The 144,179-nt window shown below is 41.3% G+C and overlaps 3 protein-coding genes across 7 annotated transcripts; 2 read left to right on the forward strand and 1 right to left on the reverse strand.

The window, feature by feature from the left end:
* Positions 1-27,913: 27,913 nt before the first annotated feature.
* LOC310985511 (inhibin beta B chain) lies at positions 27,914-32,001 on the reverse strand. The gene is made up of 2 exons (XM_083971123.1): positions 31,466-32,001; positions 27,914-31,002 (listed from the first exon to the last, which is right to left on the reverse strand). Exons 1-2 carry the CDS (start codon positions 31,836-31,838, stop codon positions 30,221-30,223), a joined length of 1,155 nt encoding a protein of 384 aa, XP_083827249.1. The 5' UTR covers positions 31,839-32,001; the 3' UTR covers positions 27,914-30,220.
* A 2,431-nt stretch (positions 32,002-34,432) lies between these two features.
* Positions 34,433-90,811, forward strand: r3hdm2 (R3H domain containing 2). 5 transcript variants are annotated; one of them, XM_083972639.1, is made up of 28 exons: positions 34,433-34,733; positions 35,083-35,135; positions 58,239-58,399; positions 59,178-59,336; positions 59,466-59,688; positions 60,278-60,319; positions 63,003-63,089; positions 63,237-63,360; positions 64,057-64,135; positions 64,754-64,813; positions 65,387-65,527; positions 66,257-66,365; positions 67,770-67,865; positions 68,255-68,304; positions 69,076-69,129; positions 72,357-72,592; positions 73,492-73,667; positions 74,157-74,255; positions 75,822-76,115; positions 81,827-81,962; positions 82,929-83,086; positions 84,129-84,268; positions 84,469-84,569; positions 85,942-86,111; positions 86,356-86,500; positions 87,257-87,351; positions 88,053-88,137; positions 89,302-90,811. In XM_083972639.1, exons 5-28 carry the CDS (start codon positions 59,530-59,532, stop codon positions 89,673-89,675), a joined length of 3,210 nt encoding a protein of 1,069 aa, XP_083828765.1. In that variant the 5' UTR covers positions 34,433-34,733; positions 35,083-35,135; positions 58,239-58,399; positions 59,178-59,336; positions 59,466-59,529; the 3' UTR covers positions 89,676-90,811. The 5 variants fall into 5 exon arrangements, with proteins under 5 accessions (XP_083828765.1, XP_083828766.1, XP_083828768.1 ...); XM_083972640.1 differs by having other exon boundaries at positions 68,273-68,304; XM_083972642.1 differs by lacking the exon at positions 63,003-63,089.
* A 1,116-nt stretch (positions 90,812-91,927) lies between these two features.
* On the forward strand, positions 91,928-108,593 carry LOC310986347 (SH3 and cysteine-rich domain-containing protein 3-like; the record flags this gene model as incomplete). Its single annotated transcript, XM_083972199.1, has 15 exons — positions 91,928-91,940; positions 96,128-96,285; positions 96,369-96,419; positions 97,021-97,199; positions 100,081-100,159; positions 101,644-101,800; positions 101,890-101,987; positions 102,129-102,210; positions 103,236-103,333; positions 103,494-103,557; positions 103,786-103,835; positions 103,943-104,046; positions 104,147-104,198; positions 105,123-105,260; positions 108,495-108,593. The coding sequence occupies 15 exons, from the start codon at positions 91,928-91,930 to the stop codon at positions 108,591-108,593; spliced, it is 1,422 nt and encodes a 473-aa protein (XP_083828325.1).
* Between the last annotated feature and the right edge of the window lie 35,586 nt (positions 108,594-144,179).

Here is a 144,179-nt window from a genome sequence, read left to right on the forward strand (position 1 = left end):
AAGACCGCTAGTTTCCATTTAGGTTTTATGGCAGCGAGCGGACCACTGGGAACACGACTGTAAACAATATTTGATGCGACAGAGGAACACTTCCAGTTCAGTTTAGGCTATCAGAAAACCGACAAAACAAGCACACCGCATCGCTTTTTTTGTTGATTAGTCTAAATAGGTTCAGTTTGGGTTGCAGATGCTTCCCCGTTTGACAGAGGATGTATCATTCAGGTTTTTCTAGGGAGGAAAAGAAAATCAGAGATGGAACTTGTAAATTAAAATGAAGGTGCAGAGTTTTCTGCAGCGACTTCAAAGATCTCTGGAAGACTGACTGTCATGTCAGATGTGTTGTAGCAAATACGCCGCTGTTTGACTGAGGGTGCAGTTACCTTTGACCCACAGCAGATTCATGTCACTGTATCGCTGACGGCTCGGGCCTGCATTTGGCTTGCAGCGATTGTAAGTCATGAGCGTGTGTCACTGTGTGCTGCGTCCATGCATGTGGACCGACTTCCTGTTATGGCATCTGATCCGGTTAACGTGGCATCAGCAAGCCACAGTAGCTTCTCACAACTGTCACTTAACTTACAGAGCGGGGGGGGAAACGAGAATAGAAAAAGAGTCAAGACGCAAGGGCAGCAGAGGAAGAGCAAGAGGAGATGAGGATGAGAGCGAGAGGGCCAAATTGAAAAGGAAAAATGAAAGAGGGGAGATTTATAAAGAGCTGGAAACATGTGGAAGAAAAAGTAACAAAAGAAGAGGAGCAGAAAGCAAACAAAAAGGGAGAAATTTCATCTTTCTTTGTGCGTCTGGAGGACTGACCACACTGTTCTTTTTTTCATAAATATACAGTATGAAGCCACAATATCAATGTGGTTTGGGTCATCCATTGTTTAAAATTTAGTTTTTGTAACCCTGTAAGCCTGGAACACACTGAAACATCCTTCATTATGACGAAAAAAACATATACAATCCCAGTCCAGTTCAGGCTAAATGCAAATAAACTCCATGTACTGACTTTTCACAATCACGAGCAGCTTTCTACGCAAGAGTTGGGATCAAATGCTCAGACAGAGTTTCCCTTTGACCACATACTTCCTGATATGAATGAAACTTCTCTATCTTCATACTATGTTGTGTCCAGTCAAAGTTCTTCATTTTTAACACTAGGGACTTTCTCATGTTTTCTCAAACAGAGTTTATATTCCTCAAACTAAGGTAACGCTTCGCTAAATCCTCACCAAAGCTCAGGTATTATATTGGCAATGATGTAAAATAGGCAACTGCAGCCACTGTTGCTGCCTGATGCAACGTCAAGTAACGCACTTGAGTGAAATATCAAATAACATCAGTATCAGCCCACACGTGCAACCAGCTACATTAAAAAGCATCTTTGAGCGCGTGAAAGCCTGCGAGACAACCACTGGGCGATTAATGGTGAATCCGTCAGTGTGTACATGGCGCTGTATACATGAAGACGGGCGTGTGTGTGGTATGTGAAAATGCGAGTTGCCCAAGAACATCTGCCAGGCCAAGAATCTGGGGATGTTATCTCATCTCAGATAACAGAGTTGTTGTCCAGAAGGCTCATCATAAACACACGCAATATGAATGTGCCTCTGCAACTCTTTCTCAACTTTCACACTGTCTCCCTCTGTCTCTCTTTCTCTCTTTCCCTCACTCTCATTTCATGGAAGTCGGAAATAATTATTCCAGCAGTAAAATGTAATAGCTTATCACATAAAACTGTGCTGGATCTTTAGTGACTTACATACAAAGTGCTAAGTAGGAGTAATCTAACCTCTTTACAGACTGAAATGAAAATGAGCGATCGCAGCTTTCTTAAAGAAGGAATACAAGACCAGTTTTAAAATCTGGAACAATTTTCTCCCTTGATACTTTTTGTTTTTTCTTTTTTACGTTATTAGAAAATTGAAATGGCCTCAAAAAATATCACATCAGAACTCTTAGAAGGGATGAGCCTTCCCTGCACAGAAAGACAGTTTTCTGTTCTGTGGGATGTCCACCAATGAGACGTCAGAGACGCAGGCAGTGAGGAGTGACTGTCAGACACCGTGTTGTAATTACACTGATGATGGCAGCACCCGAATGAACTGTGGCCATGGCAACCTGGTGAAATAATAAACACCGCCTCCTCTTCGCTCTCTGCCTGCCGACATGACAGCACGCCGTGAGTCATCAGCGGCTGAGAACACACACATTGAAGCAAATGCAGCCAAAGACACACACACACACACATACACGCACAATATACAGAAGATATACTGTATATATATTTGGGTACAGAAACAAGAACACAAATACTGTGAACTAACTACAACCTGCATGCATGACAGATGAACAATTAATCAACTACTTTACTTAGCCAGCGGGAGACTTAGACAACAAATGTATTCTGTCATTACTCACTCTCTGTTTAATCTCTGCTTGCAGCCATTTTTTTTTTCTAACCTGATCACTGATCCAGGTTCCTGACTCCACATCAGACCCTAAGTAAAAGAAGTCCAAGCCACAAGTCCACTGTAACAAACAGAGCTGATGTAACAGTGGGAGTAAGTAACAACGTGGGTTGTTTGTGCATATGAAAGCTATTTACAGTCTCACCTGGATCCTATTAGCACTAGTTTGATTTCTAATATCAACCACATGAGACGATAGTTAACAGTTAGCATGCCTTAATGCTTTACCCACACACACACAAACTGATGAAAAACTGCCACCCCAAGTCTGAGAAGGAAGGAGGGGGCGGGGGTCGACTCTGCCTCTTACTACCAGCAGCATTGTTATATCTATAGCACACGTGCACATATCCATGCACTCACTGTAGAACGCCTCCCATCAGACCTGAAATGCAGCTGCGTGTTAGTTCATATAGGTCTAATGTAGGGATGTCACGATTATAGATTTTCTTGGTATGATTATTGTCAGAGAAATAATCACGGTATTACGATTATGACGATTATATGCAATAATCAATTTCTTTTAAATCTTTAAATATGTATTAATATAGGACCAATTATTAATCCCCCACAGGAAATGTTTCAAATCTATACCAAATGTTTAAGTTTATTTTAATCTTTTTTTTTTTAATTACAAATGACACGCTTACATTTAAATTCCTACATAGGTACATACATAGCCTACATGTAAATTTACCAGTATCTGTGCATGTACCTTTACTTTGTCAACATGGTTCTTCTGACATAGTATCTTTTTTGGAAAGTGACAGTATTTAGGAATCTTTACGATTAATTAATTGTGGCGTCTAATACCATGATTAATTGTGAAAACAAGTAATCGTGGCATCCCTAGTCTAATGTTAATGTCTAATGTTGATGTTTTATGAGCTTTATGCATTTCATTAACAGGAAAAGTTGAGGCAGTTTGACTTTTTTTTTCTGCAGAATCATTAAATATAATAATTTCATCTTGACATGAAGGAGTAATACAGGATGTTCTGAGTTCCCTTATTAGAAATCCATGAGAGATGATGAGCTGATGAACTTCACGGCACAATGAACCGATTCACACAGTCACCGTGTTTGCTCTGTACCAAGGCAGAAAACTGTGAAATGTTGGAAATGGAAAATCTAATTTTCCAGAACAACCGACATTAGCATCGGGTGTTAAATCAGAAAGTGTGTATCTAGCTCTTAGGAATGTAACACTGTAGTTTAAACCTCCCACCATCCATCCCCTAAAAAAGATGCATCAAACACACCCGACCTCTCTCTCATTCTTCTGTTGCTTTGAACTTATTGTCTCTATAGATCTTTTTTTTCTTCTCCTTTTTTTTAATCCCCACTGAAGCAATTTGTCTGATACGCCTTATAATGGGTGGGAAAACTCCAAGTGACCACAAACAATAATTTTCTGAATATTTCCCATGACTGCAACATTTCCCTTTTCTATTATGTGTGCCCTTGGCTAATGCAATTCAAGTGTCTAATGCCTTTGCCCTCTTGTGTCAGCCCACTACTTAATAACACCCCCCTCATTCCTCTGCACCATTTCAGCACTAATAGTTCATGTTTAAAGTGGTCATTTCTAGGAAGATGGGCTCTCCACAGGGATCTGGTGAAATCAGTGCTACGATGTGACTGTGTGCAGCAGTGAATACAGACTGTTTCCATACACGACAACTGTGGCTTCTTGTTGTGACATTCAGAGGGTTCCAATGGGACGAAGTTTGGCTCAATAATAACCAAAAAAACAACCATGACCGAAATCAATTCACTCCGGTCTCACTGAACAATGTCCGTGTCAGTGAATGACAACACGCACACAAAGTGAATGAAGCTTTGCGGCAGTTTGAAAAACAACACAAACTCAATCCGATGAACCAAAATAACCTTCGAATACCAGACCCTGACATCAGCAGCCGGGGTCTCGTCGCCCAGCCTTGAAGTACGGGAGCACAGCTAGGAGATGAAGGGAGGGAAGACTAGCAGAGGGGGGGATAAAGACAGAAAAGGAGTATGTGAGTGCGCCTATGTGTGCGTCTTTGCTTATGTGTCCTTTAGAGCATCTCCAGGCCTCCTCTGTCTGCGGCCGAAGCCGACGGGCTCTGCACTGTGAGCCTACAAGGTTTTAGCCAGGGCCGGCACAGACAGACAGCTGCTATTAAACCCTGATTGTTTCAGGTTCACAGGGTGTGAAAGGGTCTGATTGAGGGGCTGTGATCCCAGTGAGGGTGGTCTTTCTCCCCCCTCCTCCTCCTCCTCCCCTCCCCTTTCTCCCTCCCCCTAAACTCCCTCTTTCTGGAAGGTGGGAGTTGAGGAGGGAGGAGGAGTGTTGGGTTGGGGGGTGGGGGTGGGGGGGTTGCAGGCATCACGTGACGCATGTTTCTTGCTGAGCGGACCAAAATGGAATCTGGACAAAAACACACCACTTGTTGCTGCCTGCCTCTCTGGCTACGCGTGTTGTCACGTGACTGACGGACCGTGGTGCCAACACAGAAATTAAACACATCATCCAGATCATTAATGCTAGGCAGAGCTATCAGGGGACATTTCCAGATCTCTGCATTTAACTAACGACTATCGCTGCTGGTTCACGCACTGAGAACACAGATTAAAAAGAATCAAAGTGTATTCAGCCTGATAGAGATTCATCACTGCTCTGACATGGCTGTGGTAAAGCAGAGCGACCGGCCCTGTCCTGGCTGCAGCAGGCTATAAGAGGACAGTTGCTTCCTGTATGGTCTATTTGTTTAAGAGCATTCCCATTAAGGAGCCTTTTGGCCTTAACAAACTTGATAAAGACCAGGGAGGGTGAGGAAGCTCCCCTGCTGAGCTTTTCACACGTGGTCAGAGGACAAGTGCACTTTCCTCCATCCCAACTCTCCCCCCGTCTCAACCTTGAGAAGGGTCACTGTTCCTCTCTGTAATGGATTTATGTTCAAAATCTAAAATTTCTACTTCATCAAATGACCTGTTTTCCTACAATTGAGCAAAATGTCCAAGGTGCTCGCATGGGTTTATATGTTTTTTAAACAAAAACATGAAACCAACAATTTATAGCTCCTGCACAATCACACCTTCACTTTAAACCAAATAAATCCTAAGTATTGTGTCTTCTTGTGTTATTGGAGATCGACTTAAGACCTTTGTGACTTACAAATACACTCTCTTTATGTTTGTGTGTGTGTGTGTGTGCAAATACTGTTTAGGAAGGTTGTAGGTTTGTGTGCTTAGCACTTCTCACTGTCACTTTGGAATAAATAAGTGTTTGGCTCCTCTATTGAATCCACTGTTGACGCTCTTCAGCCCAGGGCCACTACATGAAGACCAGCAGCTTAATCTTTCCACATTAACAGCTACACTCTACTCCTACTGAGACAATTAGATTAGATCCAATAATCTATCTCAGATTAGAGGTTGATTATGGGCGGCATCAATTCATGAAAGAAGGAAAAAGATGCTCTCTGGTTTAAAAAGCTAAACAAGCAGCTGGCACATTTCAAGGAGTGCAAAAGTTACTCAAACATTTACCAAGGGGGTAATGGGGCATTTACTGGAGCTTTTCCACCTCTAAAGCTTGACACAATTTTTCAGGGGCTCTGTTGTTTTGTGGGTGTCCTCAAAGAAACTCACATTAAAAGATACTGGCACCTCAAGTATTTCAGGTTACAAGAAACAGCTGTTCTGGGGTGGCCCTGGCACCCTTATCTGTGCCAGATGATTTTAAACTAAGCTGGCAGTCAGACCCCCACCAGAAGGACTTCCTAAAGACAGGAAGGCAGAAAAAAACTTGCATTTTCTGAGCCCTGAAGTTTGAAAACCCTGCGCCCATGCCTCCACACGGACAAAAAAAAACAAAAAAACACTGGACGTTACTTTGCACAGTCAAAGGAACCGATTGAAGTGAATGAACCCAATAAAGCCAGGGTATCAAAGTGAATGAACTGAGTAGTAGTAGACACAGATGCACACAAATACTTCAATTTGGATCGTAGCCTAGGGTAAAATGCAGGATGAAGCGGCCCAGTCAAAGTAAATCAATGCTCCAGGCTGCAGCCTACATGGAAATCACGCACCATCACCTGAAGAGATCCGGTTAAATGAAGACTTGTTCCGTCTTAATGGCACATTTTCACGTTTTTTTCCTACTTGATAAAGTACCAAAGGGATTCATCTCAAATCGACCAAGTAAACACAACTTTCCAAACGTGGAAAAAAAAACATGCAAGTTTGTTATTTATCAGTGATTTCAAAAGCGAACACGAAGCATCAGCTCTGCTTACCTTACGCAGGAATATTCAGCATGAAACTTTCTGACTTGTTTCCCACAGTCCTTGGAGGAGCTCAGTGGATCCAGTGACTGTGAAAGTCTGAGTTTCCAGTAAAGCCTCCCTTCTCCCTCTTCTTTCTCTACTTTTCTGGCAGACGCACTCGGATGGAGATGACTTGACTTCTTCACAGAAACCAGGACTTTATCCTGCTTCAGCAGCGCTTTTCCATGGCGTTTTTCCTTCTTCTTTTCTTCCTTCACAGTCACTTTACGCAAACGGTGACAAAATTGAACCCCATGTTCGGCTAGGAGTCCCGCAAAGCGCCCTGGAGTTGGCTGCACAGCCAATGCGGGAATGCGCACCCCCTTCTCCTCCCTCCCTCCCTTTCTCCACAGTCTGTGGACCACCCCGAAACAGGAAGTTCACTTTTTGTTTTTCTTAAAAAAGGACCATGCTGCTTCAGTTTTCCCTCAGAGTTACCGTGCTCCGGTTTATGCCCTCAAACTGAAACATTTTCAATTCCTTGCATGTTTTCTTGTAAATAAATACATGTGTAGCGAGACAATTACTTATAAAAAGGCGTTACAGCGTGCATATGTTATAAGATACTTGCATGGACGCGGCTGTGTCTAAATAAAGTGCGTTCCTATCTAGTGATTGAGATAATGTGTCTATAAATGTTTGTGTTTACTTTAATAGTGTAACTTCATGGCAGCTTCTCGGGCAGCGTGTGTGGCAGGCTACGTGTGGGGATGCTGCAGATTGCTGCGTGTTGCCAGTAAAAAAAAATCCACCACAAAACCAGGACCGGATTTGAGTGTGCAGCCTGGGATCAGGAGCGGAGTTACAGGTCAGCAACTCTGTCTTTGTGGTTTTGAAGCACAAGGCTGTGGGACATAGATAGCACTGGCTTCACCCGGGTGTGAGGGAATGGTTTATGTCAGACGTGTACCAAAGACACTACTGTAACAATCACTTTTATTCATTATATTAATATAAGAACAGGATGCATTTAAGGCCCCCACCAACTTTCACTCTGCATCAGATGGTTTTGAAAATTTGTTTTAACAAAAGATAATAATCCTATGGTGCAAGGCTTACATTGGTTCACCTTGTGGCCATGTTGTGTAGTGTCAAATTCAGGTTTTTAACATTTAGCCTACATATTTCACAATTATGTTACAGTAATATGATGTGTGGTAAAACTATTTGCCCCTCCAAACTAAACTGTTTTATTTATTTTTGGACAAGGTACGTAGAATTCATTATATTAATTGTGTTGTAAAATAAAACAGGACAATAGCATTTGGATGATATTTCACTACTGTGACAGTCATTGAATAATTACCTCACAGGCCTTATTCACAGAGGTACAGTAAGTTTATAGGAGCAGGAATAACACAAGAATAGATTTTGAAATAATTTTGAAAATAATAATAAGAGAAAAAATATACAACAATATACTGTCAGAAATCACACACATTGTGCTGTAGGCTACTGTCTGAATGTAAAGTGAGAGTTATCTTACCTTAAATAATGGACTCCAAGTATCACAGTGCATTTGAAACCGGTGGTCACTAACATCTTGCATTCTAGTCACATTGAAAGACAGAAAAACTCTCTGGAGAAAATTACATAGTGTAATGTCCAACAGTGTTTTCAGCAATGAGCTCACTCTTCTAAATCAAAGTTCCTGTAGTGAACGAGTGAATGATTCCAGACACAACCCTTGTTTCACTACAGTACTTAGCTAATATTAGGCATCAATAACAGCATCAGTCTCTGTGAAAACAGTTTCCCTTCATGGCCTTTGGTGCTATATCTCTTTGTTGATGCCTCACCCCAAATGGTGACACATGCCAGGTACCGCTGTTGCCACAGTCGGCAAGATCACAGAATTATCGCCCTTTTAGATGTTTCCAATAACTAATTGCCTGCGGTTGGATGACTTGCAGTCAAGTTCATCCCAAAGTTATGCAAGACTTAATGATAATTTAGGGTATTCCCAGGCTCTTACAATTTGTTGTTTTTTTGTTGCTGGTGTGTGTTGTGGTTTAATAATTTAGCAGCCACGGTGGTTCTGTTTTTTGCAGGTGACTTGATTTTGTGTTGGACTTAAAGGATAATTACCGTTTTTTACAATCTGGACCTTATTTCTAGCATAAAATACGATAATTTACTGACCCAGATAACTTTGGTGTCATTACAAGTCGTTCCGACGAAATTAGATCCAGCCGAGAGCCACGTATCCGTATAATGCGAGTACACGGGGCAGCGCAATGCAGCCTCTAGATAACACATTATCCGCCGCGAAACTCGTTCATTTCACCAATATTTTGTTATGATACGCTAGTGCTATTCCCCTCTGAGTTAGCTGGTTAGCTGTTATCAACATCCGGGGTCTGTAGGTTGACCTACTGACCTCTGACCTGGATGATGTCATCTCCGACCGCTGCCCGGGCGGCTTGTTGCTACCGCTAATGCTATGGTTCGTTTCTGCGTGTTTCTGACTTGTCAGAACAAAATGAGCAGCTGGATGAAGTTCAGCTTCCACAGGCTTCCTCTCCGCAGCCTGGACTCACTAAAGCTCCGGCTAGTTGAGCTAAAAATGGAGCCGAATGCCGAAGCAGAATGATTATTATCAGAATGAGCCGGGCAGCGGTCAGAGATGACATCATCCAGGTCAGAGGTCAGTAGGTCAACCTACAGACCCCGGGTGTCACTCTGGACTCAGAGGGGAATAGCATTAGTGTATCATAACAAAATATTGGTGAAATGAACGAGTTTCGCGGCGGATAATGTGTTATTTTATATTATTTTTAATATAATTTTTATATATTTTTTTTATATTATTTTATATGTGCTGTTTTTATGCTGTGTCTTTTGCATTATTATTATGAGATGTTCTGTATGTATTTATTTTTCTGTGAGGCGACCTTGAGTGCCATGAAAGGCGCCATACAAATAAAATCTATTATTATTATTATTATTATTATTATTTAGAGGCTGCATTGCGCTGTCCCGTGTACTTGCATTAGGATATACGCGGCTGATCGGCTGGATCTAATTTCGTCAGAACTTGTAATGACACTAAAGTTATCTGGGTGAGTAAATGATTGTATTTTATGCTAGAAATAAGGTCCAGATTGTAAAAAACGGAAATCATCCTTTAAAACATAAAGAGGGCATCTTGAGATATGTGAAAAAAAATTAAGCCATGTAAATACATTTGCAATCCACAGCTGTCAAGAGGCTTTGTTGTACATTAAACCCAGATCTGAAATGCCAGCCATGACCCCAATAAAATGCAATGTAATAAATAGAAAAACATTTAATGAATCTTAACCTGGTTATTTATGGTAATACTTTTTCTCTGGAAGTCATGATAGAAAGTACAATGATACATGTTTTATGTCCTATGTCATTTTAATGAACCAAACCCACTACAAAAGAGACTAATCATTTTATATTTATGCCCACATAGACCACAAGGTAGACAAACAGGTGAGTCAGCAACTAGCATTATGCCTGAACTTGCATTGACTTTGCAAGAGCCATTTTTGTGTCATGTTTGACAAATGGATCTAAAAATACTACATTTAGAAAGAAAATTATTAAAGTGATGAAAAAGGTAGAGTAGCCAAATAACCATGATAGAAGATGCGTCTCAGTCAACATGATTTAGCCAAGCTGTGCTGTTTGAAACAAAAGATCATTATTGTGTGTGTCAGAAAATAACATATAAGCTCAGGCATGAGGAAGTTTAAATTAACACTGAGTCAAAGTGGGAACAGTTGGTGACCTGAACCGAGAGTGGAGTCCATTGAGAACATACGGCCAATGGTTAAATGAGATTTTGTCAATGAGAGTTGTAGGCTTTAGTCCCAGTTTAGCTGCTGCTGTAGCAGCCAAGAAGGGAAATCTTGGATGTAAATCGGCCCACAGATGCTGGAGCCATATGCTTCATCTGACTGCAGAGAGAATCCAACACAGACTTCACTCTAGATTATCAATGGGGAGGGATTACTAAAGTGAAGCAGAAAATCCAGTGAGTGAAATCCAGTCTAAGTATAGATGGTCTTTATGGGGTGGTCTAAGACATGTATTTGTGGTGTTTGTGAAAAATAAGGATTATTTACATAGTATTTTGGATTCTTACATTAACACAATTTACACAACATACCTGTTATCTCAATATGATTATCTCAATAAACACGGATTACTCATCACTTACGTATAATCATCAGAATCTGGTTTTCACATATGAGGTGTTAGTGTATAATAATAAACACAGTAAAAAGAAAACATACATAGAAAAATAAAGAAAAAGGAAATACCTGCATATCTGGTTGTTTAAATATAAATAGAAAATGATACAATAAAATATTTACAACAAGAATGTGAAGAAATACAACAATGTAATTAACAATACCATCACATTAATACATTTAAGACTAGTGTGAGACAGCAATAAGACTGGACAGGAGGCTCAGGTGAAGGGAGCTCTAGAGGAGTGTGAGTGTAAAGGCCAGTGGATTTGTCAATATAAGCAACACCCTTCACATCACACTTCAAATTTGACTGTACTAAAAGTCTGAATGCTACAGTGTTGGATGCAAAAGAAAAAAAGAAAATAAAACTTTTACAAATGTACCCCTAAGTAATACTGTTGTGTTTGATATGGTGGGTTTCATATATCTTTCTCTCTCTTTTTTTTTTAAAGAATAGCAAAAGAAGACCAAGTCTATTTCTCAGTGAAGCTCAGGAAGGACTGGTGAATGGGATAGAAGTAAAGTACCCTAAACCTGGCTAAGCATGTTATCACAAAACCTCTCACCATCCTTAATCAGTAGAAACTGTTAAGTGGTTAGATACACTTTGCTCTTAATCTGCTGTGCATGTGATATGACAAAGGGAGATTGTCCCACCAAGATGTAGCCAGAATACTGTATCTACATTATTATTAAGGAAACAGTGCCTGACAGCTTGATAAAGGAAACATTTTAATATAATTTTTTTCAACTTAAAAAAGAAAAAGAAAACAAACTTGACGTCTAATGAAAGTTAAAGAAAGTGGTGCATGGGGAGAGGATGAGGGAGCTGCCAACACTTAATGCCACTGGAGGATAACCAAGAACGTGAGTGTTAGCAAGTGAGAGGGAGAGAAAGCATCTGTCACTAAGACTTGGGGCAGCTGGACACCATTCCCGCGTGCAGCAAAATCCACAAAATCTTTTACAGGATTTGTTTTTCCATTGCAGATGATCCTTTGCACATGTTTTCTTCTCATTGGCCCGGGGTCCCCAGCTGACAGTGCTGCAGCTCTGCAGGTACTACATAAAAGGGTGCTCTGCACCTGCACTAGGTTTCACCTCAAGCCCTTGCAGACTGGAGAGATTAGCAGAGGAGAGACTGCAGCATGCAAACCCTGCACAAGGAAGAGGCTCTGCACAAATGTTGTACACCTTCAGTCACTGCTGTGTGCACAGGTAAGAGCTGCACAGAGAATGTATTTTACTTTATCAAGTAAAATGGTGCATTGTGCATGCAATGCAATTTAAACGTGTTGATGTGTTTTGCAGAGACGCTTGATATTTTGCAGCATAGCAGTTGTAGTTGCAGTAGAGTATTGCAGCATGCTATACCACATCCAGTCATAATATCTTGACCATGCTGGATTGGTAATTGGAACATTTCAACATTCAACATTTTCTCCATCATTTGTTAATATTAACAGAATACTTGCAATTTTAATGCAGATATTTTGCATGCCAAAGAACTCCAGCATATTCTGTATTCACTGTGATACATTATGATGTGTTTAAGACTCAGGACTTGTGGAGACAAAAAAATCATTAGATACAGTAGATACATCTGTAGGTGTTGCTGATTTATGCACCAATGTTAAAAACAACAACAACCTAACTTACAGTCATATTAGCAACTTATATGTTGTGGTTAATGAATGATAATATCCCTCAATTAGAAAATGAAGTAATTATGAGAATGGAAGAGGGTTTTCTGACTTTTCTGACATCTTATTCAAACTAGATCTTAGATTAGAATTGTGGTTGGAAATGCAAATTGGCTTGATTTTGATCATCACTCTTACTAAGGCTCTGAACATATGACTGTCTGACAACAGATGGATGCAACCAATACGTGTTTTAATAACACAAGTATCCAGTTCCTTTATTTGTAATCTATCTATCTATCTATCTATCTATCTATCTATCTATCTATCTATCTATCTATCTATCTATCTATCTATCTATCTATCCATATCCATATCCATATCCATCCATCCATCCATCCATCCATCCATCCATCCATCCATCCATCCATCCATCCATCCATCCATCCATCCATCCATCCATCCATCCATCCATCTATCTATCTATCTATCTATCTATCTATCTATCTATCTATCTATCTATCTATCTATCTATCTATCTATCCTGGATTTTGTCCCCTAGGAACCTAGAAAAAAAAATCCACTGTTACTGTAAAAAAAATCTCTCTCTTAAGGTCAGTCGGTAGGTTTAAGTTATGTGTTACACTCTTCTTATTTTCTTAGTAGTAGTAGTAGTCTGTCTTTTCTTTGTGATGCTGAGAAGGTTCATTTTCTATCACATTTACTATTCAATAATGAATAGAAATTGATAACTGAGCCTGTACTGTCGGGTGTGCACTATAACTGGAGTTGTTGTTTGTTTTGCAGCATTATCTGATAGTAGTACTCTCAAGTCTCAAGTCATGGTAATCCACTGTACTGTTTTGAATGGATTATACACACCAGACTGTAAGGCAATTTATAGTGCCTGGCCAAATTAGAGCATTTTACTGCTTGTATTACTTTCTTTCTTTCTTTCTTTCTTTTAAAAAAAAATCAATGTTAGTATAATAATTATAATAATAATAAACAATAGCAAAACAAACATTTTCTAAAAGAAAAATGAGTTGCTGTATTTCAGTTACTAAATCACAATTTTTAGTGATGCATTTTCATTGTTAAAAATTCAGTTGAAGTAATGTTACACAAATGTGACATCGTCATCATGTTACGTAAGTACAGTTGATTAAAGATTTAAAAGGGAGATCATGTTACATGTTTACATATTATATACATTATCATATAGTCCTTTATAGTGATTTTTAGCCATTCACATATTGTTCTATGTGTTCCATATCTTTCTCTATTTTGTGTATATAATTATTTGTGTCTCTCAGAATAGATATGGTTATGTAAATGCAGATATTTTCCCATGGTATATTACTTCAAGATATTTTAAATAATGTGTATTCTGCATTCACGAGAACGAGCATGTCAATGAAATGAAATTGATGTATCCAATTTGCAATGAATACATTAAATCACACTGTGTTTTGTTTGCCAGTAAAACTGATTACTTAAATGTTTCATTTTGCTTCTTACATAATGTATGTAATTCCAAAGGTACTCTTTTTTTTCTTTTATATATGAGTCAGTCACCAGAGGGCAGCATAACACAAGTCTGGTAACAAGGCAATCCAAAACGCCATGAAAACAATTCAGTCCTTTGTACTCAGTAAATCATAATGGAACTACAGTATGTGTTCACAGAGGATGTTATTTCTTAGGGTAACATATTAAGTTAATTCATAATATCTTGCATTTTGTTGATTGTAGTATGCATACCAAATATATATATATATATATATATATATATATATATATATATATATATATATATATATATATATATATATATATATATATATATATATATATATATATATATATATATATATATATATATATATATATATATATATATTTGGTATCTATCTAATTAGTAGGCTAACACTGAAGCCCTTAGTTCATGGTTTTAGATTTATATAGATAGATCTTAATGTTATGTTTTAACTCACAGCAGTTATTTTGTTTAATGGCAAACATAATAAAAGATCCTAAATGCTAACAGCACTATTCAATGTAATCAATTAATATAAAACATTTAGTGTAGGCACACCACCATTGTAAAGTTAATTGTCAAAACACATGTTTACTCGCTTGCACACATATTGATATGTTGTCCCATTTGTTTTGTGTCTTTCATGTGTTCATTGCAGACCTGCAGCTTCCAGCACTTGGACAGATTCCATGTCATCTGAGCAAATACTGTTTTATATACCATGTGAGTCTGACACATGATGTCTCTATCCTGAATTAGGTATGTATGCAATAAAATGCATTGTGCAATTGCATAGGGCCAAACAGAAGGTCAATGCTTTACAGGTGATAAACTGTAGGTCTTCTTTTTTCAAACTGTTGAAGTTAATACATTTTATTTTGACATTTTTGTATTACTAGCCTATTTCATTTGAAAACAAGAATGTATCCACTCAAAGCAGTATCCTAAAAACTTTCCCACTTCCATGAAATTATTTAACTGTAGGCCTACTTCATGAAGTAATGATTTTGTACCCAAAGTTTATACCTTTCTTTATACCTACTTACTCACAGAATCTAAAAGATAATTATGTCACAAACATTCAGTGATGTTTATATTCTTTTAATCTTGACAGACATAGCCTACTCAAAACACTACAGCATATGGCTGTTACATCTTCAAGCGGTCGTACGTATGAGATGCTTGCATACAATAACCTGATTGGATGGATTGTGTTTAGTCTTCACTAACAGAATTAGGTACACAGGAAACTGTGTGTGGTAAGACCTAAGTGAAGGTTAACGGTGGAACAGCAAGGACTATGACATTAATTCCCTGAGCTGTACTGGTGAAAGCTCCTGTTGGATCATGAACTACTTAAATCCAACAGCCCCTGTCCTCACTGAAACACATCTTCCCAACCTGCAGGGAGTTTCACAGAAGAGTTTGATGAAAGTGTAAATAAGTCTTAACTCAAAATCTCAAGGCCGTGGGCTATTTGAAGAGCCAATGTACAGTCTTTTCATACCAACTGTTTTTTATAGCAGAAAAGTTAAGAAAAAAACAGATTTAACTCGAATGTTACAGCCAAAAAATTCATCATCACTACTATTTCCCATCCCCTTTCAACCATAAATCTGGTCTACGGACAGTGAAATAAGCTTTATCAAAATAATCTGGAATGCTCTAATCATATTAACAAGTGGTGTGTTTTGTTTTAGGCTATTTGTTTATTCTGTGATTTTGGTAAATTGCTTAAAGGAGAATTCCGGTCATTTTTGACCCCTAAATTGTTGTCCTGATGGTCACCCAGTGTTGGGGGGAGCAAAAAACGCGACTAAAATTGATGCAGGCAAACCAGAGTTACACCATGGCCATATTATATGCACCATGGCTAGATGGCGCTAGCGATAGCAACAACGCTAAACTATGGGGGCAATTTTTTCAACCACAACAAACACTCAAAAAACAATCAAATATCTATGGCACATGACTCGAATCCTTATGACACACCACTGAACTCATAAACTGTACAGTATAAACCGGTATAAACAGTATAAACTTTGTGTTTTTGCATGTAATCACTCACCTCAGACAGCCTAACTCTGAAACATCCTGGAAAGACATTACTATCCGATCGCAGAGCGCCTGCTCTCCCCACAGAAACAAACACTTTTTCCTTGTTGTGATGATTTCTTTACAAAAATAAACGATCGAGCAGTGCAGTGGTAATGTCCAAAATATCTCTGACCGTTTATTTTTGTAAAGAAATCATCACAACAAGGAAAAAGTGTTTGTTTCTGTGGCGGGGAGAGCAGGCCGCCCTGCGATCGAATAGTAATGTCTTTCCAGGACGTCCCAGAGTTCGGCTGTCTGAGGTGAATGATTACCCTACATGCAAAAACACAAAGTTTATACTGTTTATACCGGTTTATACTGTACAGTTTATGAATTCAGTGGTGTGTCATAAGGATTTGAGTATATGTGCCATAGATATTTGATTGTTTTTTGAGTGTTTGTTGTGGTTGAAAAAATTGCCCCCATATTTTAGCGTTGTTGCTATCGCTAGCGCCGTCTAGCCATGGTGTAACTCCGGTTTGCCTGCATCAAATTTAGTTGCGTTTTTTGCTCCCCCCAACACTGGGTGCCCATCAGGACAACGATTTAGGGGTCAAAAATGACCGGAATTCTCCTGTAATTTGTCAGTAGCCACGTCTTAACACCTGGCTACTATACTGTAGGTATTATTGCACTGAACTGGTAAAGACCTGTCCCAGTGACTATGGATTTCTTTGTTTGTTTAGCCTTTGTCAGCTCATTGTTTTTTTGTTTGTTTTGTTTTTTACTGTACTTGTCCATTCCCAGTGCTCTCATAGCACGGTCTTTGCTAACAATGGGCAGCAAAATAACCAATTACTGTAACATCTACTGAACACAGCTGTTGGACACCAAACCTCTAACAGAGTTAGTTGATGAATGTAGTGGTGCATTTAGGGGAGCAGCATGGGTGGTGCAGTGGTTAGCACTGTCGCCGCACAGCAAGAAGGTCCTGGGTTCAAATCCCCATCTGGTCACCCAAATCCTTCCTGTGCGAAGTTTGCATGTTTCCTCTGGGTACTCCGGTTCCACCACAAAAAACATGCCAGTTAGGTTTATCCTTCAGTCAACGTCGCTCAAGATCTGGAGTTGGTCCCCGGGCGCCATGCTGTGGCTGCTCCTCAGGGATGGGTTAAATGCAGAGAAAGAATCTCACTGTACAAGCTGTATATGACAAATAAAGTACCTTTAAAGAAAATAAATATTAAGCAACTAAAGGGTGAGATAATACCTCCAGAACCTCTGGAGACCAAAGCAGAGCTAATAGGAGAGTGAATATTACTATTATATTACTTAGAGTCATTATATGAGTCTTGCTGCCCCCAAGTGGCCAGAATTATCACAGATTGAAAAAATACCATAGAAATACCATAGAAATACCATAGATTCCATAGATTCCAAAAAATGCACCATGTCTATGGCTATGTTTTTGACAGGAATTTCATCAGAATTAGTCGCAGTAGACAAAAGCTTCAAGTGAATGGACGAAGCACCCACTAAAGACATTTACATCATGGTGGCACAGAATTGGGAATACTCTATATCAGGCGGATAGCTGACCATTGGTTAAGTGAGATAATTCTAACAGCTACTACCCCTATTTACTTGCCATCTGAAACATTAGGAAAGTACAAGCAACAGTTGCTGACCTGAAATGTGCCATTCCCATCATGAGGAGTTTGGACTACCAGGAAGTGTGCCCAAGTAGCTACTTGAGTCAGGCTGGCGCACTGCTCAAATTCTGGAGTAGTCAAACTCGACCCAAACACCCAAGACACAATATGTATGCCAAATTGGATAGATTTTGGGACTGTGAACATGGACGACTAGCCTAATACCAACCCTAACCCAACACCCAGACTAGATTTGGACTAGTGATGAAACAAGAATTAGAGCAATGTACCTGTGTTGGGACAATTCATTCCTTAGTCTCTATTTTAGGTATTATTGGGTTATTGGGCATGTTTTCTATGTGCTTATGCTCTCTTTATTTTAGACTGTTGCAGAGGCTCAGACTAAATCGCAAACTCTGGAGTTCCAAGGTGTATCAGTACCTCCAGCCCAGTTCCTTACATGTTGACAAGACAAGTCAAGTCAAGACAAGTCAGAGCTTCTATTGGAGTGACATTCAAGGAGGGTATGTATGTCCAAGAAATAGTCACAAGTGGTCACCATGTTTGAAAAATGTTTGATGCATTAACTTGGCATGTAGCCTATAAAGATTCCTTGGTCACCATACCCAAGACTCATAGCTACCTCTATGAACTTCTGCAAAGGAGCTAGGAATCTAAGGTCAACGTCAAGCATGTTCTAGCTACACTGGTTACTGTATTGTCATTTGTGATCTTATCTAAAATGCTAAACAGCCAATGCACAGAGAAACTGTAGATTTTCGGTTAGCACATGGTATGATTGTGACATTGTGTGTTTTTTCCACTGGTACATCAATTCAAGTCGTCAGGCATACCCTGTCATCAGGCATACCTTATTCGCGCAATAACCTCCTCAAATTGTGTCTCTAAGAGGTAGCCATGTATTCCTTGAGAAAGCAACTGTAAAGTATACATCTGTTGTTTTTCATTCATATTTGCACTTTTTCCACTTTATTTTTTCCATTTAATTTTCATTAGACCCATGTGATGTCAATAACAACCAACAGTGTGGTACTGACTTTGGAAACTGGATGCCCTTTTTCAGCCAACAGTCTTCTAAGACATCAGGTAGGTACTGTCAACCGCAAGGAACATAAAACTGTCTAATGTGATATGATATTGCTGTAAGGCATTTTAAATGTGCATACTTTGATATGTTTGTGCAAGAGGCTCAGGCGCCAACTGACTAGCTGCAGGATGAGGGCTTACCAAAGATTCATTGTACTGTATCCCTCCTTCTTCCCACCTTGGAGATGTTTGGTTTTGTTTGTATTCCTAAATGTGCTCAATCCAACGATTTGATCAATCAACTCAAACTGGAGTTGGATGGTTGGGACCTTTTTGACAAAGCAAATATAATGTTTCAAACACTGGGTGTCTGAAACAGTTTTAACATCAACCTGCTCACAAAAATAAATTATGTGTGAGCAGGTCCTATAACATTGTGCAAGAGGGTTGTTCTCTGTTTCTAACCAGAGGCTAGGATAGGATAAGTGGATAGAAACATTTGAGTAATGTCTGAAGAGGTTCACGGCTGCAATACCTGTGTGTAAGTCTGGGTTAGGTTTTTTACTGAAGGACTCTGTGAGTTTCAAAGTACAGATATGTCTTTGCAGGGCAATAATATGTTGACACTGTCACAACCTCTTGATGGATGAAACCTTTTTAACTTCTATAACAACTCATTTTTATGAGAGAGCCCACACAGCAGAGACACAGTCCAATTAAGTTTTTAGGAACAAGCAGAGGCTCGGATGTCACACGCTCCAAATAGACTCTTAAAATGATGTGCTCATGACACCTTGAGAAGCAACAGAGACATCTTTAAGTAAGTTCTTGTGTTCCACAGTAGTATAAGCAGCAGGAAAGCAAATAAGTGATCATAGTGTATGATGCTTATGCAAGGATACTTTTTATACTGCGATGACCATTCAATTTACAGTGTTGGTAGAAACATTAGCAAATTTGTTTAATCCTTATCCTTCACTTTGTCATACTAAAATAAAATGTACGTGAGTGTGGCACTGATCGGTACAGTAGTCCATATCAGTCGTGTTTCTTCTCAGCAATAGACTAGACTACTTGTGATGGTTGTTGTACTTAACAGCCCAGCTTGACATACTGTTGGATGTTTAAAGTGGTCATTCCGCTCTTGATAACTGTTGATCCGAACTGCCAGTAGCATCAGCAACACATTCAATCTTAGTAAATGACAAACCATTCACAGTCTGTGAGACTATTATGAGGAACCTAAGGTCAATGATAATAGCTGTTATCTGCAGCTTCATCGCCAGCCATTTTCATAGGTTTAATGCCCTCTGCTGACCAAGTTGTCAATTATCATAACAACAGTCACTACCTTTTTTTCTTACTGTGCTGACATCTACATTTGTGACAGCCTAGCAAACATACAATGACATACTGTTAACATTCTATAACATGTCAGACAAATGTTGGGCCAAATATGATCTTTTGATTTGTCAAGTCCCCCACTACACAAGACAATACCAGATGGATACTGATACAAATTAGTATTATTTTCTTAATTTTGTTGTATTTCAACTCTTCAACTCAAATATTTGATTTGCTGGTTTGTCTCCAGCAGTGACAATCTTGGATTTTGAAATTCTCTGAGGTAAACGTGACAGAGTAAGTCACAAGTAAAGCAGGAGTCAGTTTAATTGGATTTTTCCTTGTAGTCAATCTGAATAAGGGAGTCGCTGGCTTATTACAACGCCACCTAGTGTCAAAAACTAACAGGTTTGAATGTGAGTTTTGTCAACATTGGCAGAACACCAGCAATTGTACTGTCTTCACAGACAAGCCACTTAGTACATTTTATTAAAATATGAAAGATGTCAATAATACTTTCAGCAGTTAGAAAGTTTGAAATTGCAGTAAATAATGTTTTAAAGAATTGTGTGAAACTGTTCTTTTTTTGATGGTAAAATCTTATGGATTTGCTATACTGAGTATAAATTACACTCCCAGATTTGATTTGACAGTTCTTTTCGTAGTTATTTGACAAGTGACACAATATTTATTCGACACTGTGATCTACAAACTTAATTTCCATAAAGGAAATTTCCATTTAACTAGTTATTGTGTTTTGTTGTTTTTTACTTTATATTTGTAAAACTGAGTGACCTCTTTTACAGTGGGCACCAGTTCAAACACTAAGCTCTACCTCAGTACGCACCCAGGATGCAGATTATTGTGCTGTAACAAGGTACTTCTGATGTAACAGAGATATAACAGGTAACTGGGTCTGTTGTAATGAGATAATCCAGTGGATTTAAAAGTAATTTGCAAACAGCATAACAGATTTAGGCCTTTGAAGTGGTTCTCAGGCTATGACTGCAGTTAATTCTTATGTCTATAATTTACAAGATGATTAAATTATAGTGTGGCATTATGACTTATTACTTATTTAACTGAATGCAACAAGTTAGAATATATTCTTTATCAAAATATGCTTCATATTCTGTACTTTTTTTTTCTGTACTTTTCAAACTGGATTCATACAGTACATGTAAAAACACTGATTTAAGTAAAGTTTGTCCTATACATTGATATAAAGAATTATTAAATTAGATTATATAAATACTAGTTTAATACAGACTGCCACAGAAGTATCTCTGTGGAAATATTTTGTCGGTCAGCTGTAGGTAGTTCGCATTTGTTTGGGTGCTGTGCAATGTGCTAATCACTCAGTTGGCTAGCTAGCCCACATAAGGATACCTAATTGAATAATTGATCTGTCCTCTGCTTAAGGATTTAATTTGTTCAAGTCAACAGCGAGTCTGACTGTACAATCAAAAGCAAACTCACTTTACAAGGCATTTTAGCAATGTGCTGTGGACATGAATAGTAGCCTACTGGTGCATGGGTTCATAACCCTGAGCATACGTATGTCACAGAATGATTAATATGGCAAATAAACATTATTCCATGTTAATGTTTGTGCACTAATCTAACAATTCTAAATCAGACTGTTTACTGGTGACCTGAAGACGGCTCTCACACTCTCTGACCTAGGGAAAGGGGAGTGTGAGAGCAGGTTTCTCCCAGATTGTCCTGTCATGACACTGCAGGGGCGAGTCTGACTGACACTTTAACCCTGTCAAGGGGATTTGTGGGATTGCGAGTGGAGTGAAGGATTAGGGTTTTAGTGGCACACAGCAAACAGTGGGTCTGTGGGTCAGTGTGTCAGTATATCAGTGAGTCAGTAGGCTTTTATTTTTCCAAGAGTAGGCCATGTATTTGCTTTCCATGAGCGAGGGCAATGTAATTACTTCCTATAGTATCAAAGAGTTCCCACCTACTCACATGTAAACGCTGAACTGTCCTCATAATGCTCTAAAACACAATATACTCTGCAGTCCCACATGCTGTTCACCCAATATAAACAAAAGGTGTTTTTTACTGGTGGGATATCAGATGTAAGGGCTCTCTGTCTTTTTTTTTTTTTTTTTTTTGGGGGGGGGGGGGGGGGGGGGGGGGGGCACACCATTATTTATTGTTTTATCGATCAGATCCTGTGGCATGCTTCCTTTCACTTTGAATTGCAGCACATCCCAAAGGCTGCTTTGATATCATGCCGCTATTTACTCACTTACATAGAAGTTTAGATGCCACTTGTGCAAAATAAAAAAAAATATCCACTGATTACCTGCAGATCAAGCCAGGAAGAAACTCCAGAACACAGATGACACAAGCACTTTAGAAGGTTCAATTCAACCAAATTACTCATCTCTTGTGGTACTGAGTTCGGGACAGACTGTTTTGTCAACACACGGGACGAATGTCAGTGGAAGTTTTGTGTCAGTCTAAGCAATAAAACCTGTTAGCTTAAAATCTCCGCCTCAATGCCACACTTATCAGATAAAACGAGCTAATTTCTCTGGATAATCTACAGGAATCATTGTGGAGACTTCTGACTTCATGGCCTGGACAAACATATGATGTACAGTACATAAGTGTTCAAAGTATTTTGTTTCTGGTGAGACACTTTTGCTGAAGTTTGGTGACAGGAAATCAAGGGAACATATCCCAGAAAGACAGGGAATCATAATTTGCTTTCCAAATATGGGCCACCTATATGGTGATGTAGTGGTAAAGACTGTCACCTCTCAGCAAGAAAGTTCTGGGTTTGATTCCCCGGGCCTGTGGGCATTCTGGTTGGTGTTTGCATGTTGTCCCCTGTGCTTGCATAGGTTCTTAGCTTCCTCCGGAGACATGTGGCTGGCGACTCTAAATTGCGGTCTGTGTCTGTGCTGTGGTAGACTGGCCAGACCCGCCCTCACCCTACTGTATATCAGCTGGGATCACCTCCTGCCCCCCTGTGGTATCCTCCTGAGACCCTGCGTCCTCATACGAGGACATTACATGTTTGCCTCTTAGCACCATGATACTAGCCTGACAAGCCAGACCATAGGCTATCATTAAAATGTCTAGTCTGGCAACGACCGGTAGACCTCGGCTCAATCCAGGGGGCGGGATGAAGGCTGTCTTTCAAACTGCCTCTGTATGCAATAGGGTAGCGCTACGACCAATCAGAGCAAAGAGCAGGATGACGTTAGCCTGACAAGCCAATTAAAATGTATGTCGTCGTCGCGTTAAGCCCGCCCAACGACTCTCTTCTAGACCTACCTACGGAGCAAATATATTTGCTGCCACTAGGGTGCGTCTAGATTTCTAGGCTACCATGATACTCCATTTTTAAAAACTTTGACCTATTAGCCACATTTAGGGACACTGCCTGTGCCAACTTGTGGTGATATCACAAATTATACCAATTTCTTTGGGGGGGAAAAAATGGCGGGAATTTCAGCCGGAGCCTTCTATGCCAGTTCCCGGAAGATAAAAGACCAAGGTAAGAATTAAATCCAAATTTTATGAAAGAAACCAGTGTATTTATGTACAACAATGTCTCTGTCTTCATATGGCATTAAAATTTGACACATTTTAGTAATAGTAGCAGACTAGGACATCACTAAATGTCAGAAAGAAATTGGTATAATTTGTGATATCTGGAAAAAGGAGGTTTTTATACGCACATCATGCTGTAGGCTATTGAGGTGCAGGGCAATAAAAAGTAACGTAGAAAAAGAGAGGGTTGCCCGCACACTCTTGCAGGAGGTCACAGTGATTTATTCAGCACGGAATAAATCACTGTGACCTCCTGCAAGAGTGTGCGGGCAACCCTCTCTTTCATAATTTGTGATATCACCACAAGATGGTGCAGGCAGTGTCCCTAAATGTGGCTAATAGGTCAAAGTTTTTAAAAATGGAGTATCATGGTGCTAAGAGGCAAAAATAATGTCCTCGTATGAGGACGCAGGGTCTCAGGAGGATTCACATTTCTTAAAAACTACTCGTTATTACTTGATCGTTCCACTTCAGACTGATAGTACTTGACCTCAGGATGACATTCAATCTGATGTGGCATTTTAGAATAAAACCCCTTTGAACTTCCATATGTCACTGTATTCTATGTACAGTAGGATTCATTGTTTTTCGACCCAATGTCCTCATATGAGGACACTGATTTTTGAGAGAACTACTTACTGTAGAAAGCTGAAATTTTGAATTTACACAAATTGGGCCCTTCTGGTCCCAAACAGCAAATACAGTTTTTTTATGTTGTGATAATCCCAGTGTCCTCATATGAGGACATCATTTTTTGCAAAAACGACTTCCTGTACAAAGACAAACTTTAGGTATTGTACTTATTAGGTCCTACTTATCCCAGATAGCAAGGAGAAATAAAAAATGCACACCAGAAAAAAGCTCGGGTCTCAGGAGGGTATAGATAATAGATGGATGTCAGAACAGACTGTTCCATGCCAATCAGTGAAACTGCAGTTGTCTCATTATCCAAATGTCCACTGCACGTTGGCCTCTTCTTTTATTTATTGGTGCCCATTCATATCAACCTGGTTCTTGGTTTGCCACTGAAGCAGCTAACACTATAAAAGCACCGAAGAGTACGACTGTTTCCTATGTGAGGAGAAGGAACCTGTATGCTATGTCTCAGTTCATGGTAAAAATTCAGACTGAGATAAAACAAAGGTACATACGGTTCTAAAGTAACTAATTACCTACTAAACGGGAAATACTTGCCATTTGCCAATTTGCCGTTGACTTATATATTGCTCCATATTCGTTCCTAGGTAGCCCCTCAGGATTTCAGGTATGTAGTTAAGTATTAGCATTAATTTTGTTCCGCACTCAACTTACTCCATTAGAAAAATACAAATTTACATGTAGGGCAGTTCACCGTCACTCCAGTAGGGGGTGCCCAGTTCCTAGCTTTCACCAAAACTGGTGGCATCAACAGAGATCGCTTTTCATCGCTCATCATCAAAGGATGGGTAGAGAGGACTGTGGATTTAATTAATGTCTTTATCTATTTAAATTCATTTTTAATGAACAATTGTTTATAGCCGTACAATAACATCTAATTATCGGCCACAACTTCTAAGGCGTGGTCAATGTGTCTGAGAGTAATCAATGAGTGTATTTTCCAGTAAGTCTGACATGTGTATCTTGCTGGCCAAAAAACTTGAGGTGTGTTGTCCTGTCCAACTAGATTCTACTAACCGCATGTGATGTTACTTAATTATTTTAATGTGAGTGTGATGTATTGGCCTCTGGCAGGTCTCTTCACATTATCACACAGTTACTTTCGATGTTATAATGGTGTTTGGATTTTTAGCTGACTTTACAGGTGTGTCAGGAATGCCACTACAGCTTGCTATCATGATAGCCTAAACCTACGTAGGTTTACATCACATGTCTTAGGCTATGTGTCCACGACTTGTATTCATGGTTTGTTTAACATCATCTGCTAATTGTATGAGTTGTGTGTGATAAAACACTATCATCAGCTTCTAAGTGGAGCGAGAGACTGTTCGGTTCTGTTCCGGATAGGGTTAAGTGGAACTTAAAGAGGGAAAGAGGTGGAGGGTCTATATAGCAGTTGAATATGTGCATATTGGCTGAGTTATTACAGTTGACTGACATTTTTGACCGGTACTTTGGACAGTATAAACAGTAACAACTTGTTTAATCTAAAAAAACATGTTTTGTGCCAGACTACCCAGACAGTGATTAGAGTCCAATTTGGATGGTGAAACACCAGCACTGCTGTTGGCTGTACAGTGGGAGTTGACAAATTTTGGCAAACAGGAACAAAATGTTATGACTTATCGTGCATCGGTTTTTGAAAATGACCTTTATTCTATAACAAGAAATGAAGGATTAATTATATTTTCCTGCATGCATGTAATTTTACAAATTCTCTTCAATATGAGTTTAATAACATAGATGTGGTTTATAAATCTGAGAGCAAACAAATCTTTACAGGTCAGCGTACGATTATGGTGTGCCATATAATGACGTATGGGTGTGTGTGGTAATGTGTTGATGCAATAGGGGGAAAAAAGCAAGGTATACATTCTCTTTTGTCGTGTGCCTATTTACAGTTCATAGAAGCGCGACCAGTCCCGAATGCAAATGTATGATGTGAAAATGATATCAAGCCAAGAGAATGTGACAACTGTTTACACACCAAACACAGACAGTCCATAAAGCCACTTCTACTGTTTGTATGAGCAAATACGACCTTTGCCTTACAGAGAGTACCAGTTTGATTACATGGCAGGCACCTTGTTACTAATGTAGGGTAAAACTGGAAGTATAATGATCGTTTTCACATTATCATGTGCACTGCTTTAAGAGAAATACTATTATTATTATTAGTTTATTTCATAGGGACAGTGCACCACTAATCAACAGAGTTAAAAGAAAAACTGTAAGTGGGCCAGAGTTAGCCAACAAGGCTAGTTTTCGTCCGTTGTCCCTGGCCAGATGTTAAAGGCAACCTAAAAGCCAAAAAAAGGGGGTAACAATTAAGTACTTTCAAAACACAACTTACATAACAATCTACCTAGTAAAAGCTCATAATAACAAGTAAAACAAGTAAGAAGTCTGACATACTGCATAACAAAAGCTCATGGCATGCAGACATAACATGCAGACAGGGTACTGTTTTATCAAATACATAATATTAATATAATAGTCTACATCATCCTTATATGCACTGTGCATGAAGCATTAAGGAGAACTTTTTCTACATCAGAACATAAACTGTTCCAGCCAATACATTACACACAGCTGCTAGTAGCAAAGAAGGATATCTCTGTTTTCTGATCTTTTTTTCCCTGCTGTGGTCTGTTCAAGTTTGACACATGTTTTTCTATTGGCCATTATTCTTTCCATTTTAAAGGGACATTGTGTAACTTCTCCTGTTATCTATTCACGAAAATCGATCATTTTGTTCAAAAGTATGTTTTTCATTAATCAGTAATCACCCTATCAACAAACTGAAGTGTTCCTTTCAGCTCTGAATTAGCCGTTCATATCATTCATATCTACATGGAGCGGGTAAGCTCGGTGTTGGCTGCCATGTGGTGTCGCCATGTTTTTACGTTCAGTGGCAGCGTGACGGTAGGAAACCACGGAAACTCAGCGGAGACACCGGAGCTGTCGGCTCAGGTTGAGGTGGTGTCTGTGAAAAGTCACCGCGGCAACGCAGTGAGGAGGAATGGAGCGTTACACTGATGCTGCATTCACCTGCAGTCGGGCAGACGGCCGTCGCTAACAAACCAGATGTCATTTTAGTCACAGAAGTCGAGAGAAAGCCGGTAAAACGTGGGTCAGGTAAACAATACCACATCGCCACGTTGTCACATGTATTGTTGCCTCGTGCTGACGGACCACTTGTTTACATAGAGGCTTGTTTATGCCGTTACGTGCAGCGGCTGTCGTCCGTCTGCTGTCTGCCCAATTTCACGTGAATGCGGCATGAAAAATACGATTGAGTTGCTAGAGATATACAACCGCAACGCTAGATGGGAGTAATTCCTGTACCTTTAAGGTGCAGTAAAAAAGAAAGAATGGAAACAAAGGTTAGGTTGATTCAAAATATGTATTTATTTATTAAAAAATATACTTTAAATGTAATCATATCATATCAGCACATTGAGACACCTGTGTTACATGTATTTGCTATACAAATAATTCAATTTACGTAAAACTGAAGATGGATAAATGATGAAGGATATCAAATCTTCTTAATTTCCATAAGTTACAGTACACAGAAACTGATGCATCATCTGTGTGCTCTGCAAGTTTGTACAATACCACATATCAAAACGCAACTAGAGTTTAAGAAAATGAGCTGACTGACATTTGCTCTCTCTGGACCTCTGCATAGACCCTTTTAGCAAAATTAGCTCCAAAAGTACAGTAGGGTAATAAAGTGCTTAGTAAGTTATGGTACAATGGCACCTCGATGTCGCATTAAGTCCTGGGACAGGAAGTGCTTACAAGATAAAACAAACAATAAACTCCAGCATTCAATCTTTTACACAAGCTTGAACTCTACAGCAAATGAAGAATTTAGAGGCAACAGAGAGGCAAAAAAAAGTTTGTAGACTATTTGGTCAAATCATTATGACAGTACAATATAAAACTCTATAAGCTGTACAGTTTACAAACAAAGGACAAACCCATCAAAAGTCATTCAGAAACCTGAGAAGAGCTTTGACTTTTACACTGTTTAGTGCAAACACAGGTGGAAAAGGCCTATATGTGTATTTGGTGCTAGCAGTGTGGGTACACAATAAATTATTGCATTATGCAGTTTTTCCTGACATGAAATTCTATAAGGCTTGTGCTAACAGATGTCAACATCAACACCAATTTAAATCTCATGATTTCAGCATCATGCAGGCATATATAAATACACTACATTTGGTTGTTTTCCTCAGAACAATAGGGATAAACAGATGCTATGAAATCCCCCTCCCCCCCAATGATTTACAGATTACCTTTGGCTGGAAGTCTTCTAATTTTACATCAGCCCTGAAAACTTTAGACTTTGACAGATATAAATGCCAACGTGCAACAGCACATGCTCGTTGACCCAACTGCCGAACAGACCTTCACATTACCTGACACTGATGCAATAGCTAAATGTTTGCTCACGCCGCTGAAAAATGACCACAGGTTCATATGCTGTCAGAGTCACAGTTACCCAACTGATTAGCCGACTTGTGTAAATAATACAGTGGAGATGCTGACTTAACATACTTCAATGTGCGTGCAGCATCGACTGCTGCCAGAAAGAGAACAAGGCAGATTATACCCGTTGAAGCTGGTTCAGTTTCTTCTTGAAAATCAAAAGTCATCAAAACATGAGCACAATATGAGCATTTTGTCACAGGTCCCCATCAAAAGACTTCCATTAGACAGTAATGGAAAAAAAGTGATCTACTTAAAAGAAGTTCAAGTATTAACTGATACTCTTCAGTATTTCGACTTCATTCAGTCAAAATGGCTTGATGCTCATTGTCCAAGTTGCACTTAGTCATCATGAGTTAAGGAAGAAGGCACACTTTAAATCAAGGATCTCTTTCATTGTTTCCAAAGCCTTGCTTTAAAATGGCAGCATTTAAGTAGACCAAAAAAATAGATTTGTGTTCTGTAAAATAAAAGTATCAGTATTCATATATGTGGATACTGTGACTATAATGAAACTGAATACTGGAAACAAAGGTAATGTATTTTGGAAGAGTTGAAAGTGATATCCTAAGATCCATAACATTTTACTGCATCTTTGAACTGAATCCCAGCAGCAAGAGCGGAAAACAAAATAAATAAATGACAAATGACAAAAATGGAAACAACAACAACCTAATACTATAGTAAAGGCGTGAAAATAATCTCATGTGTATTGGAAGAGTTGTTTTTCTATGCAACCCTTACCTGCATAATATGAGATATATATTAAATTAAAACTGTTGATGAGTGAGAGCAGACACTTTTATCCTAAGCGAATAAAAGTGTGAAAACATGTCCATTTCAGAATGTGTTTCCATTGTGACAAAAAAAAAACAAATAAAAACATGTACCATCTTGTCTTTCAAAAGAATTCTACCAACAAAGTTCAAAAATATATTCTTTTGGAGCAAAATTATATCAAATTAAACTCTAAACTTCTATAGTGCCAACACTGTCTTTACACGATGGCTACTTTTGATATTACAACCAAATTCATGAGATGATGCTTCAAAATGAATTAAAGTGTCTTGTACAGATAACTAACATCAATGTTGGTTGTCCAAATTTCTGTTAGTGTGTGTTTGTATCTTTTAATCTGAGTCTGTCTGTCTTCCATGTGCACAACACCAACCTACTATACCATGTCTTTTGTACTCTGCCCTTTATGTGCATCCGCAGGACTCCACTATCATGTCTGGAACGTCCATTTTGACAATGCTGTGCTGAGAGTCAAAGAAGACCATGGAGAGTGGCCGGCGCTCAGTGGGAACACAACATGAAGTTGTAGCTGTGTTGATGCCGTTGATTTTCAGCTGGCTGAAGACAGTGGCGTGGAACGAGGACGCTATACCCGGGGAGCCGGACAGATGCTGGGGACACTGACCTATGCAGTAGTTCATGTGGTAGCCTTCAGGTGCAATGATCCACTCATCCCACTGGATGTCCTTGAACTTGATGTAGAAGTCTTTCTTGCAGCACACCGTCACATCATCACCACAACGCAAGGAGCGCTTCCTGAGCAAGTGCTTGGAGTGGTCGGCACGGAGACGCACCTGGGCCACCAAGAAGGGCTGGTAGGGGGTTTCTTCAGGGCCATCGAGGGAGCAAAGGTTCTTCCCATCTTCATCACAGCTCACCTCCAGCCGTAGCCGGCGCTGACCTCCATCGAGGAACGCCTGCAGGGTGCGGGTCATGGGGAAAGTGTGCCAGTTGCTCTCCTGGACTTCCAACATCTTTTCTATCACCAGGGTGCGGTTAGTGCCGGACACCCCATCTTCTGCATAAAGGAAGACTTTGGCAGGGAGGCGGGAGTCCCGGTGAGGGTCCCCCGAGGAGCGGGCATAGATCCACAGAGAGGACTGGAGGACCTGGATAGACTGGCCACGTTCCTGAAGAAACTGGAAGGTAAGGCTGAGGCTGGCCTGCTCACTCCTCCCTGCTTCACCTACAGATCAATGACATTTTGAAAAAAACAAAGATTGTTAATATTTCAGACACAGAAGAGAGTCACTTCAATGGAAAAATGTTTTTAGCCACACTTGTTAAGTTGCAGATTTGTGTACAAATAAAGGATAAGTTAGTGTATTTTTATTTATCTTATTTACATTAACCTTATTACTGGTTGACACTAGATATAAACTTACAACAAGCTCTACATACATATACCGTATAGTTATATAGCCTAGAGGGCCTACATATAGCTGACATTAAGTCTAAAAACTGGTGGTACTGTTATCCTAATCTTTTTAGACATTGTACGGAGCAGAACAACAACTTAACAGCAAAGCGAACGGAAAGCTTAGACTTAATTTGTAGGCTACACATTTCAAGCATGTGAAGCGCACGCTCATATAGGGCGCTTCAGTGCCACACAGCATTACAATATAAAAGATGAATACCAAACTTACTTAAATCTGCAAAGCTCACTATTTCATAGCCTTGATCTTTGGTAGGTACATTGTTTTCTAGCTCAAGTGTACCGTCCTGTCTTACGCGCCCCGAGTGCAGTTTGCGCAGCGCCGTGAGGAGCGCCGCTCGGGGCACCGTGTGAGTTATGTTGGGTCTCTCCTTCAGGTGCAGCTTCTCCAAAATCTGCTGTTTGGCGATCTCTATCATCATCCTCTGTTCTGCGTCCTTCTCCATCGCGGGTAAACGACAGGACGCGCAGCCCGGGGAGCCACTGACCCCATCGAGACCCCTCAGCAGCAGGCACGCCAAAAACAGAAGAGATGGGAGCAAAAAAGACGCCGTCATCCTCGACTGTGAAGTAAAAAGTTGCATATCTGTGTTCAAAAAAAGAAGTAGGCTAAGAAAACGAATAAAGGAATCTTCAGATCCTCCTCCCTGAGTTGTTCTTTTGAAGTCACAAGTTGCTTCCCCAAGTGCTGTCAGAGGTCCTCGTTGGCAGCTGGACTCCGTGAATACAGGAGCTGGGAGAAGCAGTGGTGTTTTCAACCTCCTGAAGTTGAAGATAAATCATGTGGGGTAATCCACCAAAACTGACACGTTGGAGGGATGCACCAATGAGCGCATCGGGGCACCGGGGAAATTACACGGACACACATGCACATGCACACGCACACACACACTCACACGCACACACTCACACGTAGGCTTCTGAATCACCGGAGAGAGAGAGAGAGAGAGAGAGAGAGAGAGAGAGAGAGAGAGAGAGAGAGAGAGAGAGGGCGTTTAGTGGCTCCCGGAATCAATTAAAACTCTGTCAGAGTGACACACCTGGTACAAGATCGCACTTGCTACTTGGCATACTAATAAATCAAACCATGCACACTTTTAACTATTTCAGCTGAATGCAATAAGGTTGACATCATCGTCTTTATCACATAGCCTAACAGGTAGGACTGTCTCATAATGCTCCACGTCGTCCAGGGTAACGGAGCGAGACGCAACCTGACATCACCCATCCCGATCAAAGTTGAGATTCGGTGCCCTTTAACCCAGATCATGAATCAACCAGCGTCATCAGCGCCAAACAATTAACGTGTTTCAAAATGTGCGAATGGGCTCGTGCCAATGAGGCGGGGACCATAACGCGTTACTTTAGACACGTTCAGTCATGTTTTTGATGTGTGGTGTTGTGTGAGTTAGTGTGTGTATAAGCGAGAGAGGAAGAAAAAAGAGTCACGCAAGTCAAATTTTATATCAAATTCAATCAAAATTGCAACGGTATGGAGGGGCTTTGATGAAGTGTTTTTGCATTGTGAGTCGGCTGGATGGCACTGTTGCTCTGGATAATAAGACACATGTCTACAACACAAACACACACTGACTTCATTTTTTAAAATAATGACAAAGGAGGCAGACTGTTATTCTGTATGGTGTTTTCGAAAAAGTTGAAAACCTTTTCAACTTTCCTTTTACTCATGTGACAAATGGCAAACAAACTTGTGTGGACCAGCAGAAAACATGGAGCCAACAGGTTGCTAATTATTTAGTCTATAACATTTTACATCTGCCTTATATGCACCCATTGGATAGGCTATTACTTTTATTTTTATTGATTATTATTAGGCTACTATTTGATTTTAGTTTTAGATTTTTGGTGGTGTAGGTTAGCCTTTACAGACAATCAAATTATCAGTTGTTTGTTATTTCTCTACCTTGCACAAGATATGTGATTATTATTTCTTTAGGCTACTGTGTTTCAATTATTTGTTAGGTCAAGGTGAGGTCATGTTATAATATATATATATATAATATATACAGCCTAATATTTGATAAGCCTTTCGGGTTTCAGACCTCACCTGCACATTTTTCTTTTCGTACCTTTCTCACTAGTAGGCTAAGAGAGATATAGGCCTAAGTAAATGTTTTGTTCTATTTTATATGTGCAAATAAATAAAGTCTAGAGTCTAAAAAGTAGGTGTAGGCAAATATATAGCCTAGATAGGCTATATTATATCAGTGCTACTTACAGTGAATAGGACGTTTTCCTAATTAGTCTTCAATTCAACAGGAGTGACAAGGCCTTTACAATGCTGTACTGAAGTACTTGCCTGCCGACATGTGGTGACATTTTGAAACTGCAACAGAGTTGACTTTAACGTGTAGGCTAAACAAAACAAGCGTGCAAAAGTCAATGAAATATTTGATTTAATCACGAACATAACTACGACAGATTAAAATAATGATCATCCAATTTTAGGCCTACACTGATAGTAATAGCCTATTTATATTTATATTTTTGATGCACTCAGACTAATTGATGTGTTTGACCTGCAATGCATCAGATAATGGAAGGTGTAGGCTACCGTGGAAGTAGCAACCACCATAGATAGTTACAAAATATTATATTTTGTGCACTCAAAGCTATTGTAAAACAAGATCAGAGGTAGTTTTTCAGGAATTTAGAAGCTGCGGTGTTGCTTTGAACTTTGTAGCAGTGGGTGTGGGTCTAATCTAGCCTACAATAATGCATCATATTTACAGTAATTAGGATGATCACAGGCTCTCACACTATTAGCCTACAAACCACAGTTGTCAAATAGTGGAGCTGTAGGCTATCATCTGAAATGCAGTGGAACGACAGCGTGAATAGACCGGATTTGGAAATACGAGTCAAGTAGCCTGTATCTTGAAAAGTACAGTGCCTGAGTAAATGTAGCTACTTGTTAAAAAATAAAATAAAACCACCCTCATAAAATGCTACAATTCATGTTAAAAATGTCCTCAGTCGTTTTGCAGCGAAAGACAATAAAGTTAAAAAGTGAACACTGAACTCTGATGACAAACGTACGTTTACTGGCCCAACACCTTGACAGTGGGGAACATTTGACGGTGTATAAGTTTACTGTGTCTTGAACGTCTCCCTGCGACTGAAGTACGCCGCTGACGTAAACTGTCGGTGAGGGGGGAAAAGTGACGCTGACACACTCACCACAAGCCGGAGCCGAGAAGGGGGAATAGCGTTTTGTTTCTTTTTTCTTTAATTTATATCCTTTTATCCTTTGGCCGTTTTGTTGTTATTTAGCCGTATTGCTCTTATTGATCTGACTGCCTCGCTCCTCAGCGCTTGCTCTTTATCGTTACCGTTCATGCCGCTCTCCCCTCCCGCGGCGCTATTTTGACAGTCGGGGTCGCAGTGAACCAGCTCCAGCTCCAGCAGCAGCAGCGGCAGCAGCAGCAGCAGCTAGCAGCACCATTACATTAGCATCGGTAAGTCAGTCGGAGAGCTAGCCGCTAGCACCTGTTATTTTGAGACCTGACAGTGCGGGTAGAGATTTATAACAAGGGTTCGCCTCATTGTAAACATATGGTACTTTGTTGGCTAGCCAGTTGGTAGCACACACGCTTGGTTTTTGTTGAAGTTGGGCAGCAAGCGTACACTGAAAAGAAAAGGCTAGCTAGCGGGCTAACATTAGCCAGGCTAGGTTTTCTATGTGGCTAATTATACTCAGCGAGCTAAAGCTGTGAGCTAGCTATTGTTAGCGTGTGGGCAAGCTAATATTTTCAGTCAACTGCACACAGCCAAGGCTTTGACCACACTACCATCTGTTCTCCACAGACACAACTTGAAGGATTCAACACGCGGACTCGAGACGCAAAGCCAGTGAAACGGTAAGCCCGATCTTTAAAGATATCCTGTGATGATTAGAAATCGATGATCTATGATCTTTAGTGAGATATTTAACGTAATGTTAAGCACCATCTTTAAAGTCCGCGTCCTCCTTGCTGCCTGACTCGAGATGGCCATGTTAACATTTTACCCATCTAATTTTAACTGAGACACGGTGCTGAAACTCGGTGAATGAATGCGTGACTGAAGTGATCTGCTATTCGTTTGATTCCGCATGAAGTCATTGTGTACAGATTGTAGTTGTTGGTTGAAATCACGCTTTAAAAAAAGCCAAACTTAACCGGTGACAAAAAGGTGACATAGGACCAGCGTGTGCCCACTGATGATCAGAAACGGCAGCAACAAAGTGTAGATGTAACAACTAATAAGGAGCAAGTTGCAGGTCTTTAACATTAGTCTGCCTCAATGATCGATCGGTAATGGCGTATGACGCTAATCTAATTGATATAGTTTCAAAACTACTTAAAATAAATAAACGTTCCCCTGACATTATGTTTAAATGTTATATATTATTTATTTGCCATCCTCCAAACTAAGTTTCATCAGTGAGACTTAATTCTCTAAGAGATTAAAGAGCAACAGGCCTCTTCCCTTCTGTGTTTCGATCCGTAGTTTGAAATATTCTTTGAATGGTGACTGTTGTGTCTTGGCTTTAGTACTACTTTTCAACTATCAAGCTGAAAATAGATTTGTGTCAAACATGGTTGGATGACAGCACAGACTGACAAGGCTGCCATTCAAACATCTGCTCTGGGAAAACATGCACGTGTGTCTGAGTATTCATATCATTTTGCATCAGTCATGTGATGTTGGCAATTGGCAAATGGCAGGTATGGGCTGCTAACATAGTCTTATGTGATGCTGAGATTGTCATGAAAATATAACAATTTGTTGGGTCATTTTAAAGACTGTTTCAGATAAGATCGATTTCAGGTTAAGGAGGTACCAGTCCTAACATTTTCAGCTTTAAAGCATTGGTTTATGTTGTGTTTATGTGACCCCATTACTATAGATTTTGTCTGCAATTGAACATTGGTATCTCTCCTAAATAATATAGAGTCCAGTTAGTGGTATAATGGTAGTAGCATTGAGAAAAGGCTTATCTAGTAAGATCTGATGGAGGTGAGTCATTGAATCAACAGTCTACTGTTGCCAAGGCCAACAAAGAGAAAGATGGAGTATCCTGCCTCCTTGTCAAAATGTCCCCCACCCCTTTGGCCATGTAACTTTCAAGCTTTATGTGAAGAATTTATCCGATTGTGAAATGTCAAATACATTCTTAGCCTTATTTATTATACCTAGGTGAAAAAGTGTAAACGATTTAGCTTTCAAAAGGCTCTTAATTCATGTCTTTGGATTGTAGGATGCACGACTATAAACAACTCTTTATTCATGCAACAGTAGGACATGTGATTTACTGTGTTAACCTACTTGGTTTTACTGTATTCACGCGCTATGATCAAATATGTATGCACGCCAAGACGGTCAAAGTGGTACTAATCCTGTATTTTACAGGCAGATAGAATTAAAATATGCAGCTATTATCCAATAAGACACGATCCCTGCGTTTATTTGTCAGCCAGGTATCCATATCTGCTACTGTTTCTGAATCTCTGTTTGCAGCAGCAGAGTGGCTTTTTCTAGAGAGATTTGAAGAGCTATTTATAGATCCCTGCCAGAGCACCAAGCGTGGTGCTGTTGCTGCTGCTATCTCTCTCTTCTCTTAACCACTCCTGTTTCTCTGTGTCTCTCCATCTTTATTTATCCCTCGTCTTTAGATTTTCTTTGTTTTCTTTGCTTGCTTTTCTCTTGATGTTTTCACTTCTCAATCTCTCTCTTTCATACCAATCCATCATTGCTTGCTTTGGTGTAAATTATTGATCAGAACAGAAGAGAGGCGACTGGTTGCATCGCTGTTAGGTCTGGCCTCTGATTGGATATAGGTGCCTCACTGACTTCAGTGTCATTGCTGCAAAGCTGGAGGGTTTTCACATGATGCTTCAAAGGAAAAGAAAACAGAGAATTCGTCACATGTTGAAATTCATCATTAGGTTGTGCGAGCCAAGCAGGGGGTGACAAAGCATCTATTTTGTAGTTATTTTTTAAGGTAGATTTATTAATATATTTAAAATAAATTTCTATTGATTTAATGTAGCTTTATTTAAAAAAAAAAAGTAAGCCAAAATAGGCCTCTTTCAACCCAAGTTAATCAGAAACTGGTTATGTCTAAACAGTATAATATTTAGTGAAGACCAGTTTTGGGCTGTTTGTACGTAGGCAATGACTCCTGTGCTTCCTGATGGCTTTACCTCAGTGTGCAGCGACTGCAGCACCTTGTCAGGTGATTGTGTTCATGAACGGTTTATCTGTGGTATCTCTGGTTGCTGATCCTTGCTCAGCTCCTCCCCTTTCTCCTTCCTTCTTCTAAGCCGTTTGCTGTCTTGTCTCTCCGTCCTGAGCAAGAGGCTACCAACTGCAGAAGAGGCAGTTGCAGCCAGGATTGAGGCATTAGGTGGCATTAGTGCATGCCATCTCCTTTACTCAGTCATGTGGTCAACCTTTGACAAACCTTTTTTCCAGGGCCATGCTATAGGTTTGGAGAAGCATAGGTTAGTTTCTCATCTTAAAGCCCCAGTATGTAACTAATCAAATATGTCTTTCATAAATACGTATTTCACTGAAGTGGAATCACACCTGCAATCAAATGAAAGCTTTCTCGTACCTTAGAATGAGTTGTTACAAGTCGTTACAAATACATAAGTGGGCGATGCACCGAACCGAGGCGGCCATGTTGCATCGCCATTTTTTACGTTCAGTGGCAGCGTGACCGTAGGTAACCATAGAAACTCACCGGAGCTGTCGGCTCGGGGAGAAAGTTTTCCAGGTAGCGCCTGTTAAAACTGTCACCACTGTGTAGTGTGAGGAAGGACGGAGGCACTGATGTTGCATTCAGGTGCAGTCAGGCAGACAGCCGTCGGCAAACCAATCGGATGTCATTTTACTCAACGAGAGAAAGACGGTAAAACGTGGGTCAGGTAAACAATACGACATGCTGTTGGTGTGTGTGTGTGGTGGTTTGTGTGTCTCACCATGACAATATATTGTCACGCCTGTATTGTTTTGCCTCGTGCTGGCGGACTACTTACATGCAGCGTCTGTTGTCTGTCTGACGTCTGCCCGATTTCACGTGAATGCAACATCAAAAATTCATTCCGATATGCAACCGCACCGCTAGATGGGGGGGGGAATTCCTACACATTATACCTTTTAACATAGCTAAATAAAGATAGAGGACCAGTTGTGTGCTAAACATACTCAATTTTCTGTACCTGCTTATGTACTGCAGGATCCACAAATCATCTTGCTCTGAGTCAACATTGCTCACCAGTGAGCCACAAAGCTAATCTTTGTCTTATATAAATGAGTATGAGTAAAAAAAAGCCCATTTTCTTCCTCAAATGGTATCGACAGTGACCACAATCGAGCGATCTGAAGATAAGGCCGATTTCCCATCCCTAGAAGAGATACACATTAAGAAAGACCCAGTGCAAGACTCTGCTGTGAAGGTTTAGACATGCGGCAGTGATGTATTTGAGTGGCGGCCCGCCACTCCTAAATGAATGTGGAGGAAACACTGTCTACTGTTACAGTGAGTGGTCATTCTGATTACAACCAAGTCGCAAGCAAAATATTCACAACGTCTTAATGATCTATCAAAAATCTGTCCATTACTCCTTAAATTTGTATTTTGTGTATCTAAATTTTACCACAAGTGCTCAGTAAAGCCTGGTCACATGTTGTCAACGTACGTATGAGACAGACATCCCTGGACTTCAGCCACCTTACATGTAGAGTTTTTCCTACTGACATTTTTCTTTGATGCTGAACTTTTGCCTGCCTCTTTTCCGCTGCATCTTTCAGCTGAGGGGGGCTGCAGGGAGAAGATGCAAATGTCGTCTTGTGGGATTAAGGTTTTTCTTCACTAATGAGGTGGTTTCATTATATTCCCCCACTAGTTTCTCTTCAAAACCTCCTGTTTTTATTATTTAATTTTGACCATTGCAGCAGTGCTCTGTTTTCACCAGCAGCTGTCACTACTTTAAGCCCATTCAGTTTGTTGGTACACAGGCTACAACAGTCAACAACCTCATATATCTGAAATGGTGAGAGATGAATTGTAACTCGTGTGCTGCAATTTTTTTGTCATCTGCCTGTCTGCAGACTGATGCTTCTATATGTCAAGTTTAACACATGTTGTGAAAGAATAAATCTATTCATTGTAACCTCTCATAAGTATCCTGCTGTTGTATCAAATAACAGACTGGCTGCTCCATGCAGCCCTCTAAACAGCTGGGCTTCTTGCGAGCCATGGGTTGGCTGTCATTGCAATTATATTGTTGCACAGCGGCAGAGAGAGCAAACAAGATATGTACGACAGAGAGAGAGGGAGAGAGAATCCAATGGAAAGGGAGGGTTGGAGGAGAAGGGAGCGGTGCAAAGTGTGCGCATCATAGCATAAGAGCAGTAGAGAGAGAGAGAGAGAGAGAGAGAGAGGGAGACAGCAAGCAAGGCTTTCTGTTTTCCTGTAGTGTTTCCGCTTCATTCAGAAAAAGAGACGGCGCAGTCAAAATAGACCGTTCTGTACATTTTAAGGGAAACCCATTAACAAAACGGTGATGCCGGAGCCTGCAGACAGGAAGGGAACAGAGCCGGTCTGAAGATGAAGAAAGTAGAATGAGCCGAAGAAAGTGACAGAGCTCAACACCCCCCTCCCCCTGAATCTCAGCTATTTACATGCTGAGGGAAATGGAAGTCATTAATTTGTACTGCTTGGTGAGATAAAACTAATATCAGGGTTGTCTGGGTCCAGAGCTGCTTCTGTTGCTGCGTCTCCTGAGATAATGTGTTTTTATCGGTGACACACCTGATCCGCCTTGGCTGGATATTCACAGAGCCGAACGCTAAATACAGTAAGCATGTGCCGTGCGTGTATGTCTGTGTGTCTCTTGTCAGTGGGTGTTAATAATTTGCAGGGGAGATGCAGCTCGTTCATTATGCTCTTCTCTTGAGACCTGATCTGACGTACTGCCACTGTTACAGCAGCTTCCTGGCACTTTTCATTGTTGCACTTTGTAAAGTTCCTGCTGCAGTTTTTTTAATATGCCTAAGGAGCAGTGGAAAAAAAATCTTTATAGGGCTTGTTTGAAGATAACTTCATATATTATACATACAATTTCTAATTATAACTGCAATGCATTTCATCAGTGCGCTAAAGCTGGAGGGAAAAGGTTGGTTCTATGTAGGGATTTTATACACATTATAGGCTCAGAGATGCTAAATTGTGATTGTTAGATGGTGTGTACGCGCCAAATGGTCATCTTATGTTCATATGTACAGACGCACAAAATGTGCGAGGCGAATGCTGAGGTAATGAGGAATTCCCTTCCACTGTGTCCTTGCGTGAGAGGAGGGAGGGTGGAGGTGGCCTCGTGGGGGTGGAGAGTCACTAAGAGGTAGGCGTCACTCAGTCATGCAGAGGAGGGAGGGGTACAGTAAAAAAAGGACAACCTATGGGCTTACATAAGGCATGCGGGAAGTCCTGCATTGAGAGACCCTGAAGTTTATCCTTAATGCTCCTCGCTGTTTGAAGATGCAGCAGCAGATTACAGTCACTGTTCATGAATGGATCACACATGACAAATACTCCTTTGATTTCTAATGACAATATACTCTTTTTTCCTGCATATGACAGTGTTTTACCCCCTTTATTTGTTGAACACGGTGTGCGGGAACAAAGAGAATAGAGTGGAGGTGAGAAAGAGAGAGAGAGAGGCAGCACAAGCATGAGAGAAAGCACAACAGCAGAGCCCTCTTGAATAAAAAATCTGTCGCTATAAATAGCAAGCCATCCTCATGGCCTCAGCACTGTTTTGGGTTTAGAAAACCTAGCCTTTCCTTCTCCTTCTCTAGTTCTGACGGTTGTAGCCTCGCAAAATCCGCCATCACTTCCGTTTCTTGTTTATTCCTCGGTCCCAGATCTGTCTGTCTTGTGCTAAATATGGGCTGTTTACATAATGCCAGTGTATTTGTGTGCAATTTTTCACCGTTATAATGAATTGAGATACATCTGCGTCCTCAGACCTAATTCAACTAAGCTTGACGTCGGCTCATAAAATTGACAGTGATCGCACTGTTAGATGGAGATAGAAGACACACGTTTGGTGTCAGGTTGCTGTAGTAACATGTCCTCATATGTTAGAATTGGACTTCACCATTTGGATGCTAAAGTTCTCGCCCTTTCAAGTTGTGTGTGTGTGTGCCCGTGCACCCTCGTTTTTTGTGCACATGATTGTTACTTTTGTTGTTCATTTGTTTGTGACTTTGGAGATCTGCTCCCCAGGTAGGTGCTCCCGCAGTCTCATTCCTGCATACTAATTGCAAGTGCGTGGGAAAAAAGACTGAGTACGACAGAGAGGGAACACGAGAGAGAGAGGGAGAGGGAGAGAGGGAGACAAAGGGAGGAAAAAAATCAATAGCATCCCCTGGAGTAACCATTGCTGTAATTGCCTTTAAGTCAGAGGGTTCACACTTTCTCATGAAACAGCTTTTTAGGGAAAAAAAACAGATGCATTTTTTGTTTGGATTAACAAATACAGAATATTAGAGCATTGTACATGGCTGGGCAGTGTACTGTAAATGTGTGAAATTGAGGATCTTCTAGTTGAAAGCGGTTGTGAAACCACTGTAAATGATTGCTTTCACTAGAGAGCAGCCAAAGCCTGTAGCTTTATGTCTCAAGCTAATGCAATATGCTAATTACCCTATTCACAATGTTGTCATACTGTACTTGAATCCTGCCCAGTATCAGTCGGTTTTGGACCTTTTATGCGTTCCCTTCTCTCCTATACCGTCTTTGCTCACATAAATGTCTTCATACAGCCTTGATCCCAAGAAAGTTGTTCTTACATGTTGGTCTGTTTCTCGAACAAGTATGAAATAGTGACCATTAGGACAACCTGGCAGCACCAGGAGCAGCCAGCAGTCATTTACAAGCCTTTTTCAAGCTGTCGCTCAGCAGATTTTATAACTGCAGTGTTCGTCCGACAAAAGCACCATACAAAGAAGTTAAAAACGATTAAAGTTAAAAATGATCCATAGTGTTGCTCAGAATAAAACCTGTCACTTCAACAGGCAGTGATGCGCTGGTAAGCTGTGAATTAACTTTAAAAATGTAATATTTCAGTTTAGGATGTTTTCAATGATGTAATCTGTATGATTTTTTTCAAAAATAAGAGAATATCATTCATGATCATCAGGTCATGACTCACCAACCCGCACCCTCATCACTCATTCAACTCTGCCACTCATTCACTCGATCAGGGAAACCTTCATAAATCTTTTCACAAATTGTCATCCTACATCCCATTGTCCCTTCTCATCGCCTCCTCTCGCCACATTTCATCTCCTCAGTTGAGTTTTCCTCTTCCTTGGCCTCAACTCGCACTGTTCTTTATTCGCCGGCCCTTATTTCGATCAGGTAATTAAATCAGTCTTTTCATGTAATGCAAAGTTAAACCGAGCGCACAAAATCTACTCAAGAGCCGACACTGTGTGGCAACGTAACATAAACATATTAATCTAATGTGATTGCTAATTGAGATGAATGCGGACGTACGGTAATGTGTTTATTGCTAGTTAAGAATGTGGGTCGATATTGATGGCTAGTTATGGTGTTCCTAACTTTAGCTCAGGGCAACCAAATAAAATGCTGCTGCGTTCATTTAGGCTAATTAATGTTTCGTTGATGTAATTTCTGTGAGTCAGCCTAATTGTAAGCCTTACACAAAAACATACAAACTTTCTTCATACAGGCACTCCTCTCACACACAGACACACACATGCACAGACTATTATTATCTAGGCAAAAGACTTAATTTGATTACTTGATTAATGGATTAAATAATCGATAGAATACTCCATTACAAAAGGCAGCCCTTGTTTAGCGCTGCACTTCAACAAGGGATCAACTGAAAGAAAGTAGAAGGCATCATTAAGAAGCTTCTAAAGCCAATAGATTGCATTTTCAAAGGCAGGTCAATAAGTAGATGATAGAAGAGATGAGAGTAGAGGACTTGCTATACTTAACTTGAGCAAGTTTAGGAGTGGTTGTTTCTGATATATTTAGAAGGTTGCGGTGATGAATGGGGATCTAAAGGCACAGAGAGGCAAGACAAGCTGGAAGAAGGTGGAGCCAGTTAAACTGCTATCCTCAGGCATGCAGAGGTATTGGGAGTGGTTGGCTTGCACAGGTAAACAGATGGACTAGCACAGCGCGATGCTGACCTGCCAACGCTGTCAGGTCAGCTACGTGATCTAGCCACTCGCTGCCGTGTGCAGTTTCTCTAATTAATGCTACCTCTGCGCCGGGGCTGCCACCGACTGCCATCCACGCTCATTCTCTCCCAAATGGGTAAGTGGAGAGCAAAGCATCTAATGAACTTAACAATGGCAAATTTCAAATTTCTATGCACACAGTTTTCGTAAGTTATCATGCATGGTGTACATGCAGAGGAGGAATCCTTTTACTAAATGGCAACTTATAGTCAAACCAAGAGTTTAGATCCAAACAAGTGAAGTAGGAGATTGGCAATAAGATTAGGATCCACACAGCTGTATTCAGATATAGTCTTAGCCCTGCTTAGTGGAGCTTAAACGTCTGTCAAATGGTTTACTCAGTGCTCAGAGCTCATACAGACAACACCAGACCTGTCATCATCTCCCTATTTTTGCTACTTTAACACAGCGTCGCCATTGTTTGAACATTGCAGTCGCCGGATCCTGGTGTAATGGTAATGCATGAAGGACAGAGGCTCTAGCTTATCTCTCTGGGTTGACTTACTCCTAATGGTTACTGCCTTTCAATATTAGTCTATTTTGATGGACACTAGAGATCTCATCTGTTGTGTGAGAGAGATCTTGTTTTCAGCCCCCTAACTTGTGGGTTCATGACATATGATTTGAAGGAATTAAAATTAGATGGCTACGCGTGTGTGGAGAACCCCTGGCGACGAGTTGATTAACTGACATCTAAGCTGAGCGTTGGTTTTCTGGTTGGTTGTCTGAATGACTGGCATGTTTCCTTCATGTTGGCTGTTTTGGAGTGCACAAGCCACATTATAAGAGACTAGGCTTTCTGCTGGCCCAACAGAGACAGCCTTGCTGGCTGACTGGCTGGATGCCTGACTTACGGGTTAGGCTGGCAGCACTCAGGCGTCCATCACTGCTTTGGCATGGCAGCCCAGCCGAGCCAGCTGTTATTAAGTGTGGCTGTGGTAAATGGGAGATGTTTATGCAGATCATAGAGGGCACCGGTCCATCGACACACACAGAGCTGTTTGTCAGTGCATTATTTAACGTATACTCGGCCTATAGCATCTTTTTCGTTTAGTAGAAAGCGGGTCCTCTCTGTCTCCGAGGGAATGTTCAGACCAAGAATAGCACTGTTAAAAAATAACACCCAGGGGCTCGTTGGTGTGGGTGTGTTCCTACAGACACTCGAGGAAAGATGACACATGATCTAAGAAGTCCAGTTTAACGAAGACTGCCATCAGATTGAAGACTAATTGTAGGAAAGCAGATGTGCCATACAACCCATGTTTTTTTTTTTTTGTTCTGCCAAACACTAAAAAACAATAACAAAGGCAGGTGTATTGAGCTGAATTGAAAGTGGCTGTGTACGTAACTTGTGCACCTTTTACAGGCTAGTGGGAAAATTGTGCAAAAATGAAAGGTTTAGTGTTCAAACTACTCTACTAATAAACAGCGAACAATTTGATTATCGAGAAATCAATAACATGCTAAATTTTAAAAGGAACTGCTGCCATCAGTCTTTCCCTTTTAGTGCTGTTGTCATGTTATTTTGTCTTACTTTATTTTAATTTTCCTTATTTGCCCCGTCCAGGTCATCCATCACACTCGACTATGCCACAGCATGTGCTGCAGTCATGGGAATTGATTGAATTAGAATTGAGTTACAGCCCAGAGTATTGGAGAGTTACAAGCGTCCAAATGTGGCCAATTATTTCGTTAACAGAACTTTTTGATTTACACCTCTGCAATGACAGCATGCTAATGGATTTGGAGTTTCAGAATTTGGGGAATTGATCATCCTTTATCATCTTCAATCTTCAATAGTATCTGAAGATCAACATCAAAGTGAAAAGTGCATAAAGATTACGACATTTGCCCTCTTGTTCCTGAATTCCAATACATTGTGGTCGACCAAATGTATTGGAAATGAAAGCAGAACCAACAAATCAGACCACAGAGGTCAGGTTGTGGGAATCTCAAGGTTACAGGTCATCAACTTCTTGTTTTGCCAGTGACCCAATTATCACACTCTTTAAAGTAACCCAGACAACACTACAAACAACATTGTAATCAGTCATTTAGTAATGTGTGTAGGGACCTGTAGGTTTTGCCATATTCACCAAAGCTACTCAGACAAAATGCCAACGTTTTCAGTCCTTACTTGAGTGTTAGGGTTAGGCAGAGGGATTAAGACACCAGCAACTATAGATAGGAACAGGGTGTGGAAGCAGAGTGACATGATTTTGCCAGGAACGCGAAGCAGCTTGGAACATTGGATTTCTTCCTCGCTGCAAGATACTAATCCATCTCACAAGCATCTGTATTCAGATAAGCAGCTCGGTTAAATTTTGGTTAGCTGTCTGACCACTGTTTGCAGCCACAGGGCCTGTTACTGAGGTTATTGAAGTTTACAGTAACAACTCATGTGCTGTATGTGACGGAATAGATTATGTACTGATTTCAAACTTCACAGGAACTCCAGAAGCTTCTCGTATTGTTCTTGCAGACTTCACTGTCTATAGATAAAATGGGACACCTTGCAAAAATGAATATCACATTCAGGATGAACATGTGGCACTGATTTTACTTATATCCATTGTAGTTTTTGTGCAGTAGAAAGACAAGACACTATATTTGCAATGGAGCATAAAAGAGTGGCGCACAAACGGTAGACTGGGAGTGGAGTCTGTGTGTGAACGACAATAACGGAGAAAGAGTGCTATGCAGAGATGAATGAGTGCCCGGCGAGCTTTTTTATTTTTTTTTTATTTTTTTTAGATGATGTAACTGCGCCCGCCCTCTCAGACGATTGGATCGCCTATCGGCGATTGACAGTGACCACAATCGAACGATCTGAAGATAGGGCCGATTTCCCATCCCTAGAAGAGAGAGACACACATTAAGAAAGAAAGAATGATTTAGAAACTAAACAAAGCAGTCTGACAAAGTTGAACAGTGAGTTGTTTCATCTTTCTTATCCCTGGGGCCGAGTCATTGGCCTTACAACTGTGCAGGAAGCAGCCCTAACAGCATAATGAAAAATGCATTTTAAGCCAGAGGCAGAGCCTGTTAACTGAAGACCACCAGCTAAACAGAGACATTTAGAAACATAGACAGAGAGGGGCAGAGAAAGCTCGAGACATTTGTGGATAGATAATAATAATACTAATAGAACAGCGTTGTAGCTCAAGCGTGATTCAGGCTGCAGCAGCCATTGGTTGTCCCTCCCTCAGGGTTGGAGTTCCTGCATTGCTACCTGGCTGGTGAGGGCAGGTGTATGAAGAAACCCTGCTGACTAACTTTGTTACTCATGCTCAGCTTTCAACTAGACTGCCTGTTTATGGTATGGCCAACCAGCTCTAACTGATGCTGTGTTGCTCAGGTTGTGGAGCACAGCCACAACAGATTTGAAGACCAATCAGAGTTCCTGAATTTCACCTGTAGCTTTCTCCTGGTTTGTAAGTGTCCTCATGGGGGGTTTTTATGTGTTGAAATGAAATCATATTGTTCATATCTATTATTTTTCCCTAATGGAAATCCTAAAAAACTAAAATTGCTAAAAATAAATATTGCATATTTGTTGCATCATTATCTCTGTCATTACATCAGCAGTGTGTGTTGAAGAACTCGTAGCCATGGTTTTTAAGAAACTTAAACTCATATTTATCTCACTCAGCACCCAGCAGTCTTTTGTCTGTTGTGCAGCTGCCAACAAAATAAGGATGGGGCCTCCCAACTTGCACTGCTGGCATAGCATCCTCAATTGATTAATGTGACAGTAGTTTAGCAGCGGTCCATTATTATGTAAAGTAAACAGTAAAGTTTTAAAGAGGAACTAAGCAGGATTTCTCCCGTGGCTATGCTACATTTTTGCCTCAATTAAAAAGCTCTGGAGTAATTGTGATCGTTAACTTCATGACTTGTAAAAAAAAGAACTTCATGACTTGTGACTTATTACGAGTGAGAACGGAGGCTCTCTGCCTTCACCTGGCGTCTCACGGCTGAAAACCAACCTTACAACATCAGTGTAAGTTACTCGGTCGCCGCTCCCATCTCTGCATTATGACGTTGGTTAAGACTACACAAACACACGCGCCGTAACATTGTTTATGTTATGTAACGTTATCCACCGCTCAATTTATTGATTTTTCGCCGGCTTCGTTGTAAACAAATGCACATGTATGGCTGAGAGCAGCGTAACCAGAACAGCGGAAAAGCGAGCAGACTTGCATAGTTCCCCTTTAAGGTTAAAGACAACTTGTCTGTATTACTGCAGTTTTCCCAATAACTTCTGTGGAAAGCTACCTAGTTAGCTTAGCTTGACCTCTTCCTGCACTGCAGCCTTCTCCCTAAATAGATGTTTCTGATGTGGCTTCACTAGCTCAACACAAGTAAAGGAATCCAAAACTACTTGTGTTCATTCACCTGTTGCTCAGTGATGAATAGGGGTGTAATGGTAAACACAGGTCACAGTTCAGTACGTACCTCGGTTCGGTACGGGTTCGGTACAACAGACACTAATTGAATATAAAACTAAAAACCATCTTCTGTTATAAAAGTAAAAGAAAAGAATAGAAAATAAAACAAGTGCATTAGGAGTGTTATAATACCATTCATTAATTCTAGAGGAAAAAATCACTGGGCTGGAGGTTTGTGTGATGCTGGTTCATCTTCTCAACTTCATGAAACTGTTCATAAAGAGAGAGAGAGAGAGAAACTTTATTAATCCCAATGGGCCATTCAGTTTGCAGTTACAGCACCGAGCCATGGTGAATAAATTCGGCTAAGACATCAGGTCAGTTTGATCTTTGTTGACTGATTTATGTTAACTTACAACTTACATACAACCATAGAAACAAGCCACAACTCGGCTGTACAAATAGTGCGTTTTTCCAAATTGTGCACAGGAATAACGCCCTCTGAATTCACCTTGTGCAAATGTAGGTCTGTGAGGTAAGGGCAGTCTCTTTCTATCTGCCGGATCTACTTCCTTATTCTGGAGGTCTGCTCTTGTTTCTGTGGATCAGCTCCACCAGGCCTGATGGTTTGCCTCTGCGTTCACCAGGACAAAGTGGAGCAGTGCCGTCTGCAGGCAGACAGTGTGTGAGAGAGCCACTGCCGTTCTTGCACATTTAAATAACAGTTTGTGTGAATGAGTCACATTTTGATCAAATGATTAAGCCCCATTAAGTCTAGATGCCGTGTGCAAGCTTTGTTTGGTCACATGTGCATATGTTTGTTGTGTCTGTGAGACTGAGCTGTGTTGTTCAGGCTAAGTAACACATGATGGTCCTGTGTGTTTTTGAGTGCTATTTAGTATGTGTTTACGTGAGTACACAGTGCAACACTGGGCCTTGTAATTGGGGAAAGGAGGGGGGTCGTGAGAGAGAAGGAGAGAAAAATATGGGGGTGTTGAGGGATATGGCTGCTTTTCTCTTGGTGACAGAGCCTGTTGCCATGGAGCTGGTCCTCCCATTGGTGGAGGTTTGGTCCAATCGCTTAACAGCACAGATTGTTTCATCATTGAGAAGTTTTTCCTCTCTTCCTGTCTCACTAGCCACCCCTTGGTCCTCCATCTTTCACTGTTCTCTTTTTTCCCCCTCTCCTATCTCTCCTCCACTCTTCTTCCACTGTTCTCCCCTTTTCTCAGTAAGAGAAGCTGATAAATTACATAAGGTTTATAATGAGTGCAGGAGCTGCCACCCAATTTCATTTTGACACAGTAATTCATTTTATATCGGCAGCTCAAGTTGTGGAGGCAGAATCTTTCATAAATCTCCTCTCTGTACTTGTGAGTACAAGACAATGCCACAATCCCATATTCAGTCATTTATGTATGTATTGGACAGCTAAGAGAGATATTATATTGTATCATGTTTCCCGGGGTGACCAGAAGGTTTAAAGAAACAGATTTCCATTGTTTGGGCAGGCTTACATTCACTCATTGGACAATTCATTAGATATAGCAATCTTTTGCTGTCTAATACAGCAGTCCTGCAATAATTCCTAGATGAAGATTGTAATGTAGGGCTGCAGCTTACGATTATTTTCATTATATATTAATCTGTTGATTATTTAAATAATTAATCGATTAGTTGTTTGATCAATAAAATGTTGAAAAATGTCAATCAGTGTTTCTCAAACCATAAGCTGATGTCCTCAAATGTCTTGTTTTGTCCACAAACCAAAGAGATAGGCCACTCAGTTTATTATCATAAAGGAAGAAAGAAACCAGAAATATTCACATTTAAGAAGTGAAATCAGAGAATTTGGACTTTTTTTCTTACCCAAACCGATAATTCAATTATCAAAATAGTTGACAATTAATTTAAGAATCGATTATTGTGCGATTAATCGAATAATTTTTCCAGCTCTATTGTAATGTCCATTTTTCGTTTGAACTATGCTTAAGGATGCTTTCTTTGATTATATAAAAGGGTATTATGAAGTGTATTTCAGATTAAATAGAAAATAAAGTAAACGGTCATGTGCTATTAAAACAATTCTACCATTTATCTTTTTTGCAAGGTGAAACTGTGAAAACTGTGTAGTGTCATTAACACGCTCCCTAAGGGCTGTCTCTTGATGGAATGAGACGATGTCTAGGCTCAGCATTACGTTGTCCATTGACAGGACCAAAATAGACTTGCATCAAGAGGGTTTTCCCTAGTTGCTTTTTGTGACTTAAGGTTTAACCCATGCTGTTGATGTTGTTTTTAGCCAGTATAAGCTCATGTTTGTCAGAATGATTCATTTCATTGTGAAGTACAAAACTGCATCCGCAGCAAAATATGGGATAATTGTGGTCTTTTTTAATCACAAAAAAATTGGTTCAATTCCAGTGTTTATTTCATCTCTCGCATCAGACAAATGTGTTCTATTGTCTTCAAAATCATAGATGTAATGGTGGTTTCTTGAGTGCTGCTTTTCATTTGTCAATTAATATTTCAATTGTTCCTGAAGTGTTGCTCATTTGCTGTGGTTAACACATTAGATCTGTTTCTGCCTCCACTAGCCATGAGAAATCGATTATGTTTATCAGTCCGATTCTTTAATGAGTGTGTGGGGAAAATATGACCTAAATACTTTATTATCTCAAGTAAAGTAGCCGCACGAAAAGGCCATCATACAAGTAACTCATATGTACCAAACCTCTACTCACTATTTTCATCAAGGTGGATACACACTACCAGATCACACGCTTGATGATAACAAAAGACAGATCGCACAAGATCTCTTGTATGCGTTCCAGCGCGAGTCACAAGTATTACAGATAGCTTGGAGAGCAGCGCTGTGCACTCTGGCCCCGGTACTGCGAGTCACCACAGCAACAGGTAAATACAGGTCAGTCAGCTGACTCGGCTCGCGTCTTGATTGGCTGTTGGTCCGGTACATGTGACATTACACACTGTGCGTGCTCGGCTCCGCTCGGAACGCCCCACACACTACAGGATTTCTAGTCACAAATATTAAACATGTTAATTATTTACGATCTCTCCTTCCGAGCGGATCAGACCGGACAGAATCACTCTGAACACACCCCACACCACAGGAATAGGGCCCGACCGATATGGATTTTTTGGGGCCGATGCCGATTACGATTATTAGGGGGAAAAAAACCCGATAACCGATTAATCGGCCGATTATTATTATTTTTTTAATCAAGTTTTAAAATTGTATTACTATAATAATATATCTATATATATTATATAATATATAAATTAGGGCTGCCTGGTCCACCAAAAAATCATTAGCCGACTAAAATTTCATTGGTCGATTGGTTGCATGAAAAAACAACAACATTTGAAGCCCTGTCTTGTCAAAATGAAGTCAAAATCAATATGGGCTTTTATTTTGAAGGGCCAAATACAGGAAGTCATGACACGTGATACTTTTTTGTTGTTGTTTTTTTTTACACGGCACGGCGTCTCTCTCTCCCTCTCTCTCTCTCTTTTCAATTAAAAGCGATCAGCGGTTGCTGCCGTGCCCGGCACCGTGTCAAAGCGCTCACCGGCGGTCAGTCTCACAGCAGTGTCACGGAGCAGAGACATGATAGTCCCCGCTGCAGTCAGAGTCCCACACCGCTCCACGCCGCGGACCCCCCGCCCCACCCGTCACACAGCCTCAGCTCAGTCACTCCCTCCCTCATCTACTGTGTTTATTGGTGATAAATGAGCATACTGCCGTGCCGGTATATAACGGTAAAACCCGACCCCGACCGGCTTGTTGAATCTCGGACCCAACACGGCAGGAGACGAGCATTAATTAATTAATTCACAACCCGACCGCGGTAAAAAAAAAAAAAAAAAAGGGAAACAGAAAGCCAGTGGCAACACTGGTTTTGAGACAGATCAGTCACTCTGCTGTGTGCTGTGACTGAGGTGGTAGTGGATGGAGTTTGTCATGAGGTCGGCGCCGGTGCGGGGGAATCTTTTCAAAGTAAAACCAAGTTTTATTCCCTGCATTTTATTCCTGAAAATATCGGCGACAATCGCCGAGTTTTGGCCGATTACCGATTAGTTTCAAATGGGCTATAATCGGTCGGGCCCTACACAGGAACATCAGACACCATGTCCTTTGCAAACATCAGACAATCTGGCCTTTGCTGGCTTTGATCGTAAGGGGGAATTCGGGGACAAAAATCGCCCCAATTATCCTGTAGTGTGTACCTGCCTTAAGTGGTCCTCCAAGAAAACATATAAACCAGGTCATGATTCCCATCCTTTGCCTCCACTTATGGTTATAGTTTGTCACATGGTGTGATGTAGTCTTGTTATGCATGATGCAACTTCCATAGAAATAAGGTGTACTTATGTAGATGTATGCCGATGGCACAAAGAAAACAAAACATACATTAATACATTTTAGTTAATTCCTTACTCTTTGCAACTAGGTGTCATGTAACATATTTAACCAAATCAGAATGAACTGTTCTGTCCTGTTGCAACAGGAGGAGTTTTAAAGGGGCCGTTTCAGCATGTTGGCGCGTCATTTCTGCATTCAAGCACGCCCTGCTTTCATCAATAATACATGTAAGATCAGGATACCCCCTCTCTCTACTGGCATCCGTTCGTTGTGACGGAAGGGAGACCGTTGTTCACTTGGCCAACATATCTTTCTCTCCATCACCCACTTTCTCCTTGTGCTCTTTTTCTTCAGTCTGATTTGTTCTCTCTATGTTCATGTTCCCCCACACGCAGCACAGACCTATACATAGTTTGTAACTAGTGAGAGCAAGAGCGAGAGGGAGACTTGGAGAGAACTACAGAAAGGTAGGTAGGTAGGTAACCATGGAGGGAGGGGAGGAGAGGGGAGGGGAGGGACGGAGGGAGACAATGAGTCATAGCTCGTCCCACAGGACTGAGTGGGCTGGTTGAGTGGAGGAGGATGGCGTCAGCAGCAGGCCTGACAATTTAAGAAGACACATTAAAAGAGGAAGAAAAGGAAAGGGAGAGGGAGAGAGAAACGGAGAGCTAACACTTTATAGTGGGTGGATGGAGAGAGATATTGATGGGAGGGGTTGACGCGGAGGGGGTGGAAGACAGGAAGGGGTATCCTCAACTGAGACTGAGAGAGGGGGTGGCAGGGAGAAGGACAGAGACATAGATGGAAAAAGAGAAATTCTGTTTTCCGCTTCATAACCATTCATGTGCTCTTAGTCTGTGTTTTGTGTCTTGCTAGTTTCCACTTTTTCTCTCCTAATCTTTGTTGATATGGTCTTGGCTCTTTTTTATGAGTCACAGTCATCCTTTTTATATGCCATGGCAAAAAAAAAAAACAAATATGTACAGCATTTTGGTGTATCCCTGTGTACTGGTCAGTGACGCATGTGCCCATTTTTGTTTTTACTGCATGAACCATAGACTGTGTGTTGGTGCGATTGTGCCTGGACTGTTCCTTCACAGTCCCAAGTGCTGTGCCAGCCCCCTTAACCCCCCATCCCCCCCTCCCTGTGTGAGATTGTGCAACCAACGCAAAGGGGAATCCTCTCTGACACAGACAAACAGTGGTACGTACACACTGCGAGTGCACTGGGTGATATATAATATGTGCAAGGCACTGAGCTTGCACAAACTCTCCCATTACTACACATGTCAGCCTCCACTCTGCCAAGACACAACCTCGCCGCCTTTTGTGAAATGGGTTCTCTGACGTCAAACGGGCAAGGTGCACCGCTGAATACAGAGGAGACGAATTGGGTCGAGCTGCCTGTGTCTGCCTCTCCCACTGCTGTCTGTGGGTTTGTTCGCTCTCTCTCGCTCGCTGCTGTTCGCAGCGTTCTGCACTTCCATTCACCTTCATCTTTCATTCAGCCTCTGCAGAGAAAATGGAGAGACGTGTCTACTACGCATGCTTCTCCATTAGGAGATTTGAAACGAAAATGCAATGAATGAAATAAAATAATAGTAGTAAAGGTTCAATCATTGCCCACATGAAACAGTAGTGCTCATTCTGCGTTCTCTTGGTTAGTGTTAATCAAAAATAACGAGGTAGAATGAAACAAACCATTTTGATGTATGTGCTGCATGTTGTCATGACGGCACGCTGTTGAGCTTCTGGCAAAAGACTGCAGTTCTGTTTTAATTGTATTGCAGTGTGCAGTTATTCATCATCATCATGAGTTGGAGATGAGCTGCAAATCTTCACAATCTTCTGAAGGATCTGTTACCGATATGTGTTTGTTTATATTTTTATTGAAGAAATTACTTTTTAGGTTATGGTTGTGGTTATTGATTTTTCAATCGACCAACTAATTACATAATTTAAAGAGGAACTAAGCAGGATTCTCCCGTGGCTATGCTACATTTCAACCTTCAATAAAAAGCTCCAGAGTAGTTGTGATAGTTGACTTCATGACTTGTGACTTATTACGAGTGAGAACGGAGGCTCTCTGCCTTCACCTGGCGTCTCACGGCTGAAAACCAACCTTGCAACATCAGTGAAGTAGTTACTCGGCCGCCGCCCCGGTGTCCCAGCTCCCGTCTCTGCACCCCGCGACACAAACGAGCTCTGTAACCCGTAATCTTTTGTTTATGACGGTTAAGACTACACAAACACCATAACATCGTTTATGTTATGTAACGTTTCAATTTATTGATTTTTCGCCGGCTTCATTGTAAACAAATGCACATGGCTGAGAGCAGCGGAAACAGAACAGCGGAAAAGCGAGCGGACTTGCATAGTTCCCCTTTAATAATTTTTTTTTTTATCCCAACTTGTTTCACTAATACAGTGTTTAAGCAGACATTTGATTTCTGAATAATTTATGGGTCAAAAGACTTGATATCCACAGGCTTTCTGCTCACACCACCTTCCATGCAGTAGAATTCTTCTCATTTCTGCAGCTTGACTCGCTGCTAACTATTGCTGAGACCCTGACCCAGCTTGACCTGGAGCAGCTAATTCTGACAGTGATCTCATACCTGCTCCAAATATTTAGTCCCGCCAGTGGTCATATACATTCTTAGCGTCTTAACATAAACACACACGTATCCACACAGCGTTGACCAGACGGATCGTCCTCTCTGTCTCTTTCAGCCACTGGCTCCCACTCATGTCTCACTTAGGGGCTCCCTTCCACTGGCGCTCTTTGGTTGGGTAACATGACACAGTAGGCAGGGCAACGCAGGGACCTGTGTGTCTCAGCTGGCAGCCTGTCATCAGGAGCGCCCATGTAAGAGTCGGCAAGGCCAGTAATGTGTGTGAAGTGGGTCAGGGTGCCCTGCGTGGCGTTATGACAGCTGATGAGGATAACCTACCTGCGGTGTGTCATGCCAATTTCTTTTTAAAAGTTCATTTGTTGACTAAAGTCAATTTCATGGTGAAAGTTGATTTGTTTTTTTTTTAAAGGTACAATATGTAAGAAATCTAAAGCAACTGGCCGTAAAATCATCCTAATATGTCTTAGAGATGGAGGTTGTTGATGAATATTTAGCTTGTTACTCTGCTTTGAGACTTTGAGACTGTGAGTGAGCAGAGCAGAGGTTTGGCTTGGGTGAAACGGATATTTACAGACACGTAGAAGTTACGCACTATAGCTTTAATTAATAAATGGATAAATAAACAGCCATGAAAAAAAAGAAGACAAGGTGGTGGTGTACAGACATCATATAAATCTCAATATCTATCAATCAATCAAAGCGAATCAAAACAAAGTCAGTGGGATGTGGGAGGCCAGGTTACAGTTTTAAACATGGATAACAGCTGTGAATATCACTGACTAGCGCAATGCAATGAAATTGAAGCAACCAATTGTATAGAGGAGACTAAAGATATATATTTGCAGTAGATTCAGTCACTAGTTGGATGGATTTTTGACATGATATTCACTCCTATGCCTGGTCAAAGTGTCCCTGTCTCGCTGTGTCACTAGCCGTTAATGTGGTTTTATGTAGCCAACATCATATGAATAACATGATGTAACTTGCCCATTTCCTGTGTGCATCAGCTGCCGTGCTGTATGTTTGCAGCCACACGGGATGATACAGACATTTGGCAGAGAGAGACGTCAACATCAGGCCCGGCCCACCGACACACTGACTGAACTGGGACACACCACACACAGATCAGGCTGCTGATGCTGCTGGCTCACATCGTAGTTCCTGGGTCTGCTGCGGGCAGCCCATATTATGACATAGTCTAGGTTTTATAATATTTTATGACTGCTGCATTCGAGTATGGCCATGTACTAGCTTCAGTAGAAGTCCTAGTGGTAGAGCCAGGAATGCTACCGTCACCATTTATCATCATTACTTTCTATCATTTGGGCAAATTCTTCCTCATCTGCTGCGCTCAGAGCTGTGATTACGTTTTTGTTGACGCAGATGAAACATTTCCTGTGGCTGCTCCTCTTTTTCTTTTTTAGGGGTTGGTACAGTAGGTATATTGGTGATATGCATATGTATGGAATGATTTACCAGGTATTGGAGAATTAATGGACTTGATATGTGTTGAAGGAAATGTACTTTTGTGTATCAGGATATCATTTGTGTGTATCTATGGCAGTAGGTCAATTCTAGGCAGTCAACCGGATTTGCTGTGGAGATTTTGAGAAGGATTCATTCCTCATCTGAGAGGCTTAATTTGTTCAGCAGCTCAAATGTGACTTTCTACCATTTGATATCCCATGGCCTGGATGACTGCAAACCCATTTGTACAACACGCGCTAAGATTGCTCGGAAGAAACGGCTTCATCCTACACCGTTCTTCCCATCCCTCTCAGTCTGTGCACTCTGCAATCCACGTATTTATTTTTAATATCATTCTTCGCTCTGCCCTTCTCACTGGTACTCGCTCAACACAAATGGCAGCAGTTGGGAATGACGTTACCATCTCCTTGGCAACCCTGTGGGCCGGTTTGTGTGTGTGTGTGAGGGAGGCAGGGGGGGGGAGTGCTGAGGAAGAGAGAGGAATGGGTGGAGGAGGAGAGAATAGGTAAAGCTAGTTTATTCATAAGCACTCCACCTCTGCCTCTGATTCACAGTTTTTTCCTGCAGCCCCTCCCTTCAACCAACGACGGTCTGCTCAGCCATGAGAACGGCACTCGAGATGAATGATTTGTCTTTGCTATCTTATCCAAAAGCCATTCATTCTTTTTAGTGCAAGAACACACGCTGCATGCGTGTCAGTGAGCAAAAGGAGGAGATTGTTTTGAAGTGACTGATTCAGGCGTTTGGTAACTGCGCTCTGTGCTGCTGTATGGCTGCCTTACATAAACACTGTGGGGCTGGGGCATGTGGGTGTCCTGGTCAGCGAATGTGGTGTAATGTTGCTGATGCTGCTGCCGCTGATGATGACGCCTTTGCTGCTGCATTGCCTGGGTCTTCCCCCACAGTGGGAATCCCTGCCTCGTTCATTCGCTCATCTATCCTGCAGCAACGGCACGGCACAGCTGCACAGACGGGGGACGTGCATGAATGGCACCTATCCACACTTTTACATGCAGAAACACTGAGAGCCATCATGCTCAACTGAACCTCCATCTCACTTTTGCTTACACAACATGCCTGTTCATGGGATTTCATGCATACATTTCCATCTTTCTTTCAGCAAGCGCACACAGCCCTTTGCTGCTGCTGTTTATACCAGATGATACATGCTCATTGACGGAAGGATTGTTATTCATGTGTGAGGCCTGTCCGTGTTTGTAAATGGCTGTAATGCCTAAGATGTCAAGAGTTAATGCGCTGGAGCTGGAATTCACCCCAAAGCTGTTTGTGCCACTGTGCCATGTTTTTCTATGATGGGAAAAGTGGATAATTATGTGATTTTAGAAAAAAAAAAAAAAAAGGAAGTACATAAGGACATTGTCTTTGTAGTTGTTGTTGTAGATGACATTTCTCGTTATTATGATTATATATCCCTTTATTTAAGACGTTGTTCTCATTTAATAGTCAATACGTATCACAATTAAAGCTGGTAAATGTGTTTATGTTCCATGTTGAAATCAAATCCGACTACAGAAACCTACATTTTAAGAAGTGACAAATATAAATAACAGTAATTTTGCAACAGTAGGAACATTAAACCTGAGTTGAGGCTGTGATTTGTAAATTCTCCTGTGTTACCGGTAGCTCTAAGCTTTCAGTTCTTTGTCCTCCACCCTGCCGGAGCGGAGAGGCAGCAGCAGCAGCAGCAACAGCAGCGATGAGTCACTGAGTGTGTGAAATATGACGTCATCCGTGTCTTCCTCTTCCTCTGCTGTTGGTGTTCAGGGCTCCTGACTGGAGGGCAGACCATGCTGCTGCACTGAGCCAGAGGGAGAGAAGAGAGAGAGGCCTCAGAGGACCGCTGAGGTGGTGGCTGGCCCGTCGGTGTGTTCCCCCTCCCCTTGTTGGGCTGGCTAACTGCTGCCTCTTCACTTCACCTGATTGCTGTAAATATTTCGCCTTTTTTTCACATGTGCATGTTGTTTTTTGTTATTGATGTAGTAAATGTGTCTTTTGGAACAGATTTGTGCCCATTTTGGGAAAATTTACCCTTTTTTAAATGTGCTTATTTTTGTTGTTGTTGTTGATCTTTTAAAGTACAAAATTGATCTTCTGATAAGTACATTATGGAACTAATTTTCATAAATGTGATATAAAATCTTGGGTTATGCTTTAATAAATAAAATAAAGTTAAAGTTATAAAACAACCTATTTTGGTCTTACTAAGTTTAGACTTCCTTACTGTGCGTTCACACCAAAAGCTTCCAAAGCGTCAAAACGCTGGAAGTCGATTCATTTTCAATGAGAGCCCGGCGACACTGAGCGACCAAAGCGTCAACTGGCGTCACCGCGCTTCCAAAGCGTCACCAGACGAGAAGTTGAGACTTGGTTAACTTTTGGGTAATTAGCTATGATGCGGTTCGGCGGCCACCTGTCAGAATATATATGCCTTTTTTTTTCTTCTTTTTTTTTGTATTTCGGCTCCCCAATGACCAGCGCGGTCGAACTTTGACGTCAGTCACGTGACGAGTGGCCAAAGCGGCTGAAAATATTTGCAGTTTTGGAAGCTGTCTTGTCTTAAGTCCACCCTCGAGCGTTTTTGACGCTTTGGAAGCTTTTGGTGTGAACGCACAGTTACTAGTCGGAATAAATTTTTTTAGAGGTTTATCTTGAAAATGTATGGTTGATTAGATGTTGAGCATTTTTCTTCTGTATGTTTCACAGCAATACCCCGACGGCTAAGGCTTGCTATGGACGTCGCTTCGCCCCCTACTGCAACGCTGCCCAGTACACTACCTTAGTGGGTTCCCCTCATATTCCTGCGTGTGGTTCCCATCCAGACTCCCTGTACAGAGCCCAGCACAGATCTGGTACCACCTACAGGTAGACACACTCACACATTATACTCTATACACTCTGTTTCATCTTCCTCTTTTGTAATTTGTTGTCAAAATGTCACTGCCTTTGGTGTATCAAACTGAGACTGAGATTTCCCTCTATTTTTTCCCCCAGCCATTCCTGGGTTCTCCACCCAACCCCCTCCCCAACTCCCACCCTCCCCCCCTCCCCTAAGAAGATGTCAGTGAGCCTGACAACAGACATCCAGCAGGAGGGAGAGAGTGGGCCACTCATCGAGCCCTGCAGTCGAGGCAAGACCTCCCCTCAACCACAGGGCACAAAGGAGGGGACAGGGGAGGGCCTGGAGCCTGAGGACAGCTCCCCACAGGATGCACAGGTGGGACCAAGTGATGATAGAAGAGTTGATGGATTAGTTGAAGAATTCAATAAATTGATTTGAACTTGGTGTGTTTACACGGTCTTCAGTAACCTGGCTAGAACAAAAGCAACACTTGTCTACCTCTTCCTGACAACCTACATTTTTTATCCAAGTCTGACATATTTTACATTTTTTTGTAAGGACAGTTGCACATGTGCCAGAATTTTATGCAACAGATTACCCAGGAAATGATCTACTCCAATTTTGACCACATTTAGGATTTGATTGCTTTAGATCAAAGAGCACACTGCAGAGAAGTCTCTGTCAGCTCACTGCATTGTGATCATAGTGTTATTTTCTGTCTGACATCACTGAAATACACATGTACCTTTTAGTTACAAACTCTCATAGACACAAACACAGTCAAGGAATCACGAAAACTGATTTTTATTTATTTTTTGCTGAACTGGCATTTGAAAGTGGGACTCAAACCTAAATATGTTTATCTGTTCTTAGTATAGGTATTACGTAGTTAAATCTACAGGTAGTGAATGCTTGTGTGCCTTATTATTATTAAGTTAAGTAAAATGACACGTGTCTCTTGCAGAAACGGCCTCCTAACCACAGCCATGGCAGGAAAAGGGCCAAAGTAAGTCATTTTTTGTATTTGTTTTGTATTTATTTTGCTACCACATATAGGTATTTACCTTCCTGAACGTAACCCAGATAACTTTATAATCCCGCTCCCTCAAATAACCTCCTGCTGGTTTGTTGTATAAGATGACCTTCCACTATTAACATTGTAATCCTCTCAACTACAGTGGACCACCTTCTTTTTATCATTGGCTTAAAACCTTAAATCCCACGAGAGGGTTAAAAGTAGGTGTGTGTGTCACAGGAGCCTCTGTGAAGCTTTGAAGATAAGGATACACCTGAGATCATTCAGAAAGACTGCGGCCGGTCAGGTTCAGCACCTACATGTTAAGTCTAGTGAAGTGACTCCTGAACAGGATGAGTTTATGTAGAGCCACTTTTTTGAAAGTCAGATAGCTGGTCTCATCTCTTACTCCAAGATGCATCCACTCCCCTGAGGAAGCTGCTCTACGGCGGGAAGTCAATTTGTCTCCTCTCTCCTCTTGCAGGCTGTCTTTGGCCACTGTGTGCCCTTTATGATTACATCATTAGCACAAACTCACTGACCACTGTCCGAAGTTATTGCCACTTAAAACAAAGCAAACATTACCAATCACTTAAAGCAGAAGTAAGTGATATATGTGTGTTAATATAAGTCTTAAATAGTTATATCTTCCGACAGCAATCACTTACATAGAGTGTTTGGACCGAAACACGGGTCTGTCAGTCACTCTGCTCTGAGCCGAGGAGAAAACATTTATCGTATCCTACAGTTTTTATCCAATGAGGAGAGAGAACGGCATGCAGGGCTGTGTGTGCAGCCAAGGAACGCCGTGAATGTGGTGACGTAGGGACGAGGACTGTTATGGTGCGTTCAAGGAAACTCGTAACTCATGTTTTTCCTACCTGTGAACTCGTACCAGTTTGATCTGGTACGAGTTCACGGGTCAGAAGTTACGAGTGGCCGTTATAGTGACTTTCACAGGTAAAACAGGTCGGAAAAACACGAGTGGGTTGCCTGAAACGCTACAAAGTCGTAAGTTGTGACTTGAAGCTGTAATTTACGGTTTCAAAAGCCTGCCTGGAACGCAGCATTAGCCAAAACGACCGGATCGCTTACTTCTGCTTTAACGTACTGGAGCTGTCTTATACTGACCTGCATAACCAAATTTAATACGGCAAAACACACATGCACATGTCTGTGCATACACGCCTCGTATCGTCAGTCAGTGTCTGTGCAAGGTGACAGACCAGTCGTGTGAAAACATTCTTTTGAAATGTCATTGTTTCATTTTTTTTTTTTTTTGACAGACTGAATGGTGATGGCATACTAACGTTGTGAGCTGTCACTGTATTAGCCTAAACAAGTTAGCATGAGTCTTTCTCTGACAAATAGTAACGGTATCATTGCAGGACATGAACATTGTGTTGAGTTGTTTTCAATTTCAAGTTGATCTTAAACTCACTCTGAACTCTGTGTACAGAACACGACGTCTTTGAGGTGCTAAGCCAAGTAATTCATTTATCATTTAAAATGTTCTGTGGCATTGCTTGAACATTGGGGTTTGGTCGTCCACAACTTGTCCTCAATGATCAGTGCAAAGTGTCAGTCTTTCTTTTTTTTTTCGCTGCACCCCTACTTGACATTGTCATTCCACATAAATATTTTTTTTTCTGTATGTGCTTGTGGAGCTGTTGTACTGCACTCATCAGGCCTGGAGGTAATGTCTCTGTGCCATGACATTTTTAGAGATTTGGCTTCAATTTGCTCCCAAAGTACTGGATCTTGTGAGATTTCTCCTTACGATGTTTAGCACCGTCACTGTGCCGTTGGAGACGTTATCCTGTGACAGGCGCTGCCCATAATTCCACCTGTCAGAGGGTTTAGATTAAAATGCAGCGATAACATTTTGGAAGTAGGATCACCCTTGTTTCCTTTTCCCCCTCAGGTTTTAGTACATAATCTGCAAAGAAACAGTGTCCTAATCAGCTTTGTTGAAATGGAGCTCTGTGTGTTCTTCATGTCTCGCTTCAACTTCTCTGCCATTCCTCGGGGAACTCTATTATCAGACATTATTCAGGGTTTTATGTAAGCTTCACACTCTTACAAGGGATTTAGACCCAAGTTACTTTTTTATGGTAAAAAACTCAAAGTAGCTGCAGAACTTCCTTTAGCAGAGCAAAAGACAGGCTGCCACTGAAATGAAGAAGAGATGTTTCTATGTTTTATAAACATAAGGTCTAAGAACAACTTGTGTCACACATTGGACATAATGTGCTTTTTTGTGACATTTAATCTGTTACTCAGCATTATTTTAATTCTTCTTGAGTAAATCAAGGCAATATAAAATCCAATAACGAGAGATATAAAACTACAATATCAGGGCTCATTATTTTGGATGTTAATTTTTCATAGAAAGATCCTGAAAAGTATCTTATTTTATATAAACAAGCAAAATGGGATTAATTTTAAAAGGCCTCTTGCATCTTGCAATCTGAATACACTGTTGTATAACATGTATTTATTTTTTCTCTTCATCGTACTGCCAGATTTTTCCTGAGTTCTTTTTGTAAGAGGACCAACACAATAATCAGTGTGGTACATATTATTAAACACCAGATTTCCCATGAACATGCCTCTGAAATTTGGTCAAAATCAGTCGGCTTTACAGATAATACGATCTGTGATTCTGTTTCAGTCTAATGCCAAACTGAAGCTGGTACGGAGTCTGGCAGTGTGTGAGGAGTCCTCTGGTCCCTTCTCCAATGATGGACCTCCAGAATCGGTACCGTTCCTGTGTCTAACCTCATCCCCTAACAACTAACTGTAGTCCTTACCCCCAGCTTGTCATTTTTGTATTTAACTGCTGTGTGGGATTTACAATAAGAGAATTCAAAATATTGCCATATATTAATGGCATGTGGTTTTCCAGGATATCATCCAGCTTCACATCAGCTGTCCATCAGACAAGGAGGAGGAAAAGTCCTCAAAGGACGAGTATGAAAATGAAGAGAAGGAGAAGAAGGACAAGACTCCACGAAAGATGCTGTCGCGTGGTAAGATGCAACTTGTATTTATAAAAGCCTGTTGTTTCAGTCTTAATGACAGTTTTTGTGTAATGTATAATGTTATACAAGATTGAAATCTGTCACTTTTTTTTAAATTCACCCCCCCTAAGAAAATAAAATGACTGCTAAATAATAGCCTGAGTATAGTTAATTAAATATTCTGCATTAGTAATTTTAAATAGGTTTCAGTGTGTCGTGACTGTTGCATGTAAATGTCATGTCCATTGTTTTATTAGTACTGAAACTAAGATGTGAAGCAAATTTCTCTGGAAGATAATTGGATCCCTCCCTCTTCTTTCTTTAATTACCTGCCTCACTCCCTCTTCCTGCGGAAGCCCTCAGGCATCATTAGACCCTGAGAGCAACAGAGATGAAATGGCTAGCCCAACTGTCTAGTGTAGTGGAAAATACTGGAAAATGATCCCCCGAAGAGTGTGTTTATGTGTATGTGTGTAAGCATAGAACGGCAACAACTAGCTGGCGTCGAATGTTTATTCTCCCTGAACAACCCTGGAAGTCATTGCTGGTGTGTCAAGTTGCCATTTTGAGAACTATGTAGCAATCTGACTTTGCTCTTTCTGTCTCACTTGCACTTTACATAAGTGTGACACGCTCTCCTTACCTAACCGTCCTGTCGACCCTTTCTTGCCTGCTTATTCACTTTTATCCTCCTCTCTCTGCCAGACTCCAGTCAGGAATACACTGACTCCACAGGCATTGATGTTCACGAGTTTCTGGTCAACACACTGAAAAACAATCCCAGGTATGAGGTCGCCAAGACTGATTAATAGACATGGCTGAAATAACAAGGGAAAGTAAACTAAAATGTGAAAATGAATTGGATGGAATTGAGCCGTTACTTTTCATATTTGTTTATATGTTGGGGAAAACACAAAATCAGTTTTGGTCCGACTGCTGCTGAAATCCATTAAACATTTTATGACATGGTTAAAGGATTTAAAAACGACATTTTTGAAAAAGTTTTACTCAGCACTTCACATCTGTCCCTTTTTTTTTTTTTTTAAACATTCTTATTAGGTAAACCCTTGCAACTGGTAAATCAAGATAACTGTGTTGAAGAAGCACTGCCAGTTACCTGCCCAATAAGGAAACACCCAATTAACGAATGGGCAATAGGTTAATAATAAATCTAACCAGTCAAAGTCCTCCTTTCTCTTCAGGGACTTAGATGTTTGAAAGGGATACAGAATTTCACTAATGTAATAGAAGTAATGTGACCGTTATTAGAAGCATTTATTGCTGTACCCTCTGGCTTTGATCTTTGTTTGGTATGTTCACAGCACTCAAGTCATTGACCTGCCCCCCCCTCTGATCTCTCTCTCTCCCCCACTCTCTCTCTCTCCCCCCTTTGGCCCAGCAGGGATCGAATGATGCTGCTCAAACTAGAACAAGATATCCTGGAGTTTATTAATGACGACAAGTAAGCCACGTTCTTCATAACCACTCGCTTGTATTTAAATTTAGCTCCTCCACATCCATTCCTTTTTATTTATAGACTGCTTAGGTAATGAGATAAATATGGCAAGTCGCAGTTCGTATTATGGGGCAACTTTTGTGTTACCCTGTGATGAGAATGTTGTTGTTTAGACTTGTGCCTTATAATTTTGAAAAGCTTCGGAAAGGAATGAATCATGTTTTCCACAGCTGAGCTGAATGAGTCTCCACAGTGCAGCATCCTGCTGGCTACACACCTAGAATTTGAGAAAAGAATAAAACAGCTTCAACTTGTTTTTGAGATGACTGATGATGGTATTTCAGAAGTAGAAAAAATACAATAATTGGATATTCACAATTTAGTATTTGCCACTGCTTGCTTTTCCAGAAAATATTTAGAATACATTTATACATGGTTTAACTTGAAGTTTCAGAGTCCCTAAAAATCCACTTACACATAATATTCAACAACAACAACAACAAAAAATACAATTTAGGAATTGACTATGCAATGTAGAAATAAGAAAGGGCACTTACAATTTTGTCTTCTGTGTGACAGTAACCAGTATAAGAAGTTTCCTCAGATGACTTCTTATCACCGTATGCTGCTGCACCGCGTGGCTGCCTACTTCGGTATGGACCACAATGTGGATCAGACGGGCAAGGCCGTCATCATCAACAAGACAGGCAACACACGCATGTAAGTGTAATTATGTTTTCTAACCTTCATCTACAGAGTTACACCGTTTATTCTGTCCATACAGTGGGATCATAGAATTGTGAATATGCATTATCATGTGGGGGCTACTGAGACCGTCATGGAGGAGGTTACTATAAGACACAGCATTACAGTAACAAGGTTTCAAGACACCAACTTAGAACACAACACCTCAGTGAATGGCAAAAACAAGGTGTGCTTGTCACACGGTGTGTACAGAGGCAGAAAGACAATTTAGTAATTCAGCAACCAGAAAGTTTCTATGGAAATGATGTTGTCCCACACAGGCACTGCTACTAAGTAAAAGATGTGTTATAAATGTAGCATTACATATAAGTATGCCATTTTGGACAAACATACTAGATTATTTTCTAATATTTTTATATCCAAAATATCACATTTTTGATAGTCACTGGCATCTACACAATTAGTATAGAACCCCTCACTAATTGAACCTTTTAGTATTTCTTTCCTGACAAGTTGCAAGTTGAAAATTCAATTTGAATGTCAGAGGACAAAAATGAACCATTGAGGTATTGCTTATGGTAACAGCGGCCAAATGCACCTTAACAGTGGAAGAGTTTTCCAAGTTGATATCTAGTATACATTTTATGCAGTGCTGGCCCTTCAGTCTTCTCTCTAATGTAGTAAAATGTCATGTTTTTTGTTTAATCATGTTGAAAACATATTTTTCCTCGATTTGCTCTAAAGCCCAGAGCAAAGGTTTTCTGAACACATCAAGGATGAACGTAACATGGACTTTCAGAAGAAATTCATCCTTAAGAGAGATGATGCCAGCATGGACAAGGATGATAATCAGGTTAGTTACACTAGAAGCCATGATATTTTAACTGTACAATATTCTCTTTTTCTTTTTTAATCGCCACCAGGTATGTATATTTAACACAATGTCATTATGACGAATAAGTTGTCCTTTTTCTAAGCCCTGATAAGTTCTCTCTGTAGCTTGTTGCATCAGTTGGAGATTGATCTCATGAATGTTTTTTATCAGCAGAGGTAGTGGGACACAGTAGTCTGTTTATCACCTTTTCCAGCTTACACGATGGGAGGCACAGTCTGGTTGTGATGGCAACTAAACTGTGAATCAAACACTTGCTGTTTTCTAGTAGTGAGCCTCCAGGATAGTAGGGTGGAGCGGTTTCATCAAGCACTACAGCACCATTTAGACCCAGCCATGTGTTGATAATTAGAAACATCTCATTCAAATGAAGGTGTGTAACTTCACAGACTAGTCTTACTAGTTTCATCAGTGAGGGCTATGCATAACAGCAAGCAAGCTCTGAACAGTGATTACTGTACATTATTGTAGTAAGGCAGCTGGCAGGTGGGTGTGGAACGTCCAATAGAGATTAAAAAAAAAAAAAAAAGACCAGTGCAAAGAGGATGGACAATCTCTGGTTACCTGGGTGATGACAGCAATGGAAGGAGCTCAGTCCTCAGCTTTAGGTTGTGTTTATTTGTGTTAAGTTGAGTGTTTGTCAGAGATGACAGCTTATGTTTCCTGTATACCAAGTATTTTTGGTTGTGTTAAATGCTGATGGTGAATATACAGTACAGTTAGGACTAGAGAAAGCCTGACACCACTTCACACTGTTAATATTCAGGATCTTGCATATTCCTTGTACTGTCTCTTGAAATGACACACAGTTTCCAGTTTTCCTCCTCCACTGCTGCTGATTCGCTGCGTGTGAACAGTTTAGGCCGGAGCAAAGCTTTTTGAGTTGCAAAACCGGAATCTACCCGGTGTGCAATCAGACTTGGTAATGACTAAGAAAATGTTGCAGTTTTAAACATGAGAATTCAAATGTGTGTTTTTGTTTGTTTAAAAAAAAAGGAACCTCATACCTAATGTGTCCAGATGTGCAACAGTCATTTATAAGGTTTTCAGGTCAGAGTAGAGACACTACACTACTACACTACTAAACCAAGAAAATGGTTTGATCTCTGTAAAGTGTTCATCCTTCCCATGCTGACTCCACCCTACCCACTGTGTTTTTGTTTTGATTGCAGGAAACCTTTCTCCATCACATGCTATTGTTATAATCTTTTGACTTATTTCTCTTTACAACAGATTTAACAAATTCTGGCTATATAAGTATTTACATTAAGTTCAGAGTGTATGCGTCATTGAAGTATATTCTATTTTGTCTATTTATTTGTTTAGTTAACTTTTTGTTGATGTGATTTGTTTCCCAATTTTTAGATCCGTGTGCCACTGCAGGACGGGCGGCGTAGCAAGTCTATTGAAGAGCGAGAGGAGGAGTATCAGCGGGTACGAGACCGGATCTTTGCCCGAGAAGTAAGTTTTGGACCTGGGCAGAGTAACAGACAAAGATACATTTACATTAAACCACAATCCATTTCATATCCATCAGCTGTTTTCTGCAGCTCTTTGATGAATGAGAAGTCAGGCTTTATTAGGAAAGACTAATACACTGATGTGGAGAACCTGGTTTCCAATGTCCTCTGTAAGTGATTGATAAATGTTAGCCTTTACTTGTGACGTGTCATCACAGGGTGCACATCTGTGAGTTGTGAGCACTTTGTTGGATGGTTATTATCTTAGCTTTAAGCGACAGTGCTTTTAAGTAAAATGCGTACAGTGTCACACTAAACTTAGACAAGGTCGACGTGCACACAGTAGGTCTTAAGTGCTGCTGGTTGAATGAAGCATTTCATAATGTGCAGGTGTCATTTTTTTTACAGTCTTCTCAAAATGGATACATCAACGACAGCAGGTAAGATGATCAATCCCACTGGAAACTCTAGTGTGTGATATATATACAGTATATGAGACTCCATCCAGTCCACTTATCCCTTATGAAGCTACAGTTTGCTTGTTAGGTTTCAGTTAGGAGGGGTAGCACGCAATATAGCCATTAACATAGCATACCTAGAGTGCAAGTTGATTCTGCAATAAATCTGACTTCAAAGGTCTGGCAAATTTGACCTTGTGTAATTTGTGCTGTTAAAGTAGAATTAACAAAACCAATGTACAAATATAGAAAATCATTTTAGTTTCTTCTCATTTCCAGGAAAATGTTCAGTATGCATTTGTAAACTTTTCCTCTCCTTTGCCAGAATTTTGTTCCTAACGATTTAACAAAGGGTTGTTTTATGCTGAAACTGACTGAGGGTCACTCTGTCTTTGAAAAAGATTTGTATGTAGCAGAATATTTCTTCTTCTTCTTCTTCTAGAAATAAGTTGGCTCACACAGTAGATACAGTCAGCTTCCATCCCATGGCACCCTGGCCATTGAGGTTGAAAGATTAGTACATAATATGCTGAGAGAGACAGAAAGAGAAAGCGTGGGCTTTTCAACAGTCAGTTTCTGCCTTGTGTGCATTTTTCTTCCTCCTTTTTTCTTCTCAGGGGTAAAAACTTCTACACTACTGTGTCTACCTCTACCTCCCACCTATCTTTGCATCACCCTTCCTTAAAAACCCTCTCTTGTTCTGCAATCCAGTCCTGTAACCCTAGCATTTTCTCCTAATGTTAACCCCAACAGACTTTCCACTGAGGGCTACTGCTCTAGCTCTCAAAAGAGGCGGCAGATCTTTAGGTATTGGGGTGCTGCTGACTTTGACTTGTGTGTTGCCATGCCCATTTTTTGAAAGTGATTTGGTGATGATAGTGGTGACTTGTGGTGGTTTTTATATCTCTGCTTGGCGTAGTCGGCTGATTGATGGCTATTCCAGCACTGCACCGTGGGGCTTCCCATGGCCCATGCATGGCTGCTTTGTGGTTTCACCGGGGACTGATTGACCTACTTACCCATCCACCTTCAACTACATTCTTTATATAAAGTAACTGCATTGCTTTCACAGTAACCTGTTTGTTTTGTGGTCGACTTAGTCTTGTAGTTTTTGTTAACATGTCACCTGTTGCATAGTAACACATAAAAATGTGTAAGCAGTACGTCCAAGAAACGGTCCTGTTAAACTGACAGTGAAATTTCACAGACAAAAGGAAAATGAGAAATGTGAGACTGGAAACATAAGTCTTTACTAAACAGAGTGTACAGTTGTACAACACCTACTTGCATCATTGATTAATCCTCTTATTACTCTCCCAGTAAACCAATAGATCTTCTGGACTGTAAATAGTCAAGGACACACATCACAACTTCCCAAGACGTCAACTTTTTTTAAAATCATTTTGTCCCCAATGGGATCAGTTTTTCTTTTTAAATTGAATGATTTATGAAATTGTTTTCATTTAATTTTGTGTCAATTGGCTAATCATTTAATTTAGCTCATTGTTCTCTAGTACAACTATATACATATACATTTTCTTTAATGACTAGTCTATACAAGTTTATACTCTGCTATTTATAAACATTGTGGCTTATGTGCATCATGCAATTTAGAGGCTTTAAGATTAACTTTTAGATGTATCCCTTTTTTAAGCTTTTCATATATTTTCTTTCTCATATTGATCTTTCATCCTCAACCTTTAGACAATGTTTTTTTTTTTTTTTTTGTGACCATTTACCCCTTTGTTATCGCTTGTATTTTTTGCTGCTTGCAGAAATTTCAGGGATTGACACAAAAATCTCTCCCATCTCAAATGGGATTAATGATGCATTTTAGCCTTCTACGTTAAAACTTAACCCAAGCCCACCACTCATTTTATCAGTGTTCGGTGTTATAGACTGAGAGTGATGGACATACACCACGTAACAACAGCCTAGCTGCCCTGCTTCTCCTGTTTGTGCTTGTGATGGGCAATGCTGTTGTGAGGCAAGAGAAGAGAGAGAGGGGAGATGAAATATCATGTGATGCACAGCAGAAACCCTCCCTCCTCCTCTACCTCCTCCTGCTCATCCTGCTCTCATCTTTGTTTGCAGAGCGAAGCGAACAAGTGTGCGCCTGCCTGTACAGAGAATGGCAGAGCACCCACCCTTCCTTTAAATAGGCTGTGCAGAGAGGACTCAAAATAGATCCTCCATTAATTACAGTCTCTCTGAAATATTTATCAGCCACAGCCACTCACTATCACTAGGGTTTTACAACCCTCACCACATCCCCGCTCTCGTCATGGAGATTCCCCCAGTCAGCCTTACATGTTTTGAATTAATTTTACTCATTCTCTCTACATGGACTTGCTCTGCGCATTTGCCTCTTCCAGTCCTTAGAGGATGGAAAAAAAAAACAAGTGTTTACTTGCTATTTTTTTACTTTCTGCTGTCTTCACTGCAGAAACCTTAGTCTCTGTTCACCTGCAAGGCTTTATTCTACATCTAATTGAATATCTTTCCCATAGTATTAATAGCAGACACATTTTTCCTTTTTTTGATTTCCATCTTCATTTAAAGCAACACTATGTAGGATTCGTGGTACTGGTACTCTGGTCCCGTTCGAATAGCGCCGTTGCCAGTAGCCGCCATGCAGCCCAGCACAGGGCGCTTGTGTGTGGGTAAGAAGAGCAGGGAGACTGGGCTTGAGCTCGGTCTCTGGAGCTCACCACGGTGTTCCTACCAGCGCAGAGAAGTTATATAGTGCATTTCCAGCAGACGCCACCCCGCTCAGGCTGCAGCAGTGGCACCATACATCCTATTAACCATTTTTCTAACACAGTTTAGAAACATTGTTTTAAGGTCGACAAACTACATAGTGTTGCTTTAAATTTGTTATATTGGAGCACAAGCAATGTTCAAATGGAACAATAATATTGATGCTGACATGTCAGTGACCCAGTCATTCATTTGTGATGGAAGGGTTTCCCCCAGAGTGGTAGTTACGCTTACAGTGTGATCATTGGTTTTCTTGGCAGCTGCCCTTATCCAGGGTGACAGCATCACAACAACACAATGAGTGTGTATACAGCAATATAGTTCAAAAAACCATAGTGGTGAACCAGTGGTAGCAAGTGGTTATTTTTTGTAGACAGTGTGTGTGAGTCTGGGTGTTGATGTACATCTTCTCTTTATGTCTGAGTGTTTGTGTAAATCTGGTATTAATTTACAGGTGTGTATGCGTGTGTGTCTTGTTTCTGTGTCATTCTTTGTCTTCAATACAGTTGTGGTTAAAGTGCATGTGTTAGTGTTTATCTGTATTCACATGTTTAACATATGTATGCAGTCATTCAGGATAGTCATTTATGTGAATGTCGTCTCTGGTCTTCAATGGTTTCTGTGTTGAATTCATGGAAGTTGTCTCATCTGGTGTCACTGTAATATCCTCCTACACCCCCGGTGTTGACTGTCTAGAGCATCCCTTCTCCCTGCATGTGTGTTTTCCTCTGTGAATGGGTTTGTATGTGTGTTTGTGCGCGTGAGTGTGTGTGTGTGTGGTCGTACGTTTAAAATTGGAGATTTGAAGATATCGTTTGGTGGCTTGTTGCCTGATTTTTGTATTGTGGTTTCACTAAATTATCCAGTATGCATCTGTGTTGAATGCCCCATCCTAAAGCCTGTTCAGACTGTGCATCTTTTCTTACCTGTAGATGACCTTCCCTTGCTCTTCTGCCTCTGCTCTCCCCCTCTGTCCTATTCTGTCTTTGTGTTTCTGCCCCTACCATTCCTCTCCACTTCAAATTCTCCTACATGCACATCCTGCCCTTTTTTTATATGTTCTTTATCCTCCCCTTTTACGTTTTTGTTTCTGTCCCCTGACCTTTTACTCCCCAACTCTGCTCTCTAATTTGCACATTTTCCATATAACTCCCATCCGTTTTGCTCTTATATTATTACACTTTTTTTCTGTTTATTGCATCTGTCACCATTGTGTCCCCATCATTTCATCTCTTTGTCTGTCCCCTTTTCCTCCCTGTTCTGTCTTATCTCAGAGGGAATCGTGAGAGCTCCAGCCGGGCATCGAGCAGTCGTCAAAGCAGCACAGACAGTGACATGAAGTGCCTGGAGCCACGGCCCTGGAGCAGCACCGACTCGGATAGCTCCAACCGCACCCTCCGGCCACCCGTCACCAAGGCCAGCAGCTTCTCTGGCATATCCATCCTCACCAGGGGGGACAGCCTTGGCAGCAACAAAGGCTCACAGGGAAGCTGCAAAGGCTCCCGCTCTGGTAAGGACTGAGGAGACAAGTTGAGGAGAAAGGAAGAAAGGAAAGACGTCTAGGTCTCTCACATGTTTGTCATTAAAGCTAGCCTTAGCCAACCCCTTACTGGAACAGAATACAAACATTTAAAGGGATAGTTCAACGTTTAGGCAAATTGGCCCATTCCCATAATCCCTACAGTCATAGCAATAGGTTTGTTACCTTTAATTGTCGGTGCAAGCTATTTTCAGAACGGCGGAGCAGAGCCGCAAGCTGCTCAGAGCTATGCTACGGAGGCTAATGGGATTTCTTGGTTTCCCTCATCAAACTCATCAAATACACAATCCAACAACTCCAAAACGCTCCCTTGGACAAATTGTGACCTGCACATTCACCACGCTATGAGATAATAACGGAACATTACGAGGCGCAGTTGTTTTCGGGGTAAATTCATGAAAAACCACTGATGCGCGTTCCCATCGGGGCAGTTTTTCGGCAAGCAGTCTCTGAATTTACCTCAAAAACAACTCCGCCTCGTAATGTTCCGTTATTATCTCATAGCGTGGTGAATGTGCAGGTCACAACTTGTCCACCAGAGCGTTTTGGAGTTGTTGGACTGTGTATTTTGATGAGTTTGATGAAGGAAACTAGCTCTGAGCAGCTCGCGGCTCTGCTCCGCCGTTCTTAAAATAGTTTGCACCGACAATTAAAGGTAACAAACCTACTACTATGACCATAGGGATTATGGCAATGGGCCATTGCCTCTGCACGATTATTGCTTGAGTTTGCCCTCTAGTGGTCTGCTAAACATAACCTTACAGGAATACTTGGAGACATTACTGTAGTCCTCCAACAACTGTTGCTTTGATAGGGATATTGGGGGTTCATCATTTTGTCCTGTATCATGTCTGTTCTTGTATCACTAGGCCTGCCCCTAGTCAGTCCTGATGTGTGTCCCCCGCCCGCAGCCTCCCAGTCCAGCCGTAGCCTGCTTCCCTGCCCTTCACAACAGCCACAGCAGCCACAGCCCCAGGCTCCACCTCAGGCTGCCCTGCTGCCCACCCCACAGCAACACCCCATGGGCAACCACATGATTGCTCAGGTGAGTGCCTCTCCTAACAGTGCCTTTATTCATGTCAACCGTACCAGTATAAGTGAAGACATGCTTTCAAGCTACAGAGGATCCAGTTCAATCAGGGGGTCTCCAGAACAGTTTTTGTGATCTATTGTCTGTATTTCTTCTCTGACTGTCTTAGTTTGTGGAGTAATGTCATGCTCTTCAACACTTTCTTGTTCATTACTTAATAACGTGTCTGATAGCAGTCCTTCCTTATCTTGTCGTTATCACATAGTATTTTGTACCTATCCTCTTTTCTTTACGATATTAAGAAACTAAATTAAATTTCCATTTCTATTAATCTGTTCATTAACAACTTTTCCTCTGTGTTCTAACCCATATCTTTTCCTGTCATAATTTCTCTTTATCCCCCTTCTTTCCGTCTGCTTCTGTCACCCTCTTTCTCACTGACTTGCTCCGTTCTCTCTATGCTCTGGCTCTTTATTTCCTCCCTCTTCCTGGTGGTGTGTATAGCCGGTGGCATCTCTGCAGCCCTCTCAGCCTGTCTCCTACTCCAGTCCTTCCTGCCCCCAGGTTCTCCTGCCAGTTTCTCCTCCCCAGCAGTACACAATGGTACTGACACCTCTTGTAGCATCATCTCTTTGTAGTAATTCAGTTAAAAGACTGCATTACTGTCACTCTCACACTTCACACTTAACTAATGCTGTATTCTACTAAAAACTCTGGCACTCTATTACCCTGCTCTTATTCACATCTGATAGGTATTAAATCACATTGAGGGAAGAATTATGTCTTAACTGCTCTGAACCAGTCAAGTATTACTTTCTCTCAGGCTGCATACCTACTGGAGTTTGCTGAGAGACAAGGTTTTTGCTATTTAAGGATGCTGGTACAGATATTGTAGCCTAGTCGATATAAAATGAGTTTTAAGCGTAGCATTCACTTGTCCAATTAATTCATCAAATCACAGATTCTCTGCTTATGAGCCATGTTTCTATAAACCTGAACTTTATAGGAGCACCTTTGGATTGAGGTTGTCAAACCCACAGTCCAGGGTGTAAAATTAACCCCCAACAAGCACCAATGGCGGGTAAAAATTGAGTTTGGCGTGTAAAACAAAAACAAAATTGTAAAAAAAAAAAAGGTAAAATTTTGAACTGCAATTCCTTTGCCACAGAGTTTATTTCTATAGCTAGCCCCTATAGGGATGCAACAGGATGAACAAAACCCTGATGCAAACCGCCAGGGTTCTGTTCTCTCCATCTTGTCTGGATTTATTGCTCATCATCCCGCTAATTATAAATTGCCTCTGAAAAAAACAGCTGGCAGCTGTTGAAGAAGCCTAAATCTGTGCACATAGCAACAGCTGATCACCGGCGATGAAAACTTTTATGCACCTCATGCGCGCTCACAGCCCAAAACGACGCCGTAGCTGCGCGCATTCGCTGCGCTGTGCTTGGTTTTTTTTTTCGTGCATGTCTGCGGTGCTCAGCTCCACAGACCTGCTCCCTCAGGTTGTGTCTCTCCTGTTTCTCACTGAGCTCTGCCCCGTTTGAAAGGTGAAGGAAGCCCGTATGTGGAAAGACGTCGCCTCTGAGATGTAGAATGTGTGTTATAGAAGAGAAACACACATTTCAGGACAGAACAGACGACTGTGATTTTCAGCCTCCTCTTAGATTTAACAGAGGAGGGACAATACCTGACAGTAATATTCTCAGCTGCCAGGATGTGCAGCTTCTTAAATGTTGCTTAAATTGGATTTTTATACTAAAGACGTAAGGCAGTTTTTGGAGGTCACTAGCCAATGGCCGATGAGGTAAAAAGTTAATTTTACACCCTGCCACAGTCCCATGTAAAGTTTGAAAGAGAAAGAATTGCAGAACTGTGTCCTCAGGATTTGCTCACAATTGCGATTCCATTACATCCACGTACTGGTGTTGCACAGGATTGCCAGATTTAAAGAAGCTGCTCTTCTTATACCCTGCAAAATGACAGATATTTTTCCAAAATGGTTCTTTAGTGCTCAACGTCTCTGGCAGTGATCTGCACTAGCGATAACTCTCTACCACTCGGCTCGTAGTTCGGCCCGGCATTACGGCTCCAAATTTCACCAGAGGTACTGATAGACATGTACCAACTGCAAATGACCACTGATGAGACTCTTGTTATTCCTCCCAGGGAGAAGAGCTAGCACCCCAGTTCAGCCAGATGACGCTGAGTCGGCAGGGCTCCAGTGAGAACCCTGAGCCTCCCCCTATGTACCAGGCTCCTCCTACGGTTCTGTCCCAGCACCCCCCTCCTCAGACCGGCTACATCATGGCCACCACGGGTCAGCCCATGCCGCCCCCGTCCGGCTACCAGCCCGCCACTGGACACCCCCATCCTCCACCTCCACCACCGCCTCCATCTCAGCCCGTCATGCAGGCTCCACCGCCCCCACAAGGCTACATGCAGCCCCCTCCTCCTCAACAGGTACAGCATTGTTTAATTTTCCTACAATATTAGACAGAATACATCTCTGCTAGATAGTACACTACCGGTGAAATACCTTGATATCATTCTGGGACCTCCCCTGTTAGCACTGGTATTCTTGTGTGTGTATATATAATAGGAAGTAGGGGTGGGACGATATGGGTAACTCACGATTCGATACTGTGGCGATATTTGGCCCACGATAATGATAATATCACGATACACGATATCTGCGATATTCGATATATTGCAAGAAATTTCATCAACGATATATCACGATATATGTGAATGAAAAAAAAAACATAAAAAGGAAAAAGTCTCATGCATTTATTCCAAAACTTTGTACAATGTACAAATGAATAAACACTGTACAGCTGGAGACATTAAAGTGCATGAACATTAATAACATGTCTTATGTAAACCAAGACAGTGCTTTATGATACTGAAAAGTCAGTAGCAACTTGTTTTATGTAATTTTCCATTCATGGTATTTAAAAATCATTTTCTGTAACATTATAAGACAGCGCCGCCCCCATTTTATACAAGTGCAAGTTACAACAACATATTTCAATTGGATTTAGGTCTGAAACATGATTTATTATTTGAAAAAAAAAAAAAAAAATTGAATTTTTTTTTTGAATTTTTTTTTTTTTTTGAAAAAAAAAATCGATATTTAAATATTGAATATCGATATCGTATCGCGGTATAACGTATCGCGATATATTGCCATATCGATATTTTTGCCCACCCCTAATAGGAAGTGGCCCCAGGTCAACTGTTCCTTTCCTTTGAGTTGCAAGTCAGGCTCGCAGTAGTCTAAGGGAAGCACACCCATGGAGAAACAGAGCAGATAAACTAAAGCTGACTGTGATGTAGGGTTGCACGGTATACCGGTACTAGATTGGTACCGGGGTACTAACGCATTTAAAACGGTACCATACTGCGCTTAGATGGGACCGGTACTTTCATTCTGCGCCGCCGGCAGCGGTGACGTCGCCGCGTGAAGTCGGCACATTGTAATTTGAGCCGCGAGGAGCGAGTCACAAACGAAGCAAGGTGCTTTTTATCATTACCGTTACAGCGTCACCTGTCCATGTGCCTGTGTTTGTGTGTGTGTCTGTGTGTGTGCGCCGCGCGCGCGAGAGAGACGGCCGCCACAGCCTCGTTAATAAGTTTTGTTTTTACCGCGGATCACCACTGGCTGCATGCTCTCTCTGTCTCTCTGTCTCTCTCTCTGTGAGTGAGTGAGCACGGCGAAGCAGCGCTACGCAGAGATGAATTAACGGAACGATATTGCGTTGATGGGGGTGGGGGGAACAGAATCAATTTGGTCTACATATGGGAAACAATAGGTGTATGTTTGAGTAACATGAACATTTGTGTTTCATTCTATAAACTACTGATAACAATTTCTCCCAAAAATTACAACTGGTCAAAATAACAAAAAAAGATGCAGTGTTTTCAGACCTCAAATAATGCAAAGAAAACAAGTTGATGTTCATTTTTAAACAGACATTTTTTAATTTAGGAAGAGTTCAGATTAATATAGATGGAATGTTAATCCTGCAGCAGCAGTAACTGTTTACTGATTTCCTGTTTTATAGTCCAAAATTTTTCTATTAAAATAAAGCCAATAATTACATTTTTTGTGTTCTCTTTTTATGTGGAAAAGTACCGAAAAGTATCGAAAAACATGTTGGTACCGATACCGGTACCAAAATGTTGGTATCGTGACAACACTACTGTGATGTCTCCTGATTCTAGGGCCATCATACAAAGCAAGTAAAGTCCAAACTTGATGTTCCGCACATACAAATAGTTGCTTTGCTTTCCAAGGCACTACAAATGTTTAATAGACATAAGAAATAATTTAGAGTTTTAACCATTCACACATACATACAGTACATAAATAACATGTCATTTACCATAGAAGATCCTGGGAAAGAGATGGAGTCTTCTCTATTGAAATATTATCATTGTCAATGCTTGTAAACTGCATCAAAGGTCTTTCAGCAACTTAATAACACTAATGCTGCGTTCACATGGAGTCCGGTAAACGGCAGACGGCATGCCGGACTCCATGTTAGTGGACGAGAGAACGACGGTAAAACTTGGGGGAGGCCGGCAAAAAATACCGTGGACGGCAACGGCAAACGGCAATGCCGTCCCGAGTTCAAATATTTTAACTTTTGCCGTCTGCCGCGACAGTAAACTCAACCGAACATGACGTGTGAGTGCGAGTATGTTGACGTTGCCATAGCAACATGGCGATGCGTCTTGCCGTCATGCCGTGTGGTCCGACAGTTTGTTTGTTTTTACCGTTCCGTCCAGCGGCGTTTGCCATTTACCGGACTCCATGTGAACGCAGCATAAGAAGGGCGTACTTGAGCACCTACCACAGGAACACCACATAACAAAGGGCCGTGATTGACAATACATAAAGATGATAATTAATATACAGTACTGTTATTTATCCAATTTATCAATTTCATTATATGTATGGGATGTATGCACAAAAGCATAATCTCAGTGACTCGCAGAATGATCTCCTTTTTATTATGTTAATGGTTTTATACTGAAGCATTCAAAATCACATTAAACATTAATGTAATGCCAAAATGAAACTTCCATTTAGCTCAGAGTTAACTTTTTAGTATTTCCCAGAATAAAAAGTTCCTACTTTACATAATGCCTGTTCTTATGCATTTCAAATCTCACACAGACATCTGCTAGTAAAATCTATGGATCACTTACAACATCTATGATCCATAATAACTGGCAATTTTGTAACACTATGGCTATTGGAACAATAAACATTTCCATGTGGGGAATGAGAAATAGCCTTTTCAGGTTTTAAAATGGCTCTTTTGCTTTGTAGGATTGATTTCACTATATTTTGTGAATGTAAGAATTACATTACTGCTATGGCCAAACATGATCATCTAAGGGTGCACTCACACTAGGCAATCGTACCGTGCCCAAGCACGTTTGCCCCCTAAAGTCCGGATTCTATTGCTGGTGTGAGTGCAAGCGTTCCGTGCCTGAGCACGGTACACTTCCCTGGCCCGGCACGGTTGGGAGAGGTGGAGCTTGGGCACGGTACGCTTGGCCAGGAATGCGCACACGTAATGCGCTGCGGGCTCGTTCTCCACCACGTGTCTGCAACCGCATGTAAACAACAGTCACTTATCAATTACGTCGCGCTGTAAACATCGCTAGTTAACGTCGCTAGTTAACGTCGCTTTGATTAAACTTCAAGATAACCATGACAACCGGTCAAAGCGCCGTTCTTTCAGCAGTCAGAGCGCATCCGCCGTGTTATATCAACGTGATGACGTTTGTGTCGGAGGCAACCGTGCTTGAGCACGCTTGGGTTCGAGGTAGTGTGAGTGCGGGCCAGCGGGGGACAGGGGAGGGGAGGCATTCGGGCTTCAGCACGGCACGGATCAACTGGCCCTACTAGTGTGAGTGCGCCCTAATAGGAGTAGGAGCTGCTACATGCACTGAAACCGTTCAGTTTCACACAGTCTTCTTTCATATCAGACTGTTTCTGCTTCCCACCACGTTTTGCTTCTGTGGAGGATCATGTTCCTCACACCTCATTAATTTGTGTTAATCTAAAGATTTTGGTACGCAGTGTGAACGTCCCCGCACCTCGTTAAGTTACAGATGCAGAGAGCTGAGGCTCGACTACTTTCTTTAAGTTTACACTTAATAAGTGGTGTGACAGTCTTTTATGGTGGTTTTTCATTACAGAAATTTAACGGCGACAATAACTGTAACTTGTAATGACGGAGTGGAGATGCACAGATCATAGCTAAATGGCAGAATTATGTTTTCTGCTGCCTCTTCTGTTATAAAACAAGAGGAATTAAGGACCAGTATTTTTATTTAAACCATATCACACTGTTTTCTTGTGAGTAATAGTTTCCCTGGTACAAGGAAATAATAAGAGGTTTAACTGGCAGTGGCTCAGGCCGGCTCTTCTCACAGTGAATACACAGTTTCTGTTTCCATCTGTGGTGCAGGTACAGGCAACTTGTCTCTGGCAAGAAAATTGCCCAGAAATGTGTCATCACAGCCTCTGTGTGTGTTCATGTATCAAGTGTCAATGAATGACAAAAATAGATCCCAGTGTGTCCTCGTTTAAATGCAGGCCAATTTAAACTCCTTGGGTGTTGTATTGTCCCCCTCCGTCATGTGCATTTTTCTCTTTTTGTCGAAGAAAATGAAAGGGTGTGTCATTTCTGAATCATTTTGTTGTAATTTAACGTTATGTTTCCTACAAAGAACCAGGCAGTCTGGTACTAATTACTGAAAAGTGGAATCTTCTGTCATTGATCATTTATTTTATTTCGTTTTAATATGTTAAGCTACATGCTTGCCTGTATGCCTGTATACTTTTGTGTATTTAATCTGCTCAGCACTTGTTTAAAATACATAAATGAATATAATTGCCGAACAAATCCAAAATTACAAACACGGAATTCTTGGGAAGGTAAAAAAAAACATTCAGATATGTACTTTGTTCTGTAAATCTGCAGACTGAGGTGTGACATATTGGCGACGTGATTGCTGCTGTGAAGTTGCAGGATTCACCCGGTGGGAGTTCGGTCCTCTCACTCAGGGTGCTGTGTGTCACCTTCACAAGCTCAGCGTTGGTCAGCAAGCCTGTCATATTCTTCAGATTGCAGAGGCGGTGACAATAATGAGTTCTTTCACTCTGTCACTCACACACTTCCTTCCCTCTCTCTCAGGACCTCGCTTGAATCTATGTAATAGTTATTAGAATTCATTTGAGCAGAGAGAACCAAATCAATCTGACTGACCGTTAAATCCCCCGTGGGAGACATTAGGCCCTGTAACCCAGCCCTGATACTTAGCTGTAAAGTCAAATATTCTGGGTAGTTGAGTTTTCTTTTTGATACATTGATAAATTGCCAATAGTGTTGTGTTTATGTGAAGGGAATCTGCTGTCTGTGGTGTTTCATGAGAGCAGATAAATCACGAGTGGAGTGCATTATTAGTTTTATAGATGTAACTGGTAATTGAGTATTTACTACAATTCATGTACACATTTTTAAAGTACCAAATGATTGTTGTGCTTTTGTGTTGTTTTTGCACATACGGTATGCTACCTGTCTGGACTTAAATTGCTCATATAACTAACTAACTGCTTTCAATCTTACAAAGTATTTGAACATGTTCCTGCACTGTAAAACTTAATTTTGTTGTTCTTTTTTTAGTATATTATCTATTATCTATTATCCTCAGTCCTAGATCTCTGCGCTTGTATTGACAGAATTGGCTGGTAAAGTAATGTTCAACTTGTGGGTAGTCAACAATTTAACAGGAGTGCATTATTGCCACCGCTGCTGCTGCTAGATGGCCGTAGTATTTGTTTATTTGCCCAGATTTTTGCAGTTTTTTTGCAATTTGTATGTTTTAAATAATGAATATTTATGAACACCTTTTAAGAGTGTTACTGTCTGCAGTGTAAATGTTTCCTCGTGAACCATTTGGCTCACTTAGTCTGTTTTCACAATCCGGGGTCTATGAGAAGTGGTGGAAAATCAGTATTCAGTGCTATGAAAATGTTGGAGTGGAGGGCCCAGTATAAGATATATAAGAGATACTTTTGTGTTATTTCCTTTTCCCTTCTGTTCTGTGTAATTGTTTTTGACAAATTTTTTTGTGTTGCTTCTCTGCAGATACAGGTGTCATACTACCCTCCTGGTCAGTACCCCAGCTCAGGCCAGCAGTACCGTGTGCCCCAGCCCATGTCCCACCAGGTGTCTTATCCTGCCCAGCGCACACAACCCATGCCTCAGCCCACACAGCAGTCAGGTCAGTACATTGTACCCCCCCCCCCCCCAAAAAAAAAAAAAAGTACTCAGTTTCAAGTCTACCAGGTGAGAGGTTGACTGTAAACAGCCTTGGTTCTACATTGTTCTGCCAAGTCAAATATACCAAGACCAAAATAGTCTTTTTTTCATGGAAAGGCTTTGACAGCTTTATCCTTCAGCCTTTTTCATTTAGAGTCTATGAAGGCTGGCTCTGTGTTTATACAGTAAGTGACAGATAGACATTGTTGACAACCTAAATGGACTCTGGCTCATAGCAGAGTCCTGCCAAAACCATACTGATCAAGACTGTTGCAGTCAGTTGCATCAATCCAAGGATGCTGCCTGGTTTGGAAAAGTTTTGTGATGGAAGATCTGTACTTACAGAAACTATTAACAGTGTCACTTAAGTCCTTGTGGACTGGAATAATTAGCTTCCCTCTGCTCCCTGTATTACCTCTAACACGGAGGTGTTTCCACTTGTGTTAAGCAGGATTATGCAAAAAGTAAATCAATTTGCACCAAACTTGGTGAAGGGATGGGACATTGGTCAAGGAAGAACTTAGTTAATCCCAAAGGAAATATTTGTGCCAGGATGCTCCAATTTACAGTAATAAGACCAGTGAGAAAAACAAGCATAGCAGTGCAAAGCTCAAAACTAAGTGATTTGGCTGATCCAGGATCTTTTTTTTTCCACTTTTTAAATGTTGCATGATGTTAACAGTTTTGTCAGTTCCTCAGGAAATAATTTATGACTGTTAATGCAAAGTTATAATATATTACAACTGCCCTGCATTGAAATTAAAGTAAATAAATACGCAAACCTCAGACATTTTTTTCTTGTGAAAGGCAAGAGCTCAGCTGTTGATTCTTTACCATCAAGTCATCCCAATTTCTCCTCCCTTATACTGGACTGTATATGTGACACTTGCAAATTTATTTTTTTCTAATTGCTGTCTGTTGTGATCAGGTCTCCAGACAATGATACCCAGCCAGCAGCCGAGCTACCAGAGCATGATGGGTGTGCAGCAGCCCCAGAACCCTGGTCTGCTCAATTCTCAGAGGGCAGGCATGGGGGGTCAGATGCAAAGCATAATGGTCCAGTACCCACAGATGCCGTCATATCAGGTATGGATTCTACATATCTGTCCTACTGTGTAACTTGTTGCTACAGCATAACTTATTCTGAACATAATTTTTTCCCCAGTAGTTTGCACCTAATTGCTGCTTATTTTAATTTGTCCACACAAACACCTCTAGAACAATAGTTTGGGGAACTTGACAACATTCATTATTTTTTACATTTAAACACTTTCAGATAATTACATTTTTTGTAGGGTCAGTGTTCCTTTGGGATTTTTACTACAAATGAAATCCTTGTTTATGTGCCTTTTTTGAATTTTATTTTATTTTTTTAGAAATCAGATTTCACTATTCATGACACATATGAAATGTGATTTTGTCATCTATATTTCCACAGCAAATGTTGCTTCTTTTTTTATCCCTAACATTTTGAGGGCCTTTTCATTAACTAGTATAGTCGTCATGTGGCCACTGTCACTGGTCATCAGTGATCATTTAAAAAAAACTGAAGGGCTAAAAATGAAAACCCCTCTACGCTCTGTTCAAAGCAGGTTCAACAGCTCCATCTGGTGCACACTTGAATCCTCATTTCATGTTGAAGAATGAGACAGAGTTAAATGACTATATATGTAATGAAGTAATAGTGTACATCCCTACACCTCAGTGCTAAACTTCAAAGCTATTATATTACATTGGAAAAGTTATGCAGCAGACTGTTATAATACGTACTCTGTTACTAATGAAGCAAATATGAAAGGGGCAATCTAATGAATCAACCAGAAGCAGGACAGTGCACCACATCATCTCTTCCCATAATTTACTTAAAAGAAATAGGGAAAGGCCATGATTCTCTGACTACATCAGCCTATAAGCTCATGAGCAGAACAAGAGGAAATGTAATTAACACTGGACTACAGGCCCTGGACCAAATCAGATATAAAAATGACAGTATGAGAGGTCTCGTGTTAATCCCCTCAGCTAGTCTTGTCTTCATGAATGCCAAAGTTAAGGTTTGCAAAATTGAAGTGATTCACCAATTAATTCGACCTTTTTCCAAAACCGTATTCTCTTTTGTCCCTTTACCCAGGTGCCTGTGGGAAATGAAAATCAGCAGGTGGTGCAGCAGCAGTACCAGCAGCAGGTGATGGTACCAGTCAGCCAGTCTGTCCAGGGCCCAATGCCTGTCTACTACAGTGTTATCACACCCACACAGCAGAATAGCACAAGGTATGTATTACTTCATCATATTGTCCAAGAGTAGAACCTGTTTTACTGTGAGTGCATCTGCATCTAATCTAATCTGGACAGAGCTCTGTACAGATGTTATATGCTGACAGATGAGTGCTAAACAAGGACATTTGATTCTTCGGTATACAAATATGAATATTTTGATATCCCTATAATCAATCTATAATCTTGTCCCCCAGCCCGTCAGTAGGTTATCTGCAGCCCCCCAGCAATGAGCAGTATCAAATCACACAGTCGCCGTCCCCCTGCAATCCTCAGCAGTTGCAGCAGCAATATTCAGGTGAGTGCAGCAAAGAAACTGTTAAGTGACTGTTAGCAATACATTTTGACTTATTATTTGGGATGACGATTTAATTGTATTTTGACTATTTAGTTGTTGGAAGTATTCTCTCAAAACAAATTCCTTTAGCATTCTTTATACAAGTGACAACCATAATACATGCCCTATGTTGTTGCGTTACGTTGTGGATCTCGCAGTCCAAGTTAATCCTACCGAAAAGTTTGTGTTGCCCTAAAACCTCCTAAAACAACTGAGAAAATGTTATTGTAGCAGGACCAGCTGCTTTACAGTCCCACCTGTCTCCTTTGTATCTCTCAAGAACTGCTACAGTGATCAGATGTGGCCTGGTTGTGCATCTGTTGTAAAGTCACTGTTATTAGTCAATAGGGTTTCTTGGAAGGACGTACACAGAGTTGAAACTCTGAGCTGTCCTCTTTTTTTTTATAAAATCAGGTGAAAGGTATTCAGGGAACAGTTCATACGGGGCCACACACAGTTCACACGTTGAGCATGCAAATCGATGTCCTTAAAAAGGTCATGTTTGAAGAAATCTGGGAAAAACCTAAAGCACACAAAGGCCTTGTGCTTTCTTTGTTCTTTGGCCCTTGAGTAAATGTTGATCAAAATGGTCACGTTATCCTTTCAACCTCAGCTGTGTTTGAGCCATTTTCTCAGGTGAGTGTTTATTTGTTGAAAGAGTAATCGACCTTACACTTAATTCAACAGCAGGCCTAAGTTTGAGTGTAAAATATTCAGACAAGTAAAAGTTAGTGGGATCATCTCAATGGAGATGAACTTTTCCTCACACTTAACTTTTGTGATGGATTAAAAATACATGTTTTACATTTAAAGAGATAGTTCACCCAAAATTCAAATTTCATATCTACTCACCCTCATGTCGACTAAGGGCTGGGAGAAGTTTCAGAGTCCTCCGTGCCTTCTCTGAGTTACAGCGGGACTCCGTGCAGCACTGCATGTCCATATGACAGTTGCGAACGGAGCTCACTTTTCTTCGTCCAAAAAGACACACCAACAAACATCCAAATACCTCCATGCTGCTCGTCTGTAATGTCCCTCTTGTATTGAAGCCCCAACATGAGAAATTGTTCCGAAAGAAATTAAATAAGTCTATGTTTTAAGCTTGTTTGTAGCGGAAGCTCTCAGCACTGCTCTTCCTGGGCCGTCCAAATCTCGCGCGATTAGCATTGACACCCAGTTCACGGCTCCGCAAATCGCGCGAGATTCCGGCAGAGCAACACTATGTAAATTAGTTTTTTTTCTGTCACTATTGTTAAAAGTCTATAGACACTCATGACAGCGTAGAGGACCTGTTTGACTACACCTGTGTCTGTCTGCTGTCCTGCTCCCTCAGGAGTCCCCCCTCCTGGGCCTGGGGTGATGGTCATGCAGCTCAGCGTCCCCAATGGACCACAGCCTTCCCAGAATCCTCCTCTGGTCCAGTGGAACCCATGCAAGTACTACAGCATAGAGCAGAGACCCAGCAAGCCAGGAGAGCTCTACAAACCTGACAACACTCCACAGGTACACACACATTAACATCTCATGAACAACGTCATGAATCCAGACTGCAACCCACACATCCATCTACATTATTTATTTGTGCAGTCATTTTTAGGCTATCAGCCCCCCAGTGGTCATCTGTGGTACTGCTCAACTCTTAAAACATGAAATCAGGCTGCGACTTTGAGTCAGGTCATGTCTGGAGGATGACTCTCACATGTCTCATGTTGTTTATAAGTTGTTGTTGTTTTCTCTGTGTCTCTAGGCCAGTACTCAGCTGACGAGTCCCCTGGCCTCCCCTACTCAGTCTCCCACCCCGTCTCCCTCCGGCAGCGTCAGCAGCGTATGTCCAGGCCTTGGACCACTACCCCTCATTTCCCAGTTTCCCCGGCCAGGAGGCCCGGCCCAAGGTACGGTTAAAAAAAGAAAAGAAGGTTTACGTTCCTGAGGAAAATGCCTGTAAATGGTCAAATCTAACAGGGATGATACATATGCAGTTAGATATCACAAAGACAACCCTCCACATATACATCCATCTGAATACTGTACTTGACACTGGGTACACTATATTGTCAATTCAACACATTTCTCTCCTGATTCTTGCCGCCATTAAAAGAATCCTACATGTTGTTGTGTTTCCAGCTGCTCCAGCTCTGTTTAAACACCTGCACACAACTTTTGCTCTTTCACCCATTTCCAAAGCAACTCTCTAAACTTTGTCAGGTGGTTCTTGGCTTTGAGCCCATTGACTGTGACATATCACTTTACTACTGCTGGTTCACATGACTTGCACCATCCAGTCAAACATGCAGTGCCCACACATGGCTTTACCTTGTCCCTGTCCTCTTACTCACACATACACACTCGGGTCACAACACTGCCACTGATAAACAGAGTCACTTTTTGGAATACAGGATTACACAGCAGATTGCATCAGGCTGTGATTCATGTCCTTATTATTATTATTATTATTATTACATCCTCTTCGAAACACAAAAAATGAAAAGATACTGTAGGAGTGACCTACATTAGAGCATTTTACCCATTTCTGATAGTGGTTTGCTTGTTTTTTCAATTTTCCATGTTATAGTAAGTGAAAGTTATGAATGAGAACTGGCACAAGACAATCTTAAGATTTATCATTAATCATTTTTATTTTCATTTAGGTGATGGTCGCTACTCTCTGTTGGGGCAGCCTCTCCAGTACAGCCTTTGTCCGCCTGCCCTCATACATGGCCAGTCCTCCTACAGCTCCCATCAGGTCAGTGCTGACAGGCCTTATATGTGATGATGTTGACTGTTTGATATATTATTTTGATATAAACCTTCCAGCTAGTGCGCATTGAAAAGATACAGTAGATAAAGCACTCAGATTTGATTACATTCCTACTGACAAGGCATTTCAAGTTTATATTGCTTCTGTAATTCAGTTTACTGAGACTGTGTTTTCTGAATAGAGACTCTGCAGATCAGTGCCAATCAGAGCAATGTGAAATGATAACCCTGAAAAAAGCTGCGACCTTCATTTGTGAAATGATGTACTTCTTAATGGTGCAGAAAGTGGTAAAATAGGTGGAAACTATATAATATACTATAAATACTATAATAAATAACTAATATACTATAAATATTTTTGTGGATATGAGGGTTGGTCACAACTTTCTTTCGTCACAGTCATCGAATTTAGTTTTCTTTGCAGTATCTTGTGTAACCATGAGCTAATAACACAATGTTAAATGCAAGTCACAACAGTGTGAGCTGTCCCCTCTGTCTCCCAGCTACAGGTCGTTTCCCCTCCTCTGTGTCCACTAGTGTGCAGCATTTGTAGCCGTCTGTGTCTCTATTTATCAAAGACTAAAACGTTCACAGCCTCCCACCGATTGCCTTTACTGCCATCTAGTGTCCTGTCATGTCTCTGCAGTGTAATAACAAGCCTCACACCGTCTTTGTTGCTGTGTTCAGGGCCAAGGAGTAATGAAACACGGGGCACGGGGGAAAAAACAAACACTCAAATCTGCATCAACAGATCTCGGCACTACTGATGTCGGTAAGTTACTGATGAGTTTATCTACAGGTGCCTTTGAATTTCCCCCTCCTAATACTATTAGAAACTCAGACATGGTCTTATACTAGAGGACAAAGCAGCAGACTGTGGCCTTTTTCCTCTTTTTCCTCTCTTTCCTCTTTTTCCTGGTGTGGATGCCATCAAATAAACACTGAGCTTGTGTGGAAATCCTGGCATGTGCTGGTAGTGCTGCAATCAAAGCAATCAAAGCAGGCCTCAGGCCCCGAACGCCATCATTTCTCTAAGCACAGCACAATGTCTTAACCTGAAATAAATGAGCACATCTCTGGAGTGGGTAAATACGGAAGCATATTGCATTCACTTGAGTAATTTATTTTTTGGTTTGTTTTTCGGGTTAATTATTTCTGTTTTTCTGACAAATTTTTTTCAGTTTTTCGTGGTAATTCTTTTTAGATTTCAAAATCCCGCGAGAATCTCCCACCTGCAAGTATCGTTAACCGCTGCAGTCAAGCCTCCACTTCATTACGGATCTATTGAGATACATTGTTAAGAATTTTTATTCAAACTCCATTTTGGTACAGGTTCCACCATTGCTTTAATTTCCAGACTGACGGCTCGAACACAGGCATCAACAAACTTTTCCCGAGGCAAGCTACACACGTCACGTCAGGGAGCGCCTTCAAAATAAAAGTACTACTCATAACACAATGAGTACTGTAAAGGCCCTTTCTTTTACATTGCTTAACATACATCCATGGATATGCTCCACAAAAATACAGTCTTATTTTCACTGTGTTCCAAGTAAATTCAGATTTATATTGAAAGGAAACTACCTGTTATTACAGAACACCACCTCAGAGAGTGTCACTCACTCAGAACAGTCTGATGTAGCACCTTTATTTTGAAATCAGTCCTTACATTACTTGCAGGTGGGAGCTTCTCACGGGATTTTGAAATCTCGAAGCTAAGTCAGAAAAAAATGACCACGAAAAACTGAAAATAATTAGTCAGAAAAACAGAAAAAATTATTCAAAAAAACAAACCAAAAAAATGAATTACTCAGAAATACTGGACTTTTTTTTTTTTAAGTGAATGCAATATGCTTCCGTAGGTAAAGATCCAGGTTGTGTGGTGAAAACCTACACGATTCTTCTCTCTGAGTCTCTTTGCTCTCTCTTTGCCCAGTGGTGAGTCGAGTCCTGGAGGTGACAGACCTGCCGGAGGGGATTTCGCGTCCAGAGGCCGAGAAGCTCTTCAACCAGCTGTCCATGTGCGGTGCCAAGATCCAGTGGCTGAAGGAGCCCCAAGGGGGCCGAGGGGGCTGCGGCCCCTGTCCCGGCGCAGGAGCCACCGCTGGGCCCGGGGCCACCATGGGGGGAGCGAAGGGCGACGGCAACGACCCGGCTCACCTCTACACAGTAGTGGCAGTGTTCCCCAGCACCATGGCTGCCCAGAGTGCTTCCTTCAAACTTAACAACAGCGGGGCCAGCCTCTTCAAACTGAGAGCGGCCAAAAAGAACTATGACCTGCGCGTGCTGGAGAGAGCCAGTTCTCAGTGAAAGGAAAAGAGAGGGGGGAGGAAAGAAAGAAAGCGAAAGAGACAGAAAGAAAGAGAGACTCTTGGCGGAGTAGTGGAAAAGGAAGGAGGACTGAGGGACTGCTCTTAGTGTACAATTTAAAAACAAAACAAAAAAAAACTTGAGTTAAATGTATAAAAGGGAAGAAGGTGTGAATCATGAGGTGGCTGGTTGTTTGGTTGCAAATATGATTTTGTTGTTTGTTTTTATTCATTGTTTTTGTTTTGTATTTATATAGCAGAAGAGCACACAAGACACGTGAGCATGTGTTTCACTGTTGCCGTGGAATGTGTGCTGCCGTTATTCAACAACATGCAATGTCACACACAGACACACACAAACACACACACACCAGGAGACACAGACACACAAAACGCAGGCAACAGGGTCACGTAGCACATAACAAAAACACACTGGACAGTCGACCTCAGTCAAACCTTTTCCTCCTCTTCCTCCTCCCCTCTGCTCTTCAACCCTCCCTCCTCTTCCTCCTCCCGCCTCTATGCTTTCTCTCCTTCCTCAGCTCTCTGTCACCCAGTCGTCTCTTAATCTCTCACATATTTATACATTTTCATACACACAGTTGCGCACTCTCTCTGCTCTCCCCTCGCTGCTCCTCCCTCTCTCTTTTCTGGCCATGTCTCATGCTGCCCCCCCTCCCTCTCTCTGCTCCTCTGCCCCTCTCATGTACTCTCTCTCTGCTCTCTCCTCTCTTGCTTTCTGTTTGCCTTACTGCTGTTGTGGGTTTCTGTATTGCGCTGTTTTTTTTTGTTTTGTTTTTTTGAGAAGTTTTTTTTTTCTCTTTTTTGTTTTTTGGGGTTCAATATATTTATATAAGTGATGTAAGGAATAAAAGAAATCTATATATTAAGTGATTTTTCTTTCTTTCCCTGAGTGACAAACTTTAGGCCTTCCTTTATCCTTTCCTCCTTCCCCTTTTCATCCCCTCCTCCTCTTTTTCTGCCCTCTACCTCACTTCCTCTGTCCTCTCCTCTCTCCCACAATTGCCCCGACCCACGACCCCCCCGCCCCTTCCCCCTCCGCTCCACCCCGACGCCCAACTGTGTTTGCGTTTTTCGTTGACAGCTGTGCAGAACGTATCAGAAGAAGTAGTTAAAGTGCACAATGATTGCATATGTCTACTGTAAATTTTATTTAATCTGTTATTTTTTGTTTGTTTTTAAAAATATAAAAGTCGAGAAAAAATCTATCAAAACATCTTCTGTGTCATGTGGTTCATTGATTTTTTTTTTTTTTAAGGCTGAACTGAGAAGCCATACTCGGGTACGACGGCATACATGAGCCAGAGCCTGGAAGAGAGGAGGAGTACATTTTTTCAAATTCCAAGTTACAAATTTGCAAGAACGTTTTTTTCTTTTCTTTTGGTAGATCAAGGATGATCCATGAGCTACTAACTTGTAAACCTGATGCAGCCATGTTCCTGTTGCTCGTCATTAACTTATTCTGTGTAGCTGTAATCTTCTCTAGTGTGCTCTTCCACCTTTGTAAAGCGCAGATATGTTTTCTGTTTTTTGTAAGAACTAGCAAATATGAGTCTTTCTTACAAATTTGTGACAATGTCAGAGAATGTTTTTTTCTCATTAATTTGCAGCTTTAAAATTGAAAAGTTAGGGCCCCTGTCTGTCTCTCATAATGTGACGTGGATCATTTTCATATTTTTCACAACCATTTAGGTTCTTGTTTCTTTGAATTCATCAGTACTTGAGTACATACTGGCTGCTTTAATTTTGAGTAATATGACCATTTTTCCGTCTACTTCGCCTGGAGATAGAATATATTGTCTCATAGATGGTGGCTACAGCCCCGATCCAGTGTTTCTGAGAGGAGCAGTATCAACTCCAGTGGACCAGGGGTCTGTTTCACAAAGCAGGTTCAACAAACTCTGAGTCTAATCCTGAACTCTGAGTTGATCTACTCTGAGATAGGACACTCAGAGTTTTGGGTTTCAGAACAGGTGATAACAGTTAGTTCAATCAACTCTAGGTAACTTGACCCTGAGTTATGAGTGGGGAGATGAAAAGCCCTCATCAATGGAACAAAGATAACATGATTCACCATGGCAACCATCAAACTTCTCACGGTGGAGTGACGTATGAATGCTGACTCGGAATCACGCCCCACCCCCCCAAAAAATATAAAAATAAATAAGATTACAGTAAGTTCAAACAGTCCGACTGTGGTTGTTCTGCGGCCTACGCAGTGATGTGGCCTCAATGACCAACCTCAGTGAGTTGAGGGTAATGTATATTGTTCATGTTGTCATGAAAATCTCCAAGGTTTCCTTGGATTACTTAAATAAGATAGTCCAACCACTATTTATACCACTTCTTGTCTCTCTACGTCTCACTCATGGTTGCGATAGTGACGCAGACTCTCATCAATCCAGCCTACTAAATGATTATTGTTTAGCCTCCTATCTTTATCTAAGTCTTTTCAGATGTTACAGAACTTTTATGACCACAAATGTGAAATAACCTGCAATTTAATTTGTTTGTTTGTTAATGTAGAATGGCGCAAAGCCTCATGGGAAATGGGAAACGCGCTAGCATATCACTGAGAAAAGTTATCATTAAACGGCTAAAAATAGAACGACTCACGGAAGCCAAACAGCGAAGCTTATCAGTCCTGCCTGTGTGTCACGTTATTTATAAGTTACATTAATTTAACAAGACAACACAGTCCGTGCTAAGTGGGCCGGACTGGGTAGGCTACCGTTACTTCTGGATTTTAACCACTTGAGAGTCGGAACCTACGGGCACCGAAGCATGTTGGTGAGGGATGGGACAAGACCGTTTGCAGCGCGCTGTCAGTAATTCGCAGAGCAGAGTAGGGAGGAGGAAATAAAGGAGTAAACCTGACTGGATGTAGGCAGCCATATAATACATCCATGGATGTAGCCTAATGTTATGGTCAGCAGCAGTGTTAAGTAAATTGGGAGGCACTAATTGCAGCTCTTTCACCCCATTCAACATTTACTTCTGGGAGGACACCCAGACCAGACAGATTAAGTTGTTTCACCCACTTTTTTTTTTTTTTTTTTGCTTCTGGCACCCATAGCCTGATAAGCCAGACTATATCATTAAAATGTATATTTTTGCTGCCGCTAGGGTGCGTCTAGATTTCTCGGCTATAGCACCCATAGACTTTGCCATATGGAATGTGACATAATAGCCTATATGCCTAGCCTATTGTAGGCCTATTGTATATTGTCCCAGTTCTGTTTGAGTGGTACAGAAATATGTAAATGGTGTGTGTGTGTGTGTGTGTGTGTGTGTGTGTGTGTGTGTGTGTGTGTGTGTGTGTGTGTGTGTGTGTGTGTGTGTGTGTGTACTGTATGTACTGTATGTACTGTATGTGTATGTGTGCGCGCTTTGGGCCGACGGTGGGCCAGTGCAGTCAGATTTTTCCCGGTAGATTTTGGTGCCCCCCATCCGCCCCTGCAACATTGTGTGTTTGAGCAGGATTGAAATAGCTCCTTACATGTTCACCTTTCTGCAGGTTGGACAGGTGTGTTGATGAAGTTTGGGTTTGATTTATTATTTTATTTTAGGCTACTTAAATAACTAGGATCATAGTTCGGGTAAATTCCAGGTTATCTGTTTACAAACATCTGAGTAGTGTAACAATGTAGAAACTTACTTAGATACTTCTCAAAGTGGGATGAAGTAAGTTCAATAACTATCTGATACTGTTTCAAATACTCCAATGAAGAGAACCATCTGGAAAGAAGGTTCATTTTTTACAAAGTCAGACTTGATGCAACTGTAATTGTAGTTTAACAAATTATTTATTAAAGCATTAAGAAAATATTGATCACAAGAGAAACAGACTGTCAGTGCAACATTAGATAATAATTTTAAAAAAAACTATAAACTCTATATTTTCCTTTTAAACTACAAACACATGCAACCAGATGACCAAAGACCAGCTGCAGGTCACATTCTTGGTGAGAGAACTGATATCACCAGATATTGACTATTTATTTTAGTTACTTATTTAGTCTAATGTGTAGATATAATGTTATATATATAATGTTTCTGTGGCAGCTTGTGTGATGGATCAAAACAAAGTCCTGCCCAGGCCAAACCTGCAAAGCCAAAACACACATAAACCGCTGTGCCTTTTCATGTAGGCTATAACACTGACTTCTACAACAGCAACATCACATGGGCATCACATGCAGAGCAGCCTCCCTCCACTCTCTCCCTAAAGGTACAGTATGCAGCTAGTGACTGTCGCTGGTGAATCACATTAGATATTATCCTGATATTATCCCGAAGTGAGATGTGTTATCTTTTTTTGTTTTTGTTTTTCAGCAGCCTTTTTCTTGACATTTGGAATATTAAACTATACTGAAGCCATTGATGTGTTTCCTTTCATAGTGTTTTCAACAGGCTAAACACGTTTAATTTGTACACATGCAGACACAAACTGAATGTGTCTCCTCTTTACATTTATGTAAAGGATGTTTTTGTTCATTCACAGAAAAGATTAACTTTATAAGTTATAATCTATAAATAATACTGCTCTGTTGCTCTGTAGGTGAATTCATTACATTTGGTGTAACTACCGTAATACTCATACTCATGCTCTGCTTCAGAATCCTCTTTATATTCAGCTTTATTACTATCACTGGAATTTGAGCGTTTGAATAAAAATCCTTTTATCTAGTAGTTTAGGTGGCAACATTGGTTGTTTAGGTTAATTTCATCGTCCTGATTCCAGTTTGTATCATACAGGCTTCCACCATACTGCTTACTGTATCCTATTAGACATGTATCAACTCCTAATAATCTCCTTCTCTCAGTGGAGGACTGGATTCAGTCCTGTATATCTTCTTAGTTTCTTTGCTGAAAGGTGTTGTTTTGTATCAAATACTGTCTAGGATTGAAGAAAAACATTCCACATGTTTGATGTCCCTTACAATGTTTCTTTCTTTGCTATAAACTGACCTTGGTACTTATCTATACACTCCCTCCTATCATGTCTGTTACACCTCTATCAGTTTCCTTGTGTTGTCTGTAGCTGCTCAGCAAGACTGGAAAAATGTGACTTTTTAGTTTCCTTCAATGAATGAGTGTTGATACAATACTTGTATTACTTTAGATGAGAATGTAAGCCTGGCTGTCAGTGGATTCATATTGTATCATTTGCAGTGTGCAAAAAACTGGTAAATTAGTCAGACCTTTACACATAAATATGTTCTTTTCTTTTTTCAGATTGTGGAGCGTGGGGATTTTGCAACTGTTCTGCAGGGGAAATACCAAGGATTCAAGTTGTTCAGATTCCAATTTGCAGATTTAAAGCAGAAGTAAGTGGTCCGGTCGTTTTCGCTAATGCTGCGTTCCAGGCAGGCTTTTGAAATCGTAAATTACAGCTTCAAGTCACAACTTACGACTTTGTAGCGTTTCAGGCAACCCACTCGTGTTTTTCCGACCTGTTTTACCGGTGAAAGTCACTATAACGGCCACTCGTAACTTCCGACCGGTGAACTTGTACCAGATCGAACTGGTACGACTTCACGGTCGGAAAAATACGAGTTTCCTTGAACGCACCATAACAGTCTTCGTCCCTACGTCGCCACATTCACGGCGTCCCTTGGCTGCACACACAGCCTTGCATGCCGTTCTCTCTCCTCATTGGATAAAAACTGTAGGATACGATAAATGTTTTCTCCTCGGCTCAGAGCAGAGCAGAGGGACTGAGAGACCCGTGTTTCAGACCAAACACTCTATGTAAGTGATTGCTGTCGGAAGATATAACTATTTAAGACTTATATTAACACAAATATATCACTTACTTCTGCTTTAATAATAATAACATTACTTAAATTGCATTAATTTTACAGGTGAACTATATACTTCCACGCATATTAGTTTTAAGTTATACCATGCATAGTACAGTACATGATTACACAGGTTTTGACCCTAGCTCTTCATCCACAGTTGAATACTTGAACATCCAAATATTTATTATAGCTTGATTATGGCCTGAAGCCAATGTGGCCAAACTCTCTCTGATTTCAGGGTTCCCTCCATTACTTTCTGTGTGAACACACCAGCAACTGGACGCTGTCACTGAGGTTTTGCCAGTCTTCATTGCAGGGACTTTCCTATCTCCACTCTGACCATTGTGGAAAGATTTCCGTGTACAGATGTCTACCTCTCTACGTTACAGCTTACCTACAGTGGATGGAAAAAGTATGTAGACTGGCTGAATGACATGGATTTAACAGTGATATGATAATAATATCAACCTCATGTTTTCATTTATTTACAAGACATTTTCAAGGTTCTCTTTGGCACACATACTCCATGCAACTTGGATAGACTCCTTTGTTTCCTCCTATTTTTCCTCTAAGCCCTTAACTGTTACTTCTTTGTTTCCACCCTTGTATATCTTTGTTCTTGCAGATGAGCATAAACCTCCTGTGGCCCACGGAGACCTCAGCAGCTCCAATGTGCTGGTGAGAGCTGACAGCACCTGTGTCCTGTGTGACTTTGGATGCTCCACCATCCTGCGTTCTTGTTCAGGACGTCGCAGCTGGCAGAGCAACACCATGGTCATGAGGGTGAGACACATACTTTAGAACATCACTGAATGAAGACAAAGACTCTGATATTTCTGTCCATCTTCTGGTTGGTTGGTTCTCAGTCTGAGTTCCTGGAAGGCTGTGCAAACATCGCTGCTCTGATTTGTTTGAAGGTAAACCTACTTTCTGAATGACCATGAAAAAAATACTACGGGTGTCATCAAAAAACTATGCATATGAATAACTGACTTGAGTAGGGCCTTGAAAATGCTGTTTTAATTCACTGTAATTCTCTGCCTGATTTAGAATTTTTGCTTATGTAAGTGAAAACATCAACCTCACCCCCCCTCCCCTGTTGCAAGTCCTGAGTTTTTCATGTTGTAATGTGTACTTACGTGTGCATTTGTTGCTGAGGTGTTTTTTTCTATTCCCACACTGTACTTGGAGCATAGTCTGGGGTTTGCTTTTTCTCCTCCCCTCTCCTCATGTTATTCTGTATTTCTTTCAAACTGTAATTTCCCAGCAATGGGTAGGCTATCAATAAAGTATCAAACATTCAATGTGATAATACCGAGGAACAACATACATCACAATATTTAATTAAAACAAATGTCCTGATAACAATCACATTAAGACAATACGTTTTCTCAGGTTGTGAGGGAGGAAAGCATTTATTTAGCCAACTTTCCTTTCAGATGACTTCAGCTGTATATCTGTGCACTGCTTGGATAGATATGTCTCCCTCACTGTTCGATGATGTTCAAATTCATGCAGATGTCTCCACCTGCAGGCAGCATCACGCCACAGCATCTGTTGCCTTATGAATCCGAGCTTGGAGATAATGTAACGCATGATGTCGTACGCATCTGGATAAGAGACCGTCCATACCTGAGCACTGTGGGAAGCTACCACATCTATGTCTACACAAGTGCTTATTATTTGGATATAGTGATGTGATGTTTTTATGATTTAACCAAATGTGTAAATTTCAGAGTTCTTAACTGCAGCAGCTCCTGACAGATTGCTGGGACTGTGACGCAGACTGAAAGCTCAGTGTGCTGCAGAAAGATAAGTTTCTCTTATTTCTTGTCTTATTTCCCGCCAAGACTTTTTTTTTTTTTTTTGCCAGGTTGACATTTGCTGTGTTCTTCATACAGTATCAGGCATTTACACCATTGTCTTTGTGCCACTACTTTGTAATGGAACAAAAGCAGAACAATGTGAACTTTAAGTTACCTTCATTCACCATCCCAAACATGTCATGTTGGATGACATCTCTTTCTACTTTTCTTTGTTTTTCCTTGTGGTTTTCATGTGGTTTGTTTAACTTGGTTGTATATACCCAAACTCTATGCAAACAAAATATATGAACTCATTATCACAGTAAGGTACATTGTTTCAGCAATACAGTAATGCCCAACTTTACATAAATGTGCAATTCTTGTTTTGAATGATAAAACAAAACTAATAATAATCAGTGTGTCTGTCTGTGTCTACAGTATGTGTCTGTCAGTTACTGGTTGTGTTTCACAGAGACTGATAAATGTATTGGGAACAGGGATCACCCTAATTAAAACAGGGAGCACTTCTGCTTTTGTCAGAAAATCTTTGGATTTAACTAATGGGCAGCCAGAGGGGACCTGGCCTCATTCAGAGGCCCATTGTTCCACTTCTGTAAATCTCGCTTGTTTTGAGCACATTGGGAGAGAGAGGACAAGTTTGTCTACAACTGTGAAAAAAAAAATGTGTGTAGAGTGTAACTTGTGGCTGGGAGCAAAGAGAAAAGTTTCAGACAATATAACAAGACATCTGTTTGCCTCTTTTTACTTGTTTTTCTGCATTTTAAGCAAAAGCAACAGATAATTTAACCTCAGCTCCTCTGGGGATTCAGCCAGTCTGTGTCAGCACAGAGCGGACACACGAGTAGCAACAACCCAAGGACGTGCCAGCATCCAGCTCTGGATGCTTCATTTATCAGAATTAGGGAGGTTTCTTTTTGAAAAATTGATAAAATATAAAACTTCTTTTTATTGGTTAGGGTTACAGTATAGTTTTTCAGATCAAAGTCCCATATGAGACTGACCCAGTATATTATTTTAAGACAGCGTTTGTCTCATTTGCAAGCTTCACTTTACTTCACTGACTTCAACCTTTCCATTGCTCCAGGTTTGGCTTAATGATAATCAAGCCAATGACTGGTGATCACTGTAATGACACTATGACAGTGTGTTGTTTTTTATTAAAACACACACACACACACACACACACACACACACACACACACACACACACACACACACACACACACACACACACACACACACACACACACACACACACACACACACACACACACACACACACACACACGCACAATACATTCTGGTTGATTCAACTCAACCTACAGTATTAGTATTTCTTTTAAATTTAATTTCTTGAAATCAATGATCAGCTCGTGACACCAGATCAGGTGCTCCAACTGTGTTTGTGCGTGTGTGTGATAATATTCTAACATTAGTCTTTACTGAGTGAAGAACCAGAAGCAGAGCACTCAGTTTTTTTACCACTCAGCTGGGACAGCCTCTCAGCTTTTAAAGTGCTCAGCTGTCCCAAACAGTCACATAGACGACACACACACACACACACACACACACACTGGGCTGGGTTGGGTTGGCTTGCTGGCATTACTCATCCCAATGTCCCACCTGTTGGAGCCTCATTTGGAAAGTTGGGCATGTAAAGGAACAACACAGCTGGTAGGAAAAGCTAGAAAGATTCCCCAGAAGTTTCATGCTGCAGTGACGCCTCCAGACAACACTGACTGTGAAAGAAGCACATCACTTTGAGAAGAGGTGGAATTCAAATTTCACGGTCAGTCGATTTTAATGAATTAATTGTCTTGGTCATTAGTCCTTAGTCATTTCTAACCCTTTACCACTAGTTGCTGTGTGTTTGTACAGAGTTTGATCACTGAACGTGTGTTTAACATGTAGAGCAACCTGAGAAGGGTAAAATGCTTCAAAGTGTCTGTAGATGCGTTGGACATGTGTCCTGTTGAGTCCTGTGGCTTTGCTGCTGTTGCCTGTTTGCTAAGATCAAGTTACTTCCCCAGAACAGACCTACATTTCCACTGAATACAACTTTATTGGCACAGGCCGAACACACAGATGCATGTGCATGTTTTACTGGAGATCTAAAGGGAAAAGAATTCCCTCCTTTCCAGCAACAGAAGTGATGCTGGTTTTGTTTTTCTGTTTGCAGTGACATCTGCTGGTCCGATCTCTTCAGATCTGGAGGAACAAAAGCTCAACTGACCAAACACCATGGCTCATTACGACTCGTGAGTTCAGTCTGTAAAACAACCCCAAATCCTGAGACCTAGTTACTGAGACGTTTCAAAGTATGACCTAAAATATAATGAAATCTGCAGTGGACGTGCTCCAATCAAAGCACTGTAAGATGTTGTATATCCAGAAATATGTTCCAGATATGATCCAGATTCTTGCAAGAACCTAAAAGGATATTTCTGGATTCTTGTGGATCTTGGGTTACTTCATTCACTTTATGTAAAAACGACTATACGTATAGAGTTTCCCCCATTTATAAGAAACCTTACTGTGTGAGAAGTTGGTTTCTATGCTTTAAACAAATCAAGAGTCTCATGTAGCCTATCAGAAAATAAGGTTTAAGAATGAAGAAATAGAAACCTAAACTGTGAGTGTGACGTCTGAGGCGGGCACCGGCACACTGAGACCACCGCCGGTGTGTCACAATTTATTTTCTGCGTTCAAACATTTGCTTCTCACTGTGACATTTGCTACCCGATGATGACAGGTTGGATGACAAGGACTCTGTGGATATTCATGACAACCCACCTCTTCCTGATAACGTGGTGAGAGAGGAGGACAACACGGTGAGACATCTAATATCCACCACACATTTACAAGTCATGACCAGGAGGCTGGTTGTTCAGGGTTTGTTACAGTTTATATTAAGATGTTTTCAGCTCCTATCAGATTATTACAATCATAATATTTACATGGATATGTGAATTAAAGAGTTGGAAACACTATACTTTCTCTCTCCTGTGCATAGTTTGGGTTTTATTTTCTCAGCTTTTGAGATTTGCTATATGCAACTCAAATTTCGACATTCAGGATAATCCACTCAACACACTGTCAACAGATTTCACCAGGAATCATCTTTGGCAAAAAAGTATTTTCTTTGAAAACTGATCACAGGATGTTCTGTGTGTAACTGGGGCACTTCCTGGATGGAGAGGGGATGCTGTTGAATTATTCTGGATGTAAATTTCAAGTGTTGTGAGCACCATAAACAAACATTACTGTTGGGATGGAGGCAGGAAGTTTGGAGACAGATATCTCAAAACCTGGATTTATAAAACACAAACTATCTCCCTGGATGGAAGAGAAGTAACTTAGTAAACATGGACCAACCAACCCTTTAACACACTCATCTTAATTTTACACAGGAATCCCTTCTTTAAATACATGGTGATAAAGTATATGGGCATGTATGACACATATGTTTTTTCTGCTCTCTTGATTTGTGAGAGATTTTCAAAGTGGGCTCGAATCCGTCACCTGTAAGCCGACGAGCACACTGAGGCATGGTGGTTGGTTTGTTTAGGAACCCTGACAGCTAAATAGAGTTGCAGAGTAATGGTGCTGTAATGTGTGAACCATCCCTGGTATTATCAGTTATTGTAGCGTAAATCCACAGCCTGACGGCCACAGAGCAGCTCTAATCCTGCCCGTGATGGAGAGATGGAGCCAGTTCAGTCTGTCAGGCGTCCTTCTGACTCTCTGTGTGTGTCTGTTTGACTAGACTGGAGTCTATTTAGGAGTAGCAATGTCAAGCTTTGTTACATTCAGTTGGGAATTCTGTCAGTCTCTGTTGAAGGCTATTTTGAGATCTAAACCCTTTCAACCTGTCCTATCTGTGGTTTGCATATGTGTATGAGTGTGTCTCTATGCAAAAAAAAAAAAACTCCTATCATGCAGATTTAGTTTTTAAACTCAGTTTATGGGCTTGAGTAGAATGATGACGGGGGGAAAAAAACATGCAGTATTCTTGACACTTTGTGTTGTCATTATTGGTGGATCTGGCTCTGGCTGATATGATAGAGTCAGTGTGAAGACCAGACAGACTCCATGTGGCTCAGACCGCAGGGTGGCTCAGTATTAATGGGATTGTTCTCATATAAACCTGTCAGGCTGTGGGTGGTGCAAGATACTGGGACCATTTGGGTTAAATATAGAAACAACCAGAGAGCAGTTCAGTAGAATCCCAGTTTCTTACATTGTGTTTTAATGTGAAACAGCTTTCTTATGGTTTGTCCCAACATTACCCTTTTTTTTATCCTGCACCCTCTAGGTGTATTTTATCTATGACGAGGAGGTGGAGGAGGAGGAGAAGGAGGAACCTCCTCCATCAGAGCCAGTTAGACCAGTCAACGACAGACCTCACAAGTTCAAGGACCACTACTGCAAGAAACCAAAGTTTTGCGACGTCTGTGCACGCATGATCGTTTGTACGTTCCTCCTCCTCTTCTTCTTTTTGTCTCCTGCTTGACAATACATGCAGATAAATTCATTTTTTGCTTTATTGTTTTCTTTTCAGTGAACAATAAGTTTGCACTGCGATGTAAGAACTGCAAAACCAGCATCCACCACCAGTGTCAGTCCTACGTGGAGTTTCAGAGGTGTTTTGGCAAAATTGTGAGTTTCATATTCCAGATGAGTTCCTCCAAGTTTGATCAATCAAAATATAGATGCAGATCATCATGTTTTGTTTTGTTTTGTTTTGATATCCTGTGTACTTCTCTCTCTTTTCTCATTTTCTCCCCTCTCCTCTTTTAGCCTCCAGGATTCAGGAGAGCGTACAGTTCTCCTCTGTACAGCAGTCAGCAGAACGCCACCGTGTCACAGCTGCTGCCTTTCTGTGAGTCCCACAAATGTAAACTGCTGTACAAAGAGAACATCCACTTAAAAAAAACAAAAAAAACAAATCCACTGATGAGTGTGACACAACTTTAATATAGTAATGTTGTTCAAAACATTTTTTTGTCTCTTTTGCACTTGCCCAAGCCAGTGTTAATTACCTTTTAGGGATTTGTAGGTTTTGTTAGCGTTAGCATCAGTGACTGTTTACTCACCAGTCTTGATGTTGAAGTTTTTTTGTTTTGTTTTTTGCACAAACATATCATTTAAAATAGTATGAACAATAATTATTATAATTGGGATGTGCGGAGAGGAGGTATGAAACCCAAATTTTCTTCACCCATGAAGAAAATAATCAAAAACCAAATTTGTTACAAGTAAAGACAAGAAAATAAGGAATAATTAAATGATAACAAGGAATAATTAAATGATAAATTAATTCAGCATCAAACCTGATTCTTCTACTCAGCTCAGGAGTTTCCAGCAGCTCTAACATTAAGACCCTTCTCATCTCTTTTCATGTCTTTTCCTCTGCCGAGGTTGTCATGGCGAGAGGTTATCCGAGGATGAGACTGAGACTGTCGCTTGTGGATTTTAATGAGTTTATTTGCAAAGAAACTAATCATCCACAAATAACACTTGTATTCATACTGTTATGATCCCTAATAAGTCTTCCACAGTACTTTCCAAACTCTGAGGTGGGAGCTTCCAGGCTTCCTGTGGACAGCTCTTGCCAAAACACCACGCCGGCATCTTCCTGTTATTGCACTCAGTCTCGATCCAGATAGACTAATTGCCTTACATCACCACATGTTCTCACACCCATACAGTCTTATAGTGTCATGAACACACAACCGATGATTTTCTACCAATATGCAAAGAGTCCATTTAAATGTTCACTATAGTGAAATCAACATCAGTTACAGATGCAGATTTAAAGACTTTGCTGAAATCAAATGCACTGTAAAAAATCCTGTTGAACTTTAAGCATCCCTTGTTAACCTGGTCATTCACGTTTTCTCTCAGCGCAGTCGAACCGCACTGACCCTGTGTTTGAGACGCTGCGGATCGGTGTGATCATGGCCAACAAGGAGCGTAAAAAAGGGTCAGAGGACAAGAAGAATGTGAGTGTGTGGACGTGCTAATAAGACTTCTGTCTACTGCTGTCCCACAAAACAAAGCCATGTTATTTTATTGTTATCTTATCAGTTTCTTTGCTGCTGTGTTACTTTTGCTGAGGTTTTTAGGCTATAATATGACCGTGTTGTTTCTAAATTTGTTCAGATGATGATGATGATGGAGGAAGATGAGTCCCAGCCCAAACAGGAGGATGAAGGAGGTGAGGGAGGTGAGTGCATGCAGGACAAGGTGTTTGCAGTAGAAAGACAAAGTGGTTTAGCCTGCATGTCCCCAGGTCTGAGTCCAACTGAAAGCTTTGCTCTAATGAACGCCACCTCCTTTTTTAACTTGCTTTATCTGTCCCCATGTTTGTTGTCTCTCTGTGATGGTGGACAAAGTCTGATGAATATCTATTAATGTCTTCTTTTTGTCTCACTTTTGTTGCGTGGTGTACCAGCAAACACAGAAGGAGACAAAAGAGGAGACAAAGCTCCTGCAGACGACAAGGTCAGAGAATATAGAGATGGATGGCATCAATTATCATGATATCAAGCACTATGAAGTCACGATGATGTTGAGTCAGTGTTGATCTGTTTGTGTCTGTGTTTCTCCAGAGTAAAAAGCTTCAGCCGGGGAAGATCGGTGTGTTCAGTCAGTCTCACTACTACCTGGCTCTTTATCGCTTCAAAGCCATAGAGAAAGACGACCTGGACGTGCAGTAAGAACCTCCGCTCACCTCCTAAAATCCCTGCCTTGCTTTTGCTTGTCATTATTTAATAATCAAATATCAAAGCACTCACATGCAGCTTATTCCTCAGTGCCGGGGACCGCATCACAGTGATAGATGACTCCAATGAGGAGTGGTGGAGGGTGAGTGTGAGCATCACATTTCATATTTCATTGTGCTCATGATCAAGATGATGAGTTCAGCTCACATCTCCGCTCCAAAACTTATCAAATTTTATGGAGAGGTGGCCAGAGGGCCTGGGGATCAATTAATTAGATTCTGGTCATTATCTTGGTCTGGGACATTTGCCACGAGATGATTATCTTTTCTTTTTGAGCCAGAACAATTACACACATTTGAAGAGCTCAGCAGCAAGTTGGCCGATTTAGAGAATTGTTAAGAATAGGGTTATTTATATTATTAATAATATTATAATATTTATGCAGCTGTTTAGCCAATTAATATTCATAATGGTAAACAAGTGTAAACCACGACGGGCGGCTGAGTTTCTGCCAGGCTGTGGAATTTCCTCATATTGATTTGGTTGGCCATCATCAAGTTGTACAATGGTTGACAGGCAGATCTCAGATAATACAGTGGTTTCACTTGAATGGTTGAACATAGTAATTGCTAGACTGTCATTGGTCTGTTTTTCAAACTAAAATTGTGGCTCTGGAAAAATGATCAGGACTCAGGTTCTAAATAATAGACCATGTAGCCTAGCTGTAGCTGGTCCAGTTGTTTCTCAAGAGGGTATATATTTCAGTTAAGTCCTCATCAAAACAGTCACATTGATTGTTCTGTATAATATTCTAGTACAAACAGGGCTCATCAGACAGTATGAGGCTACATATCTTTGTCACAAACACTGTTTTCCACAGTGGATGCACAGTGGAACGCTGTCACCTCCTCTTCATCCCCATCCATCCACCTATTTTTATCAGTCGCTCAGCTTTCAAAGCCACACCGACCGGACTACATGTTCATGTTTAAATCGAGCCACGTTAGTAATCTACATGTGACACTGGAGCTGCAGCACCTCACCGTTACATCCTCTGTTCCTCCAGGGGAAGATCGGGGAGAGAACAGGCTTCATACCTGCCAACTATATCATCCGAGTGCGATCAGGAGAGAGGGTCTACAAGGTCACACGCTCCTTTGTCGGCAACAGAGAGATGGGCCAAATCACTCTGAAGAAAGACCAGGTCAACACACACACACACACACACACACACACACACACACACACACACACACACACACACACACACACACACACACACACACACACACACACACACACACACACACACACACACACAGTAAACACATACTGCCCTACAAAGGCAAAGTGCAGTATCTGTAAAAATGCCAAACTGAGAAAAACAGCTTTTTGTGTTTTTCATTGTCAGGTTTAAGCATCAAATTATGAATAACTACCAAGTATATGATTGATTAGATAAAGGTGAACTGAATTACTGTAAATGTATTTTGTAGTTTGTCTTTCAGATACTGCACTTTTGCCTTGGTTTTGGTGCAGATACTGCACTTTGGCTTGGTTTCACAGTGCTTTTTTGGATGGACAGCAAAATAAAAAGCCCAATAACTCTGGAAATTTTAGCAGTATCAATATCAAATTCTACCAGATTGAAGATAATATGCCACACTTTTGATTGGTCAAAAAAAAAAATTAAGATACTACACTTTGCCTTTGTAGGGCAGCATAGTGCAAACACGCAAATACACTGAGGAAATGTTCCACAGCAACATGCAGCTTAAAGCGCTGTCTGATAATTTGTTTCTGAAATTAATTCTCTATAGATTGCTCTATTAAAATCTTAATTAATCCACTTAAGAGTTTAGGATATTCAGCTGCTGAAGTTTCATATAAACACTGACAGAGGAGGAGGAAAGACAAACACAATCATTTTCCATTCCAGTCATTTCAGTCAGTAACAGGGACATACAACAAACAATTGTGCAGTAGTTATTCAAACAATTGTGCAGTAGTTATTCATATAAATACAGTCACAAACACACAGTGTACTCAGGAATACACACTCAGAGGCATGTGTCATGTTGATGTGGTGAAACAAATGTTTCAGTCCTTCTGCTGTTAAACCTCACACCTGTTTATGTTTAACCCTGGCCATAAACCGGTCTGAACTCTCAACTTTTAAATTCTTATCCCTCTCGTGAAGATGTGAGAGTGATCCAGCGACATGGCCTGCTGTCTGCTACAGCGTCTTCATCACATATGGTGCCACCACATGCTGCCAAAGTGGCTTCAACAAATCTGTAAATCAGGATTTAAGAGTGTTCATGGACAAATACGTAATTTCATTTCTAAGTGTTTCATTCTGTTTTTATGGACTCTGTTCAAAAAGATGGTGATCGTTGCCTGAAAAGAGCTTTGGCAGTTGTTGCCTTTACTAAACAAGAGATCATAGTACGGCCTCTAAGCGGCGCTACATCCTTTGGAGGCTTAAAGGAGAATTTCTAAATAATGCTCTACAGCTCTAGGTCCCCGAGTGCTACCATAGGAAAAGACCAGAGAAAAATATGTGCAGCCAGGACCGAGCTCTCCTCCTGCTAGCTGCGCTACACTGCAATTAAACAGTGAAGTAATGGGGGCAGAACTTTAAAACCGTGACTTTGACCTCTATTATGCTCAAAATATCACTACACATGGTTTGCAACATCCACCAGTTCCTTGCCACACAACACTGAGTGTGCATAAACTCTGTTAATATGAGAGAGCAGTGCTACATGTGTGTTTTTGTCACATAGCTCTGTTCATGCTGGCTTCCTTGGTAGACCTTACTAGTCTGTATGAGAGTTTGTATGGTTTTCGGTGGACTGCTGAACAGAATTGCCCCGGCTTACGGCACACTCAAGGTATCATTAAAGCAGAAGTAAGCGATCCGGTCGTTTTGGCTAATGCTGCGTTCCAGGCAGGCTTTTGAAACCGTAAATTACAGCTTCAAGTCACAACTTACGACTTTGTAGCGTTCCAGGCAACCCACTCGTGTTTTTCCGACCTGTTTTACCTGTGAAAGTCACTATAACGGCCACTCGTAACTTCCGACCCGTGAACTCGTACCAGATCGAACTGGTACAACTTCACAGGTCGGAAAAACACGAGTTACGAGTTTCCTTGAACGCACCATAACAGTCCTCGTCCCTACGTCACCACATTCACGCGCATCCCTTGGCTGCACACACAGCCCTGCATGCCGTTCTCTCTCCTCATTGGATAAAAACTGTAGGATACGATAAATGTTTTCTCCTCGACTCAGAGCAGAGCAGAGTGACTGACAGACCCGTGTTTCGGTCCAAACACTCTATGTAAGTGATTGCTGTCGGAAGATATAACTATTTAAGACTTATATTAACACAAATATATCACTTACTTCTGCTTTAAATCAAAGCTGGAGGATGATGCTTCACTTAACTCATTGAGTGCCAACCACGTAATTTCTCGTTTTTCGTTCCCATGCGTTGAGTGCCAAAAACGAGATTTTTCGTTTTTTGCTTTTTTTTTAAATTATGAAAATAGACACTTTAATACACATTATATGTAAATTTTGGGACTCTACGACGAGGAGAACTGAAATAGATGACGATCAAAGTCACATGACAGCTCATGATCTGGAAGTTTTTTATCATAACTCAGCTTCTGCAAACGGAGTTCTGCATGTGGATGCAGCAGCTGCTCTGCTCTCACCTGCGCTGCTCGAGCTGCTCGAGCTGCTCGGAGCAGAAACAGGAAGCTCTCAGCCGACTGTCCCGCCCGGTCTTCATCTGGAGCAACACCGTGTCCTCCCCAAAGTCCTCCCGTGGTAAAATGTGATGGTCTCTGGGCCAAAGCAGACCGGCATCACCGACCCGTACCACAGGAGGACCGCGACCACCGGCGGGACCGGTCTTCCCGAGCCGCGGTGGCCGACTGACCCTCACGCTCCGCGGGGAGAAGCTGTGACACGGCACGGTGCGTCTGTGTTATTGTTGTTTAGTGGCGCCCCCCCCGCCCCCGATGGTGGTTTTGTGAATAGAACAACATTTGTTGTATATATTTATCTTATACGAGCCCTTTGATCCAGAAATACACTATGGCTCTACATAAAAAGTCAAAAATGGTCTAAATTGCCGGTACACTTGACTAAAACTTTGGAAAGGAGCGTGGCACTCAATGAGTTAATTGTCAGACCCAGTATAATCTGTTTGTGCTTGTTAGTTTGTTCTTCTTTGAGCATTAGAATATTTGCTACTGTTGAAGGCTGCATTTCAGATCATTTGCTGCTTGAAACTGCAGTGTCAATCATATTCTTGTGTATGAGTACAACAACATCAGCAGGAAAACTGACTGTGCTACCCATTTGCAAAGTAAATGTGAAGAAATGTCCCTGTCTAAGTGTGTGTTTACTGTGTGTCTGCAGATTGTGGTAAAGAAGGGCGAGGAAGTGAACGGCTACCTGAAGGTCAGCACAGGGCGCAAGCTGGGCTTTTTTCCCGCCAACCTGCTGCAGGAGATCTGAGGAGGACCAGCAGGCGTCTCGTCAACCCTGCAGCTCGCATCGCAGTTTCCTCCCCTGCTGTCGCTTGTTCTAGGTCCAAAGCAGAAACACTGAAACACTTTATACTTGAATTTGTATTTTGACACACTTTTCCACACGTGATCATCCAAAGCATGCATGCAGAGTACAGTATGTTGTGACAATTACTACTTACTATAAAGAGTCAGATATGAAAAATTTAAATAAAAAAGTATTTAAAAAAATCTTTTCAAGTTTGTACCTGGATAGAAGAACTTTTTATGTTTTTTTGTTTTGGCATAAAAAGACAACTGCATTTCTATTTTTGTGTTGATTACTGGATTACAGTGTCTGCTTTCACAATGTAGCAGATCTAAGGCTTTATTTATTTCCTCTTAGATGACAAACCATGTGTCTGTGTGTGTGTGTGTCTGTGTGTAAAAGAGGTGTCACAGAGGCAGAAACAAATTGGTGAATAAGTGAGAAGGTAGAGAGCTTTGTTATTGTCGTCATTTGAAAAGGTATGGTTATATTCATTCCCCCCCCATGTCAGGGAACAAATGAAAGATTCACATGAGACGGAGGCATTTCCAGAACTTCAAAAGGAAGCAGAGCTATTTTCTGTGCCCACCCTGAGTGCAGTGTAATTAGCCAAAGTGGGGGCAGGAATGCAGGGAACGGCATCTCTATGTCTACTGTATAGTATGTCTGTGGAGACATACCAGTGTTGACGACAGGCCCAAATTACTTTGGCTTCTTTTTTCTTTTTTTCTTTTTATTACTTTTTTATCTTTTCTTCTAAATGTTTTTAGTAAAGAATCCTTCCTTTCTTTGTTCTACTTTGTGCTTTTTCTATTTGTTTGTCTATAGTTTAGATTGATTTCCTCATTCAGTTTCCCCTCTGTGCCTGCTGTCTGGTTTCCACCACTCCCACACACACACACACACACACACACACACACACACACACACACACACACACACACACACACACACACACACACACACACACACACAGCCGTGTTCAGATGCAGATGATGAGTTGTCTGGTCACGCCTCCTTCCTCCTCTGTTGTCTGTCGGAGGAAAGAGCAGTGTGGCCCAAGCAGGTAGCGTTGCCAGGCTTCAGCAGTCCTCTGATTGGACAAGAGAGCACCCCCTTCAGACACGGGTCACTTCCTCCCGAGAAACAGCCTCTGCTTCTGGACTGAGGGACCGCGTGGAAGATATCACAGCTGCCATGTTATCATCCCCGACCCCCCCTGACCCTGCCACTCCAGACAGGCAGGATGGAGCAGGGATGCCAGAATGTTTGTGGCTTTGTGTGGGTGGATGATTTTATATGCGAATGCACTGGTGGTGGTGGTGGGGGGGGCATGGAGAGGATGATGGCATGAATCTGATTTCATTTTTTGTTGTGGACGCCACATTAAGAGCCAAACTGTGAGTCCAGCTGCAGGTGGAAGAAGATAATGTGAACAATAAGGATGAAACCCATTCAGAACATAATACAGCTGACAAAACAATCTCAACTCAACATCACTTACTCATTTCTACTGGTATTTTTGACGGTATCACATAGCTCCTCGTCAGCAGAGAGAGTTTACTCCATCGCCATGGAAACGTAAAGCAGATGCTCAAACTTTCCATATTTTCCTGCGCGGCTCATCGTCCGTGTTGTCTTTACAATTTAGCTTCACGGTTCCAGTTTTGACTCCAGACACAGTGTGACAGTTTAGATGCACACGTTTCCATGGCAATGGTAATTCAAGCCGATGGCAACTGTGTAATATTGGTTGAAAGCTCCAGGATAAGTGAGACACCGGAGCACATGAGCTCAGATTGTTCTGTCAGCTGTTTACAGGCCATGATGGACCCAGGTTGTTCAGTGTCTGTCATGTTCATGTTGATTCATGGTTGTTTTAAAGAGACAGACAATTTTAATGAATAGAGTAAAACATATGATGAATATTCTGCTGAATTTCGGGATTTTCGTTTTGACCAAATGAAAAAAAATATGTAGGATGTTGAACTTGATTCATTATCAAATGCTTAAAAAGCCTTTGTGTCACTGCAAAGGACATTCAGATGAATCAACAGTGTTTAACTAAATACATAGCCAATGAATTGTACATTGAAGGGAATTCTAATGAATAAAAGTAACACATAGGCCTATTATATATCACACAGTTCACAGGCAGTTAACATGTAACAGTGGTTTTACCCAACAGAGGTCTCTGTTGCTCTGGATATCGAACAAAGCTCAGCATCATTCTCACTGAACCAACCTCACACACGCCACACGGAGACAGTGTGTGTGTGTGTTTTAATGTGAATAACAGTTGCGAAGCTGATGTGCAGACTGTACAGGGCAAAGTATACCAGGAGACAACAAAATGTGTTGATTGTCATGTGGTCTAGAATAACTCTGCAGAGCTCTGATTCATTTGATCTAAGTAAACCGTATTTTAATATTATTCAAAACAATCAAGCGCAGACATTTCATAGACATTTGTCATTATAGTGCACTGTATGAAATTAAATCCAGTGATCACATTGCACTTTGAAAGTCCCTACAGTCCTCCACTCCTTAATTTTGTGTTTCGGATGTGTTAAGTATCACACCCATGGGTGCAGTTTGAGGCTGCACTTGGCTTGTTACTTCAGCGTAAGCATCCCTGAATGTGTGATATGTCATTTGCAGCGCATGTTGACACAGCATTATGCAGCACTGAAAAAGTAATACAACTTTGTGAGATGTCAAACTGCACTCGTCGGATGTGCAGAAAAGTGACACATTCCTGCCGAAGAGTGCAGGCTCTGCATCATCCAATTGACCCACCACATTCACAATCACATTTAGCATCCAGTCGAAGAGAAAATCCATCTTTCCTTCACTGGCCTCTGAGAAATGTAGCATGTGTGAGGAAAAATAATAACATAAAACTATATTAGAGCTCCTCTTTGCCTAGCAGAGAAGGTATTGATTTTTAGAGAAAGGTTTCAGAAAGTCTCTTCCAAGGGCCAATACACCGCTTCTCCACCCAAAGCACCACAACAACATTTAAGACCTATCACAAAACTTAGGGACTGGGTTTATTTTTGGAAACCTTTTTTTTATTATTATTTTATTACTACTGTTACTCCCTTGCTCTCTTCCCGTCTGTTTTTGTGATTTACAGTTGTGTGTGTGTGCGTGAAGTAGTGTGAGTGTGAACCAAATCTCATATTTCCTGACAGAACATCTGAAGCGTTAGATTAAAGCCCCGACATGATTCTTTTAATAACTGTTGCAGAATAACACCGCTTTTATTTCCTTCCATTTTCCACTGAGGCGCCAAAATTCAATTATCTGATCTGATTTGTGCAATTATTAATCTCCATTACTCATTTATTCAAAAAAATGATTTTTTGGGATCTGGTGAGATGGAAAAGTGTGTCTTTATTTAAACAGGAAATGCAATGAGGTGTGGTGATGGTTGGGTGGGGTTCAGAGTGGACTACACAGAGGTGGTAAAGAGATTGAAACTGTTTCCTGTCTTGCACCATTAAACAATTCAAGGTGTTTATATGCACTGGCTGCCAAAAAGACACCGCAGGGGGAAGATAGCATGAAGATACTGGCAGCCTGTTATCTCAGTACAGTACATAGCCTAGGTGTGTGTGTGTGTGTGTGTGTGTGTTCACTTCTGTCCATCCATCTGTGCAAAGAGAGGGAGAAAGCAACAGAAAGACAGGAAATGCAGGAGATGCTGGTGTATACCTACGTGTGATTTCATGCCTGTGCAAGAATAAATTCAAGAAGATGATGACACCCACGCATATAAAGAGACAGACAAGTTTACCATGGGAGTCCTGGGGCCCAGAGAGAGAGAGAGAGAGGGAGTGAGTGAAGGAGGGAGGAAAAGGCTGGAGAGAAGACTGCAGGGTTAGAACCAATTAGGCCAGGAGAGGATCCCTCCACCTGCACTGCGAGGCCCCCAGGGGAGAGTCCCAGTGACAAGATGAAGGATCATCATCATTACCATTATTTATTTGCTAAGCAGAGGCCGACTCTGGGGCCAAACCTAATAGGATTCACGAATTACAATGAGCGTCTTGCTTTTGGGGCAGGTAGGATGCTCAAGAAGGAGGGGAGGGTTAATGCATGGATAAAAGTGAGCATACATTTGGAAACATCAGCAGCAAATACAACCCGCTTATGCTAAAATAAATGCCTTTTAATCAATTATGCAGACCCATTATAGGCTCCCAAACTGTCATCAATAATGTATGGGTTATCCCTGTACAGTAGTTGCGGTGTGTTGTGCAAAGAAGTCGGGTCAAACCGACCCGCTGAGATCAATCCTGCTCATTCAGATGCATGTTATTGAATTCTCTGTAGACTTTTAGTTATATTCCCTCGGTGTGTTGGATTTAAAACTATTTGCAACCTACAGTGTGTGTTCTTTGTACATTTTGCCACAGCACACTTTGTATTATTATTATTATTATTATTATTTTACCACCATTATTAGGCCTACAGCTTTCTATTCATCATACAGTTACAATTTCCAGTGTTTCTCTCTGTGTTTTGGGGATCTCCTCTCAGAGACTTTGGGCCAGTCAAGTGCTGTGGCCTCTGGATCTCTGCCACACTGTGAGTGATATTTTCCTGTATTGTTTCCTCGCTGTCCCCACTGAATATAGCTATAGTAGCCTATGTGATTTAAGGCACTGACTATGTTATAGGCTAGGCTACTCTAGCCTGCTGTAGCCTACCACTACGTTCACAGCTTTAGTGACACACACAACACACGTGAGGAGTTTCCAAAACAATATTCCTGAAACAACCCATAAGTTTACAAGCAGAGTAGGCTAGTATAAGGACACTATTTTGATAATGTAGATATTCTTTTCCATTTAACAATTGGAAGGTTTGGGTCCTGGTTGGAGCACCTGGTCAGTAGAGGGCGCTGTGCGCATAAGACATCATTAGCTGACAGCAGCCACTACTACTAGCAGAGTGAGACGTCAGAAAGCACGAGCGAATCGAGAACAACACCGCCGCCGAAAAGTGATGTCAATGCGCTGCTGTTCCTACAGGTAAGATGCTCAGGAGTCATAACCGGGATGGAATATGTGATACAGCATGTAGGAGCCTGAGACTGTGACGATGACTGTGAACGTGGCTTTGAATTGAGACGAGTTACAGTAATCCAACTGAATCCAACATGGCGGTCGATGCAAATGGTATTGGACCAAAAAACTGTTTACGAAAGTTGGAAATGTGCAGCTGTGAACAACAGCACAAACTGTTGTTGTTTCGAAGCTGCCCTTAGCTGACGTAACAGCGTTTAAAAGCTTTATTTGTGTGTGGAAAACGGGGTCTAACGACCTCTTTCATACAGTCTGGTAACGACACTGAAGCTGATCAAGTCCACGTCCATTGCGGCTCTGACCAATCGTAGGCCAGAAAGACAGTAGCCAATTTCCTGAGGGTTTTCAGAATAAGAGCACAGGCTATTAGATGACTTAAAACAGTATTAAGTTAAAAGGTCCAATTGGTAAAGCAGTTAAATTGATAATAAATAAATACTAGCCACTCATATGGACTGCTATTAATGTGCATTAGGTCTACAAGAATAAAATGAAATGTGTTTATAATCAGCGGCTGTTTTATAAAACTGTTATATTAAAACACACCTTTAAATCTGTAAAACCTTTTTTATTTTATTTGTCAAAGCAGAAAAAATAATGATTTAACTTATTTTCTACGCTCAAAGACAATGTCATTTAATACATTGAGACACAAATATGCTGCAAATTCAGATTAGATCCTCAATTTCACAACACATGCACAACACAAAACAAACAAATGAAATGCAACACATTGAAATACCAAACACAAAAAGTAGTTATACAGAGAGAGAGGTAGCTATTTAGATCTTTTGTTGCAATTATGTAAAATGGCATACAGAACAATAAACATGGTCTTATAAATATTCAACAAATTGCGTTATCATAATATTAGGGCTGCCACAATCCCCATGAATCTGTAAACTATATAATAAATTGCAGCCACCAACCCAAAAGTGTTCAGTCCAATAATTCTTTCTTGCTTAGAAATGGCTGAAATTATGAGTCTAGCACCAACATAGGCTACAGTAGTTGGCAATAAATCTTCCATGAGCCAACTAATCCATTCATTGATCCAGCCTATAAAATATAAAAGTCTCAAAAGGAGAGGTACTCATTATCATCCCCCTGTGACTGGTAAGATGTTATATAATTTATGTTATTGGATTATTATTATGGACAGATTAATGTCCACAGCATTTTAATTTTGTTACTTGGGTGGTGTTACTGCAGTATTACCTGCTTTATATAATGTTGCACAGTTATACTGTATAAAGCCAGTGTGTGTTTTGGGAGAAGTTTTTCATCTGAAAGGCAACTAGCATTGTATTGGAGTAAAAAGTACAGCTTTTCTATTTTTATCAAGTGTTGTAAAGTAGAGGTACAAAGGAGCAGAAGATGGAAAAGTAAGATACACATTTTGCAAGCAAAAAAATTTGATAAATGTAAATGTTCTTTATGCAGATCGTTTTCACTGAACATGGATGAGCCTGTGAGTCACATGTGAAAGGCCTGGTTACTGCTGCTGAACGCTGAGAAAAACCTTACCTGTGCACCAGCGGCTGATATTATCCAAGGCGATTCAGCATGGACACTTTGTCTTCTTCTCCTGTTTTGAATGGTGAGTAAAGCAAAATAATTTTTTTTTATCCTAGCCATTATTGTGATTCTGTGGTCCCGTATATTGATTTGTGCACCATGCGATCGGTGGCCCTTTGTGTTATTAAATCATGGATGTACTATTAGGATGCGTGTGATGTACCTTTATTGCAACAAAAATGAAAAAAAAAAAACATGTCAGAGGTCATAAATAGATATGATCTTCCCTGAATGCAAATGAGCAAAAGCCCAATAGGTTATAAAGTGACACGGTTAAGATATAAGTCTGTTGAAGTTTTGTCTACAGTGAGCGGCAAATCATCAGTGTGTGTGTGTGTGTCAGTGAGTGTAACCGTGATCAATGTGCGTGTCCTTGTTTTTGCACACAAGGGTTGGTTTGCATCGGAGAAAGCAATTTCTGTGTTTGTGTGTGTGTGTGTGTGTGTGTGTGTGTGTGTGTGTGTGTGTGTGTGTGTGTGTGGATGCCGTGTCTGCCTGTGATTCAGGTGTTGTGGAAGAGTGACTATAGTTAGTCCATAACTCATGATGCTCTCCATTCAGAAGACACCTTAGGGCCCGCATTACACCCAGTGAGACTCAATCACAGCCTACGCTAAATCGATAATCCTGGAGAGAGTCGGTGGGAGGGAGGGAGAAGAAGATGGAGAGAAAGTGGCTGGGGGAGAGAGAGAGAGAGAGAAAGGGAGGAGGAAGAATAGAAAAGGAGACAGACACTCTAGAGAAGAAGGGGGGTGGGGGAGGGGGGGAGGGAGGAGAAAGAGGGAGAACAGGGCCTGGATCGGAAGATGAAAGATGAGGGCTGGTTTTCCCACAAACTCCCAAAGGCCCCTTTGCTGACTGTGTTTTTATCTGGGGATGAGAGGACATTGTTGAGGTGAGAGAGGAGGAAGAGAGGAAGGAGAGAAAGACTGAAACTGGGGAGGATGGAGAAAGAAGGAAGGAGAGAAGGCAGAGCCACACCGAAGCAACAAGGTGTCCTCTGCACCAAAACCCACCTCCTCTGGAGATTTCATGAGCTTCATGTCAAACAGTCTGCACTCTGACTGTAGTCACTTTCTAGCTCCTTTTCTCAGGGCCGTTGCTAGGAATTCTGGGCCCCCTGAAAAAATACTGACGCAGGCCCCCACCCCCTGACTTTTCATCACCACTTTTTTGATTGACTGTGTATAAGAGGAATGTAGTCACAACAGAAGTGAGTCAGTCTCCTGGTGTTTTTTTGTGGGCCCTCCTGGGCTGTGGGCCCCTTATTGTCATCACCTTTCTCCCCTATGCAACGGCCCTGCCTTCTCTACGTCCTGGGTCTTTTGTTATCAGTCATTTTGTGTGACAAAGAAAAACAACACTTCACCCGATTTGTTTGGCAGTTTCACTTGAAAATGACTGAAAAGATAAACTGATAATTGAGAGTTAGATTTATTTTCTTTCTATATGAAAATCATTGCAGCTCTACTGAACCCCAGCAAGTAGTGTATATTAAGATTTTGGACACCTCTGAATCATGGCAATACTCAGGCTATATACATTTGTCTCAATAACCCATCTCAAAGAAACCACACTAAAACAGTTATACCTACAATGAAGTGGGCAGATGTGGTCAAATCTATTGAATTCATAATCACGACAAATATACTGCGTGATCCTGTGTGACACTAGCCATGTTTCCATCCAAAGTGATTCGAATTACTGGGCAATGCGCATTAAAAGAAATTCGAATCATGTGTGTTTCCATCTACGGACTTTGCACCCCCCCTCCCGGCCGGACGGACGGTCTGATTTGAACACATTAGCGCGATTTAGCGCATATGTTTATTAGCCTACCTTTATAACGCGACCCGTGTGTGTGTGTGTGGGAGAGAGAGAGAGAGAGAGAGTTGCGCCGCCCCAGACTTTATTAATGATAAACGCTGGATGCGCTGGTTGATAAGTTTGTTTTTTACTGAGGAGGAACTATGAAGAACTGTGCAGTAACATCATTATGAAGGTGTGTGGGGGCTTTTATTTTGCCGTGGCGGTGCCACAATTAATTAATTAATTATTCTGTGACATTAGCGGTAACCCTGATGTTGTCTTGTGAGTGAACTGCAACACGGGAGCAGACGGGGTGAAAGTGCGCTACGTCACACTTGATTCGCATACAGCTGTTTCCATCCCATTCGAATCAACCAAAACCCGGCCATAGCGAGCGTATTTCATTTTGTGCGAATCAGGGGATTTTAATGCGAATCACGGCGTTTCCATCATCATTTTCCGATGCGATACATCTCGATGCGCATCTAAACAGCTGATGGAAACGCACCTAATGTGTCATGTCCTCTGTGTGTTCCCCTGTTTAGTTGAGCTGTTTCCTGTTTTACTTTGAAGTTCAGTGTCCTGTCTTCCTGTGTGTGCCCTGCTGTGATTACCCCACGTGTCCCACCTGTGTCTGATTGCACCACCTGTGTCTCGTTTACTTCGAGACAACTCAGGTTTTTCTGACCTCCTACTTGAAAAAATGCAATTGAACGCGATTTTGAGTCAGAGCTTCCATTCGGAAAAGTTGGAGAAAAAAATCTACCCTGACTCTCCGAGAATCAGCTGTCTGACGTCATACAACAATCTGCACCCGCGCAGAACCACACCATCAGTAATGGTAAAACATTGTTTAAAAGTATATTTTTTGGTTTATTATTTTAAAATGCTTATTTTTTTAATTGTTTTTGTGCCCTTTGTAATGTTTTAATGCCTTACGTGAAGCACTTTGAATGCAAAGTTTGTCCTGGTCTGCCATGTTTTTGCCATGTTTATTCTGGTGTGATGCTTCTCAAGCGCTTTGGAGAAGGAAATCAGAGTTTTCAACCGGGAAATTCCAAGTTCTGAATTGTCTTGAGCGCAGCAGTGTCCTCCAGTTGTCTCTGTCCGATCGTCTGTTGTCTACGCCTGGTGTTCTAGTGGTTTCCCTGTGTGTTCCTGATCTCCTGTCAGTCCAGTCAAGTATTTTTGTTCCTCATACCGGTTTTTGTGAAGTCTGCTTTTTTGGGTCAAGTCGTCTGCTGACCGTGACACAATGTTGCAAGTTGGCCAGAACTCGGTGGTTTGATCTCCTGTGAAGACACAGAAGCTCACAACCCATTTCATATATGTGGGAAAATAACGTGACTTACTTTTGTTACCAGTATTTGATAAATGATATATTTATGATAACATAAAGGGTGCAACTATATAAAGATACTTCAATCAATTGTCTGCAAACAGATCAGTCTTGTTGCTATAAGGAGAACCTCATTTGTGGAGAACATGGACAGGAGTTAGAATGACAGTGAGTAAGGCCTGCAACCCACTGCCTGTGGAACATCTTGGTTTTCATTTTAGCGGGCATGTTAATGAGTCGGAGGGGACATGCTGCGTCTCGCACCTTGCGGCTGCGTCATGTCGTTTAGAGATTCCGTGTCTATTTTTCTCGTGTGATGCATGTGGCTCCATTTGGGAACAGGCAAAACCAGAGAGAGGGAAAACATCTGTTGACCGTACAACATCACACAAAAGTGACACCTCTCACTGGAGTTTGGATGTCTGGGCCGACTCTGAATATGTCACATGTCATTTTGAAACCATTGTAACGACACTGGAGGTAGTGTATTATTGGAACAACTAAGGGTGTAATGAGCAGTGTTTTACTGATCCGTGTTCTGTGTGTGTCCAAGGCTCAACATGGAAACACAGAGGTGGCGGCAGCAGCAGTGACGCAGCACAATTGCAGGCGTGTGTGAAAGTCACCACAGCACATCAGCGATGCAGCCACCACACACACACCCGAGGCCGGCAGCGCAGCGCTCTGGTGAGACTGGATCAGAGGTTAGTGCGGGCTGCTGGGATGTATAAGACAATCTGTGGGCACAACAGGGAGACATCAACAGAATGGCTCATACATGGGCAGTGGAAAACAGCAGAAAATCTCCATCCTTTTTCTTGCTGTGCTTACCCCTCTCTTCATCACCCCTGCACTCCGTTTTTTTTTTTCCGCCCTCATTCACTTTCATTGTTGCACCTCCCGATCTCTTCAGCTCCGTCTCCTCTCCCTTCACCTTCCTCTGTCTCTCTCTCTCTCCGTCTCCCTCAGTTGTCACAGTGCACAGGCCCCGTTCCTCTCTCTTCCCTCAGTCTCTCTCTCTCTCTTTCCACGACTTGGTGTTGTTTTTGAGTGATGTGCGGCTGATGGCGAATGCTGGGCGATGACAGATGGATGTGACAAGCAGATGGTTTTGCTTGTCGTCTCTTTAATCACACAAATTCAGTCAGCCATGAAGCCGGAGCTCTGTCTTGTCAAAGCAACACAAAGTGGAGACAAATTTATCCAGCACACCATAGATTTTGATACAGAAAACATGTAGGCATTTGTGCAGAAAAGGGGCTAAATGTAAACAGGAGTCTTTATGTGGAGGCCAGAGCCGATATTGTTTGATGAATGCTGACTGCTGTTTGGTTGCATGGCAAGAAGTTGAACTTTTAATTTGACAGCTATGATTATGAAGTTGATCTTTCTCTCTCTGTTTTTTTTGTGTTTTGTGTGATGAGCATGTGGTGTGAGAGCTGCCAAATGGAATTGCCCCTTTAGGGATTTATAAATCTGTCTTGAATCTTGAATCTCTCTCACCTGCCTGCCCCCACCTTCCTCACTCCACAACTGTAAAGTCTGTCTGTTAAAGCTCTAGCCCTCCGACCTGGTACCTGCCTCAGCCCGGGTTCCAAGCGAGTCGAGCCGATACTAAAACGTGACGTCAAGCGACTGCCTTCCACTGATTGCCCAGAGCGTCCTAACTCGAAGAGCCGCGAGTGCGATGTCCGACACGAGAATCAAACCTGCTCATTTTAAAGGAATAGTTAAACATTTTGGCAAATTTGCCTATTGCCATAAGTCTTAGGAGTAGGTTCATTTTCTTCAGTTGTCGTTGCAAGCTGTTTTAGATCGGCGGGGCAGAGATGCGAGCTGTTGTCCATTGTTTACGTCAGTGTTTTGTGTTTGTATGTATGTTTTATGCTCCCCACTCCTGCAAATGAATTGCCCCATTGGGGGACAAATAAATAAAGTTGTTGTTGTTGAATACACAATCCAACAACTCCAAAACGCTGTGACGTGGAATGTGAAAGTTGTGATGCAAAGTGCAGCCAAACAGCATGAGAGGAACTAGCGTTGTCCTTTTTTTAAGCAGGGCCGTTGTTACAAGTGATGTATGTCCATGTACATTTGTCCTCTGATCTTCCTTCACGGGGACTGTGCGTAACTGGCACATACTGTAACTTTAAGGGGGTGAGCACGAGTGAGCACTGCAAAAGGGAGAGAGAGACGGTCACAGAGGCAACATTAAACTAATTTATAACTTTGTAATCGGGCCATCGGCCGGTTCAAGCTACATTGAGACTAATTCATTAGTCTGTGTATCGATACAGTCGCATCTTTTAAATCAAAACTGATTTTCCGATTCAAATCGGTTATTCGTCACACTCTTCGAGCGAAACGATTCTTCCATAGAAAATGTGTGGGAGTTAAACCACTCTATTGGCCCCTTCTATTTTTGAGGCACTCTGATGGGCTGATTCTACTTTTGAGGCTCTGCCTTCAAATTAAAACCGAGATTTGAGGTCCAGAGAGCCATTTCCAACCGCAAATTGGAAGTACTGTTTCTGAGAGAAGGTCGCAAATATGAGTAAATTAAATGTATAATGTATATATTTATATATAAACCAGCACTAAGTAACTTTTCGACCTTCATATAATATTTTCATAACTTTTGTGATGATACATCGACTTACAACAGGTTGAATGACACCTCTGTCATTGCCTGAGGGGGTCTGTATCGCCTTCACTGGCACTAAGCAGCTTTGAGGAGCATGGTAGGAACCCGGCTCTCACTTAAGTTTCACTTTCACTTTCGCGAGTCACGACGAGGAGGGAGCAGGCAATGCGGTACGTTCTCGTCGGATTGTGTACGTGTGTTTACTGTGAAATGATCCGCTGGTAACAGAAACTTAGTTTGGACGTCTTCTGTTAATTTCCATGCACCGGGAGATCAGGATGTTTACGGGGCTACGCGCTGGTGCTCATGGGAAATGGAGTCTTCCTTCAGGCAAAACACTACCACTTTGGGCCACTGGCGCCACCAAACTCAACCAAAACTGAAAGGTCTTTAGTACTGCTTTAAATTTAGATTCTGAGTGTGAAAACCGAGTGTGTGTTTTATAATGTTCAATACGGCCAATAGTTAGACAGCAGTATGCTAACGTTACTGTTACTGTCACCGATACTGTTACCGTTTGTCCGGGCGGCTGCAAATCTACGGCGGCTAATCTAGCTTTTTCAGCAATCGATCCTCACTCAGGGCAAGTCCGAACCAAACAACATTGGTCACACTAGCATCATGTTGTTCCTGACATCATGTTGTAGCTCCTCTTCCCGGTTCGTCAAATTTGGACGAACTGGGAAGACCCTGGTTCGTCCAAATTTGACGAACCGGGAAGAGGAGCTTCCGCTACAAACAAGCTTGAAATATAGACTTATTTAATTTTTTTCGGGACAATTTCAATTTTGGGGCTTCACTACAAGACGGACATTACATACGAGCAGCATGGAGGTATTTGGATGTTTTTTGGTGTGTCTTTTTGTTACGAAGACAGTTGGTATCCATTTGCAACCGTTATATGGACATGCACTGCTACGTTGAGACCCCCTGTAACTCAGAGAAGCCACGGAGGACTCTGAAACTTCTCCCAGCCCTTAGTCCACATGAGGGTGAATAGATAATGAGTGAAATTTCAATTTTGGGTGAACTATCCCTTTAAAGCAGAAGTAAGCGGAATGTTTGTGTTAATATAAGTCTTAAATAGTTATATCTTTTCCGACAGCAATCACTTACATAGAGTGTTTGGTCTGAAACACGAGTCTGTCAGTCACTCTGCTCTGCTGTAAGCCAAGGAGAAAACTGTCCTTGTATCCTACAACCTTTATCCAATGAGGAGAGAGAACGGCATAAAGGGGCGGTCCTCTCTGTGTGTGCAGCCAAGGGATGCGCGTGAATGTGGGGACGTAGGGACGAGGGCGGAGACTGCTAACTCCATCGGCTGACAGGAAGTTAGCCAAAACCACCGGATCGCTTACTTCTGCTTTAAGACAAATTTCTGCCTTCTGCACACAAAAGGTAAACAAAGTATTTCTCTATTCTATTCAAATTCTAAGTTACCCAATAGACACAGTGCAGTAGATGTCATATGTAGATGACAGGGTATCACAAATGAGAGAAATAGTAAAGACAGGTGTGTCACAGTGTAATCCAGGATAGAGTTTCCTTATAAAAAATGTGTTTTACTTGGTCTTACTCCGACAACAATAGCTGTTCATTGTGTGAAGGCTTTATTACAGAAAATACAAAACCTGTTAAGAAAAAAAAGGTGAAAAAAGAAAGTTTTCTCTTAATCACTCTTTAGGACATAAAGACATCTGGAATCGTGTGCGCACACACAAACACACACATTCACATGAGCACATACAAACAAACTGTAGCCAAGTAGAGGCTTTTAAAAGTTTTCAAATGAGGGCTGCAATTAACACCTAAACCATCAACTCAGCAGAATAAGCTGGCAAACGTCTGATAAGGTGTAATGTTTAGCACACACACAGATTTCAACACACCCACAGAAACATAACCCACACTAGTGGCGTCTATCTTAACGCTGACAAGAAGATAGTGCCAGTGATTTCTCCGCCGGTGCAGAGATAAGTCGACGTCGGTCGGTCTATCATTTCTGCTCATCCCACCATCAGTCCAGTTCGTCTGCGTCTCAGTGTCACCACTACCACGGCTCTCAATCTCAAGGTTAGGCTGGCAAGGTCAAATTGACTTTAGATTAATTAACTGTCAATTAAGGGAGTAATTGTTTCATAATGTGGTGTGCCCCCGAGACAAGGTGTATGTGAGCGGGGCCAGCACTGTCAGAGCTGGTTTAAGCCGATAAGGTGGTGAGTGAAGCCTCTCCGACAGAGAGGGAAAGGATACAGGTGTGTGTGCGTGTGTGTGTGTGTGTGTGTCTGTGCGATGGGGAAAGAGCCCGGTAAGAGGTGTGTGTTTATGTGGGAGGGAAAGACAGCGATAGAGACCTGTAATGAGAGAAATGAGTGATCCATCCTCCATTATCCCATAACAGCATCGCTGCTGGATGCCACACTCTCCTCCGCTGCCATCAGGGTGCAGAGGGATCGCCCTGAGGTGGCCCTGCATACATGCACACAAACATCAACACACACACACACACACACACACACCTGTAGTTGTCACACAAAATCTTTCACACCGGGGTCGTACTCTTCTTTGCTCAAATCAACATTCGTCAACGCATGCAGAGGCAGACGGATGGATGTGTCCAGCACCACAGCCGACCAGGTGAAGGAGAGAAGAGCTCGGAGAGGGAGAATGAGTGATGAAAATAGAATCAAAATGAGAAATAGAGGAGGAAAAACACAACTAAAAAGAAAGCAGACATGAATAAAAGAGTAGAGGGGAGAGGGCGTGCAGAGAACGTTGATGAAATGGTGATTGCCTCTTGCTTGCTAATGGTTGGCCTGGAGGGGTGTCGGAGAATGACATGAGGAGCTAAGCTCTTCCCTCTCCATTTGTTTCTCCTCTTCCTAATATCAGCAGTGAGCTCCATCGAGCTGCAGACAATGGTTGTTTCACAGGACGGATCAATGACAATTCAATAATCCAATAATTATCTAAAACTGCAAACCTTGCAAAAAAGAAATATTTTTAGTTTTTATTCCCCTGAGGGTGTATCACACAATACCCCAGCTGGCCTCAGTGGTTTACAGAACAAGTAACAAGGTATTGTCCATATCAGTTCTCATAACTGTTTTTTTTCTGGAAATGCCCTATTCAATATATTTTACCTGAGACCAAAGCTGCTTATTTTGATGAAAAGAAAATTGAAAATTGTTACCTACTCAACAAAAGAGCTGCTGAGGTTCAACTTATTATCTTCTGATGTCATACATCGGTAAAATGACACGAGGTGCATCTATTAAAGAAGCAGACTGTGTCCCACTATGATCCAGTTGATCTGGACAGCAGCCAGCAGCGTGGTGGTAGACACACAAATGACTGCGCTGCATGTTAATTCATTAGATCTAATTCATTAATTCAGTGTATTTGTGAATCAAGACTCACTCTATCTTCTACATTTACTGACCCATATAACAAGCTATCCATGTGACGATTGCATTTTCTTATCAGTCTGCTGAAGGAAAAGTTGACCGTTCTTGTTCTTTGTAGTCCACCGTGCATTGCACCTCTTGCATTTCTTAATCACTATACGTAAAAATATTCAAATAGCATTTTGTCAATTTGTAATCCGCTTTCTTTAGTGGCATAGATAGATCTGCTTCTCACTTTCTGTTTGGGCACTTTGTCAATTTTGAAGACAGTTCCCTTAACGTGACATATTTCTCTACTGTTTGTTCTGTGTGGATGCACAGTGCCGAGTGCACAAATCTCCTCTTACTTTGAGAATATATTTAAGTGCTGATCTTACTTTTTTTTTTTTTGCTGACAAATGCTAATACCAGTAATTGGCATTCAGCCCATTTGGTGTCAAAATTAGACCCACTGCAGTGTACATTTAAAAAACAGTGTCAGTCACATGCGTAGTATAAGTCTTACTCCATATTCATAAAACAGGAAATCATTAGAATTACAAATGGAAGCCAAGAATTAATAGTGACGGTAAATTAGTAATTGTAAAATAACTGACCTGGAAGTTAGACACTGTTGTTTCATACTTTAAAAATTTCAATTGTTACAACATTTTGTTTTTCCTGATGATATGTCACTAGATGATAAATGGCCTTGCAAGCTGTCCCACTGTTGAGCATGACATTAGAGACTCCACTTTTTAATATAACTTTGCTTGTCATTATATATGATGAGCCAATGATATGACTCCATTGTAATACTATTGAATAAAGCGACAGTCACTGTGCTTTTCATTTGCTGTTATTTACTGCTTTTTATGGTTACAGTTTAAGAATCTATTATTTTTTATAGTTAAATGCTAGGGGTGCACCGAATGGCATTTTTTTGGCCGAAGCCGAATACCGAATAAAATCAAAACGCTTGGCCGAATAACTGAATAATACCGAATACTGAAAGTGGTTATAAAGTTTTTAAATAAAATATTTTTTTTAACTTAATTTTCAAAGAAAGTAAAAAAAACCAAGTGTCTTTTAAAACAGTGGTTCCTAACCTTTCTTCAATCAATCAATCAAATTTTATTTATATAGCACCTTTCAAAGCAAACAGATGCCGTTCAAAGTGCTTTACATTTTGACTGAACAAGTAAGAGGTAAAACAAGAAAAGCAAGGAGACTAAAGCACGAAGATTAAAAACAACAAGAAAAAATAACAGCCTCAAACAACAATACAATTTTACAAAACAAAAATAGAATAAGATGCAGGATAAAAATAGGAGAAAGATAACAATAAGAAAGAATATAAAACTGTAAAACAGAACAAAAACACTGTGAGACTATAGCATAAAAGCCAGATTAAAAAGATGGGTTTTTAGCCTACGTTTAAAAGTGTCAATGTTTGTAACTCCTCTCAGATCCTCTGGCAGGCTGTTCCACAGCTTTGGGGCATAGTGGCTGAAAGCAGCATCACCAAATGTTTTGGTTCTGCTCTGAGGGACAGTTAAAAGAAAGGAGCCAGAGGATCTGAGGGGCCTTCCTGGTTTATACAATAAAAGCATCTCTGAGATATAATCTGGTGTAAGTCCATGGAGTGCTTTAAAAACTAATAAGAGAACTTTAAAATCAATACGGAAACTAACAGGCAGCCAGTGTAAAGACTTTAAAATTGGCGTGATGTGTGCTCTCCTTCTGGTCTGAGTGAGGACTCGTGCTGCAGAGTTTTGAATCAATTGCAGCTTGTTTACTGCATTCTTGGGTAGACCAGAGAGGAGAGCGTTGCAGTAATCTAGCCTGCTAGTTATAAAAGCATGCATTAGTCTCTCTGTGTTGCTCCGAGAGAGAAACGGCCTCACTTTCGAGATGTTTTTTAAATGATAAAATGCTGCTTTTGTGACAGAGCGTATATGTGGTTTAAAATTAAAATCTGAATCAAATGTCACTCCTAGATTTCTTGCCTCATGACTTGGGTTTAGACCAAGCTTGTTTAGGTGAGAGGCCAGTTTCTCTCTCTGAGTTTTTGAGCCAATGATTAGTATTTCGGTCTTGTCCTGATTGAGCTGTAAAAAATTTTGTGACATCCAGGCCTTAATATCTAAAATACATTTAAAAAGTGAGTCTATGGGTCCAGTGTCATCAGGAGACATGGCGACATAGAGCTGGGTATCATCAGCATAACTGTGGAAGGAAATTCCATGTCTCCTGATGACACCGCCCAGGGGTAGCATATAGGTTAAAAAGTAATGGTCCCAAAATTGATCCCTGTGGTACCCCGCAGGTAATCTCGTAGTGTTTGGAGAAGTTATTGTCAATTGAGACAAAAAACTCTCTTCCACAAAGATATGAATAAAACCAGTTTAAAACCAGTCCTGATAGGCCAACCCACTCACTTAATCTATTTAAAAGAATTTGGTGATCCACAGTATCGAAAGCAGCACTCAGGTCCAGCAGTACCAGAACTGTAGCTTTGTTCTGGTCAAGATTTGTTCTGATATCATTTACTACTTTTAGTAGGGCGGTCTCTGTGCTGTGATTTGTTCTGAATCCGGATTGAAACATTTCTAATTTGGTGTGTGAATTTAAAAAGGTACTTAACTGAATAAGAACAAGTTTCTCTAAAATCTTACTTAAGAATGGGAGGTTAGAAATTGGTCTGTAACTACTGGGGGATAAAATGTCCAAGTTGCCTTTCTTTAAAAGAGGTTTAACTAAAGCGGTTTTAAAATCAGTGGGGAAGACACCTAGCTGTAGAGAGTGGTTTACAATGGCTAGTACATCTTCAGACACTGAGTTAAAAATTGTTTTAAAAAGATAGGTTGGGATAGGATCAAGGGAACATGTTGAAGATTTCAGTTCTGTTACTACTTTCCTCAGAGTATCTGCATCAACCAGGTCAAAACATTCATATTTCACATCACATTGTATACAGGAAATTGGTAAAAGTGCAGTGTGCCTGTTTTGCTGACAGATACCAGACCTAATATTAATTATTTTTTTTTCCCTGAAATATCCAGCAAATTCCTCACATCTAGGGGCTGGGAGCTCATTACTAAGATTTGCTGTAGGATTTAGGAGGGAGTCTATTGTGCTGAAAAGAAGTCTGGGATTGTGGATATTGGTGTTAATCAAATTTGAGAAATATGCTTGTCGAGACTTTCGAATTTCTTTGTTGTAGTTTTTTAGGTTTTCAATAAATATATCATGATGGATTTCTAGTTTTGTTTTTCGCCATCTGCGCTCTGATGCTCTGCATTCTCTTTTTAGTTCCATGGTGTGATTATTTTTCCATGGAACTACATTTTTTGTAATTATTTTCTTGGTTTTAAAAGGAGCAACTGCATCGAGTGCTGATTTTATTTTATAGTTAAAATCTTTAACCAAGTCTTCACAGGATGATGGTAGAACTGTACTATTGTAAGCTGCAATTTGTGAGGTGAGGGTTGTGGCTACCTCGGGCGTAATGTATCGTTTTCTAACAGTGCGCTCTGTAATATTTTGTAGGAAGTGATCAAAGCTGTTAAAAAATATACAGTGGTGGTCTGAGAGAGCTAGATCTGTAACAGATGAAATCTTGATGTTCAGACCATATGATATAACTAAATCCAATGTGTGTCCATGTTTATGAGTTGGTGAGTTCATATGCTGTTTAAAGTCCATACATTCCAGTAAATCTAAGAACTCTTTGGCTCTGGTATCTGTCAGGTTATCAACATGTATGTTAAAATCACCAATTAAAATGCAGGAGTTATAGCTTGTGTGAATGACAGAGAGTAGTTCAGAGAATTCTGTTAAAAACGAGGGAACAGGTATTTTAGGAGCTCTGTATATAGTTACTGTTAGGAAACAGGGTTGAGAGTTTAAAACAGTTGCATTATATTCAAATGTATTAAAAGTGCCCAAATCCACATTTCTGCCCTTCAATGTCTCTCTGTATATTGAGGCAGTGCCTCCGCCTTTCTTTCCTTTTCTACATGAGAAGGAGAAGCTGTAGCTTGGTGGACAGGCCTCAAGCAGTGTGGCTGGGGCATCTGTGCCCAGCCAGGTCTCAGTGAGGAAAAGGCAATCAAGGTTATTGTCAGAGATGAGTTCATTTATACAGAAAGATTTGTTTGCTAATGACCTTACATTAAACAGAGCCATTTTTATTTCTGTCTGTTTTTTGGACGAAAATGGGTTTCTATTTATGTTAACAGTAGTCAGATTGTTCATGTTTGGTCCTTTTGTAGCTCTGATTGACTTGGGTGGTGGTGGTCTGTTTTTAATTATGATTGGAATGGATGAGAGGGATACTGGTGGACAGTGATCTGCTGATGTGTTTAAGGCAGGACCATCTGGGCAGTCAAAAACAGTGTGGGGGGTGACAGTGGGTTTAGTGCTGTCCTGGACATTGAAGCAAGAGAGTGTTGAAACAGAGTGCAATGTTGGCGGTGGCCTGTTGGGGGCGATAGTGAGACTGTTATTGCAGCGGGAGGACACAGAGGAAGACGAGGGGGAAGAAGAGTCAGGTGTGGGGGCGGAACCCTCAGTGTCGAAGTTGTTGTTCTGTTGACGTCACTTACTGACGGACGAGGGGACACACGCGTGTTGAACAGCGTGACGGATGTTGTCAGTTAGCACCCTGCTGCCCAGCCTGGAGGGGTGAATTCCGTCAGCGCTGTAAAAGACGGCGCGGTTCCAGAACAGGTTAAAATTATCAATAAAACTAAGCCCACTTAGGGCGCAGGTGGACTGGAGCCAGGTACTGAGGCTGAGGAGCCTGCTGAAGCGCGATGCGCCACGGGAGAAGGAGGGGAGGGGCCCGGAGATAAACACAGACTTCCCGCAGCTGCTCGGCAAGTTAAAAAGTTCGTTGAAGTGCTTCTTCGTTATCTCAGACTGGAGGAGGGAAGTGTCATTAAATCCCAGATGGATCACCAGTTTTTCAACTGAGGCTGGGAGTGAGACTAGCAACTCTGGGAGATTTTTGAGGAGATTTGGGACAGTGGAACCTGGGAAGCAATGTGTGACTGCGTTAAAAAAGCGGATGTTTCTAGTGATGGAGTCTCCAATTATTGCAGTAGTTGGGGGAAAAAGCGGACGAGCAGGCGTGGATGAAGGTGAGAGTTTACCGGACAACAACTTGTTGCTGGCCGGGGGCATCTTCACTGAGTCGCGGAGAGGAAAACTGCTGGAATGACGGCGCACTGCATCCTTCAGAAGTTTATGGCGGGCAGAGGAGGTTGCGGTGCGGGATGGAGGTTTCACTCTGGAGCCATCAGCTGTACGGTCTCCATCAGCAGCCAGCAGAGGAGCAGGTGTATGTCCGGGATCCCGGTTCGATGCTGCTGACTGGAGGACTGGAAACTCATCAGTTGAGAGGATGTCATAACGGTTTGAGGTGCTTATTTGGGAAGATGGAGCTGTGTTCGCAACTATTTTGCGGCTACGTGTGGTCACCTCAGACCAAGGAGCCTCACGGTTGGGGGTTGAGGATGGTGGACGTGGACAGACAGTAGCTGGGTCCCATACAGCGGTGTCATTTCCAGCGATTGACTGGTTTGCTTTATTCAGAAAAAAGCTGGATAGCGTGGGGAGTCTAGTGGCGAAACCAGACAGCTGCAGTTCCTTCCGCTCCAGCTCTGAGGAAAGATGTTTTATATCCTCCTTAAGGTCAGCGATCTTCCTATAGGCTTTTTGCAGGAGGGCACCGTCTCCACAGCGATCCGGAGGGACCCCAGATGCGGCAGAAGCTGAAGCCATCGTGGATTCTGAAACAGGGAAGAGAACAACAGCCAGCGGGCGCCAGAGGGAAGAGTACGGAGTACGGAGCACAGAGAAGTCCGGTGTAAAGCAGTCAGGTGGACAGAATAAAAACGTACACGCATGGGCTCCGTCCAGGAGCCCACAGCAGTGATATGGCAGCTACAGTCCAGGGAAGAAGTCAGAAGACCTACCGCCGAGGGCCCAGGAAGGGCCCGCTGCTGATGGATGTCTCAGGTAAATCTCTGCTTTCCAATGCGCTGTCAGCCGGCGTAGTAGTGCACTCTTGTTGCTCCCACTTTTTGTTGGTTTTCTTTAAGTTGAAGTAACTTCTGTCTTAGGCCGAATTGTCCATGGGGGAGTTTATTCAAATGTCGGTGGGCTGTTTTGACAAACGGTGACGAGAGAACCCAGGAAAAAGGGAGTAGGAAGTAAAAACCCGGCGTAGCTCTATGGGCTTTCGGCTTAATGGCGGTGTGCCGCGGTGGGCTGCACAAACTCAGTAAAAGTACAGCGATCGGATGCTTCGATCATTAAAAGCAACAGCCCGTTAAAAAGAGATACTGTTTAAAATGAATAACGTGAATTTAAAATAACTCAAAAGCAATAAAAAACAAGTTTAAAAGGGGTTTTTCTAAGAGCTGATCTGGGCTAACAAGGAGAGGTAGACGCCACACACTGTTACGTCATCAGGTAGCGTTCACAGCCGGTGCACTGATGACTGATTCTCTCTTTCTTGGTCAGATTTTGTTTAATTCATCAATTAGGCTGCTAGACATTTCAGGCGACCTCATCTGAATTTCAGGCGACCCCACATGGGGTCCCGACCCCAAGGTTGGGAAACTCTGTTTTAAAAGACGTCGGCCACGGACAGAGTTGGCGACATGCTGGGACGAGGAACTTTCGTTTTAACTGCTGCAGCCGTCTCTCCCTCTCGTACTCAGCATGTTGTTGTTTGGTTTTTAAATGATTCATTAAAAGGCGCGTTGCTGCGGTCCCCTCACTCAGTCCTCTCAGTGGCCGTGTCTCCGCTGCAGACAGGACGCACCGGCTCTTGGAGCGACGTGCAACGGTGCGCGCGGTCGCTGTGCAGCTTCCCCTCCACTGCTCTTGTTGCTGTTGTTTTTCCAGCAGTAGGAGTCACTTACTAATAAAGCTCCATGGGGTTTAAGCTGCCGTTTCCATTGTCGCGCGATCGCGTATTTAAGACTTTTTTTTTTTTTTAATATTCGGCCTTGCTTTACGCTCATTCCACCGAAGGCCGAATGTTGCTTTTTTTGCAATATTCGGCCGAATATATTCGGTTACCGAATAATCGGTGCACCCCTATTAAATGCTTATATACACACTTCATGTTGATAATTATTATACCAATGATTTCATACAGAGTTTTAATGCAGATTAAGAAAAACAGAACATATTGATATTGATTATTGAGCTAATTGCTATGTGATTGTTGGCTGATTTTGTCTCCAGAGCTAGGCTAGCTGTTTCCCCTTGTTTCCAGTCTTCGTGTTAAGGTAAACTAACCGGCTGCTCGCTGCAATGTCACTTGTAGTGTTGAGCAGACATGGCAGTCAAGTACTGTATGAAAGCAAATACAACATATTTTCCAAGACGTCAAACTCTCCGTTTAATCTGCAGGGGTTCTACATTTGGACAGTTTCACACAGTCGCTGCCTGACTGTACACAACACGAGAGAATAATCCTTGAACACTAATCCATTTTAATTACAGGATATATCTGGGAACTTGTAATTGATTGTAATGACTTGAGACTCTCTTGGCAGTCAATGCTATCACCCACGGCTTCGAACTGTGTCTCTACATTGTTTTTTATCAGTGTTTTTAATTGTCTTTCCACGTTGCTGTACTTTGCATTTTCCCAGAAGTGTCAAGTTACAGCGTACTCTGTCTACCAATTGAAAAGCTCTTTTGTTTTTCGTTTGTCTGTGTGGAAATCTGACATTGGGCCTTGTTGTATTTCTGCGAGGCGCTTTAAACAACTGAGGTGCAGTCTTGATGGAGCTGCTGGAAACTGATGGAAGCAAGCGAGTGTGTGAGGATGGATGGCTGGATGGATACATGATAGACAAATGGATGAATGATGGGGGAGATACATGGATAGGTAGATGAATTGCTGGATGGATGCACAGATGGATGTGTTGATGGACTGATTATCTGAAAGATGGAGGAGAGGCTGAAGAATAGTGAAATGGACTGGGTGGATTGTCATCAGATGAGCTGATGAATAAATGGGCAGACTGATAGGTAGATAGCCAGGGAGAGATTGATAGGTGCTTTCCTCAGTGGGCCACCTGCATCCTCAGCATTTAGAAGAGGGTGGAGAGCAGATACTCATCTGTAATAGGGGTAATGGAGCTCAAAATAAACTCACAAACAACTCTATTTCTGGTCCCCCCGCCCCCCTCCCACCTCTTCATCCTCTCAGTACACCCTCACTCCCTCTCACACTGTGAGTACAAACATTTCCCATCTAGCTGGTGCTTCATTTTGACTTTTTTTTGAGGGACTACACATGCAAAGTAAAAAAACAAGCTTGAACAGTGGAAAGCAAAAATGCCCGTTTCTTCCCAGTCCACCATACCCCACATGTTTCCGTTTCCTCGAGGCCCACTCATCAACATCATCATCAACAGCATTTTTCTTTTATGTTTTGAAGGAAAAAGGAAAATCTTGTCATTTATTATCGATTAAACCAACGATTATTTGTTTATTTCCACTGGTAGATTGGTCATCTGTGGCTACAAATGTAAAAGGCCTGTGAAGGTATAACAAAAGGAATAGTAACTTTCCATTAGTGTAAAATGGTAGTCCTAATTCTGAACCAGATATTTTGGCCAATTTCATAACTGATGAAATAAAATTAGTTTATTTATTGAAATGGTTGCTGATTTTGTTTTTTTTGTCTTTATGTATCTCAATAAGTCAGTCTCAGATGTGCTATTGAATCCAAGAATTCAAGATGGTGTCTGTCACGTGATCACACTGTCAGTATCTGTATATGTGTAAAACACATTTAGTGACTATTAGGGCTGTCAAAACGAACTTCGCTATTCGAATACAATTCGAATGTCAGTCAAAATGAGAACATTCGATGGTGGAAAGTGACGTTCGAATGTTTTTAATGAGGCAAATTAACGTGGTGCGTCGCGACGTTCAGAGTAGTACACATGTTGATAAAACAACATGCAGTTATTGTTGTGCACAAGGTAAAGCTGCAGCTTCAAATATACGAGCAGAGTTTTTTTAATTGCCCGTTCATTCGGCTGCCACGGTGCGCGTATGTGTCCCCACTCTACACACACACCTTTTTTTTTTTAATTGATCGATCCGCGGACCACTTGTGTGCTGATCACGGATCAGCTGTGATCTGTTGCACCACAAGTTACTCTGTGCCCTAACCCCGCAGCCCCCGCGAGGCGGGGGAGCGCCGCCTCCGCCTGTGAAGCCGGGTTTCCACCGAATCAACGATCCTTCTTTTTTTTCTTATTTTTTTACCGCAACATATGGTTCACGTCAAGATAACCTATGTATTATTCCATAGTTCTCTTTGTTTAACACTTAAAGACGTTGGTTAAGTAACCATGGACAGCTCCTATGCAGGTTCGTTCTGCTGTGTCGTGTCGCCACCGTCATCGCTGCCCCCCCCCCCCCCCCCCCCCCAACCCTATAATGAGATTAAAAAAATAAAAAAAAAACATTAAAAATTCGAATATTAGTCGAATATTTAACATAAGATGGGTTAGAAATTCGAACCTGATTTCGGGGGAAGATTGACAGCCCTAGTGACTATTAGCTCAGGGAAATGTTTATGATGTTGTTTGATCCGGTAAACCACTGGTGCTTAAGGCCAGAAAGGATGTTCTTAGATCCATGATCGTGCTGTTCCTCAGTATTCACACCGCAACGTGTGAATGCATATACTATATTTCATATGCATGGTTGGTTCCATGCGTTATGTGTGAGTGTAAACACAGACTTGTGATATATAAACATAAGAGAGTGTTTATGTGTTGTGTGTGTGTCTCTGTGCTTGTCTGTCAGTTTTCTGATGCTGTTCAGTTAAAGTGGTTTATGCTCTTTCATTTGTGTTCTCGACATTTACCAGTGTAATGTATTACTGCCATTCTTTCATCTCATCCATCCTCCTCTCCTCTCCTCTCCTCTCCTCTCCTCTCCTCTCCTCTCCTACATGGACTCATTATGCTGTCCTTTCCCGGCAGATGGGCTGGACACACATTGGTAGCTCAGTGTGTAAAGTAAATGGTACTGAACCAGTATAGTTTTACTGCTGTGTGTGTGTGTGTGCATGTGCATAATACACTTATGCTATAACACCACATGTTCTCTCTCTGTCATGTGCCTGTGTTTATGTTAAGTGCGTGTGCATGTACAGGTACACTGTGTGTGTGTGTGTGTTGACAGGTGGTGGTGGAGGTGTTAATGCCACCAGCCACACACTCAATACATTTCCATGTCTCTCACCCTCCCATCTCATTTAATAGTCATCCTGGTGGCATCTGCATTCAAACCCACTTATGCTAATGACTCTAGGTGTGAGGTTGCCTGCTCTATAACCGTCTTATATTAGCTGTATTGATCATCACTTCGCTACAAATAATTGTGCAGATAAGTGTTATCTACTTGTGAAAAATGCGTTACATACAGATGGGCAGAAAAAGGTGGAGAGTCTGCAGAATGGCGAGGGGAAATAAAAAAAGAAATCAATAGAGCGTAAGCAGTTTTCCACCCACCTGAGAAAAGTTCAGAGAAACTACTACGCTGCCTTTCTTCAAAAGGTTTGAATCATTCAAACCAGAGAAAAGTTGGGACAGCTGAAAAGGCCCAGTTGCAAAATGCACCAAAAACAGTAGTTAAATATTGGGGACACCTTGGACATTAATCCAGTTTTTCACACACTACTTTTTTTTCTTTTTTTGAAAGAAAATCTCCACTCATTTTAAAGCTATTTAAACGATTGCATCCATGAACCTTATCTTCTGGTATTTTTTCTTTGTGTATCCGTTTGTTATATTTTAAGTGGTGGCAGTAGGTACAAGACTTTAAAAAAAAAACACAAGAGTGACAGAGGGAAAGATTGATGGGCATTGGCTGTATTGTTTCAAGTCTTTGTCTTCAGGTAAATCTTTGATAGCGTTGAATGACAGAATGGTGCCAGTGATCAACAAATCCCCTCCAGAGACTTTACTGAGTTTCTACAAACAGATTTTGAGAGATGGACTGTCAAATCAAAGCTGAGGGAAGCAGTTTTGTAGTTAAGGTTAGTTCAGATCCTACAAATGAATATTGGGACTCGGGGAGCAGATATTAATGAGGGTTAGGGTGTTTCCCTTTGGTGGATGTTAGACACCAATAGCTATTATATATTTAATTCGATTTTTAGCAGTGCTAATGGTTGGACCCTAGGGAGGGCAAACCCAGTCAGGCTGTTGGTCTGGTCTTCTCACACTCATGAATGAATATCTTGACTATGTTGGACCCAATTTCAAACAGACGTTCATTGTCTCTGGGCTAAATCCTTCTGACCTGTGATTCATGCCTCACTTTAATGTTAGCATGCAGTAAAGTGCAGCATGTGTTACATGCCTGAGATGTCCAGCAATATAACATACAGAGGATAAACCATTTTTTAACAACTCTTCTCTGGTGTTATCCTATCCTTATATGGGAACTATATATACATACCAACACCAACATTAGCATTAGCAGTTGTTTATTTTCCAGTCCAGAGGAAACATGGTTTCAGCATCAAATGTCATTCCTTACTCATCAAAAGCTGCCTGCATTATGACAAGCTTGTGCTTTGTTTGTATTACTTTTTTTTCCTGCAGATGTTAGCATGCTAATAAGCTAGCCCTAGCCCAGGTTAAATCACTGCAGTGTCCAGCTCTGAAGAATAGTGTTCCCCAATCATCCATCCATCATAACCTCTCTTACTGTAAATGCAACAGGAACCTGGAGCTCGTGGCAGGATGGGATGCACACAGGATTGTCAATAATTGTTAATGCCAACACTGGCCATATAACAGTAGCAGAATATACCAGAGCTCCATCAACACTGTTCAATGTTATTATAACTTCTCTCAACAAATACTGAGGACTATCTTCCCCTGCTAGTTGTCCTCTTCTCTGAAAGACTGATCTGTATTTTATCTTTAATAAAGTAGTCTATTTTTTGCTCCATATTTCTGAAGGCACATTGTAGGTGTTGCTACAGCAAATAAGAAAAACCTAAGTCTTGTCTCCGGAGGGTGCTTTATTTTTCTGTGTGGCATGAATTTTTCAAAATCAAAATACCTTCATCACCCTAAAAGCTGCTAAGAAGGTGTAATGAATATATTATTAGCTCTGTGGGCCTTTGTCGTCTTGCTATGTGTAGTTTTATTCTGCACAGTTTTCTTTTCTTTTCTTTTCTTTTTTTCCTCCTCTGCACCTTTTTGATAGTTCAGTTTCTTTCCATAAATGTGACTGCGGTGAAGTGGAAGGAGAGCCACTGAAGGGTGTATGTGTGTGTGAGTGTGTCAGTCATGGTCCAGCAGTGCCATGCAATTTTTATGGCGAGGATTGCTCAGATCTGTGCTAACACAGCCGGCCTGCTCAGGTAGACGGTCTCACACTGTATCTGTGCCGTATTTGTACAGTCGTGTTAAGTAACGCTCCCAAGAACTAAAGCAAATGCTCGCCAACACGTTTTGTCCTTTTGTCATTTGTGGAAACGAGGCCACAGATTGAATGATTGTCACAGCGCTGAGCTGTCAGTGTTTACTTTGACACGTGGACCACGGTATACACAGTCTCAGTAGATGCCTAGATTGTGCCGGTGGTCCCTCTCCAGGACTCGCAGTGTGCCAACAGCAGTCTGCAGGGACAGTGTGTCTCTTTACTTGATATCACTGAACTATTTGTTTCATTGGGCTTTAGGTCTCCTGGGACCAAAGCAGCATGGTAATCTAATGTGTTATTCTCTCTTGGGCTAATTTAATTTAAAATGCCATTCATTCATTTGTGGCAATTCTACACCTAATGCACAAGGAAAACAATTCCCTCTAAAGAGAAACAAGCTGCCGGCTCGCACACACCGGACTGCTCTCCATCTCTGGATGCCACACTCAGTGACTGAACCAACTGTCAAATGTCTCACCATGTGCTACTATAAACATAAAATATTTGTTGAGCATTTGTGTTCATAATGATTTGTTGGTTGATTGGGTAACCCTACTAAAGAATAAATAAATAATAAGGATGATGTCAGATTCTGATTACAGGCATTTCATAAACGATGCAAAAACCTTTGAATAATCTGGCAGTCATGTATTTACCAATTTCCACTGAAGAATTTGCCTCTTCTGTTTTAAGTAATTGTAAGAGCATTTCATCAGGAAGCATTCAGTCTGTGGTGGGACTTGGCCTCAGGTTAAAAAGAAGCCCAGTGGTGTCGCCGCTCCCTGGTGTTGATTTTTCCTGGATGTTATCAGAGCGAGCCCAGTACTCGGCCGGGTGATATTCGTTTGTCACAGAATTGGTATTGGCATAATGTGACTCATTAAAAAACAAGAAACCCCAGCACAGAAATGCCAAAGATGTCTTTGTGGTCACCATTAAAGTGGAACTAAACCCCCAAACCACTTTTTTCTGCTGAAAACAAATATATTTGGGTATAAGGTAGTGTTGTCAGTTGATTCTGGTCCAACTTTTGACATTTTAGTCAAAATATTTCAATTTGGTGTATTTTGTAGTAAAAATGCAGTGTGACTGCCCTCTATGGGTTGAAACACGGCTATTACAATCGAATTTTTCTATTGGCTGAGATGGAGGCAGATGACGTTTTGGAGGCAGCTTTCGTCACCGGCCACCAGCTCCCCGACCAATCAGCACCGGCTGCTGCCTGCCGCTAACGGTTGCTAGGCACTCTAGCTGCTCTGCTGCAGCTAACGGCTGCTAACAGCTGCCTGAACGGGAATCGTTAGTGCGGCCGCCGCTGGCGCTAACGAGCCGTTAACGAGCTAAGGAGCCGGCGGATCAGCTGTAGATGCACTGTGTCAGGGCTCCTAGTAGTGTCCACGCTACTAGTGCTGTTAGAGTCGCTCGTTAGTAGCTCGTTAGCGCTAGCAGAAGTGTCGATGTGTGTTTATTACTTTTTTTTTCTCTTTTGTGTGATTTCGCGGGTGTGAATGGGGCGCAGGGGAGGGGGGAGGGGGGATCGGAGAGTGCTCCTGAGTCCCGCCCATAATCAAGGCATTTTTTGAATTTCAAGCTTAGAGCACGTCATCCAAAACTGAGGGGTTTAGTTCCCCTTTAAATGGTTTGTCCACCAGCACTGGCAAGTGTGAAATGTCTCACTCTGTAAACTCCTTGTTCCCAATTCACCCCCCAAAATTTTAAAGAATAAATCTTGCATCAGCACCCACCTGCACAGCACATGTAGGTAAATCGTTAAATATGTACAAACACGCACACACATAAACTTCTATTAAGTTTTTGCCCCAAAGGCAGTGCGATCAGTCAGGCTGGTAATATAAGGGAAGACGGGCTGACCTTCACAGCCACAGGGCTGCTAGGACACAGTGGGAGAAAAGAGGAGAGAACATAGTTTGGACTCCGGATGTTGAAGGATACAGAGACTTTAAGTGTTTGACAGTTGTTAAAAAAATTGTGAGGAACCAAAACAGTTAACCTCTTCAGGAACAACTTAAAAGTGTAAAAAGTGTTAATACAAGGGCTGTCACAATCCTAAAATTTAAGTTGATGATTAATTGCCATACAAATAATTGCGATTAACGATTTAATCGTCTTTTTCTGATCATTTTATGTCACTATTATAATATAACCCTAACCACACATAAATCTTATGAAGAAGAAGAGCCATTTTCTTAAACCATAGCAGGAGAAGGGGGCGCAACATGATGATGTCATTAAACAGTCTCCTGGAATCCTGTGGGAAAAAAACTGCATAAAAAGAGACCGGTTCAAACCGCAAACCAGCTGTTTTTTACAGATTTATACTGTTTTTCGACAACGATTTTAACAACTATGCGAAATAATTGCAGTCAGGTCAAATAATTGCGATCAGGCAATTACGTGACAGGCCTAGTTAATACTCTATACTGTATGTGACTAACAAAAACTTGGTTTATGTTTGCAGTTTGCAGTTGGTTAAATATTATTTGACTGGCTGTTTGATGACCGATTGCTATGTATGTTCTTGTCTGTTACCTTTGTCATTTTTAGTTATTACTTTTTCTTTTTCTATCTTTTGTGTAATATAAAAATGTCTGATGTGCAAAACCCAATCAGACACCAATATTTTCTTTTCATGCCCTCCGTCCAGACTTTATACATTTTAGTTAACCCTGAGGAAAATGATCTTATACTGAACAATGATTTAATGAATAAATGAATGAATAGGCTCAGATTAAATCTGATGGTACAATGATAGAGATGACTGACAGAAATGATACATCCAAAGTAATTGCATTAATCCCCTCTAACCAGCCATGGGACTAACACCCAGTGCTCTACCTACAGTAGTGCGATGGGGTGATATGTGATACTGAACTGATCATGTTCATATTTAGAAATGCCACTTTTTTCCCTCTGCTGCCAACATGACAGTCCAAGGTCTCAGGTCAGATCATTAAGGGCTCTGACCCCATCAACCTGCTGCCAGATTGCTTTGCAACTGCCCATAATTCAGAGCGACAGCATTAACAGCACCCTGGTGACAGTCTGGTCCAGACAAACCTGTGGTCGCCATATGTTAATGTTCTGTCAGATTATCAGAGAAGTTACCGTTAATTGAGACGTTCAAGAAGTTCTACCAAACAAATCTCCAACACTCTTCTGTTCCTCACACACCAATCGTGTCTGTGACTGCTGTGTCTGTATTTATACAGTTATGACCTTCCCCTCTTCAACCCCCTGGTCTTCTTCTGTATGTATAGTGTACTGGATGGCTGTCGGACTTCGGATAAATCACATCTGATCTGTACTCTCTCTCTCTTTCTCTCTCTTTCCCAGTACAAGCAGAGACGATGGACTCATGTTGGCTTGACAGAATCAATGGACCCTATTGCAAAAAGGGCAAAAAACAAGTTGCACCGTCAGGCGTTTGTGCTGTGCATTTCTGTCGGTGCATGTGCATACATGTACTGTATGTAACAAATTAAAAACCAGAGTCTTGGTGAAATGTTTGGCCACGCTGCAGCACCAGAAAATCTATAAGTGAGTGCATCAGACACCCTTAAATCCCCAATAGGACTTGGACAGGGTTGGGATCTGGTTATAGGGAATTCATTTTCAAACCCTTTGGACACATCCTTGTGTCTTGTGTGGAAGCATCTTCTTTGTTTCCCGACAGATTTACTTAGATCTGTCTGCAATACATCCACATGTCAGCATCAATGTTTAGTCACTAGTTCCCATTTTATACACTACTTTCAAACTCGTTCCATTGTCTGACATCAGAAATGGAAAAACATGAACTTTGTGAGAATGGCTTTACTGGGAGTTCATCAGTATTAAAACGCTGTTACCGTTAGCAGAGAGAGGAGCTATGTGAAGTGATTAATGGCTACAAATCTAACAGGCACAACTAACACCAGGCAGAATGCAAATAAGATGCCATGGAAATGCTGCTTGATGCTGATGTTAACAAGTTAACTTTCAAGTAGGTTTTAGCCTTCTTCCCTTGTAAGCAGTTGTCTACAGCAGTTACACAACGGTTTCTTCAGGTGAACATTTAGTCCGCAGCCACTTACTAGGTTTTGACCTGGTCTTAGTTATTCTACATCCACTGGTCTAATTTTGATGCAATTTAAAATAATCTCAAAATCCCAAACATGTTTAGCATCATGTCAAAGAAGCCACATGAACATAATGATGCTAATAGGGCCTGATACTCAAAGTTAAATTAAATGTGTAATTTATCCTCTCGAAAACTCAACTCTCATTATAGAGATTGTACCCACCAAAATAAACGTTTCAGTCACAGCATTGTCATCTGCACATCTCAGGTGTCAGGACTTTATGCACCTGACAACAGTTGTTGATGAGCCTGGAGGCGACAGTCTTTTGGTATATAAGCTAAAGTGTGAAGGTGGAGGGTTCAGATGTTTAAGAAGAGGGGAAGTGTACCCATTTAACAGCTCAACTGAAGTTAGATAAGGGGCTCCAGTGCAAGAGAAGCCTCAAGAGACACATGTTGACAGGAAATAATGAATGTGGAGGAACCCTCTGGAGGTTCAGGAGATGAGGGGAAAGACGGGGGAGAGGGGAGGGGATGGGGTAGATGAGGAAAAAATGGCTATGGGCTGTTGATGTTAAAAAATCCATCTGTACCTGCATGGTGTCTATGTTATGTATGAATGTTTTTTTTTCCGTTAATGGGCATGAATGTTTGTGTGTGTGTGTGTGTGTGTTCCTACTCTTCAAGTGTGGAAACATAATCTCTGGCAGAGCAGCTATCGTATCAACCTGTTCTTTTGGCAAAAAAGCACACAGACACTGACAGACGAGTGTCAGTGACTGAGGGGAGAGATACAAATCTATTTATCACTCTTCTCAGAAGGGACTTTTGCACAGATCTTCCTCCCTGGGGAGTTTTGTAACACTCCTAAGAAGAAGAGGCAGCACTCTCAGATAAACCCACAATATTGAATTAGACAAGTGGCCTAGGAAATTAATGCATCCATCAGTTCCACATTATAAATTCAAATAGTTTACGTACAGAGGTGATCATCAGAACCCATCGAAGACATTCTCTGGCAGCAAAAGCCCCTCTTCCTCTTTTTCAGTTAAGAGGAAACATGATTGTATTTCTGTACGTGCAGAGTAATGGAAGATAAATTCTGTTTCAGGAAAATGAATTACTTAGAAGAAGAGAGTGTCTTGGTGAGAAATGGCTCTGTCATGAAGAGAAGGCACAACGTTGGTGATAATAAAGCAAAATGATCTCAGCAGCTCAGTAGTTACACTAAGTGCAACAGCAGCAAACAGTATGGATACACGCACCATCTGGTTACTTCCAATACTCCCAATTATTTTCAACACATAATAATATGCACATCGTAAGTGCAAAGCTAAAATGAAAATTGCATTAATACAAAGAGTAACACTGACACACACTGACTCCAGAAGACATATTTATTTCCACGGGCGATGTTTTAATCACCGTGGGATCTTCATCTAATGAAAATGTTGAAGAAATGTCCACATGGATACCAGTGGGTTGAAGACTCCAACCATTCAACCTGTCCAGAGCAGTAAACATCTCAAAAGAATTAACAATTCAGGAAGAACACAATAAAAACTCAGTCAATAATAAAATATGAGGACATCTAATCCAAAGGCTGCAAGTTTAAAACAATAATACAAATGTGTCAAAACATCTTATACATACAGTAGAAAATGTCCCGAATAGTTTCAAATGTTCACGTAAAAGAAAACAATTCACATCAACTTTCATATTTTTCTAAGCAACATGGAATTAGATCTATCTGTGTTTATGTGTGTTTTAAGTGTTGTGTGCATGATCACATCAATGTTTGTGTGTGTGTGTGCGTGTGTGTGTGTGTGTGTGTGCGTGTGTGCGTGTGTGCGTGCGTGCGTGCGTGCGTAGTTATTGTTTTTCTCATGTTTTTTTCCCCCACACCAGCCAGATGTGAAGCACTGACGTCAGCTGGTCCGCACTAATACAAACATGACAGACAAACATTCACATACGCACGGGCATGCTGATACTGGCTCACAAAAGGCAGACAGAGCGAGTGCTGGCACTCTGGCCCCTGTCCTGTTCCAGCTTGGATCTTATCAGTGTGTGTGGTGGGTGGTAATCAGAAGATATAATACATCAGGCAGCTGGCCGGCCAACCACAATGGAGGGAGCATCACAGCCACAGCCCCACTGCCATCACGCTCACAGCAGCCAATGTGTCCTTGAAATGGAGAATGAGAGTGAGGTGGAAAAATTACAAGTCCAGCACACAGTAATGATGAGTTTGGCCAACCCTGTCCTCACTCATTCTGATCTCACTTTCTTCCTATTGGATTTCTTATTGATTGGATTCCACATGGGGTCATTTTCCACTGTCAGGCTTGTATGACTTCCCTGTCAAACATCTGTAAGAGCTGAAATCTCGTATATTTGACTTAAAAGTTATAATCCTGAGTTTTTTTTTCTATATCTGATTCTATTTAATGACATGTTTTACTAATGGGTGCTCAACATACCTACATTTGGTAATGTCTCAAAGAAGTCACAGCAAACAATGCGAGTATGATACACTGCATGTCGTCCTAAATATACAGTAGACAACATTCAAGCTGTACTGGTCGGGTTTATATGTACAGTTGGAACCAATGAATCATGCTGAAATAATAATTTTATTGTTAATAGTAGAGAAAATGATTCAAAGTCAGAAATGATGCATATTCTTTGTTTTGCTGCTCTGTGAACTGGCCATCTTTGGGGGTTTTGGGCTGGAATTAAAAAATCTAAATCAGTTGATTGTAAGTGTGAATGAGCATTATGCCTGTCCTGCTTTCTTCTGTTCTTATTTCACCTATCATTCCTTAAACTGTTGTTTTCTGATAAAACAACAATTTCTGATAAATGCACAAAATTCTTCACAAGTAATGAACCAATAGAATAATTTAGAGATTAATTAACAATTATAATACTTAGGTTGCAGTCCTGCAGAACAGATATGAATTTTGTGTTCGTTTTTTTTTCTTTTTCAAAAGGCTGTATATTAATAGTGAAATAGAGGAATTCAACTCTTTAACTGCCAAATCCTTCAGGTACCAGAGTCTAACATCACCTCTAATAAGTGAACAGCATTCAACACGGTGACATTGTGCAGT

This window comes from Trachurus trachurus (genome assembly GCF_905171665.1).
Source record: "Trachurus trachurus genome assembly, chromosome: 5".
Lineage (NCBI taxonomy): Eukaryota > Metazoa > Chordata > Actinopteri > Carangiformes > Carangidae > Trachurus > Trachurus trachurus.

Bases quoted from the DNA above. Each gene is read 5' to 3' on its own strand.
- r3hdm2 (XM_083972639.1), top strand. From the start codon at position 59,530: ATGTCAGTGAGCCTGACAACAGACATCCAGCAGGAGGGAGAGAGTGGG. The intron at 63,361-64,056 runs GTAAGATGCAAC...TCTCTCTGCCAG, and splicing joins ACGAAAGATGCTGTCGCGTG to ACTCCAGTCAGGAATACACT. The intron at 73,668-74,156 runs GTGAGTGCCTCT...TGGTGTGTATAG, and splicing joins GCAACCACATGATTGCTCAG to CCGGTGGCATCTCTGCAGCC.
- LOC310985511 (XM_083971123.1), bottom strand. From the start codon at position 31,838: ATGCAACTTTTTACTTCACAGTCGAGGATGACGGCGTCTTTTTTGCTC. The intron at 31,003-31,465 runs GTAAGTTTGGTA...ATTGATCTGTAG, and splicing joins AGTGAGCTTTGCAGATTTAA to GTGAAGCAGGGAGGAGTGAG.